At 42.6% G+C, this 144,179-nt stretch overlaps 2 protein-coding genes and 1 long non-coding RNA gene across 5 annotated transcripts; 2 read left to right on the top strand and 1 right to left on the bottom strand.

Annotated features, from left to right (window-relative positions):
• The first annotated feature begins 70,085 nt into the window (after positions 1-70,085).
• smndc1 (survival motor neuron domain containing 1) lies at positions 70,086-84,979 on the top strand. The gene is made up of 6 exons (XM_068002109.1): positions 70,086-70,219; positions 72,474-72,593; positions 81,204-81,346; positions 82,403-82,564; positions 82,697-82,850; positions 84,524-84,979. Exons 2-6 carry the CDS (start codon positions 72,474-72,476, stop codon positions 84,659-84,661), a joined length of 717 nt encoding a protein of 238 aa, XP_067858210.1. The 5' UTR covers positions 70,086-70,219; the 3' UTR covers positions 84,662-84,979.
• Positions 84,980-87,725: 2,746 nt separating this feature from the next.
• On the bottom strand, positions 87,726-132,450 carry mxi1 (max interactor 1, dimerization protein). The gene is made up of 6 exons (XM_068002107.1): positions 132,174-132,450; positions 131,849-131,936; positions 124,996-125,025; positions 97,576-97,690; positions 96,042-96,213; positions 87,726-95,289 (listed from the first exon to the last, which is right to left on the bottom strand). The coding sequence occupies exons 1-6, from the start codon at positions 132,244-132,246 to the stop codon at positions 95,126-95,128; spliced, it is 642 nt and encodes a 213-aa protein (XP_067858208.1). The 5' UTR covers positions 132,247-132,450; the 3' UTR covers positions 87,726-95,125.
• Positions 132,451-138,766: 6,316 nt separating this feature from the next.
• LOC137339983 (uncharacterized) lies at positions 138,767-141,686 on the top strand. 3 transcript variants are annotated; one of them, XR_010966673.1, is made up of 3 exons: positions 138,767-138,995; positions 140,660-140,794; positions 141,196-141,686. It is a non-coding gene; the product is annotated as an uncharacterized lncRNA (long non-coding RNA). The 3 variants fall into 3 exon arrangements; XR_010966672.1 differs by lacking the exon at positions 138,767-138,995 and adding an exon at positions 139,002-139,313; XR_010966671.1 differs by lacking the exon at positions 138,767-138,995 and adding an exon at positions 139,723-140,001.
• Positions 141,687-144,179: the final 2,493 nt, after the last annotated feature.

Below are 144,179 nucleotides of genomic sequence, written 5' to 3'. Positions count from 1 at the left end.
AAAAAAATGGAGAGAAATTTGGGCTTGAAGAAAGATGACAGGGAGGGGGACCTCTAGTAGGTATATAAAATAGTAAGTGGCATGAAAAAGGTAAACCTGAAATTCTACTTCAAATTAAACCACAACACTAGGATGAGGGACACACAGGTTCATGGTTGAGTGGAGCAACATAAACAATTAAGCCTTAATTTTGCAATGCCTAAACAATTGGGGGGAGGCAGGGGGGTGTGGATGCCTGTAGTGCGGGACTGGGCTTTGTCAATTTTGGGATATAAGGCCAGCCCCTCAATTGCCTGGGCTCCCTGTGCATGGAAAATGTGAGCAGAGAACCAAGCCTACAAGTTGACTGGCTGGCAATGGCAAGATTAGGCAAGCCAACTAGGATCATGAGGATGCTCACTCTTAAAGGGGAATCACTTTTTAGGTGTGTCAAAGCTACATCTCAGCTTCAGAATTATGGCTGGAAGGAGCATCATCGACAAAATTGTCCCTTTTGGTGGTGAAGCCTTGCAAGCCCTGCTGCAGGAGGTGTGGCGAAGGAGGGGTGGCATTTTATGGAGCAAAGGGTCTTCCTCTAACAAAGCTGCATTGAAGGAAGTGGCGCAGCATGTTAATGCCACCTGGGAGAAAATACTCAAGTAGTTTTCAGGCATTGGAGAAGTGCCAAGATAAGTGAACATGCATTTTGCACACTTGCTGCCTCTTTCTCCATGTAAGGTGTGCCATATGGATTTTGGATGCCCCTTCACACTCAGGGATACAGGGTGAGGAGAAAGAAGCCTTGGAGAGGGCACAGAAGAGTTTTACTAGAATGGTACCCGGAATGAGGGACTTCAGTCATGTGGCAAAACTAGAGAAGCTGGGATTATTCTCCTTGGAGCAGTGAAGGTTAAGTGGAGATTTAATAGGGGCATTCAAAATTATGAAGGGTTTTGATAGAGTAGACAGGAAGAAACTGTTTCCAATGGCAGGTGGGTCAATAGCCACAGGACACAGATTTAAGATAATTGGCAAAAGAACCAGGGGGGAGATGAGTAGAAATGTTTTTACGCAGCGAGTTGTTATGATCTGGAACGCACTGCCTGAAAGGGTGCTGGAGGCAGATTCAATAGTAACTTTCAAAAGGGAATTGGATATATACTTGAAGGAGAGAAAAATGCAGGGGTAGGGGGATGGGATTAATTGGACAGCTCTTTCAAAGAGCCAGCACAGGCATGATGGGCTAAATGGCCTCCTTCTGTGCTGTAAGATTCCATGATTCTATAATGTTATCTTCTTTCAACTGGGAAAGTAATGAAGTTGTTTCCCCTAGCAAACATGGCATCAGGGACTTGCTTGATGTAGGAATGAATTACAGACTGGCTGATCTGGCAGACCTGGCTCCCTGCAATGACCTGGAAGGTTCCGGCGGCATAGAAGCCTAATGCAGTTTGACCTTCATAACAACAGGAGCAGTTGTCTTAGTCCTTGATGTGGTATACAAGTCAGCCTGTGGCAGATGGCACAACTCTGTCACTGCTTCTACAGTGAAGTGGAGACACCAGAGATAGATCTCATCTGACATGTCCAGTTAGGAGTGATGTGGTCTGTAAACCCTGGTCCTTGGGTAATGAAGGTTCATGTATAATGTCTTTGTACCCACAAGCGTTGCCCCATCATGAAATAGTCCCCTTCATCTTGACCATGCAGGAAAACAGCAGTTGAGAAAACCAGGCCCATCCTTTCAACCTACCCAGATGGCATAGCAGCAGGAATTTGTAGAAATGCTGTGCAACCAAAATTAGGATAGAGCAAGAGGTCAGTACTGTACTATGAAGCTAAAAATAATGTATGTATGCAGCCAAAATGACAACATAGCAGCTTTAAGAAAGTGTACTAAACAGGCCTCACCAGTTGCACCCCCCAATGCATGCAATTTTAATGGGCATGGCTATTGTTGTGAAGAAGGCTATCGTTGCAAAATTCAGCATGGGATCAGAAATGCTGAATTTAAGTATTTAAAGAAGGCCCAAGTATGGCTTGCCTGAACTGCCCCGAGTTGCACCTCACAAAATCGGACGTGCAATGAACTGGGCACACAATCTCGTGCAGTTGAATTGATGACCTTCACCGCAGAATGCAAGGCCCCATCAGTGTTCCAGGGCCCACAGAATTTACCCTACGAGTGCATAATTTAAGATTGGGGAAGAAAATGAGGAAATCGCAAACTGAAGAGAGTGAAGTTCTCTTCAAAGCCAGTTTGAGCTGTACATAAGATTTTTAAAACGTAGTTGTTTCTATAGTACAGAATTTTTGTTAGTTGACTTATCCTTAGCTAGTTTGCACTCTGTTGGTTTGTTGGGTGATTTAATCATTGAGCTGGCTTGCATCAGTACATTGTTCTCCTCTTTAAAACACGGAGCATGAGTGTGTGAGCATGTCTCAATGCGCCAAGGGGAAGGAGGAAATGTTACTTAATAGAAGCATATGCTAGGATATGGTGTAACAAACTGGTATCTCACTGCTTCAACAACATTCTTAGCATTTTCCCCAATAAATAATCTAATGGTTAGCGGTCCAAGATCGTCGCTTTGATTTCCAGTGGTGGTGGGTAGCTGAGGGGCTATTTGTCTTCTTGGTGTTTATTGCACTACAATTCTTCGGCATGCTTTAAGAATAACGCCAGAAAAATGTACATCTTTATCCAACCACAGAATGCCAATGTGCCATGCCACTGTCTTATGAGAACTCCTCTGGTACCTGGGCCCAAATCCAGCCGAGGGATGAAAGTCTTCTCCACCTGCTGGCTGTGGGTGTTCTACCTGGAATGAATTTGGGCAGAAACATCTCAACCTCTGGTGGGAACGTGTCCATAGCTTAAACCTTCCCATTATTTGCACGGAATTGGTAATCTTACTTTGTGAAGTCAAAAGAATGGCTGATGAGACCAGTGGATATATTCAAAATGATGTCGGGCCATTTTGTAGTGGGTGGCATTCTTCTAGGACTATAGTTGAAACGCAGTGTGGAAGCAGACCTTACCTGAGACCACCTGATGCTGACAGAGGGTGACAAATGTCAAGGAAGTGAGTGTTCCATTTAATCCTCCTGAATTGTTGTCCTTTAGTGTGAGAAGCGCAAAATTCACCAAGGGGAAAAAAAAGGGAAGACAAAAGCTCAGGAAATGAATGTAATTGTTATTGCTGATCAGCTACTTCTTCTTCTCAACAATTTTTTTTCAACCTAGTCACTACATACTTAGATAGCTTAGTGCCACTTAGCCGATGTTTTAGCCTGTGTATTTAGAGAGCCGTGGAGGGGACGGTAATTGTAAAGTGTTTCGAATCTTTTTTTGAACAAATGTTCCCAGTCAGAGGCATTATTCTTCAAAATTAAAAATTTCTGCTTTCTATAGTCGCCACATCACGGTAATACGTGGCCTGAAAGGAATCCAGAGCCAGAGGCTGATGCGGCCTCTGACACAAGTCTTCCTGTAAACTAAAAAGGGTTATGACTGTATGACATACAAAGGTAGAAACAGGAAATACCTGTGTTTACATTTATAGTAATACCTTATCACAACATACCATCTCAAAGTGTTTCACATGATTCATTATTTTTGGAGTGCAACTAAATATAGCAGACCTTTTGCACCAGCAACATCCAATAAACAGCAATCAGATGAACAACTGGTTAATCTGGTTTTTTTTGGTGGGGGGGACATTGGTTATGCGGGTATTATTTCCAAATACTTTCCTACATCGCACACATTTTAGCACTAGAAGTGCATGCGTGTGCATGGCAGGTGAGGATTGGGTCAGGCTAGGCGTTATGCTCCCCATGGTTCAAAAGCCTGTTGACACTGACTCAGAAGGCACTGGCTCCTTGCTGGGGCATGGTTCCACAAGCTCCAGTCGCGTTCTAATATCTTCCCAATGGCAACTCTTCATGTGTGAGCCTAAACTGTGAGTGTTGGTAGGGTATTTAACAATGATGGGCATTATAGCTGAGCCCAATCCTATACTTACCTGACCTACACACACACTATCACACATGCACACACTATCACACACACACTATCAACACACACATACACAAACACACACACACAGTCTCTCTCACCCTCTCTCTCTCACACACAAACTCTCTCTCTCTCTCTCTCTCTATCATACACACACCACTATGGGTTACTAGTTAGCAATCAAGATCAGGAACACGTGGCTGATTTCTTCTCTCCCTAAACCAGAGGCATTGAGCCCTTTGTAGCACCCCTACACAACCCCTACAGAGATCATGATGTGGAGATGCCGGTGATTGACTGGGGTTGACAAATGTAAACAATCTTACAACACCAGGTTATAGTCCAACAATTTTATTTCCTTTCCACTGAAAGCTTGTGATTTTCAAATAAAATTGTTGGACTATAACCTGGTGTTGTAAGATTGTTTACATTTGCCTACAGAGATCAGCTAACTCTGCACAGGCCTAAGAATCAAACCTGGGATCGTGCTGGTCTGTATTAGGTAGTAAAACAAAAACAACTACAGCAACGATACGTATCTCACAAATTTAAGCCAAGCGATTTCCGGGAGCACACTAGTGCCCCAGTGGCCAAGTCACAGATTGCCTATAATCTGATGGATGTTCCTGGAACCCTGGTTGATCAAGTGATGGTTAATTCTTCATTCGAACTTCTGTACACAAGGAACAGTCGCACCAGACCAACTCTCTCCCCAGTGTGAATTCCATTGACGGTGCAACACTTAGTTCAGCAATACATCGGGTGGAGTGAAGAAAATTAAGTGTAAGTTCAAGTTCTAGTCCTTCCTGTACCAATTCTTGGACATGGCACCCAAATAGTTAGCTTAAAAAAAAGGACTGATGAACTTAATTCCAGATTTGGTTTGTGGATTTAGGTGAGGACGACCGCAGTGGCTGGTAGCTGTGAATTCAGTAGCGTGCACTGACAACCTAAGCAAACTGCACAAGCTGAAATGTTTCCAGCCACAAACACCACCAAACATCCCACCCAGTGAGGACGTGGGCTGTAGTGTGAAGGAGGCAATGGCACCATGAGCAGGGGTGGCATGGGAGTTGCTTACTACAAAATCTACCCTCATTCTTATTTTAGCTTTGCTCTAGAAACAGGAAAGATGTTTTTGCCACACATAAGGCTGTTTTTCCACACAAGTACTCATCGGTTTTACACATCCATACTGTGTGTACACATACAGCTGTGTGGGAGGCTGAAAGGCAAATCCATTCATTTGGAACTAAAGCCAACACAAGCTGACTGCAGCGCTACTTAACATTTTGAAAGCCCTTGTGTTAAATGTAGATTAATCCCTTTTAAAAAGAAGTAGATCTGAAACTACCAATGATCCAGATGTCTGCATACCCTTGGTTGGTTGCACATTTGGAAAGCTAACATCAACAGCCTAAGTCATACTGAATTTTCACAGAAGGGAACAGCTTGATAACTGTGCATTTTTATATGCTTCAGAAATATATTACTTGTACCCTGGATGGCTAAATAGTCAATCAGCCTATGTCTTTAGCAAGTTATTTTACCACGCAAAAGGCCAATAAAAGGATCAGCAATTTTCCCATTGCTCTACAGTAGCTTATTAGTTAATGTTGTATTCCTACACTACATACAAAGACAAATTCAAAGATTTTTATATAATATTCTCTAATGTCGCCTTGTTGTCTGATAGGCAATCCACCTCTCACTTCTAACCTCCAACCTCTCTTTCTCTATCATTCAATTGCGCCTTTTCAGATCATTCTACTCAAGTTTGATGGGCCGAATGGTCTCCTTTGCTGTAACCATTCTACGATACTCCCACAATGCTGTTAGGTAGGGAGTTCCAGGGACGGTGAAGGAATGGTGATATAAGTCCAAGTCGGGGTGGTGTGCGACTTGGAGCGCACCTTGGAGACGATGGTTTGCCTATGCACCTGCTGCCCTTGTCCTTCTAGGTGGTGGAGGTCGCAGGTTTGGTAGTTGCTGCTGAAGAAGATGAGGTGACTTGCTGCAGTGCATCCTGTATATAGTATACACTGAAGCCACGGTGGAGAGAGTGGATGTTTAAGCTGGTGCATAGGCTGCTGATCAAGCAGGCTGCTTTGTCCTGGATGGTGTTGACCTTTTTGAGTGTTGTTGCTGCTGCACCCATCCAGGCAAGTGGAGAGTATTCCATCACACTCTTGATGTGCCTTGTAGGAGGTGGAGAGACTTTGGGGAATCAGGGGGTGAGCTACTCGCTGCAAACTACCCAGCCTCTGACCTGCTCTAGTGGCCATGGCCTTTATGTGGCTGGTCCGGTTGAGTTTCTGCTCAATGGTGACCCCCTGGATGTTGATGGTGGGAGATTCGGCGATAGTAATGCCATTGAATGTCAAGGGGCGGTGGTTAGGCTCTTTCTTGTTGGAGATGGTCATTGCCTGGCACTTGAGTGGCGCAAATGTTACTTGCCACTTATCAGCTCAAGTCTGGATGTTGTCCAGGTCTTGCTGCGTGTGGGCACGGACTGCTTCATTATCTGAGGAGTTGCGAATGGAGCTGAACACTATGCAAGCATTAGTGAACAGCTCCACTTCTGACCTTATGATGGAAGGAAGGTGAAGCAGATAAAGATAGTTGGGCCGAGGACACTGTCCTGAGGAATTTCTGCAGCGATGTCCTGGATGATTGGGGCTGAGGTGATTGGCCTCCAACAACCACAGTCATCTTCCTTTGGTGTGTTTGGTTCAGCCTAAGACAGCAACCAGGGAGGGGGATGGAATTGATGGCTAGGGAACGGAGTTTTGGCGGGGACCAAAGACAATGCCGCGTGTTACTCTATCCACTAGAAAGTTTGCCTCCTGATCCCCATTACTTCAATTTTACAAAAGCTCCTTGGTGAGGCCACTAATGGTGAGGCGAAGGAAGTCGGGGATGCGCAGGAGGTCAGAATTGGAGGAACGCAAAGTTCTTGGAGGATTGTAGAGCTGGAGGAAGTTACAGAGATAGGGAGGGGGCGAGGACATGGAGGGATTTGATCACAAGAACTATCATTTTAAATTCGAGGTGTTCGGGGACCGGGAAATAAAGGTCAGCAAGCACAGGGATGATGGGTGAATGGGACTTGGTGTGAGTTAGGATACGGGCAGCAGAGTTTTGGATGAGCTCAAGTTTATGGAGGGTGGAAGATGGGAGGCCAGTCAGTCAAGTCTGGAGGTAACAAAAGCATAGATGAGGGTTACAGTAGCAGATGGACTGAGGCAGAGGTGTAGACAGGCGATGTTATGGAGGTGGAAGTAGGCTGTCTTGGTGATGGACAGAATATGGGGTCAGAAGCTCAGCTCAGGGTCAAATAGGACGCCAAGGTCGTAAACAGTTTGGTTCAGCCTAAGACAGCAACCAGGGAGGGGGATGGAATTGATGGCTAGGGAATGGAGTTTTGGCTGGGGCCAAAGACAATGCCTTCGGTCTTCTCAATATTTAATTGTAGGAACTTTCTGCTCATGCAGGACTAGTTTTCAGACAAACAGCCTGACAACACTGAGGCAGTGGAGGGGTTGAAGCAAGGTGGTGTTGAGGTAGAGCGGAGTGTCGTCAGCGTACATGTGGAACCTGACGTTATGTTTTGGGACGATGTCAATGAGGGGCAGCATGTAGATGAGAAATAGGAGGGGACCAAGAATAGATCCTTGAAGGACTCTAGAGGTAACAGTGCAGAGGAGGAAGAGAAGCCATTGCAGAAGATTCCCTGGCTATGACTGGATGAATAAGAATGGAACCAGGTGAGGGCAGTCCCATTCAGCTGGACAATGGGGGAGAGGTGTTGGAGAAGGATGGTGTGGTGAACCATGTCAAAGGATGCAGATAGATCGAGAAGGATGAGGAGGGTTGGTGCACAATGCTCCCAGTCACATAGGGTGTCATTTGTGACTTTGATTAGGGCCATTTCAGTGCTGTGGCAAGGGAGGAAACCAGATTGGAGAGGTTCAAACATGGAATTGCGGGAAACATGGACACAGATTTGGGAGGTGACATCACGTTCAAGGACTTTGGAGAGGAAAGGAAGGTTGGAGATGGGGCGCTCGTTTGCAAAGACAGAGGGGTCAAGGGTGGGTTTTTTGAGGAGGCGGACAAAGAAGTCCATGAACATCTCACACTTGTTGTTAGAGGTGAGGGTGAAAGGGGCAGAGGAGAAAGTTCTTTTTTCATATCCCGTCTTAGGCTTGCTAACCTTTTTAGCATCATCTCTAGATTTTCTAAACTCCACTTGACCATCTTCTTGTGTTATTAGCCCTATGTTTGTCATAGGCCTTCCTTTCATATCTCATTTTAGTTTTAATTTCCCTATTTACCAGGGAAGTTCACATTTCCCAGCACCACCCGTACTTCTGCAGGACTATGTCTAGTTTGTACTCTAATCATCTTCTGTTCGAAAGTTTCCAATTGTTTGTCCATTGTTCTATGTGCCAGTTTTCCTTCCCTATTTATCTGGGCTTGTTTCCTTTTCATCTCATTGAAATTTTCTCTTTTCCAGTCAAGTACCATAATACTTGATTGTTCCCTCTCCTTTTCAATTTTTATATTGAACTTATTTATGTTATGATTGCTATTTCCTAGATGTCCCTTTGCCCATACATTACCTACATGCCTTATTTAATTATCCAGAACTAGATCCAGCACTGCCTCCTTCCTTATTGGACTAAAAACATACTGAAACAGAAAACAGTACTGAACATAGTGTACCCACATTTGGTTTTACTCCAATCTATCCCAGGGTAGCCAGCGCATCTCCTACAATGGCTTCTCCTCCCTCCCCTGGATGGTCACCTTGGGAGTGCCTCAAGGTTCCATCCTTGGCCTCCTATTCTTCGCCTAAATGCATCCCCTCAGCAACATTATCCATAGGCATGAAATCAGCTTCCATATGTATGATGACTATATCCAGCTCTATGTCTTAACCACCCTCAACTGCATAACCACTAATGAGCTGTCTGACTGCTTGTCCGACATCAAATTGTGCATGAGTCAGAACTTTCTCAAGCCTAAGATCGCCTTGACAGAAGGAAGCCAGGGTTGGAAGTGCTGAGGGTGTTTGTTGGGACATAGATACTGAAGGAGGTTTCAGGGGTGAGAAGGAGCAAGGCATGGAGGAAATTATAGATGAGGATGGGAGTTTTAAATTCATTGTATTGTGGAACAAGGAGCCAATGGAGGTTGGTGAGGATAGGGAGCACAGGGAAGAAGAAATTAGTCTGAGACAGGATTCGGGACAGGATGAGCAACAGAGTTTTGGGGAATTTGGATATTACGGTGGGTGGAGATTGGGAGATTGGCAGGGAGAATATTAGGAGACTGGCAATGATGAGCCTAGAGGTGACAAAGGTTTGGGTGAGGATTTCAGCAGCGATAGGTGGGGCATTGATGGTAATGTGGCAGAAGTGGAAATAAGCGGTGCTTCTGGTGTATAGGGTATGGTTTGAAATTCAACTCAGAGTCGACACCAGATACAGCCTGAGGGAGCTGCAGGGAAGGGGATGGATTTGAATGGTCCAGAGTGCAAAATCTTTGATGGGTGCTGAGCATGCTGCCTTCTGTCTTGCAAAATGTGTCCCCCTGGAAAAAAAAAACACAGGTGCCCCTCGGCCCACTTTATACAGGGGCCAAAAATGTACCAGCAAATTTTTTTTAACCCAGGTCACCACCTAAGCCTGTACCCCAAGGTGGGTACCACTTCTGCCATTCAGTGCCTGTTCATCTGCTTTCACTTGGCATACTGGCCTGCTTTTGCTCCGCCAGCCCAGGATGAGGGAACTTTTGGAATGGAAGTCCCCAACCCCAGCCATGCACCCTGCTCTGCCACTGGCCCTGTTTGAGGTGAGCAGAGGCTCCACCCATTACAAGGGCCCCACACAAACCAGAGTCATGGCAGGAATGCACCGGAAAAGCCCTGGCCTTTTGGCTCTCTTATCTTTACAACATTCCCATTCTCCTAATCTCCTGGCTGCACGGTTCCTGAAGATAACAAAACAGAGTCAGTTTATTTCATGCAGAAACTAAAGAGAAGGATTGTGGGTTGGTGATACCCAGATAAGGAAGCATTAGCTGATAAGATATTTATAATACGTTTCTGGTAAATATTCACAGAGAAACCGAAGTGCAGGAGGAAGGGCTGTAACGTCAGGATTGTTGGACAAAGCCTTTGCTTTTATCAATTGTTATAAACTTCTCCTCGATTTGCTTCACTTTCCCAAGGAGTTCTTCTATCCTGGAAAGGATTGTGTGTATATCCTCAGAACCATCTGGATAAATGATGTTCTCTGAACCTGAATCTGAGTAATTAGTACACAGGCCGCCCTGTTGAAATAGATACAAAATGTATTTAATTTATGGCGTGGTGGGACTTACAGCAAACAGAGTCTATTTACTCAGCAAACAGCAAACAGAGTCTATTTAAACAGAGTCTCTACGCACTACAGCAAACAGAGTCTATTTAAACAGAGTCTCGACACACTACAGCAAACAGAGTCTATTTAAACAGAGTCTCTACGCACTACAGCAAACAGAGTTTATTTAAACAGAGTCTCTACGCACGACAGCAAACAGAGTCTATTTAAACAGAGGCTCTATGCACTACAGCAGAGTTTATTTAAACAGGGTCTCTACTCGCTACAGCAAACAAAGTCTATTTACTCAGCAGAGTCTATTTAAACAGAGTCTCCCAATAAAAGTAGGATTATTTCTCTAGCACAATGCAGTGAGTGGAGGATAGTTACATATTACAAATTATGTGCGAAAAATCAATCCCAGTTACTTACAGCAGTGATTGACGGGAGAGTTCCGGCCAGAACTTGTGATGCCAGCCTTTAATTTATTTACTTTTGATTAGGAAATGATTAGAAGTGGATAGACAATGCCATTTGTTTATCTTTTATCTCCCCCATATTGTGAAAGTTATTTTTCGTATCTGGCTTTGTTCTCCCCCTTCTCCTATGACACATACCGTTCACCCCACTGCAATCTAGCAGACATTGCCCAAGAGATCTGTTCCCACATCTCCCACAATGCTGCTCTTGAATTGCTCGTCCACTATGCAGATTGCCATGATGTTAGCCATGGCTATGTGGTAGCACTCTCACCTCTGAGTAAGAAGATCGTGGGTTCATAGTCCCACTCCAGGGTCCATAGTCCCACTCCAGGGTCTTGAGCACATAATCCAGACTGATAATTCAGTGCAGTACTGAGGGAGAGCTGCACTGTCGGAAGTGCCGTCTGCCCTCTCAGGTAGACATCAAAGATCCTGTGGCACTATTTCAAAGAAGAGCAGGGAAGTTCTACCCAGTGTCCTGGCCAATATTTATCCCTCAACCAACATCACTTAATAAAAATAAATTATCTGGGTCATTATCTCATTGCTGTTTGTGGGACCTTGCTGTGTGTAAATTGGCTACCATGTTTGCTACATTATAAGAGTGACTACACTTCAAAAATACTTAATTGTCTGTAAAGCGCTTTGGGACGTGCTGAGGTCATGAAAGGCGCTATATAAATGCAAGTCTTTCTTTCTTTCCTGCTCTGATTTTCCATTGCTTGCTCAGCTCTCATTCAATGACTCCATTCAGCACTACCTCTTTGGTGGTGTGATTCATATTAAAAACTCATTTAGGAAAATTGCAAGTGTTAACCTGTGTCCTTGAGCACAGGGCAGTGTTATATGAATGTGCTGTGCCACCAGGTAATCCTAACCTTCAAATTGGAATAGCAAACTCTCCGGATGACTAAGTGGATAAATGGACTGAATGACGTGTTGCTGAGTCATACATACCAGAAGGTATCAGGCTCAGTCCCTGTTCTGTGTTGAATTACTTGGTTTCAGTTGAGGAGCCAACTCCCAGAGGATAGCCAGTGCCCCTTGAACTGAACCCCAGCATGAACTAAAATATCCAGGGAAAAGTGGGGATAATGGTTATAAAAAGATCAGGATTCACTATTGTGGCAGTGACACATTTCATTACATGGAGTATTGTGAGCAGAAATATTAAAAGTTGGCACAACTGTTTCCAGGCACTAGGGAGTAGAAATTGGATGTAAAGCAAGCCCAATGAGACCCAATTTCAGGGACCAGCATCCTGCGCTCCAAGGGCGTCTGATAAACATCGGACCCAAAATTCGGTCGGCCATTGTTCAGGCTTCCCTGGCGGCTGCCTAAAACAGGCCTAAACCTGTCCTTAAGCTCCTTACATAGTTAAATGAGGGGCCTAGTGCCTATTTTAGCCGAAAGCGGGCCCAGACAAATTTTTACATGTTGCTCTCAACTGAAGATTAGTCACAAGAACATCGCTTACCGTCCGTTGGTGGGAATTCCACCTTCTCTTGAGAAATATTAAACATAGGACCAGTAACACAAACCTTAAGATTCTGAAAAGAAAGTTTTGACTTGTGACCCATTCTTGGATCTGTGTCCTATCAATGACCCCAGAGCACACTGTTCTGAGGGGCTACAGCAAACACCACTAACAAGCGGAAGGAAGTTTCAACTCAACTAGATCCTCTTGAAGTATTTCCATCCCAACTCTGGCCCACGCGGGCCATGAAGGGCACTCCGAGTTGGCACAGTGTTCAGTGGAAAGAACAAACTGAGTATCATTTGAAACTGCATTTTCCAGCCAGCGAGAAAAACTGATTCATCAAATCGTTGCCAACAATCTCTGAACATGTAAAGATTTCATTGTTAGGCAGCAAACAAATCACATGACACCATAATTGAGAACTATTTTGTCAATCTCGCTCTGCTACTTATGATGTCACAGACAGGCCGAGAGTCAGTGACATCAGACTCCTTTCTTGATATAATGACTAGGTGCTGAGTGTTCGGCATCAACCAATTCTGTTGACCACTCCTTTGTCAGGGTTAATCTAGTTTTTTTACCAAATAGAATTAAAAGATACTTACAAAGGGGTTAATCCAGTCAAGGGGTACAAGTGGCATCCTAAACCCCAAGAGAGAAGCCCAGGTATCCGATTGTCAGCTGAACCCTGAGATTGCATTATTGCAATGATATCCCACCAGCCATCTGTTTTCCAATTTCCTCTCCCACTATCTACCCTCCTTTTCCTGAAGGCAATGACTGTTTGCTGGGATACAGCTCTACAGGCACTGTCAGTCCTCCACTATTTCACCCAAGTGGCAATTCTTGATGTGTGAGCCCGGACAGCAATTGGCAGTGGGATATATTTCACTGTTGGGGGGGAAAGGGGGACAGATGATATGCTCATCCAAAATGCGCACAAACATTTTCCACAGGAATCATAAGGGCAAAAGGCTAAAAAAGGAAATTGGGGTTCTGCATTTTATAGATTGGACCATTGAATACAAAAGCAAGGAAGTGACGTTGAATTTGTGCACGGTGTTGGTTTGGCCACAGTTGGTGTATGGCATACATTTATAGACAGGAAATTAGAAATGGAAAGGGTATAGCAAAGATTTCACTGGAAATATACCAAAAATTATGTTATAGCTATGAAGACAGGCTCAAAATTTTCGTTTTTTTTTCACTGGAACAGACAGTTAAGGGGGATCTAACAGAAGTTTTCAAATTTAGGAATGGTTCTTGAGAGTGAAAATAGTAAAAGACTGTTCCATTGGTTGACAAATTGGTAACAAGGGGAGTAAGCTCACACAGAGAGCTATTAGAAGATCCACTCTGTTAAGAATCCTATCATTTAGGGCATCCTTATTTTAATTTTTCTTTTTCCCAAAATGTATGACAGTATTTTTAGCTATTGAACTGCATCTGCCACCTATCTGCCCACCTATCTCCTTCTGTATTCCTCCTTACATTTGCCAGGCCTCTAATTTGGTATCATCAGCAAACTTCAATATCATTCTCTTAAGCCTATTCCCTTGCCACCTCTCAATCCAAGTGGCTACATTCCCTTTAATAATATGCGCCTTCATTTTTGCAACAAGTTTCTCTTGTCAAATCTCTTCCGAATAGCCATATATACGAAATACACTGCATTCCCTTTATACATTCTGTGATTACCTCGAAAATTCAAGTAAATGAGTCCAGCATGGTCTGCCTTTTGCCAACCCATGCAGAGTGTCCCTGATTAGACCATGCCTGAATGTTCACTAATTACATTCCATATAATGGATTCCATAAACCTGCTTTCACTTATGTAGCCATCTTCAGTACTTTGAAAGGGCATATATATCCTTGATGAAAAAGCACTGGGCAATCTGTTTTTATTATGATGTCACACACACGTGCATTTCAATTTGGTTTCCATCATCGTGGGTGTTTGAAGAGAGATCCGTTTTACTACCTTTAGTCACTTTGATTTTTTAAATCCTGGATCCTGATGCTCATGGTAACAAGGCAAAGACCAATAGGCTTTGGAAGGAATCTAAAGTTACACATCTGAAGTTCTGACATGGTTTGAAGCTGGTGTTGCTTTTGTACCTTTCAATCTGTTACAGATAGGTCAAGTAGAGTTATTTATAGCCCTCATATGGGGAAATACCAGAGGAAATAAATATTATATTTCCACTGACATCAAAATTACATCAGAAAGCAGCACCAACCAATGTTTTAAGATTCCAATATCTGTACTCTGCTCAGTCTTTCAACTGAAAAGTATTATTATATACATAAAAAATATCATGCCATTTGTAACATAAGTCTAGAAGTTATTGCTGGCAATATTAGCGGCAAATGGTTAATGTGTTTGTGTAACATTCCTCTTTTAATACAGAGTTGATGCCTCCATTAAAATAACCGACAAAGGAATGTCAGTCGAAGATGTTAACAGCAATTTCCAAGCTACAATGGATATATAAGCCTCGGGATATGCCTGTGGTGAGTCTTTGTCATTTTAGCAAGGTTCTCTGTACATGAGAAACAGGCACAGGGAAACTGGCTAGCAGCATGATTGGCTGGAAGATGGGAAATCGGTGAGGCAGAAGCTCTTCAAGGGCTGCTGCTCGCCATTAAGGGGGAAGGGACTTTTTGCTGTGGCTAAAGTTCTGCATCCAGGAGAACAGTGACCAGCTGCAGAAAAAGCTGCCAGAGCTGCCTGCCTCAAAAAAATGCCTGGAAGCAGGAACGTGGGAAAAATGTGAGATCCCGCTACAGCAGGTGCACTTAGGGAGGGTTGCCCTCCTTGGAGTAGAAGGCCACCCTCCTGTCCAAGCTGGAGTTAAAGCTGTTTGGGTGGAGGTAGCAGAGAGAGTGAATTAAATCTCCTATGTGCACAGGACCTTTGAACAAACAAAGAAGTTTAGTGGTATCAGGAGCAGTGCCAAAATAAATTTACCCACCTTTACACACATTATTTTACTATTGGGCCACAGTTTGCAAGATGTGCTGTGAGACACAACTGCAATGTGATATGCAAGCTGCATTGAAATGCACTCAACTGAGGAGGGGTGTGGACTGGCTGTGCACTGTGACATTTTCTAATATCTGTATCTTGCATGTGCACACAGGAGAAGGCTGCTCACAGCTGCCAAGTGCAGACTTGCACAGGTGAGGAGCGTTCCAATATGAGACAGCTGTCCACATATGAGTAGTGTTGAGTTGGGTAGGGAGAGTTTGGAGGTGTGCTGCCCAGCAAGTATCCTCCTATTTTGTTCTCATTGCTACCCTTACTCACACTCTCCCTCCCACAATAACACAAAGGCACACAGCACACAACGGTAACATGGCACACACCATATTGGCATGTTGCTTCTCTTAGAAGGCATTCCAGCCTAGAACCATTCTAACACATCTTCATTTCCTCTTTGTATAGGGTCTTCCTGCGATGAGGCGGCAGCAGCTGCTGTTGGCGACCAGGACCAGAGCACTTCACATCTGGTCAAATCACATACTTTATGTGGGGCATATGCCATTGTAAGATGGTAATGATAGACTACGGCTGCAGTCCTTGTCCATGTACTAGAAATGAGGGTTCTAGATATGGAGTCAAACATGAACAAGTTTATTAAGAGTTGCTTGAACATACATAACACAGACAACAGCCCGGAACACCAAGTGATGCTTTGCTGTAGAAGATACCATGTTACATTCGTTGACCTCAACTTTCTACATCTCTTCCTTCTGTTTCAACCTCTTCTAACCTTACATTACAATTTTGCCGTTTTAAAAACTTTCTAACTACATTACTTCACATGATCTTGATGCACTTTACACTAGCCCTCACCAATCTTTAGCAAGAAGTTCCAGGCTCTCTAAACATCGATCATGGTCCCAAGGCTAGCAGGTTGGTGTTTAGGTTAACAAAGCATGGGGTGTGTCCATTGTGGCTGCACTATAGACAAGTGTAAATATTGTGTAATCAATTTTGAGCTCTTTATTTTGCCTTTGAGTGGATGGTCTTTGTTGGCAAGGGCCATATTAGTATACCAACTAATGTTAGGATGGTGTAAAATGGCAGTTAAGGTATGGTGGGTGGAAATCTACAGCACATTGTTTCTGGAAACACTGGGGTGAATTTTCATCTTTATTGCCTGGGCAGCAATCAGGTGGAGGGGATTACCCACCCATTGTGGAACCGACCCAATTTTCCTCCATTGAAATCAATGGAATGAAGATTGGGTGGGTTCTACACGGGGTGGGGGGGGGGGGGCAATCCACTCCATCAGATTACCACCCATGCAGTGAAGATGAAAATTTACCCCAGTTTCTGGTGAGTCATTTGTCTGCAGTACTTGTGCAGGGACCGGATCTGAGAAGTACTGGAAGCAGAGTTCCTGCTGCAAAAATCTTCTTAGCTGTACATCTGCTTCCTCTTCCTCTTCCATTTCCTCTTGTCACACCATGGGCCTCTTACTTGTCCTGCTGCATACTTACTTCTCTTTGTATTGAGAAGTTATACAGAATACAGTAGACTGTGATTATTTTGAACACCTTTACTGGGGCTATTGAGGAGCACAACCCCTGAGTGGTCTAAATAGTAAAATCTTTGCCTTGTGATGTGCTCCACAGTAATTCTGGTTGAGGTATGAGCCTCACTGAATTTATATTCCACTACTATTCTGGGGTTTCTCAGTGAAGTCTTCAGTGTTGGCTGCAGAAGATAACTCTGGTCTCCCAGCAGTTGTCTGTTCAGTCCACCTGAGCTTTCAAATAATATGGGCCACAATATAATGAAGAGGGATAAGACTAATGACCAGTTAATCTCTTTTTATGGTTATTGGTTGAGGGCTGAGATCTGAACACCTACCCTTCTTCCAACAACATCCACCAAAACCACTAGAATAGTAGGATATGTGCTTTGTTTTAAAGTCTCACCTGAAGGACACCTCCAACAATACAGCACTCCCTGGGGGTCATTTTCACCTTCACTGCTTGGGCATTAAACTGTCGGAGTGGATCATCCGCCCGTCATAGAACCCACCGATTTTCATTTCTATTGATTTCTATAATGGGTGGGTGATCTGCTCTGACAGTTTACCAACCAAGTGGTGAAGGTGAAAATTACCCCCCTTCAGTAGTGCATTGGAATGTCAGTCTATATTTATCAACTCAAACCCTGGTATAGAATACAGAACATATAATCTTCTGACCCAGAGGCAAAAGTACTACCACAGATGCAAGCGAACGGACAAATGGTTCAGTACCATACTGGGTGGTGCACTTACCTCTATATCTTTGGGAAAACATCCCAAGTTGCTTCACAGAGGGAAATCCGCAATCACAGGGTCAGAGGATACCATATTATTTTGTTAGGCAAGGGTATTAAGGGTTATGGAACCAAGGCATTTAGATGGAGTTAAGATACAGATTAGCAATTATCTAATTGAATGGCGGAACAGGCTCGTGGGGCTGAATGGCCTACTCCTGTTCCTATGTTCCTATATTAGATACCACCAAAATCCATAGAATTACACAGGGCTCGATTTTCCCGGGAAATTGCGGGTGCGTTGGGGGCGGGGAGGCTCCGAAAATCGGGGAAATCCCATTCAGGTTCGGAGCCCGGATCCAACCCACAGACTTCCGGGTTCCCCATTGATGCTTCTGGGTGCGTATGCGCCTCCCGAATGCGGAAGTCCCCTCGGCAATTAAAGTCGGCGGGATGATAATTTACACAGTTGTTGAGATAGTTTAAGTCGTTGAACTACTTAATTTTCTCCACATTTTGGCAGGGGTGCGATTTTGAAGCATCCTCAGCGTGTTTTCCGTGCAGTGGGAAATACTTTATGTTGCAACAGACGTGTTTCAGCCAGCAGCCTGTGGGACATTCAAATGTTTATTTGACAGATGGGGAGAAAAGGTCACTTATTGCAGCAGGGCACTCTGTTCTTTCAGACAAAGTTTTGGCTGCAAGGTCTTTGTGTTTTCACTGAAAATTCTTACTTTCCACTCAAAATTCTGCTGTTCAAACATATTTAACTACTTTGCGGACCTCCTCAAACGCACACCGTCAGGATGGGGGGGCCATGGCTGCATTCACCACTACATCCGAGGGCGAGCAACATCACCAGCCTCACCCTCTAGCATCCAGCTCACCAGGCACGGCGTCCACCTCCGCCACGTGGAGCTCCATAACACAGTTCTGCGCCACGGGCACCTGCACAAGAGCACAGAGGGCAACAGAGAGAGCGACGTTGCAGGAGGCACTACCCTCGCCACAGGGTCTACAGACTCAGCTTCCTGGACCTCTCCGAGGACCAGTGCATACGGAGGCTCAGAGTGTGTCGCCAGGAAGTCGCAGACATCTGCAGCATCTGGGCCGAGCAGCATCTCCTTACCTGTCGCTGTCAAAGTCACCACTGCCCTCAACTTCTTCGCCTCCGGATTATTCCAGGATGCTACTGGGGACATCACCGGGGTCTCTCAGTCGTCTGCACACAAGTGCATAAAGCAGGTCACCAACAGCTTGGTTCACAGGGGCTCGCAGTATGTCAACATCCCCATGGATGACCTCAGCCACATGGAGAGGGCAGTGGGATTCCACTCCGTGGCTGGCTTCCCATGGGTGCAGGGTGAAATTGATTGCACCCATATAGCAACACGAGCACCTCCAGCTGACAGCCTGTGATGCGGGTGCGCAGTCCACCCGCCGCGCAGCTTTCGGACGGCAAACCCGGAAGCCACGTTAAGTGGCTCCAATTGACTAGCGATCACGTGTGAAACTGACATTTTTTATTGGGTGGGTTACCCATGCGGGCCATTCAGCCAAACTGGTCCATGCCGGTGTTTATGCTCCACATGAGCCTCCTCTCACCCTTCATCTAACCCCATCAACATATCCTTCTATTCCTTCTCCCTCATGTGTTTATCTAGCTTCCCCTTAAATGCATCTATGCTAGTTGCCTCAACTACACCTTGTGGTTCTACATTCTAACCACTTTCTGGGTAAAAAAGTTTCTCCTGAATTCCCAATTGGATTTATTAGTGACTATCTTATATTTATGACCTCTAGTTCTGGTCTCCCCCCCAAGTGGAAACATCTTCTCTACGTCGACCCTATCAAACCCTTTCATAATCTTAAAGACCTCCATCAGGTCACCCCTCAGTCTTCTCTATTCTAGAGAAACGAGCCCCAGCCAGTTCAATCTTTCCTGATAGGTATAACCTCTCAGTTCTGGTATCATCCTAGTAAATCTTTTTTGCACCTTCTCCAGTGCCTCTACATCCTTTTTATAATATGAAGATCAGAACTGTGCACAGTACTCCAAGTGTGGTCTAACCAAGCTTCTATACAAGTTTAACATAACTTCCCTGCTTTTCAATTCTATCCCTCTAGAAATGAACCCCAGTGCCTGGTTTGCTTTATTTATGGCCTTATTAACCTGTGTTGCTTCTTTTAGTGATTTGTGTGTCTGTACCCCCAGATCCCTCTGCTCCTCCACCCCAGTTCGACTCTTATTTTCCAAGCAGTATGTGGCTTCCTTATTCTTCCTACCAAAATGTACCACCTCACACTTAGGTATATTGAAATTCATTTCCCAATTACACACCCATTCTGCAACTTTATTAATGTCTTCCTGTATTTTGTCACAGTCCTCCTCAGTATTAACTATAGCCCCCAATTTGGTGTCTTCTGCAAATTTTGAAATTGTACTTCCAATTCCCGAGTCCAAATCGTTTATGTAAATGGTGAACACCAGTGGGCCCAGCACCGATCTTTGTGGAACACCATTTCCCACCTTTTGCCAGTCTGATTAGTTACCTTTAACCCCTACTTTTTGTTTTCTGTTTTGTAGCCAGCTTACTATCCATTCTACTACTTGTCCTCTGACTCCACATGCGCTGACTTTAGTCATGAGGCTACTGTAAGGTACCTCATCGAAGACCTTGTGAAATCCAAAAATCTACATTACCCATATCTACACTTTCTGTTACTTCTTCAAATAATTCAATAAGATTGCTCAAGCATGACCTTCCCTTTTGAAATCTGTGCTGACTATTCTTTATCATATTTCTGGTTTCTAGATGTTTTTCTATGACATCTTTCCCTGGCAGGAATCTCACACCATATATGGGCCAATATTCATAAGACCCTTATAGATTAAGACCCAAAGTTGCTTTTCAAAGAATTCAAGATGGTCAGCTTGTTTTAACATTACTTATCTAATCACAAGAACCTTTGCAAGGTTGTTTTTCAAGATGGCCAGTTTGTTTGACCACACTCATCTAGCTATCTCGTCATTGTCCTGGTCTTATTGCTATCTTTGGATTATTGTTCTGCTTTTTGGGTCATTGTTCCCCCTTTACCACATAGCTGCCTTGTCTCACAATGAAGGTAACAAGGTTCAGTCACTAGTCAAAGGTTAGCAGTTTACAATTCAGCAAAACACACCGCACAGCCTGCAGAGCATGATGGTTAGTAGCATTAAGAAAAAGATGTCAATTTTTCCCGATTTCCAATATTCTTACATCAGCTTGGCAATGGAAGATCTCACATTTAGATTCAAAATATCCAGACAACTATATTTAAGGATGTAAAAATATTACAGATTTACATGATACAAACAGCAGATCAGATTTTCACATTTCCCCTCAGGCTAAGGGCAAAGCTAATTACTATTGTTCATAACTGATTCACGCCAGGGGCATTTTGCAAGTACAGTTTCCATCTTTTACTGTAGCAGGCTAGGAACGACACATTGAGCCGGGCTCATGGCTTAAGTTCTGAGATTTGTTACACAGACAATGAAAATTAATTGGACACCATAATAATCAATGCTTCCACATCATGATAATAAACTGGGCTAATGGAAGGTTAGCCTTCATCTCAAGGGGGCTGGAATACAAAGGGGTGGAACTTGTGCTCCGGTTATATGTAGCTCTCATTAGACTGCATCTGGAGTACTACATTCAGTTCTGGGCATAGCACCTGAGGAAGGATATATTGGCCTGGGAGGGGGTGCAGCGCAGATAGACCAGAATGATACTGAGGCTAAAAGACTTAAATTACGAGGATTATGAGTTGCATAAGCTTGTATTCCCTTGAGTATAGAAGATGAAAGGCGATATAAAAGATGATTAACGGAGTTGATAAGGTGATAGAGATAAATTATTTCCTCTAGTTGGGGAAGTCCAAAACAAGGACACATAGCCTTAAAATTAGAGCTAGGCTGTTCAGGGGTGATGTCAGGAAGCATTTCTTCACACAAAGGGTAGTGGAAATCTGGAACTCAGCCCCACGAAACTATTGAGGCTAGGTCAATTGAAAATTTCACAAACTGAGATCGATTGAATTTTGTTAGGTAAGGGTATTAAGGGATATGGAAACAAGGCAGGTAAATGAAGTTGAGGTACAAATCAGCCATGATGTAATTAAATGGCGGAACAGGCTTAAGGGGCTGAATGGCCTACTCTTGTTCCTAAGTTCCTAACTAGAGATGGGCAATAAATGCTGGCCTTGTTAGTGACGCCCTTATCCCGAGAATGAATTTTTAAAAAACTTTCTGGAGAGGAGGGGATTAAAAAGAAGAAAACTGGAAACTGGAAAAATATAGAACTCACCAAATCGGTTTATCAATCTGACTTATCTGTGTTCCACTTCATGTGCCTAAGCGAATGCTTTATGTGTAGGAGGAAATAAATTTGCTTAAGTTAGATCCATTTGAATTGAACCTTAAATCATTTTCTGTCAGAAAGGGTCTGTTGTCTTATTTCAAATGTACATATAGCTTGTATCTCTTCCTATGAGTCAGCCCATAAATAAGTTGTAAATTTTGTTTCTATGCAATCATCTCAAGCTGAGAAGCTCTCTAGAATAAAGTAAATTATACAACTGCAATTTCAAAAGAGGACATGATAACATGCAAATCTTGTCAACTGGGATCATAAGTATATTTAAAGACACATTGTTTGATTTTTGCAATACTACATTTATATGAGAGGAAGTTTGACTTAATTTAAAAACAAAGTTGCTTTTTCTAATCAGGCAAGACTGTGTAGAACAGCGTGACTTGTCCATGATATCATTTCCTGATGGTAGATTTTTATCATTGGGTCAGATGCCTCTTTAACCTTTAGCAAAGAGGACCACTAAAACCACAAATTGGCAGCAGTCTTCAAACTGTTAGGTTATTTTTAAAATCAGACAGCTTAACTTTGACGTATAAAGCTGCAGTTATACCTCAGCTACCGGTCTCAGACCAGCATCTGTAAAGTGTAATATACAACTGGCAGAACACAGTTATATTGCTGACTGCAACTCGCATGGAGCTTAGTGACGAAGAAACTCGACCCATGCACACATGCATTCACGCACAGAATGCGGTTCCCCGGGCAGGTCATTTTTAATGTTAGGAGAGCACGAACAGGAGCATCTGCTTTCTCCAAACATTAAAAACTTTGAAAATTAAGTTTGTTGAGTTATCTGGACACTTTTAAAAATGCAGCTTTGCACCAGGCTGGAATTATACTACACCCGGTGCGGAGCTCAAGGGATGTGAGATTGCCTACTCAAGTTGGTCTCACATCTCCCGCTTTAGCATGCTTGGGAGTCAGATCCTGAGTTATATTGCCTCTTTCACATCAATGAGTACCCATAGTTCAAAGTCGGTAGTGCAACTGCAGCCTGAGGTAACCATGAAAGCCTCTTTCATTGTTTTGCCTATTTCTTTGATTGTAAAACAACTAATTGTAAATACATTGTTGAGGCAGCGTAAAAAGAACTTTACTCTGTATCTAACTATACTATCCTAGCTCTGGGGATGCTTAAAGCTGTCAGCAGGTGCCCAAAATGGGAAGCCATTCCATTCCTCAGCATTAACACCATTCACCTCAAGTAGAAAATTCACCAAAAAAAACCCCAATAAATTATATGCAGAAAATGTTGTAAAGAACTGTGCCACGGAATAGTAGAATGTGATTTTGGGCCATGAATTCCTCGGCACGCTAAGTCCTCAATCTCAGCTATGCTGCATTGGAGAGGCATCATGTAAGAGTCTATAGATGTTTCTTCAGGTTTGTAAGGAAAATCAGGAGAGTTACCCCTGGGATTGCATGCGTGTTGTTCTTTGTGGTCATTCTCAGAGCAGCAAAAACAGAAGTTTGGAAGCACTCTTCCTCTCCCCCTCCCTGGCTCTCTTGGCCATCAATGTTGCAGGAGGCTGAAAAAAGGCTTAAGGACAGTAAAAAATTATTCTTTTTTAAAAGGGAAACAGATAACTGCTGTATTATTACTTCCATCACCAAATTTCAAAATGCAGCCCTTCTCTGCAATGCACACCAGTGGCATTAATTCATTCTATTCAAGTATAAAGTTGATACAGCTAGGAAATACAAATTCAAATAAGGCTGTTCTATTCTTTCAAATTCAAGCAACTTGACCAGAGTTATAAAACACACATATACATTGCGTAGAAGTTCTTATTTAGGTCTTATCCATTTAGTTCTTATCCATGATTAAGGTGTACCATTAAGATGATATTGTAGGTCTCTATGAATGAGCTTGAATATATGTAAAATTTAACAGTTGAGAAACAATTATGCTTCAACTTAAACTGACCTCCTCCTCCCTACAAAAACAACAGTACTGGCCGCCATGGATTAGTCAATTAGGCATACTGGAAATGCACCACCCGAAGTAATAATATATCATCCCAGGAGAAAAAAGAGGAATACAGAGGAAGCAGAAGCAATAACAGGGATGAACCAAGTCACATTCATTGCCGACATGCTCCAGGTCCCTTCTGAAGTTGCACTGGAGCAGTATAGCCAGCACCTAAACTGTGCCTCTTCTATCGTCAGATTGTGTATTGCATCCCTAGTAGTGGGAAAGGAGGGAATAAAAAGCAAATGTGAGGGGAAATGTCAAGCAATTATTTATAACTACTTCTACACAACTCATAAGTATTCTCAAAAGCTTATACAGAGGAAAGAGTCTTCAGATAGGTTGAATTCAATGCAGCAAATATGATGCCCGCTGGTGTATATGAAGACATAGACACGCATTAAAGTACACATATTGTCCTTTTAAACCTCAGATAGCTCAAGGAATCGCTGGGTAGGATGAACAAACCTTTGACGCAATAATTCGTAAAAGCGTTTGTAATAAATGGGGAAATGAGTAATGATTTTGCCTCAAGCATGTATAGATATTATTCAGGAAGAGGTAGAAATTGGGTGTCGTTGCGCTCCTTTGATGGCCGTAAAACAGGCAGAAGAAGGCCCAGTTTTGGGGACCAATGTCCTGTGTCCCAAGGACCTTTGACAATGCAGCACTCCCTCAGTACTGCACTGGAGTGTCAGCCTAGATTTTGTGCTCAAGTCCCTGAAGTGGGACTTGAACCTACAACCTTCTGACTCAGAGTGCTACTCACTGAGCTACATCTGACAACATGTAGGCCATTGTAGGGACTTCTGGTTAATTCCCTAATGGAGTTCTTTTTTTCCAGATCATAAGGAGGATAAAAATTCCAATTTTAAACATTTCTGACTATTCAAGTCTCCACTTTCTAATTAGTCTATGCAGCAAAATCCATTTGTTTTTCAGGCTAGACTGAGATGACCTACCTATTAAGCATTTCAACTAATATCTCCTATACCCAGTCATAAAATTCAGAACACATATAAGGAATAATTCCAAAAATCGTGAGATGCTCCTAAGGTTCCATTCATTCCAGGTGCTGGTGTCCCCAGAAGTTATCTCAGAATCTTAAAAAAAAAATTTCCATACTCATTTAGATTTACCCCGCGGCACATTTATCTCTTTATCCTATGACCAAGAGAACGGGTAGTTGACCTGCTCCCAGGTGTCTGCCAAGGCTACTATTCATTCAGCTGATAGCAGGTGCACCACAATGGTCTGAAATGACTGACCAACCAATATTTCCATCTCCCTTGAGGTGATGTGACAGGCCTTCAATGTTCTTATCATTACATGTCCAAGAACAGGAATCTATAATGTAAACAATCTAGTGCCAGAACTCATTTTTGATTCAATTTAAAAAGTGATTTTCTTTCATTTTCCTTTTCATTTTCTCCCAACAAAATGTAGCATTTTCCAACTGAGTGTGCAACCAAGTGACATGTCTCCTGTGTGTCTATATGGGCCATTCTATAACCAGCTACTGGGAGGTTAGCAAAATCATCTTGGTTTCCTTGGCCTATGAAGCTGCCATTCTCTTGTGACAAACCAACTAGTCTCAGACCCTCCACTAACATAGAACTCACGGTTTGGGAAATCAAGGCCATGAATCTGCATCCTGTTGCCTCATGGTACATTATCAACCATTCCTTTGTCATCTCAACTATTCCAATGCTCTCCTAGCTAGCAACCCCTCATCATTGGTGAATGTGCCTTCAGCTGTCTAGGCTCAACACTTTCCACCTCTCCACCTGCCTCTCCTCCTTCAGCACCCTCTTTAAAACCCATTTCTTTGACCAAGCTTTTGGTCATCCTTCCTAATATATTCTTCTTTGCCTCAGCGTCCATTATTCCTTGTGTCTTGGGATGTTTTTTCTACGTTAAAAGCGCTATATAAATGTTGTTACTGTTTAAGAATTGAAAACAGTATTTCAGCACTCAAGCAGTTAATTGGTGCAGATTTATTTTTGACTTACTTTTTGCATAATTTACCAAATTGTGCACCGATCTTTCAAAACAAGAGTGACATTAGTTTTAAAGCATTGCAGGTTTTCCTCCACATCTCCACACTGCATTATTTCCTCCCTCCCTCCTCCGTGACAAAGCTATCATGGGACTCGGTGAAGTGGTAACTAATTAACAATGCTACCCAAATTCAAAAATTTCTTCAGAAACAAGTTTCAAAAAAGAAGCTTGATGACTTATTCATGTTAGAACTTGCTTCATGATGCTGTAGTTGTGGATTACTGTCCAGGTTGTGGCTAACATTCCATCCATAGTATGCAAGATGAGTTTCAGCAGTTCATAGGCAAAGCAACCGATGGGTGTGTCATGAATAAGCTGACTGGGGTGATTCACTGCCCTAGTCTTCTGCCTGTCTGATTTGTGTGAGAAGTCACTGGTAAAAAAAAATAATAAATAAGACCTACCTTTGCAAGAAAAAAAGGTGTACAAAATGCAGACAGTCGCAGCTACAATCAAGTACTGGGATAACAATGGAAAACGACGAACCAGTTTTAAAATTCATGAATAATCTCTTCAGGAATATGGGAGATGTGAATCTCCATCTGTTGATGGAGACAAAAGGTAAGTTCCTTAGTGTCTACTGATGAGGATCCAAGCAGGGTGACTATGGACGAAACATAAGCTTGCTGCATAACTCATAGTGAGAAGACAACCTGACTGTTATTAGTGTAACTTTTCAGTCTTACAAGTAAACTCTCATCCTTTGGTACTTTTTCAATTCATCATGAACCAGCCAATAACATTCAGTATCGAATCACTCTTTCCTTTGCTACTCTGAGAAATAATACAATCTGACAATTTAGCTTTCTGATCCATTAACTGTTCATTATGGAAATACATTGCTACTCACAGGAATCGTTAATATTGCCTGTTTTGCTTTCATGAGATAACAAAAATGAATTTTCAGATCATTTGCATTAAGCAACGCTGAATTAAGAGAAGTCAGTAATCTGTAATCTCCCACCTTGCACCCTCCGTAAATTTGAACTCATCCAAAACTCTGCTGTCTGTATCCTAACTCGCACCAAGTCCCATTCATCCATTACCCCTGTGTTCACTGGCCTACATTGGCTCCCAGTCCAGCAGCGCCTCGATTTTAAAATTCTCATCCTTGTTTTCAAATCCCTCCAAGGTCTCGCCCCTCCCTATCTCTGTAACCTCCTCCAGCCCTACAACCCCACCAAGATCTCTGCGCTCTTCCAATTCTGGCCTCTTTGCATCCCCGATTTTCATTGCTCCACCACTGGCAGCCATGCCTTCAGCTGCCTAGGCCCTAAGCTCTGGAATTCCCTCCTTGAACCTCTCTGCCACTTTACCGCTCTTTCCTCCTTTAAGACACTCCCTAAAACCTACCTCTTTGACCAAGTTTTAGGTCACCAGTCCTAATATCTCTTTATGTAGTTCGGTGTCAAATTTTGTTTGATAACACTCCTGTGAAGTGCCATGGGGCGTTTTACTATGTTAAAGGTGCTATATAAATGCAAATTGTTGTTGTCGTTGTAAGCTGACCCTACTGCCCAAGCATCTTTCACAAAGCCACAAATGTTCCTGTACCTTAGACTCCTGGATCTCTGATGCCAGCTCACTTTTACTGACAAAAACCTTTCTCTTTACAAGTCCTTTGCATGTACCATTCCATCTAACAGAGCCAACTTTGCACATTTACACATGTGCATTGGAAACAGTGGCCCTGTGTCATTAACACATGCACTCTCTCCTTCTTTGGTTCTGATTTGCTGTTGTTTTACCTTGAGCCAATTAGCAAAGCGATGGCAAAAGTTTGCCATTACAGAATGCGATTGCAACTTACAGGAAGAGTGCACACTTGCAAGACTTTAAATATATTACTAGTGGATCTCCTGCAGTGAATCGGCAGGTTCATTATTTTATAACAGTAGAGGTGTTATCAACATAGTGCGATGGGGAAAGTGTTGCAAGAATTAAGTGTGACACTTATAAGAAGTATGTGCTTAACGGGAGATGAGGAGAGAGATATATACAAAAACACATACACATAGGCTGGTAAGAGTGGCTTCATACTAGTTTCTTACCATCGGGGTACAGTAGTTGATGAACAAGCAACTCCTATCTGTAGCTAGAGCCATAGCAATGAAAAGATGCTGGTGTTTTCTTTTAATTTTTCAATGCTTGGTGGTCTGGGGCGTGAAGATCATCTGACTGTTAACATTCGGTTGGTTGGGATGTGTGTACATTGGGTCAAGATGGTGCAATACTTTTCCCATCACATTATGTTGATAACACCCCAACTGCTATAAAACAATAAACTGAAGGAGATCGACTAATAATATGTTAAATGTTTTTTGTTATTGATTCATTGCTGGGGTATAAGTCCACTGGTGTCAGGTGCCTTCCAGTACCTCGCCAAAAAAGTAGCCATTTTTTCATGTGAGCCGAGACATGCTATTCAACTGCAAGAGACATCATAGCCAAAATCAATCCTCTCCTCATCCAATGACCATAATTTGATTCACTGTTCAATTTGCTGTTTCCTTCTATTTTTATGTGTCCTCTTTTAATTGTGGACCTTTGACCTTTGAGCATTGGATGGATACAGAATCAGGCTGCATTGCTCAAGCAGGCAAGCAGTGTTCATTTATTGAAAGCTAGCATTCTGTATGTAATTGGAAATAAAAAAATATTTTTTTTGTTATTAAAAAGCCAAATAAATAATTGAATTAAATAAAAGAGACAGAAGGAAAAAGTAAATAAAAAGTTTTTAATTTTTTTAATTTAATAAAAAATGTTAGTGACCAATTTTTAATATGAGACTCTGGATTTTTAAAAGTTAATTTTTAGTTGTTTGGCAGTCATTAAGGCTTACAGCGCTGTTAAAACTTAATTTAGACCTGTATTTTTAAGTGTACCTGTTTGGTGGCGATATTAGTTACTTTCCAGTTGGCAGATAAGCAAATTGGCGCTTTTTCAATGATTTCTCTGATTGCAGCGTGCGATGTCCCTTTAATTCGAAGCTGTCATATCGCCGTCGAACAACTAGGAGCGAGTTCTGGATTTCCGCGTTTCACTGCGCATGTGCATTTACTCCTTCAATTCGCCACTAACAACGGAGAGCGCTGTTGAGCTCCTCCATTATTTCGGGAGCAATATGTGCCCCATTATGTAAAGGAGAAAAAACATAAATCATTAAAGATCCCGTGGCATTATTCAAAGAAGAATGGGGAGTTCTTCCAGTCCTAGTCAACATTCCTCCCAACCTCCCAAGCAGATTAATTGAGCATTCATCCCACTGCTGTTTGTGGAATCTTGCTGGATTTTGTGTGCTATGTATAGCAAAATGGTAAACCTGTTATAAAGAACGAGGTTATGGTTTTGCTGGTGTCGTATTTCGGATTTTCGTTGATTTTACTAAAAATGAATTTGGATATGATTTATGTTAAAGTGTTGCTTTTAAATTAAAGTGAGTTCACAAAAGTTGAAGACCCACCTCACAGCCATATGCTGGAGTGCTGGAACAAAGAAAAAATTGGTATATTGATGAGTAGCCATTGAAACTGTTACACATAATCATCAGGGACAATGGGGAAGTTATTGGGCAGAATTTTAACTTTGAAAAAATGTGTGGGTTGGGGGTGAGGGGGCCTTAAAAATCGCATCAATTTCAGACCCGCCTCCAGCCCGCCCATTTCCGGTTTTCACTGGAGCGGGACAAGGGGCAGGGAACCAACCTGCTCCCAGGAGGTGGGTTGGTCACTAAAACCTTTCAAGGAGACTGTGGGTCTCCATTTTCAAAGGTTTTTCGATTTCAACCCCTGGGGGCCAGGATTCCCGGGCCTTCTCCTTCATGCCATGCGAAAGGAGGCGAGAAGGCCCAAAACTGCAGGTAAGTGCCTTTCTGGCACTGCTTGTGGGCCCAGAGGAGCAGGAGTGCTTCCCCCAGGCCCAACAAGCCTACCTGCAGCAACCCTCCACCGAACGCGGACAACCCCCGACTTCCGATCCCCCCCCAACAATCACGGACTCCCACGATGACCCCCGTCTGCTCCCAATAATCACGGACCACCACAATGACCCCCGATCTACGCCCCCCCCCGCCCCGGTGACTGACCCCCGATCCCTCCCCCCACAACTGATTCCTCCGATGACTGACTCCCATGCTGGTCGGTGCCCCCATGCTCACCCATGCCGACTGGTGCCCCCATGCCCATTGGTGCTCCCATGCCCAAACATGACCACCATGTCCATCGGTGCCGCATGCTCAACCATGCCTCCCATGCCCAACTATGCCCCCCAGGCCCACCCATGGCCTCCAGGCTACCCCACATCCATACAATGAAAGACTTACCTGAAGACTTACCTTTTCACATCCTCTTCCTCGCTCTGCTCCTGAACAACTGTGGCCAGCCTGTCAATCAGGCCAGCCAAACAAAAAAAAGATGTCCTTACGTACTTCTGGATTTCCCATCCGCGATTCAATCGCCCCGCCTCCTTCCCGGCTGCGGGCTAAAATTACCCCCATTATCTCATCTCAGAAGCTCCCAGCAAAAATTTACACCTTCAAAGGCAAAATACCACAGATGCTGGAAATCTGAAATAAAAACAGAAAATGCTGGAAATACTCAGCAAATCAGGCAGCATCTGTGGAGAAAGAAACAGAGTTAACGTTTCAGGTCGAAGACCCTTTGCCAGAACTCACACCTTAGTGGTTGGAATGTCCCCTCCTATCAAGCTTTGCTTGAAGCTTGTTTCAATATGGGGAGTAGCATGGTAGCAGGCTTGATTGGTGGCTTTTCTGGTCAATCCTTGGACAGGAAACAAGAGTACAAAAACATGTTGGAAGTCAGTTGGTGAGATCGGCTGAGAAAGAAGCAAGTGAGGCCCGGACAGGTTCAACGTAAGAATATAGCCGAGCAGGCTCAGCAGATGCCTGGAGCTGATTTAACACTGAGACTAACTAAAAACAAGTATATTAAGCCTGCTAACCAGGATAGGATGGTGTGGTTTATTATTTTTCTTGTATACAACACCTCGATTTTAGAATTCTCAACTTGTTTTCAAATCCTTCCATGGCCTCGCCCCTCCCTTTCTCTGTAACCTCCTCCAGCCCACAGCTCTCTGAGATCTCTGGGCTCCTCCAATTCTGGCCTCTTGCGCATCCCCGATTTTCAGCACCCCATCATTGGCCGTGTCTTCAGCTGCCTAGGCCCTAAGCTCTGGAATTCCCTCCCTAAACCTCTCCGCCTCTCTACCTCTCTCTCCTCCTTTAAGACGCTCCTTAAAACCTACCTCTTTGACCAAGCTTTTGGTCACCTGTCCTAATATCTCCTTATGTGACTCGGTGTCAAATTTTGTTTGATAATTGCTCCTGTGAAGCGCCTTGGGTCGTTTTACTACGTTAAAGGCGCTATATAAATGCAAGTTGTTGTTGTCACGTGGGGACTGAAGTTAAGTGAGATTTGTTGCAACGGTTACTCTATACATTCACTTGATGCCTGAAAAATAAAGCATTTTAATATTTTGCATCAACTGACTAAAGTGTTAATCAGTTCACTTAACAAAAGATTGGAGAAGCTCATGCAAGGACATGTGTGAAGGGCATGAGATCCAGTTCGGATCACAAGACGGTCCTATTGTTACACATCCGGGTTACGTTCTTGTGTAATTAGATAATAGGCAGTACAGGCAAACTCCTGAATGTAAGAGACATGGGGTGCACCCATAGGAGTGACCAGTGCTGCTGAACCTCGAAGAATATCTCAGGCTGACGCATTGTGGAAAGCACCAAAAAGCCCAGGCACTGAAAGAAATTTTTTAAATGAATCGACATGCGCTTCACTTACTTGTTTCCAGGTAGCCAGTTGCATGGTGGCAAAAGCCTAGGACCAATATCGTTAAGTAACCCTTCAGCCATGCAAGCCACAAAGAAACCTAGAAGGGGAGAAAAAATATCAATGGGTAGAAGGTAGGAAAGTATGTTCAAATCCAATCAATTTTAAATGAACAACTCAGTAGGTTTATGACCCCAGTTTGACAAACTGAATTGGGATGAATACCATGGAATAGTGAGAGTTTCCTGGGCCTACATCAAGAATAATCCATCCTTTAATGTCAATCACAGTAACATTTGGTTTTATCCACTGTCATATGCAAGATAATGGCCCCAATTTCAACTCAGGGTGGGTTTTGGGCGAGTGAGTGGTGAGGTGAGTTAAAAACTCACCTGCTGCTCCAGAAATGAGACCCGGGCTATTTTAACTCCTGGGCCTCATTTACATCCCATTGGCTGACTTCCCGCATATCCCTGGTGGGAAGCGGCCGAAAATCGCATGGACTGGAGGCTACACAAAGTAGGTGGCGGGATTGGGTTCCGAGGGGTTTCGCGTTCGGGAAGAGAGTGAATCCAGGGCAGGGGAATGCCTAACCTTTCCTTTCAGGGCTTGGAGGAACACTCCTGCTCCTCCTGGCCCCACAAGAGGAAAGAAAATATCTTACCTTTCTCGGCCTCTTCTGGGACGTGATCATCTTCCAATCTGGTTCAGCCTGGCAAGAAAACCGCAGCACTTCCCCTCTCAGGCCAGAGTTAAAATTGCAGTCAGGTCCCGATGATATCATTGGGACCTACATACATATGTAAAGAAAGACCCTGCAGGCTTTGGGTGGGTCTCCTTGCTGCCTGCTCAAGAGAGCAGGATAAAATCCCGAACGGTGGGATCCTGGCAGCTTTCCGGTGGTGAGTAGCCAGCGCGATTTTAACTGCCCACTCGCCCAGTTTCTGCCGAATAGGCAGGGTTAAAATTACCCTGAACAAATGACCTGCTTCTGCATGGATAACCTTACCAATTATCTATGAAAATTCAACATGTGACTAGTTTACCAATGGTTTCATGATGCAAATATTGTACGCAGTTTGTAGGAAGATCAATCAATAGATCAACCATCCCATAAATTTCTTAACAATGAGCCACTTTGAAATTATTTGTAAGCTAGTTACAAACTGAAACAAAACTATTCAACATTTTTTCCATGGTATGCACCAGTTTCATGCCCCGAGGGAGCAGCCCAGGATCGTAAGAGTGCTGGCATGAGTTAATCAGGCAGACAGACGAAAGCGACGTAAAGAAACAGGATAAAACTCAAACAGTTTATGAATTACATAGTATTTACAGCACTGAAACAGGCCATTCGGCACATCTGGTCTATACCGATGTTTATGCTCCACACGAGCCTCCTCCCACCCTACTTTATCTAACCCTATCAGCATAACCTTCTATTCCTTTCTCCCTCATGTGTTTATCTAGCTTTCCCTTAAATGCATCTATGCTATTCGCCTCAAATACTCCATGTGGTAACATGTTCCACATTCTAACCACTCTCTGAGTAAAGAAGTTGCTCCTGAATTCCTTACTGCGTTTATTAGTGACTACCTCATATTTATGACCTCTAGCTTTAGACTCTTTAGAATTTAGACATTTTCGAATGTCGACAGGTATTAATAGTATTAATAAAGAGAGATACAACTCTAATGCTGAGTTCCATCACTCACGCAGTTGCTCTGTTTTGTTCCAATGTCATTATTTAAATCACATTCATTTACAGGTCCTTCATGGTGCTGTGTAAACCTCAACTCCCATCAGTGGTTTGCAGAGGACAGATTGGGAGATCTTGGTTTACCAGAATGACCAGGGCCAATTTTTGTATTTTTCTTTTTGCAATGCCAAAGACTAGCTAAAAAGAAGGGTGTTGAAATTCAAAATCTGAAGATATTAAAAATATTGATTTTTTTATCAACGGCTGAATAATAGTGTTACAAAATGGGATATTTTATTATTGTTGGTTTTATACTGTGGATAAATGGGGGGCACATTCATTCTGTGGATCAGAAGAGTGAACTTCGCTAACCTGAGGCAATAAGGAGAAATCTAAATGGAGATAAAGCAGGGTAACTCATTATTCCAGCTAAAGTCACCATTAAACAATTGGATGCTGCCACTGAAGTATTTAGAAACTGCTATGTGTTGAAGAGTTAAAAAAGTAGAATATTCATGACATAACATTTTCAAAATTTCTGTATATGTTTTGTTTCGCTCCTATTCTTTATTATTTCATGACAATCATACAGGAAATTGAATTCGATAACCATTAAACAGCAGCCTTACTCTCTGGAAAAATTCCACCCACTGAAGATGGTAACAAAAGATTCCAGTTCAGTCAGAGAACTGTCAGACAAGAACTGAGTAAAAAGGATTGCTCACTGGGGACATGATGGGCTGAGAGCTTTGTTAGTCTTTCTACCTGCATTATTGACCATTCTCCCAGTCCTTGAAGATTCTGGCATCAACAGAAGGAAATCCAGGAGATTAAAGTACGTGCATAAGTGCAATCAAACATATTAAAACTGGCGTAATTGATGCTGAAATGGGGGATGAACTATATTACAAAGCATCCTCGGAACACGTGAAATACAATCCTGTTGCCCATATGAATCGGATGTTACACTTGAAGCAGTATCTTGGTTGTGGTGACTGACCAGGAAATTGCTGCTTTTAAAAGTTTAAAGATGGGCAACATAATGGGAACTGAATCCAGTGCTTCCCAAGCACTCAACGTAGCTAAGGTGAGAAAGCAGGGGGGCCATAAAGCCGCGATTCCACACTGTCGCCGTTATTATGGTGGGGTGGGACTTCTGACCCGCCCATTACCCAAGAGCCTGATTCCATCAGATTTCTCACCATCAGAAGACTTGCATGTTGCTTGTCCGACACCCAGTCCTGGCTGAGCCGCAATTCTTCCAGTTAAACAATGGGAAGACCAAATCCATCGTCTTTGCTCCCCACCCCCAGCCACCCCACAAACTCCGTAGACTTGCCACCATTTCCATCCCCCTCTTCAGCCACTGTCTCAGGTTGAATGAGACTGTTTGCAACCTCAGTGTCCCTTTTGACCCCGGGCAGACCTTCCAACTCCCTATCCTCTCCAATACCAAGACCATCCACTTCAACCTCCGTAATATCGCCTGTCCCCGCCCCTGCCTCAGCCTTTTTGCTGCTGAAACCCTCATCCATGCCATTGTCATCTCCTGACTCAACTATTCCAATGCTCTCCTGGATGGCCTCCCATCCTCCATAAACTTCAGCACATCCAAAACTCTGTTGTCTGTATGCTAACCCTACCAAGTCCCACTCATCCATCACCCCAGCGCTCATTACCTGCCGGTCCCACAGTGCCTCAAATTTAAAATTCTCATTCTCGTGTTTAAACCCATTAACGGCCTCACCCCTCCCTATCTCTGTAACCACCTCCAGCCCTACACCCCTCCCTATCTCTGTAACCTTCACCAGCCCTGCACCCCTCCCTATCTCTGTAACCTTCACCAGACCTACACCCCTCCCTATCTCTGTAACCACCTCCAGCCCTACACCCCTCCCTATCTCTGTAACCTTCACCAGCCCTGCAGACCTCCCTATCTCTGCAACCTTCACCAGCCCTGTACCCCTCCCTATCTCTGTAACCTTCACCAGCCCTGCAGACCTCCCTATCTCTGTAACCTTCACCAGCCCTGCACCCCTCCCTATCTCTGTAACCTTCACCAGCCCTGCACCCCTCCCTATCTCTGTAACCACCTCCAGCCCTACACCCCTCCCTATCTCTGTAACCTTCACCAGCCCTGCAGACCTCCCTATCTCTGTAACCTTCACCAGCCCTGCACCCCTCCCTATCTCTGTAACCTTCACCAGCCCTGTACCCCTCCCTATCTCTGTAACCTTCACCAGCCCTGCAGACCTCCCTATCTCTGTAACCTTCACCAGCCCTGCACCCCTCCCTATCTCTGTAACCTTCACCAGCCCTGCACCCCTCCCTATCTCTGTAACCTTCACCAGCCCTGCACCCCTCCCTATCTCTGTAACCTTCACCAGCCCTGCAGACCTCCCTATCTCTGTAACCTTCACCAGCCCTGCACCCCTCCCTATCTCTGTAACCACCTCCAGCCCTACACCCCTCCCTATCTCTGTAACCACCTCCAGCCCTACACCCCTCCCTATCTCTGTAACCTTCACCAGCCCTGCACCCCTCCCTATCTCTGTAACCTTCACCAGCTCTGCACCCCTCCCTATCTCTGTAACCTCCACCAGCCCTGCACCCCTCCCTATCTCTGTAACCTTCACCAGCCCTACACCCCTCCCTATCTCTGTAACCACCTCCAGCCCTACACCCCTCCCTATCTCTGTAACCACCTCCAGCCCTACACCCCTCCCTATCTCTGTAACCTTCACCAGCCCTGCAGACCTCCCTATCTCTGCAACCTTCACCAGCCCTGTACCCCTCCCTATCTCTGTAACCTTCACCAGCCCTGCAGACCTCCCTATCTCTGTAACCTTCACCAGCCCTGCACCCCTCCCTATCTCTGTAACCTTCACCAGCCCTGCACCCCTCCCTATCTCTGTAACCACCTCCAGCCCTACACCCCTCCCTATCTCTGTAACCTTCACCAGCCCTGCAGACCTCCCTATCTCTGTAACCTTCACCAGCCCTGCAGACCTCCCTATCTCTGTAACCTTCACCAGCCCTGCACCCCTCCCTATCTCTGTAACCTTCACCAGCCCTGTACCCCTCCCTATCTCTGTAACCTTCACCAGCCCTGCAGACCTCCCTATCTCTGTAACCTTCACCAGCCCTGCACCCCTCCCTATCTCTGTAACCTTCACCAGCCCTGCACCCCTCCCTATCTCTGTAACCTTCACCAGCCCTGCACCCCTCCCTATCTCTGTAACCTTCACCAGCCCTGCAGACCTCCCTATCTCTGTAACCTTCACCAGCCCTGCACCCCTCCCTATCTCTGTAACCACCTCCAGCCCTACACCCCTCCCTATCTCTGTAACCACCTCCAGCCCTACACCCCTCCCTATCTCTGTAACCACCTCCAGCCCTACACCCCTCCCTATCTCTGTAACCTTCACCAGCCCTGCACCCCTCCCTATCTCTGTAACCTTCACCAGCTCTGCACCCCTCCCTATCTCTGTAACCTCCACCAGCCCTGCACCCCTCCCTATCTCTGTAACCTTCACCAGCCCTACACCCCTCCCTATCTCTGTAACCACCTCCAGCCCTACACCCCTCCCTATCTCTGTAACCACCTCCAGCCCTACACCCCTCCCTATCTCTGTAACCACCTCCAGCCCTACACCCCTCCCTATCTCTGTAACCTTCACCAGCCCTACACCCCTCCCTATCTCTGTAACCTTCACCAGCCCTGCAGACCTCCGATAACTTTTTGTTACTCCAACTCTGACCTCTTTAATGGAACCTTGTCCCCATAGGAAATCCCAGAGCAATTCCATTGGGCAGAGACCCAGGGTAACTGGGTCTCCCTCTAATACCCACCTCCAAAATTCTCCACCCATTCTGGACATGCCCCTAACCCTCTGGTAAGTCCACGGACTTTCAGGACCTTACTGTCCAAACCCGACACTCATCGGGTGCCTGCATCAGGCACTCATATAAGTATATTTGCAGGCACAGCTACCTAGGTTTGTCTGAAGAGCTGTGCTTTAAGAAGCTAAGATTTAATAAGGAGGCTGTGCCATTTCCTACAGGAAGACCTCCAGACAGCATCTACAATCTGGATGGCACTGCCTTTGCCATCAAGGGTCACTACAGGCGCCAGTTTTTATTTCCGACTCCTTCTAGGCTGGCACTGGGGAAATTTTCAGTGTCAATCAGTTCACTTCCCACAGATGCATCAAGGAGATGACTGAAGCTTTATTCAGGAGGGCCAACATCTTCATAACATATGCCACTAAGCAGCAGCACCAGCAGCAGCAATGACAATGCTGCACAATTCCATTGGAATGCTGGCTTTCCTTGAGTGAAAGGGAATGATTGATCTAACCCATGTGGTCATTCATATCTCTGTCCACAGTGGCCTACATGAACAGAAAGGGGTTGTACTTTCTCAATTTCTATGACCAACAATGCTAAATCACACAAGCCAATGCCCAGTTCCCTGGAAGCTCCCACAGTGCATTTATTTGTACCAATCATCTGTGCCAGGCTTTTTTGAAGGGAAAGTACAATAGACGGATGGCCTCTGAGAGACCGAGGCTACCCTGTTCAGCCCTGACTAATGACAGTATTGTATCCGCCACGGACAGAACCTGAGCACTGATACAATGAGGCCCATGTAATCGCCACGGTCATTATTGAGTATGCCATTGGCATCTTGAAGCAGTGGATCGGGTGTATGGACCATTCGGAAGATCCGTCACAGTGATGACCCCTCCAGGATCACGGTTGCGTGCTGCATGTTCCACAACTTTGTTCTACAAAGAGATTTAACCCTGGAAGAGCAGAATCTAAAAGGCATGCTAATGCAGGAAGGGAGCAGTGAACATGAGGAAGTAGCAGCGGAAGACTGGCACATCAGGCATTCATGTAAATACATTTGCAGGTGCATGAACTGCCCTTGAAGTAACCTTCCTGTCCACACCAAATACACCGGCCACAACCACCTTCAGCAACACTTGTCTTCAGCATTTTCTCTGCTATCATCAATGAACATCTTTTGCTGTGGTGACGTATTATTCTGCACAATCGCAAAAAACATTCTCAGCACAATGTACAAATCAAGTGCATAAAATTTGCTGAATACATTGTTTCCTTTGTGCTTTATCATGATGCTTCCTCTTTGTGCTGGTGAATTGCAATAACATTGAGGGGGTTTATGTTAACCGGGGTTTTCCCATTCACACCACCATAGCTTCAGTGGAAGAGCCACTGAAACCTTGGTAAAATGGTAAAAATGGGAATGAATATACACCTTCTTTTAATCCCTAGTCTATTACTTATGCAAGGTGATTCTCCAGTAGAAACAATAAGTGCGCTGGCTCACTGCAGGGTTTCACTAACAGCCCCGCTGGGATTCTGGTAAATTCGACCTCCTCGGGCTATACCCGGTACCAGATACGGCTTTGCATGTCATGCAGCCATATCTGGTACTGGGGTATCTGACAGCTTCTCCCATGCCTGCTGCACCAGGTGCTCCTGGAAGAAGTCATCATCAGTTCAGTAAAGTATGTGACTCCTCTCTCTCTCTCTGGCTCCTTGCAGTAGGGTTTCCACTGCATGGCCAGTAATCCCATTTTCAATCACTTTGCAATGCTCAATTGCGTACCAGTAAGCATCTGTTTTTGCCTTTTCATCACTAGTTCAGCTGTTTTGATGCCTCCTAATTGCATTTTACAGCTAATTGAAAATTAATGCCTTCTCATTTGCTGGTCTGTTCTGTGGGAGATGCCACTTTGTAGCCCACAGACTGAAAACAGCAAAATCACATGTAAACCAACAACTTTTATTGATGACTCACAGTCGAGCCCTGAAAAGTGCGCCAACAGCAATTTCTAGGTTAATGTGGGAATTCCTGCCCCCATTAGGAGTCCTGACTAGGATTAGTACCATTTTCAATCATATTTTGTAGTGTTTCATTTCTTATACACTATGGGCACGATTTTAATAAGGCGGCGGGGGGGGGGGGGTCAATGGGTGCGCAGCGAACGCGGATAATAAAAACTTACCGGTCCCCATGCGATCGCGACTTAATTGGTGCCCGTTAACGTTGTTTCCGGGTTTGCCGTCCAAAAGCTGCGCAGCGGACGGACTGAGCACCCGCATGACAGGCTGTCAGCTGGAGCATCTGGATTTAAAGGGCCATTGCTCCAATGGATTTTGCTGGATCAAGGAGCAAGAAGACACAATGGAGCAGCACAGGGGCAAGGCTGCTCCAAGATTCAGCGATGCTTCACTTGAGGTGATGAGGAGGAGGGAACTATTTTACCAGGCCGACAGGAGGAAGCACGCTGCCTCTGCCACCAAGATGGCCTGGCTTGAGGTCGCAGAGGAGGTCACGAGCAACAGCAACATATCCTGCACTTGGAAGTAGAGGAAGCGTTTCAATGACCTAACTAGGTCAGCAAAAGTGAATAAACTTACTGATTCTCCTGCATTCCATGTTGCACATCACCCACCCCCCACCTCACATCATTCTGCACTGCCAAGACTACTCCATCACATCACTCCTCACACCCACTTAAGGCTTATCTTCAAGTTACCTACCCTGACAATGGCCGTTCAGACTCACGGTGAACAACATTCTGCCGCCTCAAACAGGCAGACAGAAACTTTACAGCTGGGCTTCCAAGGCATCATACATGTCCTTCAAACTGTTCTCCAGCAGGGTAGTGATGTTGGCCTGGTCCAAGAGAGTGATGATGGCGAAAGGGGACATGGAGGTGGGGACGCCACTCAAAGTGCTCCCACGTCTCACCCGTTGCCCCCCTCTCAACCATTACCCGCAATGCTGCCTCCTCTCCAAGCCGAGTCTGCCCCTGCACAGGTACAGATGGAGCAGTCTTTGACAGGGCCCTCACGGGCTCCAAAACCCAGAGGGCGTAGGCCGACAGCGACTAAGCAGTCCGGCCATGGACATGAGCAACCTGCCACTACCTCTGCTGCAGCCACAGGGGATGCACCACGTAGAAGTAATAGGAAAAGACAGGCTAAGGTTTTGTGATCACGAAGGGAATGCACACAGGTGTCTGACAGACTGTCATGTTTTTCATTTATATTTGTTTTTTGTTAAAGTCACATTAAATGTTATCATTTTCACCACTACTACCACATCTTGCCCATTCTTGACTACCTTTTGCGCCCTTTCATGTGCTTCATCATGAAAGGCGACACTTGATGCCACCCAGTGGGTGTCTTTACAGTGGGTGTTAGTGCAGTTTTAGGACTGTTTTATGTGGGGACGGGGGGGGGGGTTGTTTGCTGGTGTTGGCGCTGTTCTTTCCAGTCTGAGGTCTGGACTCTTCTCACTTTGTGATCTTATGAGAAACGTTCACTGGCTTCCCGAGCAGCCAGGTGAGCCGCTGCTCTGCCCACGGGTTCATCTTCCTCCTCCTCCTCCTCCTGCTGCTGCTGCTCCTGCTCAATGTTCATTGCAGATGAGGATGCTGGATGAGGGTATGGGGCCTCATCAACCGGTGCCCCTCTCTGTTGTGCCATGTTGTGCAGGACACAACACACTACTATAATGCAACCCACTCTCGCTGGTACGTATGGAAGAGCTTCCCCTGAACGATCGAGGCACCGAAATCGCATCTTCAGCAGCCCTATCGCATGTCCAATTACAAACCTGGTGGCGATGTGTCTGTCAATGTATCGACGCTGTTGCTCGCTGATAGGGTTGCTCAGAGATGTCATTGGCCACGTGTGCAGAGGGTATCCCTTGTACCCGAGGAGTCAGCCCTTAAGGCTGTTTGGTGCGTGGACGAGGTCCAGGATGTTGGATTGCCTCAGAATGAACGAATCGTGGCAGCTGCCTGGGAATCTGGCCACAAACAAGCTGAGCGTTGATGGAGTGATACCCTTTCTGTTGATGAACAGCCCTGGCTCGTGTGAAGGTGCTCAGATTGCTATATGCATGCAATCGATTGCACCCTGTACATGTGGGAAGCCAGCCACAGTGTGGAATCCCACTGCCCTCTCCGTCTGGTTGAGGTCGTCCATGGGGAAGTTGACATATTGCAAGGCCCTGCGAAACAAACCGTCGGTGACCTGCCTTATGCACTTTTGAGCAGACGACTGAGAGACCTTGACAATGTCACCGGTGGCACCCTGGAATGATCTGAAGGCAAAGAAGTTGAGGGCAGTGGTCACTTTAACAGCGACTGGTAATGAGATGCCGCCAGGCCCAGCCAGGAGCAGCTTGGCATGAAGGAGGCTGCAGATATCTGCGACCACCTGGTGACTCACTCTCAGCCTCTGCATGCACTGCTCCTCAGAGAGGTCCAGGAAGCTCAGTCTCGGTCTGTAGACCTTCTGATGAGGGTAGTGCCTCCTGCAACGTCAGTCCCTCTGTTGTTCCCCTCTCTGCTCCTGTGGCACAGCGCTGTGTTGTGGAGCTACAAGTGGTGGAAGTGCACGCCGTGCCTGGCGAGGATGGTGATGTTCCTCCTCCTCGATATACTGGCGAATGCAGCCAACGTGCCCCCCATCCTGATGGTGTCAGTTTGAGGGGGTCCGAAAAGTTGGTAAATATGTGTAAACAGAACAATTCTGAGTGGAAACCAAGAATTTTCAGTCTAAGCACAAAGATCTCCCAACCAAAAGTTTGTCTGAGAGAACGGAGTGCCCTGCTGCAATAACTCACCTTTTATCCCCATCTGTCAAACAGGCATTTAAATGGTCAAATGGCTGCCGGCTGCAACCCACCGACTTTCCCAAGGCGTGTTTCACACAGCACGGGAAACACGTTGAGGCAGCGTTGAAATTGCTTGCCAGCATAATTAATTGCATTTATGGCTTTTTTAACCACTTTAAATAGCTGAATTGCTACTTTAAATATCGTCCCACAGGCGGGGCTTCCAGGTTCGGGAACGGCGTGCCCACCCAGATGGCTCTGGGCCGTGCACGTTCTTCGGCGTGATGGAGCCGGGATTTCTGCCTGCTCCTCGAAAATATGATTTTAATTCCCCCTCCCCGTCCCCAACGGACCCGCAGTTTTCGTTTAAAGTGGTGCCCCACGTATTTGTTACAGTATTTCTCTTACTGGGCTTTTATTTTGAAGGGAGGATCTGGTCCTTTTAATCAGCTGCAGTCCCTTCCTACAGCCGTGGTACTTTTCTGGACATGTCAGAGTCCAGAAATGGAATGATTCTGTTGAGCAAGTCAGAAGACTTTCACTCCCCACCGCCCCTCAGCCCCCACCTTCCCTCTGATTGTACAGTTGGTAGGGGCAATGAGGTAACTCAATCATACACCAGAGTGAGAACAGGGTTGGGCTCAGCTGCGATCTGTCCAACGTTCAAAGATCTAACTGCTGCTCAGCTCGGCTCACACATGACGAATGGCCACGTGGTCAAGGTACCAAAGGTTGGGCAGCTCCTGCAACGGCACCTAACCGCAACACAAGCTAATGCTCTTAAGACAGGAAGAGAAGTGGTAGGGGTGAGAAAGAACATCTGGCCTTCAGCATTTAGGGTGTTGCATTCTATGCTTATTGTGGGCTGCATTCTTGTGGTGTGTCTAATGAGCTATTGAGTTGGATATGTGACTTTTCCAGAGGGCAAATTGCTGGGTCATGATAAATCACTCTCCACTCTTATTTGTCATCATCAATGATCTAGTGGAAGAAATAAAAATTATCTTCTAGATTTGACGGAAAGCTTAGATGATTAAGGCAGTAGCTAGGTAATGTCCCAGACACAAACCCTATGCTTCTGATAACCATTCACTAACCAGTTTGTGCATGTGAATGTTGAAAGAGGACAGGTTTGGTCTGGAAATTTCTGCTTCCATCTGCTTGACTTATGCCAGTTAAATCTAGGCCCCTGCAGCTCCCACGGGAATACCAATCTCTGTTCAGTACAAAGAAAACAGCTTGGTCAGCACATCTGAGTTATGCTATAAAAAATACATGGTAAAGATGTTTTGCCAATTTTAAGATACTAGGCAAAAGAGCCGGGGGGGAGATGAGAAGAATTTTTTTTTATGCAGTGATTTGTTGTGATCTGGAATGCACTGCCTGAAAGGGTGGTGGAAGCAGGTTCAACAGTAACTTTCAGAATAGAATTGGATAAATACTTGAAAAGGAAGAATTTGCAGGGCGAGAGGAAAAGAGCTGGGGAGTGGGACTAATTGGATAACTCAAAGAGCTGGCACAGGCACGATGGACCAAATGGCCTCCTTCTGTCGGGTGTGATTCTATGATTCCATGATTCTATGAAAGGTGGTTGGAAAATCTTGTGGAAAAGAATTCTCAAAAAAGAAATGGTTGGGTCTATTTGTTGCAGCTGACAGCATCAAGACTCTACAAAGTTTATAGCTGCCAGGTGGTGGGATTTTGTAGGTCTGTTTTGCAAACCTCAAAGAAAACAAATTTCTTGCTTCTGGATTTAGCACACTCCAAAGTTGTTAAAGCCCATGTTTTGGATGAAGTTGATTTTCCCACACCAGAATGCCTCCTCTACAACACTACACAAGATCCTGACAAGGGCAGCGCCAAAAGAGATGCTGGTATTAAGGTGGACATCTTATGGAATGAAATCGCTTTGTACAATATTAGCCTACAAAAGCTTAACTGGGTTAACACCTTCTTTATAAATAGCAAACAAGAGAATTTCAAATGAATGCAAAGCATTTGTACATTAATCCAGCACAGCAAGGTTTCACCCGGTTGATGTATGTCCGGAACTCTAGAGCTAATTTAGCTGCAACTCGATATTCATATGCAATAACAGCAGTAAAGCTTTTCCCATCACTGAAACCCTAACCAAGAAGTGGTGTCATGTCCTGGAACTTTGCCCTTTTTATACCAGATGCCATCACCAGAAACCTTGCCCACTGTCTACATTTGGAATTAACCATCATCACCTTATTAATAAGAGTTAAAGAAAGAAAGACTTGCAGTTATATAGCGCCTTTCACAACCTCAAGATGTCCCAAAGCCCTTTCCAGCCATGGCAGCCAACTTGTGCACAGCAAGGCCCCACAAACAGCAATGTGACAATGACCAGATAATCTCTTTTAATTATGTTGGTTGAGAGATAAATGTTGGCCAGGACACAGTTGGTGTGGTATGTATTACAACATGAGGAAGCTACTCATCCCAAGATAAAATCTCTTGGATTTTTTATGTTCTCAACAGGGTCACTTTTGGGAGACATTTGTCCTTATAAAAGGAAATGGCCGGGAAATTCCTCGGAGTTTCTCCCGCTCCATCGGCGTTACTTCGCCGGAAGCCCCGTTTACCTGCACAGTAACGCCAGCGGAGCGGGAGCAGCTCCAAGGAATTTTCCAGCCACAAAATCTCCATTATCAATGGCACCAGCACAGGCCTTCCTAAGATTGTATTTGTCATCTCGTCCTTTCATAATATGGAATCCAGGTGGCACAGGAGAGGAATAGAAATTGTCTTGGCAGTAACACAAAACCGGTGATAGAAAATCAATTGACTTCAATGGAAAGGAAAATCATGAAGAGTGCAAAGCTGCTGATTTGCTATCGCCCATTTTGCACTTTCGGCCAAGACACATTTATACCCCACGATCTTGCAAGACAAATATTTTTTTAAACTTAAAATGGCAGCGAAAGAAGAAATGATTGTTTTATTATTATATTGCTAACCTCAAAGGTAATAATCTCCAGATTACTACCTGAGCCACGAGCAAATTAGCAGAGGGACAAACAGATTAGATGGTTAAATGTGTGACTGAAAGAGTGGTGTGGGAAGCAGGACTTTCAATTCATGGGGCACTGGCACCAGTACTGGGGAAGGAGGGAGCTGTTCCGTTGTGGGGGGCTCCACTTACACCGGGCTGGGTCCAGTGTCCTGGTGAATCGAATAACTAGGACGGAAGGTAGGGCTTTAAACTAACAAGAGAGCTGAGAGGGTTCAGGTAATGGTAAATTTATAAGTCTAAAGAGAAAAGTCAAGGCTGTAGAGCGGAGTAGTGATTTGAGTGTGTCAGGAAGGGACAAAGAGTTTAACAAAGGTAATAGGGCATTAGTGACTAAGGTCACATCAGGGAAAAATAGTAAAAAGTTACATACGAACATGCGGATAAAGATAGGGAGTAGGCCATTCGCCCCTCGAGCTTGCTATGCCATTTGATAAGATCATGGTTGATCTGATTGTGACCTCAACCCTACTATAAGCTTTGACTCCCTTGTTAATCAGGAATCTATCTAACTCAGCCTTCAAAATATTCAATGACCCTGCCTCCACTGCTCTCTGGGGAGGGGAGTTCCACAGACTCACGACCGTCTGAGAGAAAAAATTTCTCTTCATCTCCGTCTTAAATGGGAGACCCCTTATTTTTAAACTGTAGCCCCTAGTTCTAGTCTCTCCCACAAGGGGAAACATCCTCTCAGCATTTACCCCTTCTAGTCCCCTCAGGATCTTATATGTTTCAATAAAATCACCTCTCATTCTTCTATTTAGTAAAAATTAAAGGCGCTATATCTGAATGCATGAAGCTTTTGTAACATGATAGATGAATTAATGGTACAAATAAAGATAAATGGGTTTGATCTAATTGCAATTAATGAGATATGGTTGCAGGGTGACCAAGGTTGGGAGTTAAATATTCCAGGGTACTTGACTTTTAGAAACTATCAGCAAAAAGCAAAATGATAATAAAGGAGGAGATAAAGACAGTAGTGAGAAAGGATCTTAGCTCAGAAAATCAGGAAGTAGAATCAGTCTGGGAGGAGCTAAGAAAGAACAATGGGCAGAAAACACCAGTGGGAGTAGTTTATAGGCCTCCTAACAGTATTTATAGCGTTGGACAGAATATAAATCTGAAAATTAGAGGAGCATGTAACAAGGGTGATGCAATAATCGTGTGGGACTTAAATCTTCATATAGACTGGACAAATCAAATTGGCAAAAGTAGTTTGAGATGAGTTCGTGGAATGTATTCGAGACAGTTTTCTAGAACTTACAATGTTGTCAAAAAGAGTAGTAAGCCTGAGGATTGGGAGAGTTTTAGAAATCAGTAAAGGATGACCAAGAAATTGATAAAGAGGGAGAAAATTGAATATGAGAGTAAATTAGCAAAAAATATAAAAACAGATTGTGAGAGCTTCTACAAGTAAGTAAAAAGAAAGAGATTAATGAAAGTAAATGTGGGTCCTTTAGAGGCAGAGACCGGAGAAATTATAATGGGAAATAAGGAAATGATACAGACGTTAAACAAATATTTTGTATCTGTCTTCACAGTAGAAGACACAAAAAACATACTGGAAATAGTGGGGAAGCAAGGGTCTAATGAGAGTGAGGAACTTAAAGTAATTAAGATTAGAAAGAAAAAGTACTGGAGAAATTAATGGGACTAAAAGCCGACAAATCCCCTGGGCCCGATGACCTACATCCTAGGGTTTAATAGAGATGGTTACAGAGATAGTGGATGCATTGGTTTTGATCTTCCAGAATTCCCTAGATTCTAGAATGGTCCCCGTGGATTGGAAGGTAGCAAATATAACCCCACTATTCAAGAAAGTAGGGAGAGAGAAAACAGGGAACTATAGGCCAGTTAGCCTGACATCAGTAGTAGGGAAAATGCTAGAATCTATTATTAAAGACGTAGTAACAGGGCACTTAGAAAATCATGATATTATTAGGCAGAGTCAACACGGTTTTATGAAAGGGAAATCATGTTTGACAAATCTATTAGAGTTTTTTGAGGATGTAACTAGCAGGGTAGATAAGGGGGAACCAGTGGATGTAATAAATTTGGATTTTCAAAAGGCATTCGATAAGGTCCCACACAAGAGGTTGTTACACAAGATTAGGGCTCATGGGATTGGGGGCAATATATTAGCATGGATCGGTGATTGGTTAACGGACAGAAAACAGAGGGGTAAATTTTAACCCCCAGGAATGGGTGGGTTGGGGGCGGTTGGGGAGTAAAATACTCTGTATTCAGAGCGGGACGGTATCCCGGCTCTGACACGCCTACTTCTGGGTTTAACCCAGGCAGATTTATCTACGTGAGGAAAGCAGACACAGGAAGTCCCGCCCCCACTTAAATCCGGCGGGCCGATACTCAAAAGGGCAATGTACCTCATTGAGATGCTTGAGGTATATAATATTTTGTGCATTGGAATAATAAAATGAATACCTTGCCTGTTTGTGTTTCCCGTCACTTCCTATTCACGTCAGGTGAAGGCAGGCGGGAAGGGCTAGATCCATGAGGTGAGTGCCTTTATTGTACTGCTTGTGGGCCCGGAGGAGCATGAGTGCTTTATCCAGGCCCAACAAGCTCACCTGACCGAAAGAACCCCCGCGATCGGCCGACTCCCCCCCAACCTCGATGATGCCCCCAACCAATGGTCGATCCCCCCCCCCCCCAAATGGTGGACCCCACCTACCTCGGACTCTTCACCCGACCTCCAGCAGCCTCCGATCTTCTTTTCAGCCTCCCTGACCTCTTCCTCCCCCCCGATCTTGTTCAGCCCCCCCGATCTCCTCCTCAGCCCCATCCCACCCCAAGCTTCTCCTCGGCGGCCCCCACCCCCGGATCTTCTCCCTGGTCCATGATCCCTCCCTCCCTTTGATTCCCGGCAGCAGCCTTCCTGGTCGACAGCATGCCAGCTAGCCTGTCAATCAGGCTGGCTGCCGGGCGTGAAACCCGGAAGTGCCATTGATGGGCCTCATTAAGGTCGTGATCAGATCGCGACCCGCCCACTTACCTTCCGGGTTTCGCACCTGGAAAGCATCACCTCTGCTCCCTTCCCGGTTCTCAGTTAAAATTTACCCCCAGAAAGTAGGAATAAACGAGTCATTTTCAGGTTGTCAGGTTATAACTAGTGGGGCGCCGCAAGGATCAATGGTTGGGCCTCAGCTGTTTACAATATATATCAATGACTTAGATGAGGGGACTGATTGTAATGTATCTAAATTTGCTGACAATGCAAAGCTAGGCGGGAAAGTAAACTGCAAGGAGGACGTGAAGAGTCTGAAAAGCGATATAGACAGGTTAAGTGATTGGGCAAGAAGGTGGCAGATGGAGTATAATGTGGGGAAATGTGAAATTATCCAATTGGTAGGAAGAATAGAAAAGCAGAATATTTTTTAAAAGGTGAGAGACTAAGAAATGTTGATAGTCAGAGGCATTTGGGTGTCCTTGTACACGAATCACAGAAAGTTAATATGCAGGTACAGCAAGCAATTAGGAAGGCAAATGGTATGTTAGCCTTTATTGCAAGGTGGTTGAAGTACAAGAGTAAGGAGGTCTTGCTGCAATTATATAGGGTCCTGGTGAGACCACACCTGGAGTACTGTGTACAGTTTTGGTCTCCTTACCTAAGGAAGGATATACTTGCCTTTGAGAGGGTGCAACGAAGGTTCATTAGATTTATTCCTGGGATGAAAGGGTTGTCATATGAGGAGAGATTGAGTAGAATGGGTCTATATTCTCTGGAGTTTAGAAGAATGAGAAGTGATCTCATTGAAACGTATAAAATTCTTAGGGGGCTTGACAAGGTAGATGATGAGAGGCTGTTTCCTCTGGCTGGAGAGCCTAGAACTAGGGGTCATAGTTTCAAGATAAGGGGTTGGCCATTTAGGACTGAGTGGAGCCTAAATTTGTTGGTAGCACTCTTCGTTCTGATGATTCTTGATTCTGGTGGCAAGCAGCGATGGTGAGTCAGGATGGACTGCCCCACGACCGGACTAAATTTGTCCTCGGGCCTCCATCACAATTCAGGCAAGCTGCGAGCACCAATCAGGCTTGATGGGACCTAATCAGCCGGCACCGAGGCCCATAAGTAAGTCCAGGAGGGGGAGGAAGGTTATTGGGCGGGGGGCAAGGCCCAGTGCGGCAATGCCGGTGCGGAAGATTTTGGTGTGAAAATTCATTCTTTTTAAAAAAGCAGCACTCACCTTTCGCCTTTGTTTTCTTCACAGATCCCACCTGAAGAATTTCTAATAGGAGAAACATCATTTGTCTCCTCCTGCATGTTCTGTCGCCCCTGTTCCCTGTAGCATCTGTATATTCAGCATAATAGCTTCGCAAAAGTGACAAGTTATCAAGTGGTGAAAAGTGGGAAGAAAAAAGAAAAGCAGAAAGCTTTATCACATTAAATATGGCAGCCAGCTTGCACATCTCATCACACAAAAGCAATGTGATACAACAACAACAACAACTACTACTACTGCTACTACTACTACTATTTGCATTTATACAGCGCCTTTAACGTAGTGAAATGCCCCAAGGCGCTTCACAGAAGCGTTATCAAACAAAATTTGACACTGAGCCACACAAGGAGAAATGAGGACAGGTGACCAAAAGCTTGGTCAAAGAGGTAGTTTTTAAGGAGCGTCTTAAAGGAGGAGAGAGAGGTAGAGAGGCAGAGAGATTTAGGGAGGGAATATATGATCAGTTAGTCTGCTTTTGTGGTGTTGGTTGAGGAGGAATGCTGACCAGGGTATCAAGAGAATTCTTTGCTCTTCTTCAATGGAGTGGAGGTATGGATCAGCCATGATGCAATTGAATGTAGGAGCAGGCTCGAGGGACTGAATGGCCCACTCCTGTTCTTATGTTCCTAATCAGTGCCATGGGACCCTTAACATCCATCTAAACAGGCAGATGGGGCCTTCGTTTGTCTCATCCAAAAGACAAGCACCTCTGACAAAGCAGCACACCCTCGATACTGCATTGAAGCATCAGCCTGGATTGTGTGCTCAGATCCTGAGTGGGTCTTCAACCCACAAACTTCTGACTCAGAGGCAAGAGTTCAACCAACTAAGCTAAGCTGACACCAACAAGAATGAATATATAATACCTAAATAATCTTCCTTCATTTACTAGTACCTTGTAATTTGACTGAACACCATTAAATTCCACTTTTTTTTTGTAAATTAGGTCATGAAGGCTCTTTCAAGTATTGAAAATTGCTTTTATGTTTCAGCTGCAAAGATTTTTTTTTACATTTATTGACTTCTATTAATATTAGTTAGATGAGTCATATTCCCATAAGATTCCTACCCTACTGGGTCTCAGATGGAATCAGAGGTTAAGGTAAACTCAAGAAATTTTAATTGGTTTCTTTCTGAGAGGATAACAGGTGGGGGAGGGGGTGGCAATTACAGCTGGGACTTCCCTGACACAGCTTAATGGGATGAGTCAGAGAAAAATGGATTAGTAAGTCCCAGAAATCATGGATTGAGAGGGAGGGGGAAGGGAGAAGATCTGTATTATGTATCAGAAAAACATTTACTCAATTTCAGTTTTCCAAAAATAGAACTTGCTGATCTTCAAACACCTTACCATCAAAAGGGGAATACGGACATACTTCTTGTTTACACTGCGGTTTTTAAAAACACTGCAATCAGCTCCACATGGATTCAAAACTGATAATATTGTAGAATAAATTATGTTATCTATCATGTAACATTAGGATTGACTCCCCCCCATCCTTCCACCACCTCCCCCACCCGCCCCCTCCCCCAACCCCCCCCCCCCTATAACGCTCTCCTGAAGACACTGACTTGTGCTGGGTGCAGTTCTACTGGGACTAACAGCCCTCAGGATTTAAGTGTATACTAAACTGAGACTCCAGTGCAATACTGCAGTGAGAAAATAGGACTATAGGAACAGGAGTAGGCCTTTTAGTGCCTCGAGCCTGTTCCACCATTCAATGGGGATCATGGCTGATCTGTGATCTAACTCCTTAGTTAGGTCAAGGCTCCTCACGTCAGCTGTACCGCACAGCGAAAAGTAGTTCCTAAAGGGCTACAAAGTCTTTTGGAAAGTGAAAAGCAAACTTTTTTCCAATAAATTTGTGGTGGACACTTGGGGCTCGATTTTAGGGTCGGGTTTCCGGCGGGTTTCCAGCGGGGGGGCCCCGAAAATCCCGATCTCCGATCACGTGACCGGATTCGGACGAAATCCCGGCCACTTCCGGGTACCGCGCTGACGTGCGGGGCTGCGCGCGCAAGCCCCGCTGGTGGGAATCCCGCAGGCAATTAAAGCCAGCGGGGTTCCACTTGAGAGCACTTAACTTGCTCGTTGTGGTCAGTTAATGAGCTGAAGCAGCTGTCAAAAGAGGAAGTGTGGGATTTTACGGTCAAAGCAGTCAGTTTCCCACACTGGGGGAAACAGGACCCTTCAAACCAGGCGTGTTGCAGCCAGCAGCCTGTGCCAGGTGCCAAGGTGCGCTCCACGGGGGAGCGCCCTCACCCACGCAGGAGGCCACCGCGTCACATAGGGCAACCCCTGCCCTCCACCAACCCCCGCCAAGCCAGAGGACAGACCGACACGAAACCGCAGCCCCAGTCCGAGGACCCACCCACCTACCCTGCACAACCCCTCACACCAACACCTGCCAGATGGGTGGTGCGTTGACATCGTCGGAGGACGAACAGGATGACCAGCCCCAGCAGCCTCACAGTCCACGCCGTCCGCCTCGGAGAGGTGGGGCCCCCCAACACGGTGCTGCGGCACACCCACCTGCACAGCAGGAGGGAGGGCAACCGCAGAGAGAGATGCGTCGCAGGAGGCACTACCCTCCGCACAGGGTGTACAGAGCGAGGCTCAGCTTCATGGACCTCTCCGAGGAGCAGTGCATACGGAGGCTCAGAGTCAATCGCCAGGTAGTCGCCGACATCTGCAGCCTCCTTAACGACGAGCTGCTCCCTGATGGACCAAGCAGCATCTTCTTACCTGTCGCCGTCAAAGTCACCACTGCCCTCAACTTCTTCGCATCTGGTTCCTTCCAGGGTGCCACCGGGGACATCACCGGGGTCTGTCAGTCCTCTGCACACAAGTGCATAAGGCAGGTCACCGATGGGTTGTTCCGCAGGGCCTCCCACTACATCAACTTCGCCATGGACGAGCGCAGCCAGATGGAGAGGGCGGTTGGATTCCATGCCATGGCCGGCTTCCCACGGGTGCAGGGTGTAATCGACTGCACCCACATCGCAATACGGGCACCTCCGCATGAGCCAGGGCTGTTCATCAACAGGAAGGGGTATCACTCCATGAACGCCCAGCTCATCTGTGACCACCGCCAGAGATTCCTACACGTGTGCGCCAGATACCCCGGCAGCTGCCACGATGCCTTCGTCCTCAGGGAGTCCGCCGTCCCGCCCATCCTGCAGGCACCCAACGCCGGCAACGGCTGGCTCCTCGGCGACAAGGGGTATCCCCTCCACACGTGGCTCATGACACCTCTGAGGAACCCCATCACCGAGCCGGAGCGTCGGTACAATGACAGCCACACTGCTACCAGGTCTACAATTGAGCAGACCATAGGGCTTCTCAAGATGCGCTTCAGGTGCCTTGATCGTTCTGGGGGAGCGCTCCAATACACACCATTCAGAGTGGGACGAATCATAGTTGTCTGCTGTGCCCTGCACAACATGGCCCAACAGAGAGGGGTGCCGCTGGAGGAGGCCCCATCCACACCCGCCACCCACATTGAGGAAGGCGAGGGCGAGGAGGAGGAGGAGGAGGAGGAGGAGGAGGAGGAGGCGGAGGAGGAGGAGGAGGACGCGCCCGAGGATGTTGGACGACCCATGCGCCGAGCCGCGACTCACCGGGATGGTCGCCGGGCCAGGGACGCACTCATACGTCAACGGTTCTCCTAGAGTCAGACACTGCGAGGCGCTCGCATCTCCTCACCTGCACATGCGAGCGGCCATACCAGCCCCCTCCACTGAAGAGTGCTGCCAGTAATCCTGCACCCACAGCAGTGTGCCCAATGGGTGGCAGCAGGTGTTCGCCGTCATGATGGCCTCCACGGAACGCAACTACTGCACAAGCCGCGGAAGAATGGACGAGAGGTGGCAGGAGTGGTGAGAATAGACTATTTAATATGTGGAATGTGACATCATTTAAGAAACAAAGTACAAAATAATAAACACCCTGGTGTATTCCCTTTGTGATTATAAGGCCTTTGGAATTCTTCTCCGGGAACCCCTACGTGGTGCTACCCCTGTGGCTCCAGCAGAGGTAGTGGCAGGTTGCTCGTCTTCTTGCCTTGACCGGGTAGATGCTTTTGGCGGACGGCCCCTGGGTTTCGGTGCCCGTGAGGGCACCTCCACAGACTGCTCCTCCTGCACCGGGGCAGGGGCAGACTCGGCCACCTGGAGAGGAGGCACCATTGCGGGTGCTGGTTGAGAGGTGGGCGACGGGTGGGACGTGGGGACGCCTTGAGAGGCGTCCCCGCTTCCATGTCCCCGGTCACCATCATCCCTCTCTTGGCCTCGGCCCACATCACCCCTTCCACCCTGCTGGACGGCAGTTTGGATGGCATGTGTGAGGCCTTGCAAGGCCACCCCTAGTGTATCCCTCAGCCTGTTGGTGGCGTCGGAATGTTGCTCACCCTGAATCCGTACAGACGTTGTGAGGGCCTGCAAGGACTCGAAGTGGAGCTGTGCGTGACGCTCGAGGGAGGCCAGCCTGTCCTCCACCGCAGACAGTCCCGCACCTACCCGCGACACTGTGTCGCCGGTACCCTCCTGTGCCTGCGCCACCAATGCCCACATGCAGGAGGTGGACTCCTCCATCGCCTGCGCTATTGTGGACAATGCGCGCGGCACCTCTGCCAGCACCTCAGCAATTAGCTGGTGGCCCTCGACGACTCTCCTTTTCTCTGGTGGCCCCCTGGGTTCAGCATCTGGGTCCGGCTGAGCAGAGCCTGGAGATGAGTGCTCCCTCCGTCGCGGACCCTCCGCGGCTGCCCCTGCCACCAGGGTCTGCTCATGCTCACTCGTGCGCAGTGACTCACCAAGTGCTACCCCAACTAGTTGGCGAGGGGGACCCACCGAGGTGCGTGTCTCTGCGCTGGTGGATGGTTGGCTCTGATGTGACGATGCACCCTCAGAGACCGCCATGTCCTCTGAGGAATCGCCCTCCATGCTCGCTTGATCCAAAGACGCACCTGCAAGAGAACAGAGGGCACTTTGAGGCATGTGGACCAACTTGACAGTGCGCCTGATGGCAGGTGATGATACGGTCACTCGCGATCATGGGTGTTGAGTGTCAGCTTTCCCTTACCGCCCATTTCGGCAGCGACACACTCGCCATCGGCCACCGACAGGCAATGTCGCGTGCGGGCGAGGTCGAGCGCCTCCACCTCTGCGTCGGTGAGCTCCACCACTTGCGGCGGCCCACCTCCGGTGCGTGCCCTTTCGCGGTTGTTCTTGCTCCTCTTCTCCTGTGAAGGCAAAACACAGATGTGTGAGTGGGTGCGTCTTGCATCGTGAGACGCATCGAGCATCGGTGTGGTTGGGTTGAGCGTGGCGCGGAACGGATGGGAGGAAGTGTGGGCCACGTGCCCATCCCATTGCATGGGGATTGGGGTGTGTGGTAGTGTTCGGGTGGGGTCAGGGACGGTGGGTACTTGCGTGCACGGCGAGGATGGTGAATGAGTGGCTGTGAGGATTGCTGATGGAGCGCAGTGGTGGCTGTGCAGGAGGGGGTTGTGATCTGCTTGGCGTGATGGTGGGGACGGGATGTGGGAGGGTGCGTTGGTGTACTCACCTTGCCAGACCTAGTCAGGTCATTGAAGCGCTTGCGGCACTGCTCCCAAGTCCTTGGGGTGTTGCCCCTGCTGCTCACCTCCGCCGCCACCTCTGCCCATGCCTTCCTGGTTGCGGCGGCAGGGAACTTGCGCCCATCCTCAGGGAAGAGTGTTTCCCTCCTCCTCCTCACGCCCTCCAGCATCAGCTGCAGTGCCAGATCTGAAAAACGGGGCGCAGCCTTTCCCCTTGGTTGAGCCATTCTCCCAGACCTCTTGCTTGCAGCAGGAGGGGCTTTGGGAGACTGCCCCTTTAACTGGAGCTCCTACATCGCGTCGACGGTACTGCGCATGCGCAGCCGGCCGGCACGCAGCTGGGGAGCGCAGAACCCGGAAGCAGGCCTTAATGGGTCCAATTATCCCGCGATCGCGTGGGGGACGCGAACAATTACCCGTCCGCGTTTTCGACGCTCCCGGAGGACCACCCGCTGGGAACCCGCAGGCCTGCTAAATTCGAGCCCTTGACATCTCCTTTCATCAAACCACTATTAAATTTGCACTTTTTGTTTATTAAAAAAAAATTATCAATAGATTAAGTTAAGAGCCTTAGCCCCGTGTCCCTTAATACCTTTGGTTAACAAAAATCTATCAATCTCAGATTTAAAATTTAAAATTGAGCTAGCATCAACTGCCATTTGCAGAAGAGAGTTCCAAACTTCTACCACCCTTTGCGTGTAGAAATGTTTCCAAACTTCATTCCTGAAAGTCCTGGCTCTAATTTTTAGGTTATGTCCCCAAGTCCTAGACTCCCCAACCAGTGGAAATAGTTTCTCTCTATCTACCCGACCAGTTCCCCTTAATATTTTGAAAACTTAGATCAAAATACCCCTTAATCGTCTAAATTCCAGGGGATACAACCCTAGTTTGTGTAATCTCCACTCGTAATTTAACCCTTGGAGTCCAGGTATCATTCTAGTAAATCTACGCTGCACTCCCTCCAAGGCCAATATATCCTTCCTAAGATGTGGTACCCAGAACTGAACACAGTACCCCAGGTGTGGTCTAACGAGGGCTTTGTGTAGCTGTAGTATAACTTCTAGTCCTCTACATATTCTATTAGCCTTTTTGATTATTTTCTGTACCTGTCCATGACATTTTAATGATCTTTGTACATGGATCCCTAAGTCCCTTTGGACTGCCACTGTTTTGAGCTTTTCACCATTTAGAAAGCAGTCAGAGCTGCATTGTGAAAGCTGTCGCATTTCAGGTTAGATATTGAACCAAGGCCCCGTCTGCCAGTTCTGGTGGATCATGCGGATGTTAAAGATCCCATGGCACTATTCAAAGAACAGCAGGGAGTTCTCCTGATGTCCGGGGCCAATATTCTTCTCTCAACCAAACGCACAAAAAAAAATAGATGAACTGGTTATTAATCTCACTGCTGTTTGTGGGACCTTCCTGTGTGCAAAAATGGCCGCCACATTCTCTGATGTAAAAACAGTGACTTGATCTGAAGATAATTAATTTTAGGCGACGTGCTTTGGAATGTTTCTGAGAGACATGATAAAGCACTGTATAAATTGAAGTGGTTTCTTTTTCTCCAAATGGCCATTCTGTAAGGGTGAAGCTAAGCAACAACAACTTGCATTTATATAGCGCCTTTTACATAGTACAACGTTCCAAGGTGCTTCACAGAAGCATAATCAGACAAAAATTGGCACAGAGCCAAAGAGAGAGAGATTAGGACAGTGCCTTTGGATGTGGGATAGATCATACAAAGAGCCCAATGCACTTGGTCCCTTAAAACTGCCCAACAAAATAACCTATTATTATTGTGTGGTGTTGTACAAAAATAAGGCCTGACGAAGGAGAAAGCCTCCGAAAGCTTGTGATTTTCAAATAAAACTGTTGGACTATAACCTGGTGTTGTAAGATTCCTTACATTTGTCCACCCCAGTCCATCACCGGCATCTCCACATCATTGTACAAAAATGGCATTGATACCTTCTCAAACACTCTTTAGAAATGTTAATTTAACAACGGGTTTGACCATCTTTCACGTGATATTAGGATTGTCACTGCACAAAGCAGAACCAGTGCTGAGTTTGTAACTGAAGAATAACAACCTCCCTGATGCCCCATTGAAACAGGAGTTTATCATTTTTAAAGAAATTCCTTTCCCTTTTCACCTACCCTGAGCCCACATCATTTTAGTGTTGTCTTTAAAGGGACATTATCATTAGGACAGTTCACTTACATTCAAAAACGTATTCCTCAATGTTAAACTGCCCAGCCCATAATATCCAACATGTCAGCAGGCAGCTATTCCACCAGGACCTTCTCAGCTGAGATTTTTTTTAAAAGCTTAAAACATGCAGTCTTCAACCCAAAGCTACTGACAATCTTACTTCAGACTTGACGATAGCTATGACCTATTATTACATTGGTCACTTCCCCGGCAGGTTAGTAATGCCCATTTAACCCAAACACACAGTAACTAACAGTACAAGTAATATGGGAAGATTCATGTGTATGAGTACATGTTGCAGAGGCAGGAGAAAGCACAGCAGGAAGCTTCTATTGAAATACATGATTGTGATTATAATTGGCTGGCTACATTGATGCACGACAGACTCACTGACCCTAGCATGAACCAGAAGGGAGGATAATTGTCAGTTCACTGCAACAAGTGAAGCTGTGAAAATGACTGGCTCCATTTTCATATCCTCCTGCAACTTATGGGGAGTTTGTTGTGATCCTGGTTCTGTAGCATGCTGGGTCTGCCAGTCGCTGTGGAATACCTCTGCCTTTACATTGTAGATTGCTTTCCAAGCCTTTTTGGCAACCAGAGCAACTGTAAATCCATGCTTCATTTCTGATTGTGCACTTTCCCCCAGTCGCTACTCCTCTGTACAGGCCAGCAATGCAAAGGCTGCGGTATTGGCTTGTAGGAGCAGGCTCAGCACTCAGGCCACAAACAGTCAGAAATAAAAATATGACATAGTTTCCACTTTCCACTGGTGGCTTTGCCGTCTCCAGAACCACGGTAAAAAAAAACACCTCTTCAGGTGATTCTGCACCTCTTCAGCAAAGGGTTACCAACACTGGTTGGACATAATCCTGGAGGTTTGATCACATGACCTCCCACCTCCTATTGCCCTGCCCAGTAAAACAGTATTTTTTTCCAACTCCAATATTTTTATCGCTAATAAATGAAAGTGTTCAAAGAAATTGAAAAAAAAACATAATTTTTTTTCTGCCCCTATGAATTTTCTCCTGGGTTGCTCGCAGCAGAGTCCAAGAGATTAATTTTCAATTTCTGGAAACTCCAGGGCAATCCTGGAGGGTTAGCAACCTTACTGGGGCAGTGGTAGCTCCATCTTTCACATTACAGAACTGTCATCTCCAGCAGCACTGATGTCAGCCTTAGCTCAGTGGGTAGCACACTCACCTCTGAGTCAGGCAGTTGTCAGTTTAAGCCCCACTCCAGAAACTTGTGCACAAAATCTAGGCTGACACTTCAGTCCTGTAGGGAGAGAGCGCTGTGCTGTTGGTGATGCCATCTTTTGGATGTGATTTTAAATCGGGACCCTGTCTGCCCTCTCAGGTGGACGTAAAAGATCCCATGGCACTATTCTCCCCGGTGTCCTGGCCAACATGTATCCCTCAACCAACATCACTAAAACAGATTATCTGTCCATTTAACTCATTGTTGTTTGTGGGACCTTGCTGTGTGTAAATTGTCTGCTCCATTTGCCTATTTTACAACAGTGACTACATTTTGTAATTACTTAATTGCCTGTGAAGCATTTTGTGGCATGAAAGGTACTATATGTATGCAAGGCTCCTTCTTTCACTGTATTGTAAAGGAAAAGACAGGTAATTACAGTGGAGATGGGATAGGGACCTGCCCCATCTCTCAGTCAGTTGTGACATAATGTGATTTCACTAAAAAAATTAGACAGAGATGCAGAATGTGGCCGCCAAAACATCAGTAAAAAATCCCAGAAAATCCTGTAATGCTATGTAACAAAACCGGAATTTTAATTACCCAGTCACATAAACCAATAATCCTAATTATAAATAGGTAGAATTGCAAAAAGCAATCGGCAACACATCGCTAGAAGTCCTGGAATCCCATCCAATAAAAATGGAATTTGACTTATTCAGTCACAGTAAACCATAAACTGAATATAAGCCATAATTACATCTGTCTCTGGCATTTCTACAGGGTGCGTGAGCCTCATTCCTTCTGTTTTTATCAAGCTTGTTCCTGATTAGCAGCAGGTGCAGGCAGATATAATGCTATTCAGTACTTCTCCATATTCAAAAGGAAAATTCTTCATGTAGCCTTGTTAAAAAGAGGAACATATCTACTTATATCAGCAGTGGACTGGCATTCTATCTGACAGATTACTAATAGGGAAAATATCAAATAGTTGAATATTTGATTGCACATTTGTTCTGAACAGTAACTGTTCCTGTCTGAAAAATGTTTGGTAAATTCAATATACTATGCAGATGGCATTGTGTGCAGCCTTGGATAAAGTCAACTCCAGACTTTTCTTAATTATTCATTTTCACACAAAGGGTTATCTGCATATTGCCAGTTTTTTAAATTTCTAACAAGTTAATGAATGAAGTTGCAGATGCCAGTAAAGGACCGAGTATACAATTGAGCCAGGCTCCTGACTGCCTTACATTACATACATTGGGATTGCACTTTTTGTCTTAAAAAGCCAATTATAGTGAGGCCGAATGGGGTCGATTTCAACCCCAGGCAGACATAGCAACATAGAACATCGGAACAGGAGTAGGCCATTTAGCCCCTGGAGCATGTTCCGCCATTCAATGAGACCATGGCTGATCTGTGACCTAACTCATTATACCCGTGTTATCCCCATATCCCTTACTACCTTTGGTTAGCAAAAATCTATCAATTTCAGATTTAAAATTAACAATTGAGCTAGCATCAACTGCCGTTTGCGGAAGAGAGTTCCAAAATTCTACCACCCTTTGTGTGTAGAAGTGTTTCCTAACTTCACTCCTGAAAGTCCTGGCTCTAATTTTAGGTTATATCCCCTATTCCTAGACTCCCCAACCAGCGGAAATAGTTTTTCTCAATCTACCCTATCAGTTACCCTTAATATTTTGAAAACTTAGATCAAATCAGCCCTTAATCTTATAAATTCCAGGGAATACAACCCTAGTTAGTGTATTCTTTCCTTGTAATTTAACCCTTGGAGTCCAGGTAAGATTCTAGTAAATCTACACTGCACTCCCTCCAAGGCCAATATATCCTTCCTAAGGTACGGTGCCCAGAACTGAATACAGTACTCGAGGTGTGGTCTAACCAGGGCTTTGTAGAGCTGTAGCATAACTTCTGCCCCCTTGTATTCTAGTCCTCTGGATATAAAGGCCAGCATTCCATTTTTTGTACCTGTCCATGACATTTTAATAATCTATGTACATGGACCCCCAAGTCTCTTTGGACCTCCACTGTTTCAACATTTTCACCATTTAGAAAGTACTCTGATCTATCCTTTTTAGGTCCAAAGTGGATGACCTCACAATTGCCTACATTGAAGTCCATTTGCCACAGTTTTGCCCATTCACTTAACCTATTAATATATCTCTCTGTAATGTTATGCTTCCATCTACACTGCTTATAATGCTGCCTATCTTTGTGTCATCGGCAAACTTGGATATGTGGCTCTCTATCCTATCATCTAAGTCATTAATAAGTACAGTGAATAGTTGAGGCCCCAATACAGATCCCTGTGGGACACCACTAGTCACAATCCTGCCAATTTGAGTATCTGTCCATTGTTCCAACTGTCTGTCCCCTGCCGCTCAGCCAATTTCCTAACCAGGTCAATAATTTGCCCTCAATTCCATGAGCTTCAACTTTAGCTAAAAGTCTCTTATGAGGGATTTTGTCGAATGCCTTGTGGAAGTCCATATAAATAACATCCATGTACATTCCCCTATCCACTACTTTAGTCCAGTAATTCAGAGGCCTGGACTAATAATCCAGAGTCATGAGTTCAAATCCTGCCATGGTAGCTGGGGAATTTAAATTCAATTAATTAAATAAAATCTGGAATAAAAAGCTAGTATCAGTAATGGTGGCCATGAAACTACCGGATTGTTGTAAAAATCCATCTGGTTCATTAATGTCCTTTAGGGAAGGAAACCTGCCATCCTTTTATAGTCTGGCCTATATGTGACTCCAGGCCCACAGCAATGTGGTTGATTCTTAACTGCCCCCTGAAATGGCCTAGCAAGCCACTCAGTTGTACAATCACGCTAAAAAAGTCATAATAAGAATAAAACCAGACGGACCACCCGGTATCGGACCACTAGGTACCAGACACGACAAAGGCAAACCAAGCCCAGTCGACCCTGCAAAGTCCTCCTTACTAACATCTGGGGACTTGTGCCAAAATTGGGAGAGCTGTCCCACAGATTAATCAAGCAACAGCCTGACATAGCCGTACTCACAGAATCATATCTGGATTACTAGTCCAGTAACATAACCACTATGCTACCGGAAGCGAATAGAGGTGAGGTGAGAGTGACTGCCCTTGACATCAAGGCAGCATTTGACCGAGTGTGGCATCAAGGAGCCCTAGTAAAATTGAAGTCAATGGGAATCAGGGGGAAAACTGTCTAGTGGTTGGAGTCATGCCTAGCACAAAGGAAGAAGGTAGTTGTTGTTGGAGGCCAATCATCTCAGCCTCAGGACATCGCTGCAGGAGTTCCTCAGGGCAATGTTCTAGGCTCAACCATCTTCAGTTGCTTCATCAATGACCTTCCCTCCATCATAAGGTCAGAAGTGGGGATGTTCGCTGATGATTGCACAGTGTTCAGTTCCATTCGCAACCCCTCAGGTAATGAAGCAGTCCGAGCCCGTCTGCAGTAACACCTGGACAACATCCAGGCTTGGGCTGATAAGTGGCAAGTAACATTCATGCCAGACAAGTGCCAGGCAATGACCATCTCCAACAAGAAAGAGTCTAACCACCACCCGCACCCCCCCTTGACATTCAATGGCATTACCATCGCCGAATCCCCCACTATCAACATCCTGCGGGTCACCATTGACCAGAAACTTAACTGGACCAGCCACATAAATACTGTGGCTACAAGAGCAGGTCTGAGGCTGGGTATTCTGTGGCGAGTGACTCACCTCCTGACTCCCCAAAGCCTTTCCACCATCTACAAGGCACAGTCAGGAGTTTGATGGAATACTTTCCACTTGCCTGGATGAGTGCAGCTCCAACATCATCCAAGAAGTTTGACACCATCCAGGACAAAGCAGTCCGCTTGATTGGTGCCCCATCCACCACCTTAAACATTCACTCCCTCCACCACTGGTGCATCATGGCTGCAGTGTGTACCATCTACAAGATGCACTGCAGCAACTCGCCAAGACTTCTTCGACAGCACCTCCCAAACCCGCGACCTCTACCGCCTAGAAGGACAAGGGCAGCAGATACATGAGAACACGTTCCCCTCCAAGTCACATTCCCCTCCAAGTCACACACCATCTTAACTTGGGAATATATCGTCGTTCCTTCATCGTTGCTGGGTCAAAATCCTGGAACTCCCTACCTAATAGCACTGTGGGAGAACGTTCACCACACATACTCCAGCGGTTCAAGAAGGCGGCTCACCACCACCTTCTCAAGGGCAATTAGGCAGTTGCCAGTGACGCCCACATCCCATGAATGAATTTTAAAAAGTCACCTCTTCAAAAAATTCAATCAGGTTTGTCAGGCATGACCTACCCTTTACAAATCCATGCTGGGTCTCTATGATTAGCTGAAAATTTCAAGTTGTTCAGTCACTCTATCCTTAATTATAGACTCTAGTAATTTCCCAACAACAAATGTTAGGCTAACTGGTCTATAATCCCATGGTTTCCCTCTCTCACCTTTCTTAAATAGCGAAGTGACATGTGCAATTTTCCAATCTAAAGGAACGGTTCCTGAATTGAGAGAACTTAGGAAGATTATAGCTAGAGCTTCTGCAATGTTCTCACCTACTTCCTTTAAAACCCTGGGATGGAAACCATCTGGTCCTGGGGATTTGTCACTCTTTAGTTCCATTTTGTTTTCTTCATTACTGTTAATTTGCTTACGTTCATTATGGTGAGTCGCCGTCCCTGATTCAAAATTAGTTTCATTGGGGTGTCCAGCATGCTATCCTCTTCCTCTATGTAAATACTAACGCAAAGTAATTATTTAACATGTCTACCATTTCCTTATTTTCATTTACAATATCACCATTATCAGCTTTTAAGGGACACACGCTGCTCTTGACCACCCTCTCTTCCGAATATAATTGTAAAACATAAGTCGTGCAGTGTGTGACTGTGCTGCCCGCCAATGTCCTCAGTGTGAGGCACGAGTCATTTTTAGGGCCGGGCCTCATTAACATTTGATTGTCAAGTTGCAAGCACTGAACCAGCGGGCATAGGCAGCTCACCGATTGGGGAGGGGAAGGAATTGTGGGGAGGGCCGCAAGCCAATCAGCAGTAGGCCGGACAATTCACACTCCTCGTGGCCCCACAAAGATCTTAAAAAAAAACTTGTGCCTACCTTTTTCTGAGCAGCCTGCTGTGGTCCCCTTACAGACCGTTGATTAGGCTGCTCCATGCCTGGTACCAATTGGCAGAGCACACACGGCGCACGCTCCAAGCATTGGTACCTCAAAATTGTTTTGGTATCCTATGTGCGTTGTATTGAAAGTAGGCTTCCTCCTGATTTGACACTAGATTAAGTAGGTAGTGTTTAGCATTGTTGTCTAGTAAAATGTAGGGGCCCCAAACAGAAGCTTTGCATGGGACCCCCCCCACCGAAAGGCAAATGCCACCCCTGGTCATGGAATCCACCTGTGGTGCTTCTCCCCTTGTTACTATGGGCTGGCTTCTCCTTGAAAAAGAATTTTTAAAAGGTTACCTTTGGGTACCATGAGGTTCTGCAGAATTGAGGTGCAGCAAGCAGCCCATAACGGGCGGCATGCACCATGTAGTTAGACTCCATATGAATGTTTAGTGTGGCCACTGCATGGGAGGCTGTGAGGGAAGGAACAGTTTCAGGTGAAGGATGGGTGTGTAAAGGGCACGGTGCTGCTTCATGGACAACGATGGTAAGCACTTTAACACAGTGAGGGGAGGTCACTGATAATGGCTGACATGTTTTGTACAGTGCATTATCTGTCTGTGCTTGTAAGATCATTAAACGTTTGGGGCACTGTGCTGCTGTGCATGGTGTGGAACTCGCTGCCCTGGTCAGCCCCTGCTACTGCTGTTCTGCTGTTCTCCTTCAAGGCCTGTGTCTCTCTGACCCAAACAGTGGAAGCAGATTCAATAATAACTTTCAAAAGGGAATTGGGTATTTACTTGAAAAGGAGAAATTTGCAGGCTACGGGGGAAAGAGCGGGGGAGTGGGAGTAATCGGATAGCTCTTTCAAAGAGCTGGCACAGGCATGACGGGCCAAATGGCCTCCTTCTGTGCTGTAAGGTTCTATTCTATAACAGTTGAGCCCTCCTTGGCCATATTTTGAGGAGAAGCATGTGTACTGGTTCCTCGGAGCCGGGGAGCTCTCAGCCCTCCTCCGCACATTCCTGAGGTAAGTAACTGGAAGCAGTGCCGCCAAAGCAATTTGTAATGGCATGGCCCCTTTAAGCTGTTGCGGGCCTTTAAATTCTACAGCAGCATACAATTTACCCTGCCCTCTCTTCCCCCACAACTGACTGCCACTGAGAGCTCACCTGAAATATTAAAATTAGACTGACCCCAGAAATGATTCAGGGTCAGCCAATTTCTTAGTTGGTGGGCGGGAATCGTGCTGTGAGATTTTACCACTTGAGTTTTCACCTGAATTGGAAACCCAGTCAAGCGTGTGCTTAATTCGCAGGTTACTCATTTATTTTAGGAATCATATCCCCCTCTGCTGGTGCATCAAAAAATTGTAAACCTGGTATGAATTTCTGTTATACAGTTAATAGATTCATTTGTGATCAGGGTACAAATTTATTAATTATATATATTTAATACAAATTGACATTTTAACTCAATAGATTTGACGACAGTTTATAACTAGATCAATTTTAGCCGTATTATTATTCTCTAAAAAAGACTTTCTTGAAAAGGTGGTTACTGAATTAGTATTTTCTTTTTATGACTCTTTTCTAAGCCCCTTTAAGTTTCCCATGCTATATACAATTCCCCATCGAGTACGAGGTCAGTGACCTCGCCCCAGGCTTACGCACGTTCTAAAAGCCTCACATGGACTTCAATTTGGATCATGCATCACGTGTATCATGGGCTGCTGTCTGCATTTTACAGAATCTCATGGCAGCCAAAGGTAATTATAATATTTTTCCATTCCTTTTTAAGAAGACAGGCCATAATAATAGGATAAGAAATACCGCAAGTGCACTTCCCCAACCTCTGCCCTCTCATCCACAACGAGAAGGAAGCCCCTGCCGTTCTGGGAAGGGAGAGCATAAAGTTGGAGATGGTGAAGTAGGAAGGACAACTACCGAGAAAGCGAGCGTTCGCACGCATGATGCTAGTGCTGCTGCTCCCAGGCCCTTACCAATGCTAAGAGGGACATGGGTTGAATCCCTCTCCAACTTCCTCTCTTTCTGTGGTGACATTCCGCACAGTACTCTGTCAGCACGATCGACATCGGAAAGTCATCGTACTGGGAAACGTGGGGGCACAGCACAGTTGTACCGCTGCATATCATTCTAGGTTGAGTCACTGTCCTTCAAAGAGTTCGTGTCTGGCTACCACAGAGGAAGTGAAAATGTAAAAACCACAATAACGGGCCTTTGTTCTCACATGCATTCAGAAATCACAATCTATTATGGTTATGGTTATCCCCAGAAAAAAAGGAAATGTGAAGGAGATGAAGATAAGTATGAACAATAATCTTACTAGGTGGGCTATGGAAATTACAGCATTCCATTCTAAATACTTGATGTCTTTTGTGAGAGGCACTTCAAAACTACTATACTATAAAAGAAAACCACACTTTGCAGGAGGGATTTGTCATTTTGACAGATCTTTAATGCTATGAATCATTTTTAATAATGCTTAATGTTTTTACCCTTTTCCAAAGAATTCCCAGGTAAAATGTGGACATGTTTCTTACCTCTAATGCTAACCCATCCCTGATGCATGGGTGCAAGTAAATAGTTAAGTACAAAGCTCAGTTGCCCTGTAGATACACTTCAAGGTCAGGATTTCTGCCCGTTAATCCAGTGCTGGCCCTACTGCGAATCGCAAGGTCAGCTGATTTAAATATCCAGTGGCATTGGTTGAGCGCAACTCCAGTGCGACACAGGAGTACTACGTTGGGTGGGATGGAAAGTTAAGGTGCAGCCTTGAAAAAGCAGGAATGACTTGAACATTCCAGCAGCGGCCTGGTAAGTAGTGAACCTTATGCAAGAGTGAATGTAATGTAAGTTAATGGTAATAAATGGGTTAACTGCGATTTCTCAGCACTTTTAAAGAATATCTTCAATTGGAGGAGCAGACAGCAGGACCCAAAGGAGACATACAATTCGAAGGAGACAGAAAAGGACAACACAAGACTTAGACCTTCAGACACTCCTGGATGAAATGCAGCAACCGACGGAAAGACCAAAGGTAACATCTCTCTCACCCCAGAACTGCAGACCAGTGCTGGAGAAAGTTCAATGACCTGATGAGGGCAGGCAAGGTAATGGACTGGCAACTGTTCCTTCTCATTCTTGGGAACCATGATTACCAAAACACTGTTAAACCTCTAATATGGCGTCCTGCAGAAGCCTCTTTCACACTGCATTGTGGTTCAATGGTTCACTATCGCTGCATCTTGCATAACGTATTGGCAACTCCCCTTACAAGAATTTCTTGCATGCTTAAAGAAGAAACTTACCCACAAGGCCCGTGAAAGGCAAGGGGCATTTGCAACATTAGAGAATTGACTTCCTATGAGGAACAGGTGATAGAGATATTGAAGATTCACTCCCCTCTAACTGTTGGAGATGGCAAGATCGGTGGGGCAGCGCAGGCTGTGGCTTAGTAGGTGCAAACCTAGACAATCGCCATGGCATCCCTGTGAAGCAGTAGAGAGCCAGAAGCATCCTCACCTTTCAATGTCAAGTAATCTCTAGGGGTTATGATCACTTATTCTTAGGTTGTGCCGTCCCTGCCAGCAAACCCATCGCAGCAATATGGTGGGGGGGCGGGCAGGGGGTGCAGGTGGTAAGTGATGATGAAGATGAAGAAGATGTTGAGGAGGAGCAAGAAGAGGGAAGATGTTTCTTCCTTTTAGACTACGAGGACGATGATAACGAGGTTGATTGAGAAACAGACCACAGAGGAGTCCTCAATTCAACACCAAGCCTCCTAGTCCTCTGTCCCAACCTCCTTGATATCCCCCAAGCGTCAGATCTCTCCTCACTTCTATGCACCAACTTTGATACTGGGTGATCTACATAAAATGAGGGAACTGGAGGAGTGAGGAGCAGGTGAGGACATGCCAGTTCTGCATTGAGAGCCTTTGGAGATTATGTGCTGCGGTAGGGCCTGAACCCGCAACCTGCTGACCCAGAGGCGACAGTGTTACCACCTGAGCCAGGCAATGAACTTGCATGTATTTAGCAGGCCTTTCCAGTGTTGCTTATTTGTCCCTCCTGTAAAATGTTTTTTTGGGGTGCCACTGATATTTGCAGGACATCCACCTGAGCAACGAGAGGAGTCCATTTCTGTGGCTATATTTTCATTACATTTGTAAAATTTTTCACAAGGTTGCCAAAATTTAATAAATATTAGAACATAAGAACATAAGAAATAAGAGCAGGAGTAGGCCATGCGGCCCCTCGAGCCTGCTCCACCATTCAATCAGATCATGGCTGATCTTCAACCTCAACTCCACTTTCCTGTGCGATCCCATATCCCTTGATTCCCCTAGAGTCCAAAAATTTATCTATTTCAGCCTCGAATATAATCAATGACTCAGCATTCAGAGTCCTCTGGGTTAGAGGATTCCAAAGATTCCCAACCCTCTGAGTGAAGAAATTCCTCCTCATCTCACTCTTAAATGGCCAGCCCTTTATCCTGAGACTATGCCCTCTAGTTCTAGACTTTCCAGCCAGGGGAAATAATCTCTCAGCCTCCACCCTGTCAAGCCCCCTCAGAATCTTATATGTTTCAATGAGATCACCTCTCATTCTTCTAACTTAGAGAGTATAGGACCATTGTACTCAACCTCTCCTCATAGGATAACCCTCTCATCCCAGGAATTAATCTAGTGAACCTTCGTTGCACCGCCTCTAAGGCAAGTATATCCTTCCTTAGATAAGGAGACCAAAACTGTACGCAGTACTCCAGGTGAGGTCTCACCAAAGCCCTGTACAATTGTAGAAAGACTTCCTTACTCTTGTACTCCGACTCACTTGCAATAAAGGCCAACATGTCATTTGCCTTCCTAATTGCATGCTAACTTTTTGTGTTTCTTGTACCAAGACACCCAAGTCTCTCTGGACAACAACATTTAATAGTTTCTCACCATTTAAGAAATATTCTGTTTTTCTATTCTTCCTACCAAAGTGAATAACCTCACATTTCCCCACATTATACTCCATCTGCCACCTTCTTGCCCACTCACTTAACCTGTCTATATCCCTATGCAGACTCTTTAGGGGTGAGAATGAGTGAGTTAGGGGCAGATGGGAGTTGAAAATAGTTGTTTTTTTGGGTTGTGACTGCAACCTGGCTTTATCTCCTGGTTTAACGTCGGAGCGTAAAATTACAGGCTTCCCACTGGGAATGCAAAGTCCGAAAATTTTGCAGTTGCGACCCAAAAAAACAACTATTTTCAACTCCCACCCGCCCCCAACCCACCCGTTCTTGGGGTTTAAAATCACCCCCTTTGTGTCACCCTCACAGCTTACTTTCCCACCTAGCTTTGTATCATCAGCAAAATTGGATACACTATACTAGGTCCCTTCATCTAAGTCATTAATATAGATTGTAAATAGCTGAGGTCCAAGCACCGATCCTTGTGGTACCCCACTAGTTACAGCCTGCCAACCTGAAAATGACCCATTTATCCCTATCCTCTGTGTTCTGTCCATTAACCAATCCTCTATCCATGCTAATATGTTACCCCCAACCCCATGAGCCCTCATCTTGCGTAACAACCTTTTATGTGGCACCTTATCGAATGCCTTTTGAAAATCCAAATATATTACAACCACTGGTTCCCCTTTATCTACCCTGCTAGTTACATCCTCAAAAAACTCTAATAAATTTATCAAACACGATTTCCCTTTCATAAAACCATGTTGAATCTGCCTAATCATATTATAATGTTCTAAGTGCCCTGTTACCACTTCCTCAATAATGGATTCCAGCATTTTCCTGACGACGGATGTCAGGCTAACTGGCCTGTAGTTCCCTGTTTTCTCTCTCCCTCCCTTCTTGAATAGCGGGGTTACATTTGCTACCTTCCAATCCACTGGGACCGTTCTAGAATCTAGAGAATTTTGGAAGATCATAACCAATGCATCCACTATCTCTGCAGCCAACTCTTTTAGAACTCTCTTTGGTATTAGGAGCCCATACATTGCAAGGCAGTTTAAGCACTTGTTTACTTTTAAAGGTAAGACACATAAAAACGGATTATGTTCTTAAGCTCAAAAAAGGCAAACTTGTCAACTCGGGAGTTTGAGTCAATCATTTCGGATTGTAAAGTAATTTTGGTGCGGTAAATACTGGAACTTGGGAAAATCGCCCCCCGCCCGCCGTGTGTTTAAATGCATGTCAATCCGTGTAGCTCCTTCTGGTATTAAATGGCACTTGCCCTGCAACTGGCAGCTCCGGTTAGAATGAGGAGCTGTCACTCGGAATGATTGACAGGTCTGGGCATCGCGGGCAGAGCTCTGGGTTGTATGACGTCAAGGCGGTAACCCCCCCCCCACCCCCGACTTCTCGCGGGAGGTGGTGTCCGAGATTTGGAGCGGCGGCGGTGGCGGTGGCGCGGGGGGCTGTGGAGAAGCGGAAACAGGAGCGAGGGCGATTTAATCGTTGTCTGCTTCAGATCTTTTTTTAAAAAATAAAAGCCCGGGATTTTGAGTCGGTTTTAAATGTGAGTAAAAAAAAAAAAAATCCAAACGGGAGCCGAGCGACCGGCCGCAGCAGCCGGGGATCGGCCCACAAGCTAATGCTTTTAGTGCGTAACTAGGCCCGAGGCCTGGCGCCTGGGAGTCCGGGCTGTGCCCGTGGAGAGCAGTGAGGATTGGCAGTTTAGAGCTGAAATCTGCCCGCTGAGCTACTGAAAGGGAAACTAATCCTTTCCGAAAGTAATCTAGTTTATTGGGTGTGGCGATTACAGTTAACACAAGGGTTTTGGGACCCCCGCAGTTTAATGTGCGGGCACCAGTTGGGGCCTATGCTTGTGATGTGTGGGGTAGATTTACTCCGGACGCTTTGAAAGGAGGTCCGTTTAAATCTGAATCTTTGCAGCTTTACTCTGAACATCTGAAGGAAAAAAAAAACCCCGAAATAAATAAAAACAGAAAATGCTGGAAATACTCAGCAAGTCAGGCAGCATCTGTGGAGAAAGAAGCAGCTTTAACGTTTCAGGTCGCTGGCCTTTCGTGAACTGGAAGAAGTGAAAGATTTAACAGTTTTTAAGCAAGTACAGAGCCAGATAGGGTGGAGGGCAGACATGATTAAATGATTGTAAACAATTTTACAACACCAAGTTATAGTCCAGCAATTTTATTTTAACTTCACAAGCTTTCGGAGGCTTCCTCCTTCCTCAGGTAAATGTTCCAACACTGTTCCAATGAAGCTCAACGGAAGCTCGAGGAACAGCACCTCATCTTTCCATTAGGCACTTTACAACCTTCTGGACTCAACATTGATTTCAATAACTTCAGATCATAATCACTGTTCACATTTTTACGGACAGAGGAAGGAGGAAGCCTCCGAAAGCTTGTGAAGTTAAAATAAAATTGCTGGACTATAACTTGGTGTTGTAAAATTGTTTACAATTGTCAACCCCAGTCCATCACCGGCATCTCCACATCATGATTAAGAGACAAAAGGGATGATGTTCCAAGGCAAGGAGGGTGGTAATAGGACAAGTAAAGAAACAAAAGATGGGTCTAGTGGAGCTGTAAATGGCAACAGCAAATCCATTACGAGCACCTGCTGTCCGTAAAAATGTGAACAGTGATTATGATCTGAAGTTATTGAAATCAATGTTGAGTCCAGAAGGTTGTAAAGTGCCTAATGGAAAGATGAGGTGCTGTTCCTCGAGCTTCCGTTGAGCTTCATTGGAACAGTGTTGGAGGCCGAGGTCAGAGTGGGAGTGGGATGGAGAATTAAAATGGCACGGTCAGGGTCGCACTTGCAGACTGAGCGGAGGTGTTCATCAAAGCGATCACCCAATCTATAGTAAATAAATAAAATTTACAGATATAGGAACCTATGATGTGCTCTCACCAGTTAGTGTAAATATTACTTTGATGTTTTGCCTACGTAAGTCACTGCAGTTCAAAATGTAATTTGCGTAAAGTGATTTAACTATTTCTTGAGATGTGCAAAGGTTCTGTATAAATGCACCCGTTTCATGGATGGGGAGGAGGGAAAGAATTTCAACTGCCCATGGGTTCTTGATACATTGTATCAGTATAATATCCAGGAGGCATGTTTTTAAATTTTGACCATAACTGTGTCTTTTATAAAAAGAATCTTCAAATTTTCCTGTTTGTTCGACTTTTTATTTTTGAGTTGGGAGTCGGAATTGAATATCAGAATACCGGTGAGAATGTGGAACTCGCTACCACGTAGAGTGGTTGAGGTGAATAGCATAGATGTATTTAAGGGGAAGCTACATCAGGGAGAAAAGAATAGAAGGATATGTTGATAGAGTGAGATGAAATAAGAAGTGAGGAGGCTCGTATGGAGCATAAACACTGGCATAGACCAGTTGGGCCGAATGGCCTGTTTCTGTGCTGTAGTCTCGATGTAACACTTTCTAATGAATCCATTTACTGGTACATGTAACAGGTACTCAAAACTTTTATTACTAAATGTAATGATTCTATGGGGCCACCTGTCCACTGCCAAAATTGATAATGCACTTCTGAAATCACTCAAACTAGGTACAGAATGAAAAACAAACCTGTTGGAAGATGCTGTCGACTTGATATCATTTCCTAAGCAAATAAACAATGGTGGGTGGCATTTACAAATAATGCACATTCCTGTTGAGGAATTTAGGAGTGGTGTGTATATATACATAAAAAATGGAATTTTAAAAATTAGTGAGTATTGCTCTTCCTGCTTGGTAGGTTGGTATTTCTGCCTAACTGAATTGTTGTTTCCGGTAGATGTCAGATGAGCTGGCGAAGCAGCTGGCCAGTTATAAGGCACAACTTCAACAAGTAGAAGCTGCATTGTCTACTGATGCTGACAATGAAGATCTCCTTAAATTACAAAAGGATTTGCAGGTTGGTGTTCTATTTTTTTAATACATTTTCAAGTCAAAGATAAGGTTCCCCAACCCTCGCTTCCCCCCCCGCCCCCCCCAATTTCTTATTGAACAAATTTTATTTTTAATGAAGCAGTGGGATGTATCAATAAGGTGCTTAAAGTACAGCTATTTTTATCAATGAAAGCAAACTGCTGAATAATATCGATTGACCAGGATGATAGTGTGGGTCTAGGAACAATGTGTTTCCAATGTATCCAACAGAGAAAAATATATCAAATCACTTAATACCGGAAATATTCTGATTTTGCAACAACTTCATGCCACAAGTGGATGATTTTGCCTGTGGAAAATATAGTGATTTGTTGTCTTGCTCTTCCAATGTTGAACATAATATACACTGTGGGTAGCTGTTACTGACATTGTCTTAACTCAGTGTTTCACTGTCTTTTTACAACTAAAATATAAAAATTGTAAACTGCCTGCCCAAATTTCCTAATTGGAAGCACAGTTAATGTAGATCATTTGAGATTTAGAAGAATAATACATTTGACACATGATTCTATTGAGAAACAGTTGGAACTTGCAAAATAAAACTCATTATATCAAAGAGGATCACTTTCCCAAAGGCATTCACACACTGAGCAACATTCTTCTGCTGAAAGCAGTGATGGCCTCTACAATGGAAAAATGAAAATGAACAAAACTCTTAATTCACGAAGTGTCCAACATGATGTGATTTTTTTTTAACAAAAAAGTTTAATCAAATAGTGTTAGCACTTTGGTTGGAGTAAACAACATCAGGTCCTCATGTTTATGATCTTGATTTATGATGCCTTGATTCGAATACTGCATATTACTAAATTCAAAGTAAATAGTAGTTTAGATTGTATATAACTTGGAAATGTATGATGTGTGTGAATTCATCCATAAGTCTTGCTTCAAATTGTCTTAATGCAGAGCAGTATATATATATATATATCCATCTAATCAGACTTTTGGACAATTTAAAACCACTTTTTATACTGGTTCTGTGTTAGTTTGGATTCCAGGAGACTGACTACATTATTAAATCCAGTTCCCATATCAGAATAGCAGACTCATGACCAATTGAAAAACTGTGTTTACAAGCCTGCCTTGGGATCAGGGAAACAGATTTAGTGTAAACACTAGGAGCCAACTCATGGACACCAGCGTCCCACAATTTGAACTGAAATAGTCCGAGTATAGAAGCAGCTCAAGTCCACAAGGATTCTTCACTTAGCTCTAAGTGCAAACAGTGCACCATACTGTTCTGCAAATACATCAAGCAAGTCAGAGACTGGATTTGATGACTATTAGCAGAAATAAACTATTAAAGATAAAGTGTGGCAGGTGTTTTGAAACCTGAGGTACCAGAAAAGTAGTTTGGAGTCTGCATGACTTCCTTTCTCTGCTCGTGTTTTGGTATTGTCACCTTATACACTTTATGCACAAAATCCACTCAAGTTTTTAAGGATCATTATCATATTTTTAGGTTTGACTGTGTGCAACTGCCTGAAACTTATTAGCGTCTTCCCCTGCCTTCTGCCCTGTCAACTGTCAGATATTATATATTGTAATTGGCCCCCTTTTTAAAAGAAAACTTTTCCATACATGCAATGCTTTAATCTGGCTGTAAAAAGTAGAACTCAGCATTTCATTGTTGAGAAATTTGCACAACATGAACATGAAGTCTGTAGAAATTCCTTTTATATTTTTACACTTGTGTGACCATATTACTATGTTATTGAAATGGTAACTCCATTATTTCAATTTTAAACGTAACTTGTAGAGTCCTGTACCAATCTCCATGTTTAAAATTCATCTCGGGATGTGGGTGCCACTGGTATTTATTGCCCATCCCTAGTTTCCTTGAGAAGGTTGTGGTGGGCCGCCTTAATGAACTGTGGTTAGATTCAAATTCACTTGAGAGGGCAGTTAAGAGTCAACCACGCTGGTGTGGGACTGGGAGCCACATATAGACCAGACCAGGTAAGGACAGCAAGTTTCCTTCCCTAAAGGACATTTGTGAACCAGTTGGGTTTTTAACAACAATCTGGCAGCTTCATGCTTCACTTTTCTGATACCATATTTTTATTTCCAGATTTTCTTTTAACTGCATTCAAATTCTCAAACTGCCATGGTGGGATTAGAACTCGTGTCATCTGGTTTATTATTCCAGGCCTCTGGATTGCTAGTCCAGTAACACAACCGCTACACTATTGTACCCTATATTGCAGGAAGTAGATGAAATTTGAAATTCTCAGCAGAGATTGAAGGGTGGGGTGGTGGGGGAGAGAACAGATGGCATATCATCAATCTCAGGCACTAATTTGCAGTCAGTGTGCTGAAAGTGAATCAACTTGTTCTGAGTCACCCCATCTTTCCTATTGTGTTTGCAGCAAATGGATACAAGACTCCACAAAGTGGCACCTTAAGAGGAATTTAAAAAAAAAGTCATTCCTGTATTAAAAGGAGCAATTCATATATCAGTTCCCTAGGTTGCCTCATCTTAGGCACCTTACCATTCGGCTGTTTATGTGCATAATGAGACATGCAGATGTAATCTACAGTGACGATCTTGCCTTTTTTCTTACCCTGTGAGGATTAGGAATTTTCTTTCTGGGAAACCCCAAATGCGGACCCACATCCTACATTTCTGAGGCTCAGTAAATTAGATCATCAGTGTGCTCTGTCTCCCATTAGTTGGATAAACTCTTAAGTTTTGTTTATATTTGCTGCTGGAGTCATTGTGTCCCAAATTTCTGCAAGGATGTGCCAATTCCTCTCCCTCTCTTACCATCCATCCCCCTTTATTTTTTTTTAAAGTAGCATACTCTAGATATTACTGTATAATCGATCTATGATTCTATGAAACATCAGGCCTGTTGCAATCAGTCATAACCCAAGCTACCATGATATCACATTCAGGGGAAATCAGACTGTAGTACTTCTATATTTTACATCTTTTTTTCACAGTTGATACACGCCATGTTTGATTTCAGGTGGAAATGGACACTGCATCTTGTTCTGAGTAAGTATTAATCCTTGTCACCAGTTGCACATGGATTTAAATACATATAATTGGCTAAAATAGTTAACAGGATTTTATTTCCCACTAAAACATTGGTTACACTCTTGATTTCTAGTCTACTTTCAAACTCCAATTAATTAAGATTCATTTCTTAGGCATACCACAGAAAATTTAAGTCTGCATGTAGTTGGAGATATCTATTAATTACAAATGTACCTGTATCTTATTAGCACCTGTTCCCAGTAGCACATGGTTTCATTTTCCCTGGGTATTTTGTTTCCGAGTTATAGGAACAGGTGGCCATTACAATGTCAGAGTGACAGTGCTTTGAAAATAGAAATATTCACATACAGTGATACATTGGGTAGAAGCCAGCAAAACTTAGTTTACATTGAGCTGAGTGAGGAATCCTTACCAGACTTCAATTGATTTGGATCCATTTTCCAACCCTATATTTTTAAGCAAGGCACTTTCTAAATGGTGCTAATGTAGACTAGTCCCATACTAGCTGCTGAAGGTGCAGCTTCTGTTACAAAGTGTTGTACTTCATTGTCACCTTTTATTTGTTACAATTCTTAGTATCAAAAGATTTGTGAAGCTACAAATGAAAACAACATTCTGATTTGTCATGTACTGTGGGTATCTAATGTAAGAAAATATAGTCGTCATGTTATGGTAAGTAACTAGTGTCGTATCCAAATTTAGAAGCATCTGTGGAGAGAACAGACAAGTTAACATTTTGTGTGAAGGTCTGCATGTTAACTTGTCTGTTCTCCCCACCGATGCTGCCTGTTGATTTGTTTCCAGCATTTTCTATTTTTGTTTGATTTCCAGCATCTGCAGTTTTTTGCTCTTTGTCCAACTTCAGAAGCCCCAATTTCATGTCATGCTTTAATGTAGTCTCTTTCCTACCACAAGATGGTGCTCTGCAAAAATCAAGAAATGCAGCCCTTCCTGAAGCTAGTGTAGTAATTAGGAAATCCTTCATAGGTACAGCATGGTAGAGGCATGGAATGGGACAGCTTTTGTGCTAAATATAGATCCCAGTTTAGCTGTACTGGTAAACCAGGACCTATATTTAGTACAGGCCTTTGAGGGAAGTGCCCAACAAGATTTACATAGCTATATATTGACTATATTATTGTTAATTAAAACTCGGTGTCTAAAATCATCCTTCCATTTATGATCATCTTGGTACTGCCACATATATACACAGATACACTAGGAATAAAGATCCATCTTTTAACCCTTGGATTTACTATTAATCAGACAAACTAAAGAAAGAAAAAGAAAGGCTTGCATTTATATAGCGTCTTTCATGACCTCACGATGTCCCAAGGCACTTTACAGCCCAATGAAGTACTTTTGAAGTGTAGTCACTGTTGTAATGTAGGAAACTAATAGAGACAATTGACTTGCTTTACCTTCCTGCTTATCCGGTGCCTCTGATTTCTCTTTCCCAGCCTCTGGTTTTCATTTATGCTATGCTGCTATTGTGTTTGCCCCATTTCAGAGCATAGGGCAGGTTGGGGTAGCTCTGTCTCCCTGTAGAAAATATTTCTTGATGTGGTTCTGTTTTATAGAGGACAGTGGGGGGTTTCATGGGTGATTTGGGGAGGGGGTGAAGTGGCTTGTTGGACAGTTGTCTCTAGCATTCCCATGTCTGTTAATATGTTATTAATGTTCACACCGTGTAGACACTTACTGTCAAGCCCTGTTGATGTCCTGATCTTAAAGGAGAAAATGAATACAAGAACAAATATTTCTGCACTTCCCCACCCCATTTGGAGATTATTTTTAAGTGTCCTGTTTTCCTCCACAACTCCGCCTCCATTTCCCTTTGGAAACTTGCCATTCCAGGTCTTCAACTCACCGGGGAGCTAATATCGGCCATGACATTAGCCAACAAGTGACTCCAGCAGTTCCCTGGTAAGCTTGAACACTGAAATGGCTGGCTGTTAGGAGCTTGCAGAAGAGGAGCAAAATTTCTCTTTTTTTAAAACAAAAAAATTCGTCTTTTTTTAAAGTATAGTTGGGATATGTGCATTCTTTTTGTCCTCTCTAAGGTGACACTTCCTTTAAATTGTTTTCTCCCTTTAACCAACCTGGATCACATTTAGCCTTTCAATGTCACTTTGAAAATTGCTGCTAACAAGGGTGAGGGTCAAATAAATCTATTTTTCCTTTACTCTCCAATCCCTTGGGCAAAGTAGGACCAGGAGCTTCCCCACAACATCAACATAAACCACAATCCACCTCCGCTTGTCATGTTCTTTAGTTTCTCAAAAAAAAATACACTGGTTCTTATCACTTTAAAAATCTAAAGTTATACTCAAATCCTTTAAATAAAAATGTAAAACACAGGTAGAGTGTCTTAGAACTTACAATGAGCATTTACAACATAGGTAGATAATATAGGTAACGATACATTTTCAAGCGTAGCTACACATGCAGTACCTCTTGGAGAGAATAACATATTCAGGCGTTAAAACAGAAGTGAGAGAGAAAACATAATAAGCTTAAAGTGTTCAAGAGTATAGCAGCGGGGACCCTCCCCCAAATGGCAGCAGATCACTTGGCTGTGGATTCCTATTGAGCATATGTTGGGGAGGGGGCATAGAAACTTAACAAACAGCAAATGCATGGGGAAGGGCAGTTAATGGATGAGTGGTTTGAGAGATTGTTGACTATATAACCGGATAGATGAAGGTATATGTACTTTTGAGGTCATATTTCTCCCAGCTTATTTTTCAAGTGAACTTCCTAATTCTGTATGTTTGAAATTGACTGATTTAAGTTTTCTGCCCCCCCCCCCAATATAGAATGTTACTTATTTAGGCGTCACTTTCAAAGTCCCTCCACGGCCTTGCCACTCCCAACCTCTACCACATCCTTCTGTTCTGTGTTGCAGTGGTCCAGTGTTCCTATCCTGGCCTTTCTTCCATCTGCGATCCCTCTGCTTCAACTTCAGCCGTAAAACCTTCAGTCTTTTCAGCTCCCACATTGGAACATTCTCCCCAAACCCTTCTACCTTGCTACCTCTCTGCTCTTTCAAAAGTCTCCTTAAAACTCACCTCTTTGATCTCGCTTATTGGTCACTAACCCTAACCATGCTCCCAACGCCAGTTGGTCTCTGGCTATTTTTTAAACCTCTGTCAAGTGATTTGTGACTGTTTATTATAACAGTGCAAATTATTGATTGTGAAGGAGTTCATCTTCCCAGATCTGTGACTCGGCCCTCAAATATTTACACCATTAATGAGATTAAAGATTGTAATCTTAACAGTAATAATTTCTGTTTTATGTCTGTTTTAGAAATATAGCATTGTTGTGGCTTTTTGTAAGCTCACCATCAGCTGGCATTCCCTCTCTCCCCTTTCTCCAAGCACTGTCTCTTTAGCTTGATGATGTATTGGATATTGGTGCAAATGAGGCATAATGGCTATATTTACCTTTGGAAGTGTACCTGTACCTGTGCTTGTGGTACAATGTTCCTCTAATGTACCTGCTTGTTATGAATTGCAGTATATTGTACTAGCTGCAAATCTTTGCTTAGAGGGGGCATGAGTAACAGCTAGAAATTAAAAGCATCTCTCATTAAATCGGTCTAAATCTTGTCTTCGCTTAACATCAATAAATAGATTTTCAAAATGCCTGGTCCTTTCTAAGTAAAGATGAAGGCCATCTTGTGTGATGTAATAGCGAGTACTGTGGTCCATCAACATTACATATTGCTTCATACTGGTATTCAGTTGTGGTATAAATCCAGAGTTGGGCCACTGATTTTCTCCTCCAGGCAGTCTCATCTGGCTTTGCTCCATTGCCAGGTCAACCCCAGACTCTGGAGTTGGACTACAGCTTTAGCATCTGTGCAAAGCAAAACAGCTTTGCCGCACTGGTAGTTATAGTGTAAATGCAGCCTAGAAGAACCCTGAGTACATTAGTTACTGATTGTAGTCTGGTGAATGTAGACTGTGTAAAATTTTATCCAAAATGTTGGCAGCAGGCTGGAGAAGGCTATATCTTGTGTTGTCTATCATCTTTACTACAACAACTCGCATTTATAATAGCATCTTTAACGTAGTAAAACATCCCAAGGCGCTTCACAGGAGTATCATCAGACATAATTTGACACCGAGCCACAGAGAGATATTAGGACAGGTCACCAAAACATTGGTCAAAGAGGTAAGTTTTAAGGAGCGACTTAAAGGAGGATAGAGGCGGGTAGGTTTAGGAAGGGAATTCCAGAGCGTAGGACCTAGGCAGCTAAAGGCACGGCCACCGATGGTAGAGTGATGGAAATCAGGGATGTGCAAGAGGCCAAAATTGAAGGTGCGTTGTAAGGCTGGAGGAGGTCACAGAGATAGTGAGGGGCAAAGCCATGGAGGGATTTGAACACAAGGATGAGAACTTTAAAATCAAGATGTTACTGGCCCGGGAGCCGTTGTAGGTCAGCGAGCACGGTGGTGATGAGACTTGGTGCAACTTAGGATACAGGAATGAGAGTTTTGAATGAACTCAAGATAACGGAGGGTGGAAAGTGGGAGGCCGGCCAGGAGAGCATTGAAATAGTCGAGTCTGGAGGTAACAAAGGCATAGGTAGGGACATGATAAAGTGAAACATCAGCAGAACTAGTCTGAGGAGAGAAATATCCAGTTTTGTGTCTTCTGTTCGTGGGTTGAACTGGCCAAAACTTGTAAAGTAACTGGTGCTGAATGGTTTCCAGTAGGATAGCATTCCACCTGGTTCTAGGCAGAGATGGAGAGTGCTGAGAAGGACTTTTGATTGGATTGGGAGTGTCCATTTATATATTGTGAATCATAACAGTCTGAGACAAGAACAGCAATCCTGGATGTAATTTGTTATCTAAATGTATTGTGGGGGGAAAAAAGTCCCAGACAAGGCAATCTGAGGCTAAATTATTGCATTTTCTGAGGTACATATCACACCTGCTTAACATGAAAAGCAATTTTGAGATCTGGGTAAACCAATCATCAATTTTAAATGCCTAAACAGGTCCCATACCAATACCATTCGCATTTATTGTAAAATACAATGGGATTTAGAGTCTTTAGAACAGGACTTCAGTATTTTGGTCTCCATGGTCTAATTGCAGCAATGGTGTCAGTTGAATTCTTTCTTTGGTAAAAGTCCTAAATAAGAAATCCTATTTTCTGAGAAAGTTCTATTAGAATATTTTTTTAAATTGTCCGTGGTGTGGTGATTTGGAAACTGAATTTTATGCTCAAACACTGTTGACCGTTGCTCGTTAACCCTTTAATTTGCACTGTCGCCAATGGCAGAGAGACATAGGTCAGTGTTGTTGGCATACAAGTCAAAGTTTCTGGTTTTAATCTTTGTATCAAGTTGAATATTGAGGGAGAGATAAGGTTTCGTTAGTTTGGGGGCGGTGAAAATAGTTTGCAGCTTAACTGCATCTTTACCTTTCCTAATTTGAATGAAATGTTGACTAAAATAGCTTGGTGCTAAAACTAGATCCAATCATGTAAGATACGATTTAATACTTTCAAAAAGGCAGTACTAAGTCCTATATTTACTTGCATGTCTTACAGGAAGTTATAGAGCTGACCAAGGACCTGCTATCAAATCAGCCTTCTGTTGCTGCAGCCAATGCTGACAGCTCAGCAAATTCTGTGCTCAGTCACACATGGAAGACTGGTGACAAGTGTATGGCCACTTGGAATGAGGATGGACAGTAAGTGTAGAACTCTCTAACAATACATCAATAGAACAGTAGAAAATGGTAAGAGATTCTTCAAGATTTATTCTGGAATTTGTCACTTGGCTCAATCACATTTAACCTGTAATAATAGTTAAGATAGAGGAATTTTTTTTATCCTGAAGGTAATTGTACCACAAGCTTGCTACAGGTGCTTATCAATCAAACCTGTTATTTACACGTCGTGACCTTAATGCTAGTTTCTTTGGTTTGAGAGAACCCAAGACCAGTAAATTTAGCAGCATTGGTAGTCATGTGTCATGTCTGATGACTGATAGGTAGGTGATTTTACTGATTGTGCCCACGGAAGTCAGAAATAATGATGACTTAAAAAGGCCAATGCAAGTTTGACATCTCCTCCCAAAGATTTTACTATCAAAAGCAGCCACCAAGTCATTGCTTGCTCTTACAGCTGCTTTTTGTTGATCCATGAAACATTGTGGTCCTTGGAGATATCTGATAGCCTATGTATACCTGAAAAAGGAGCTGCTTGTGCAGACTTTTCAAGATGCCTTTGGTGGAAACTTACAAGAAAGAGTTTCATGTATGGATCACTGGACATCTATATATTCTCATTCCAGCCTGTTCTGTCAGATAAGCAACATTAGCACTTCACCTGCTACAAGCTATCTGGTGCCCTATATATGCTAATCTCAAACTCCATCACTGTGGCTTTATTGTTTTATTTGTCCTGATAATAAAAATCCTGTAGCAGCAAAATTATATTGATAAACATTAATTATATTAATGTTTAATAAATGGATGGAGCCAAACATATTTTGCATAAAATAGATTTTGCTAAACTGGCAGAAATATTATCAAAATCTAAAATGGATCAGTGTTCACAAACATCTGTTAACCAAAACTGCAAGACTTTCAATTTATCAATAAATTATTACATCTGATTTGTGAAACATAATTTGTAACAAATTAGTTTGATTTTTTTTTAATGTTGTAGAAGTTGATTAGATGCTTGTAGGGCCTGATTGTCAAACCTCTACTCACCTGCTTACAGCCCTAACTTCCTTGCAGATTGTATGAAGCGGAGATTGAAGAGATTGACCAGGAGAATGGTACGGCTGCCATCACCTTTGCTGGATACGGTAATGCTGATGTGCTTCCCTTGGCCAACCTGAAACCTGTTGAAGAAGGAAATGAGTCGGAAGAACTGGGTGGCGACAAACCCAAATCAAAGTGAGTGCGGTCAGCTAATATATTTACGCATTTTTTTAAAAGCTGAAACCCAAATCTTATTTCTAATGTGTGAGAAACAAAATGTTGTTATACCATTTAGTGATTTTTTTTTTGTGTGTGGGTTGTTTACAGGAAAGAAATGGTCGCCCAACAGAGGGAGTACAAGAAGAAGAAAGCATTGAAAAAGGCCCAGAGAATGAAGGAGCTTGAACAGGAGCGAGAGGAACAAAAAGTAAAATGGCAGCAGTTTAACAACAGAGCCTATTCCAAGAACAAAAAAGGACAGGTGTGTATTATGTAGTTAAACAGCTTTCAGTTATGGTTCTGAATGTCCTATCTTTTCGTGCCAATATTCCTTGCAGCAGGGGCCATTGGATAGCAGTTGGGTGCAGGAACCTTAGATTTTATTTTTCCGTAGCCCAATAACACTGGGCCCAACTGTTACATCTCACCTGTTGCCTGGCTTTAGATCAGCTAAGACCATGGATTGAACCCGGGATCTGTATGCCCTGGTACTAAGCCACATGGTGCATTTACCTATTATGCCATTTTTGGTGACTTCCCTTTAAAATAAACACTCCGAATACGAGTTTTTTATTTATATGCTTCCTTTGGTTTTCTGGCCTGCTCTGATCTGCAATTTCCCATTTTTGTTTGTTTCTAATTTGATATCCTATAATGTTTCCCATTGGCTGCTGTTGTCTGATGTAGCAAATTATTTGTGCTTTACCATGTCCATGTGAACTTTAAAAAGACTGGCAGTGAAATAAAGTAACTTGTCACAATTATGCGACCTCTTCACCCCATGGAATATATTTTTAGAAGTTCTTGAGTTACCTGTAGTGAAACATTGGGACTGAATCTACTTGTAGCTGTCGCTATCCTCGGCAATATTTCAACTGCCGTTTAGATAAAAGGAAGTTCATATTGGGAGGAGGTGGTACGAGAAAGTAGTCTCAGTGCTGAGAACGTTTTGAATTTTGTTCATTTCTCTTCCTCACTAGCTTCTCTAAAACTTGCGATTTTGAGTTGTAGACTCACTGAGCACGTAGCGAATGTCATCTCCTTTCACTGTGTGACACTCCACCTTTTTTGTTCTACCTGCTTATCAGGATTTGGACCTGGCCAGAATTCATACTTAAATTTCCCAGTTAACCACAGCAGTAAGCACTATCTCTGTCAAGTGCTGAAAGGGAATCTGCACCTGAATTCCCCAAATATTGTTGTGTTTAGCTGCAAGGCTGATGTTGCAAATGCCAGCACTGAAGTATTGGTAATTACAGTGTCCGTTTTGTACTCTGAAATGCAGATTTGACTTAAATTTTTATCCCATTCTTACCTGTGAAGGAGCATTTTACCACTAAATGGTGGGTTTTCATGACATATTCACCATAAGCAAAATTGTGCACAGGACATCTCACCACTTCGTGATGCAATAAGTTGCTGCTCAGTCATGCAGCATTACCATGGCCAAAAACCACAAGTAAAAATTTCAAGTTGTCACATCTTTGTTTTTGATTTCGAACACCACTTATTCTTTCAGCTGAGTCAATAGTTAAGTGTCTGTCTTGTTCTCTTGAATGCCCACACACGGGGACTGCAATGAGTTTCAAGACAGGTTTATTCTGTTTTTGGATACTTTTATTTTGCCAGGCTTTTATGATCAAACCCTGTGATTTAAAAGGCTGTAACATTTGGTCTTATTTCACCACTTGTTAAGAGTGAGAACATAACTGCGCATGTTTGTAACGTACATGCTACGTGCTATTTAGTCTGCTATTATATGCTGTTGTTTTGGAGATGAGAATTGTGTTAACAGGATTAAATAGTCAAATAGAAATGGTCAAAAGATGTGTTTCTGGTGGATGATAAATCTGTCATTTTAATTGCCAATATAATGTGCCTTTTTAAGCCGTTTGGAGCCACTATGTATTGATTCATCTTTTTTTTTTAAAAAAGGTAAAGAAAAGCATTTTTGCTTCACCAGAGAGTGTGACTGGAAAAGTTGGAGTTGGCACATGTGGAATAGCAGACAGACCGATGACTCAGTACCAAGACACATCCAAATACAATGTGCGGCACCTTATGCCACAGTAACTAGCACCTGTATAAAGTATTTCCAAGATAACGTATTTCTTCCAATTTTCTTTTGTCATATTACATTAGTGCACTTTTAATAGTTTTTTTGGCAAGTTCATTTGGTGTATCAGCACAAAGTTGTAGCTGTGTGATACCAGGTATATGTGAGAGTTGATTAATGTGTATAGTTACCATCCATTATTGAGGAAGGTGGAGGATTTGATAAATCGATCTTCCTATTTGAGGAAGAGTGTAATTTTTACAAATTGAACAGTGTTTTTTTGTTTTGTATGTATAATTGGGCAATTTTAACAAATAAAAAAAAATGTAAAATCACTGATGTGGCATTTTTGATTTTAAAATAAATTTTGAAAGAATGAGTGGGATGAGATGTTAACCAATATCATACTGTGCTGTGAAAGGTTAGTTTGTGTTTGCAGTGTCTCATGCCAAGTTTTCACTCTAAGCTGAACAGTGGCTTTGGGAAAAGAACAATTGGAGGGAGAGTCATGCCATCCTGCAGTACTCCTAAGGGGATGATATGAGAGGGCTGGATGAAATTGTCTGCCACTTGGATGGTTGTGGACACTAGAGGGGAAGGCTCCCACCCTAAAGAACAACTATAACTAATGCAACATTCTGTATTTTCTGAAGTATTTTATTCAGAGAAACTTGGGTGAAGGGTCTAGACCCATAATTCAAGAAAATAGTAGGGAAAAAAATAAATCAATAGTTTGATGATGCCAACCTTGATGCTTAAAAGCCTGAAGATTATAGAAGGGAGAAGACTTAAAGGGAGGTAGAATTTTAGTTTTAGGATTATGTGGCTGTTGATTTTAAATTTCCCCCATTACTACTGAGAGCAGGACACTCCAAATTTGCCAATTCTAATGTGAACATTTTCACTTCAGAAAATCTGCATTATTTTATGTCCAGGGAAAGAATTTGATCTTCAAACTTTATTTGGACTTAAGGAGGATTGAGAGAAGAGAGCAGAAAACCTGCTTTCTGTATATAATAAAGAATAGTCAACATAGATTTCAGAAGGGAAAGTCACACTTGATCAACCTTATTAAATTTTTTGACGAAGTAACAGAAGACATGGATAATGTAGATGATGTAATATATTTGGATTTTCAAAAGGCCTTCGATAAGGTACCGCATTGTAGATTTGTGACTAAGAGCACGTGGAGTTGGGACAGGTAGCAGAATGGATAGCAAGTTGGCTACAACAGAAAAGAGAGCTACTCAGACTGGGAAATGGTGTTCCACAGGGATCGGTGCTGGGACTGCTGTTCACAATTTACATTAACAATTTGGATTCGGGAATCAGAAGTACAATTTCAAATTTTGTGGATGACAACAAATTGGGGGGTGTAGTTAATACAAAGGAAGAATGCCTCAAAATGCAAGAGGATATTAATAAACTTGCAGAATGGGTGTGTAATTGGCAAATTAATTTCAATATAGATAAGTGTGAGGTGGTGCATTTTGGTAGGAAGAATAAGCAGGCCACAGACTGGGTAATAGTCTAAATGGGATAGAGGAGCAAAGGGATCTAGGGGTTCGGATATACATCACTAAAAGTAGCGATGCAGGTTAATGGGACCATTTTTTTTAAAAGGCAAATCACGCACTAGGGTTCATTTCTAGAGAATTGAAAAGCAGAGAAGTTGTATAGAACCTTGGTTAGACCACACTTGGAGTTAAATGCACAGTTCTGGTCTCCATATTATAGAAAGGATATAGAGGCATTGGAGAGAATGCAAAAAAGATTTACAAGGATGATATCGGAACTGTGAGAGGGTATACTTATTAGGAAAGGCTGAACATGCTGGAGCTCTTTGCTCTAGAAAAGAGAAGGCTGAAGGGTGACCTGATTGATAGAGGTCTTTAAAATGATAATAGGGTTTGATAGGGTAGATGTGGAGAAAATATTTCCACGAGGGAGGGGGAGGGGAGAGTCCAAGACTAGAGGTCATAAATATAAAACAGTTGCTAATAAACCCAATAGGGAATTCAGGAGTGGTAAGAATGTGGAACACACTACCACAAGTAGTTGAGGCAAATAGCATAGATCCATTTAAGGGGAAGGAATAGAGGGTTATGCTGATAGGGTTTGATGAAGGAGGGAGGAGGCTCATGTGGAGCATAAACACTGGCATAGACCAGTTGGGCCGAATGGCCTGTTTCTGTGCTGTAGTTTCGATGTAACTCAATGTAACACTTTCTAATGAACCCATTTACTGGTACGTGTAACAGGTACTCAAAACTTTTATTACTAAATCTAATGATTCTTATGGGCCACTTTTCCACTGCCACAATTGAAATCATTTAAACTAAGTACAGAATGAGAACCAAACCTGTCGGAAGATGCTGTTAGCTTGATTTCATTTGCTAAGCAATTCAACAATGGCAGCATTTACAAATAATACAAATTTCTGAAGTGAAAACATCTGTCTTATTAAAATTGAGTTGGAGTGTCTTGAAACTCATTCTGTTTAGCGTAATACTTTTAGAATTAATGGGAGATGTTTACAATTAATTGCCACACAGATGTAAATGTAACATTTAGGATTGCCAATTTATTTAATTAGCATATGTCAATTGCTTCTGCTACTGCAGGGATGGTGGCTTATGGTCAGCACTCGTGTTGCTGACTAACTTTTGTGATGTTGCAACACTCAGTTCTACACAAAACCAGTTTCCACAAAACCCAACTTCTAAATCAGTAAATTGGGAGAAATGATTGGGCAGGAACTCCATGTTGAAAATTTGCACTAGTGAGATAATCTGTCATGCTATTAGTTCAAAAACTGGCATCCTATCAATGATTGGAGAATGTTAGAGATTGGAACGTGAGTAGTGTGAAATGGAATCTGGAGAAGAAATGCAGCGAAGGTGTGTGTCTGAAATGCAAAAACAACTTGTTTGTGACTCTTTTCCTTTTCAGTATTTTTCTGGTTCTTAAATAGTAAAGTGCATACATTTCCTTCCAGATTAACTTGCATGTTGTCACTCTTCTTCCACTGTTAACAGATAGATCTTAGCAATGTAGATGGCACAACTAATGAATCCAGTATTTCACAAAATGAAGTTTTATTTTATGCTTTATACAAGAGGTAAATAATAGAGGTTTATCTACAAACACAAAGATAAAGCAACTTTTAAACTCAGAGTAGCTTAGGGAACAAGTGTGCTATATGTTTGAACCAGCATGAACTCAGTCTTTACACACAAACATGTTGGATATTCACACTGTGAATGGACAGTCCACCTCCTTAAAACAATTTCTCCTGTTTTCCATCGCACTGTATTCTACTTAAGACTTGCTACAAGCCTCAATTTGTACACTTTGCAGCATATGATTTAGGCTATAAATGGTTATCAATAATTAACTTAAACCAATATATATTGAAATTATGAATAGCACCTACACTATGACAACAGTGCCATTTTGATTTCTATCATCACAATGAATATTGTAATTATGCCACTGCTCATTTCAAGTGATTTTTAAAAAAAAGATTCTGTAGATAGCCATGAATAGAGCTGCTCAAAGATGTTAAAATCTAGATTCAAGCACTACTTCCAACATTCTACAACACACTTGGGAGGGACTTAATCAGTACTGATATTTTTAATTTATGGCCAAATAATGCTGGCTTTTGGAATCAAATATGCCCAGTTGCTAACGGTGGTGGGGGGAGAGGGGGAAGAGGAGAACAGTGAAGGTGTATCCACATGCTTTAAGTGGATTTGAATGCAGTGTAAGCACTGCTGTTTTCAGCTACGGTATATTTAAACTATAGTATTTGCCTCGTAATTGCCTACTGCTGAGATAAAAGCCGTAAGTATATTGTGTTAGCCCAATATAATTTGATGAAAAAGATAAAAGTGAGAATTGGTAAGTGAAATAGGTTTAATAGTAAGTTGGCAGGTTAGTGTGTATAGGCACAATAATGTCACTAGGGTTGGGTAAAGACCATTGACCTGAGGTACATATAGTTTGATGAGGATTTAATTTTTTAAAACTACATTTTGTTTTCATTCTGACTTGTTTACTAGAAAACTCATTTATACTCTTCAAAGTGAATTCACAAACAGTCTTACAATTGCTTTATATGCATAGATGTATGTTTAAGCCACTTTAGTAAGATGAACAAGTCTCACTTTCTAGAATGTGGAAGCCACGAAGCCTATAGTTTAAATGAATGACAACTGTGCACGCTCCTACAAGCCAAGGGATAGAGGGCTGGCAGTGCTACCAAATTGTTTTGAATCCATAGTTATAACTGTTATAGTAAGTTTGAGACAAATTCTGACGATGCTACAGGCAATGACATTCCTTGATTGGGGGGGGGGGGGCAGGGAGAGGGAGGAAAGAGTTTTGAAAATCATCGCTACATTAACTTAACCAAGATTGTTAACGTAATAGAAACTCTGGGTGACAGCACCAGCTCATGAAGGTCGCAAATGCAGTTTATGTGCATCCAGGAATATTAGATATAAATAATGAATGGCAGGAAACTAAACCGGGGGAGATGTAGCCTACAGTGGTATACTGCATCAAAATTTTACAGTATCAATATTATTCAGTATTTGATACAGCCAATTTCAGAGTACTTGTGAAGGAATTACAAATGGGGAAACATAGGTACAATATAGATTCTGTCACAATACATTTTCAATGATCTGCATAGGGAAACTAATGGAAATCCTAAAGGGCTAAAAGAAAAGAATTTACCTTTATGTCATTGTTCCTCAAATTAAAGTATATTCCAAACATTGTGGGTAGGTTATCTATCCAGAGAGGAAGGAGCAGAATCACATGGGCACCTTTGAGATAATTTAGGATAGCACCATGCAATCGTGTCCTTCCTACACCATACGATGCATATGCCTAAGTAGCTGCCGCCAATTTTTTTTGATCACTAGACATAATAGTGATCTGCGAGAAACCTCAATTTAATACTATTTTGGGTGGGGAAGAACTTGTCAAAAGTAATTTGGCTTGTAGTGCGGATAATACTTAACTAAAGACCCTAAAATTCTGTGGCCTCAAGACAAATTTCCATGGCAAGTCCAACCAAATTCTGTGGCAAGAAATATAGATTCTGCAGTGAGTTTGTCCAGAGTTTGGGGGGCATCTCACTCAATGTGCATTTTAATCTGTTTAAAATAATTTCCTGTGCTTGGTATTTGAATCCCCATGTGTCGCCCAGCTTCCACTTAACACTTAGCTGCCTTACCTGACTTCAATTAGCTAGGTGTTTCGTAGCACTAACCTGGTGTTGTCTAAATGGCATCAGTTGGCAGCAATTTTCTACTCTCTTGATTTGCATTTCACGTATTGAAAATTTTAGCTGCTAAAATTGATTCTAGTTTCTGCAAAGCCAGTTTTAAGGAGCTGAGATTGATGGGGTTAAATAATTGTCATGTATTTCATAAGTGGGCCTGGTGTAAAATATATGAGCATTAAACTGCTTTGTTCAGGTTGGATTCTGGAAACCCACTGATAGAATGTAAAACAGGACTGATCCTCAAGCCTAAGAATTCTCGCATGTTTTTATAGGAATTTGTACCTATGTCAATATTGTATCAATTTTGAAATGGCTTCTGTGATGGCATTTTGAGTGAGATTTTCTGTTTTTGTTTCTCTGTATTGAGGGGCGAAGAATACACAACTCTGTTTATATTGACTGAATAACAGGAAGAACCTGCATTTATATAATGCCTTTCGCGACCTCAGAACATTCCAAAGGCTTTACAGCCAATGAAGCACGTACGTGTTAGAAACAAACCAGTCAGACGATTGTGGGCTATCAAGTGCCTATACTTACAATCTACTGAATTTGTAAGAGTGGAAGGGACAGTTAATGAAATTGCAGGGAATCATTGAGCACTAGTGACCATGTGTATAACATTATTAGATGACTAAATGTAGCCACATCCTGGCAGGGTGTGAAACCTAATGTAAAGGTCTGTGTCTCACTGTGGACTTGCGCTAAAAGGGAGAATCCATTGCTTTGGTCAAGATGAAGCATAGGTGTCTGCCACTGGGTAACAGCACGTGATCCTGCCCCGCATCCTGGATAGGACTGGTACAGTTCTCGGGTCTTCTGTCAGTTTGGTTTACTTTCCCAAGTTTAATTTCAGAGCAATCCTCATATAGGCTTCTTTCTGCTTATTTCCAGAAGTGCAGGAAGAGGGAGAATCTATTTACTAAAATGTTTGAATCTTTTTGTTTCAACCCTTCTCTGCAAAAATGAAAAATGACAGCTTACAGTTTTTTTTCACATTCTTAAAACTGGAAGATATTTTGCAGGAGGCAAAGTTACTGTCAAGGAAATTGCACCTGAAGCATCATCCGTGAACTCTAAATAATGGATCGGGACTTTCTACAGTCAATATGTAAGTTGACAGCTGGCATAAATTTACAAAAGTTTACAGATGCAATGTGTAACAATAAGGGAGGAGGAGAAATGTTGTCTACTATGGGATGACTTTACATGGCACAGGAATGGGAAGATCGTGTACTTACTGCCCTAAAAGTACACTGTACATGTAATTTTGCCTGGCTGAACACTTAACTTACCTGTGGCATGAAGAGCATAACAAATGAAAAATACTCAATACTGTACTCACACTTGGGGAAAGACTAGACTATTCTCAACAAGTAGGAATGCATATGTTGTTGTATGAATGTAACCAGATATAGTAATCAATTCAGTGCATAATTGCACAGGCCTAGAACAGGCCAACAGTTGCAAAGGGCTGCTGTAAAACCAGCAGCACAGTTTTTTATTTTAAAATATAGATACTATGCAGCGACATTTGTTAAGACAGGGAGCAAAAAGACATTCTTTCCAAAATAACCATCTGAAGTAAAAGTGACACAAATAATTATTGGTAATAAGTATGAAGATTGTGCAATCAATAGCAGTACAAAACTCTGCTCACTGCTTATTTTGTGATCATTAAACTCTGGTTAGTACCATTAATCAATTAGCAGTTTCTCTTTCACCTTAGTTTCCTCAATAAGCCAATCAATTTAATCCATCATGCAAGTAATCTTAACTGAAATCACAAAGAACCACTTGGAAATATTAATAATCATTATCTGTTGCCAAGTAATTATTGCTGGCTGTTACTGCTGAAAGTAAGGGGAAAGACATCACATGTTCCTGCACATTATATCAAACTTTAACAGCATCAACATAAAGTACTGCACTGAAATAGTTTTGCGTATTTCTTTTTTGCAATATCACAGTGATGTTGCAATGTAAGGCTTTTTTTGGTACTATTGTGCCTTTCATTGGATGTCATAGTCTCACCTTTAACTATGATAGTTAATTTTTTGACCCATTCCATTAATTTCTGACTGAATCCCAAACTGCCTCTATTCCTGTCAATCTTCTGTATAATTACATAAAATTCCTGTTACCCATGATTTTTTTGCAACAGTTGTTTATGAATGCACGCAGTACCTGGATCTGGTAAGTGGTCTGTTGAGAGACTTGAATATGCATCTTGTTAAAATATGTAACTGCTGCACTGAAAGTGGCTTTTGACAAAATACAAAGATCTGCTCAAGCATTACTGAATGCTCAACATTCAAAGTTGTTAAGTCATATTACTAAAGTCAAACCTCATCAACAAGAACTCTAGTAATATGAACTGAATCTGCCAGTCCTGGCTAATTTACTTTACCCTTTAAGAAGATTATGATACTATACAACTTCAATTGCAAGGAGCTTGGATGATAACCAGCGAGTTCCAGGTTTACCTCTAAATGACCTTGACAAGTGAAAGTAAGAAGCATACAACTTACAGGATTTTGGTAATCAATGTAATCAGATTCAGGCAATATCTATAGGATATGTCTCATGGTAAAGACCTGTGGAAGTTGCTGGTGAACATTATTAAGTGTAACCCTAGAAATTCACAAGGAATCTCTTGGTCTATCAGCACATTCACATCAGTCAGTCACAGGATTCTGTAGCTGAGTGTTCTGGTAAAAAGCTGCCTTTTGTTTTACATTCAGGTTCTGCTCACTTCTCAGAAAAGTGGCAAAGAAGGAAACAAAAAAATGTGTGAGCATGCTATAAAATATATTGCAAAGCTGCCAGAGGTGCATATTGGCCATATGAGCTCGGTAACTAACTAACTAAACCAAATAGGGCTGATAAGAATAGTAAATATACACTACCAAGTAGCAATTTCAAATTTTGCAACTATAGTGTCCCAATTAATTGTCATTGAGTTGCACGAGAATTAAATTCGTGCCCGTTTTAAAATGTTTTTAGTTATGTGAAAACAGATCGTAAAATTTTTAGTTTCCTCAAATGTGAAATCATTTTTGGCTTCTTTTCATGGCTTTAGTTTAGAACTCTATGGAAAACACATGCAGTAGGTAACATGCCTTGCCTTTAGTGCAATTTGATGTATTTCGGCAACATTGCTTTTGTACATATTCATACAAGCCCAGTTAAAACTGTAACTTGTAACAATTTCTCCCTTCAAAGAGGCAAACAAATATACTAAGGGTGACCATTCAGATTTACTTAAAGTTCAGATCTACTTCAGATACTCCAAATCCAAACTTCAAAACTCTAAAATTCATGTGAAGTAGGCAAAGCAGGAAAAAATGTAATAGCTTCAAGTTACTTAAATTTGGATTTGGAAATCATGTTGGAGCTCATCTCAAATGTTCGAAAGGTGCACTTCCAATTATCTAAGCTACATCCAACACTATGACCTACACAAGGTTCATGACCTGAAAAACTTTTTCTGTAATTATAGCATAAAATTGAAGGGCTGCTTTGATTGTATGGAAGTGCTTTTTTGTTCAACTGAAATACAAAGCGTATTTATTTTGAGAAATGATTATCATTTCCCAAAACGTTTACTGGTTGATTTTACAAACGCACGCTTCCAGCACAGAACCCTCACCTGTCAGGAGCGTATACTGGCAAATCACGGGCATACTCCCCACGATTTTTGGTCAAATTATTTTAATGGATGAAACATTGTGCAATGTGACTGCAATTTCCTGATATGCACTTCAGCCAGGAGGCTATAGAGTAGTGATGGACTTCCAGGGGAAGGGCAGCTCAAAAAGATGAAGTCACAACTTGTAGAAAATGTAACAGCTAGGATATTTTAAATTAAAAAGTGACCTAACAATGTTTTCTTTTTAACAAAAATTGGAATATTTGAGTTAAAATGATTAATACTAGAGCTCAGCTACAGACAAAGGTCAAGTTCAAACACAGACAGACCTCTGCCTAATAGTCCCTAGGGTTTTTAAGTTTCAGTTTAACAAGATGCACCTCTATATATGCAGGCAGTAGACCTGAATCTACTGCTAATGCTTCTATAGTTAACACCAAAATTGGATTTGATCATAGCTACAATAGATCCTTTCACCGCTCTATAAAAATGCCATTAACAGTGTGCTGCAATGTGCACATATGCCAACAGCTAAAACAGATACAAAGCTTATAGGTTTCTATTCCTGCAAAGCTAATTTAATAACTTTATTGGTTTGAGGGCTTCAAGTTGCTGCTTCTGAAGGGTGGGGGTGGGGGGTGGGGGGAGGTCACGTTATCCTTACAGTAATCAGGCCATTCTATTATGGAACCCTGGTTGGAGGGAAGCGAAGAAAAAAAGATTAAGATTGAACTATTGTTAAGCCGCTCTGAATACATGCAGGGACAAATAGCTAACAGAGACACTAACTTCATGACAACACAATGCACAACTTAGAAGGCACAACATTAGCACAAACAAAAATAAAAACAAAAGGAGGAAACAGTCCCTGAGATTTAACTTCATAAAACGTGGAGAATCAAAGGGACTGAGATACACTTTTCGTTTCTTTTATACCAAATAAAATCAGCCATAAATTACCAATTTGGTAAAGTGTTCTTCAATCTCTATTTGGGGTAGTTAAATTTTTTTTACAGTAAACAGACTTTTAAACAATCTGATTGGTGAGGTCTCCACGAAGAGAAAATCTCTGTGGGTTTTATAAAGGAAATGAAGACCTCCAAGTGCAGGTTAGAAACAATCTGTCAGGAAATCACAAACTTTCTGACATTGTTCAAATCACATCAGATCTCTGGGCTACACAACAAGATGCGATCTGCTCTTCAGCTTAAAAGTGCATTTTTTTTTTAAAAAGGCTTGTATTTTCCAACTGAATTGACACTAATGGATTATCTGCGAATACACAAAGAAACCATCTGAACAGTGATCACGCTTTGTACCCACAATGCTATGCACTATGTGCTATTTTTTTCCTCAAAACAATGCAATTTATCTCAGTACTGGGTGAGTGCCTTGTGCATAAGTATTGTAGTACAAGCGCATGTTCTTAACCTATTTTTTTCTACAAAAGTCCAAAGCTGAAGTAGCTTGTCATATTGTGATCCCTCAGACATATCTTATCTGCAGGTAGCCTCAGGGTCTTCCTGTCTATATTGATGCGGACAGCTTTATGCTGGAGCTGGAGTAACCTTCATCACTACCAACACTTTGGAGGCTGCTGTGGTCGTCAAGGTCGCTGATGCTGGAAGTGCTAATATTGTCCATGTCTCCATGGGAGAATTCTGTGCTCTCAACATCCACCTCAATCTCTTCTGGAAACAAGCAAAAGCAAGGTCATTAGCACTGTAAAGGTAATATTTCCAGATATATCTTGATTGTATTTACGAGATTTAAGTTAACTAGCAAAATCATTTTATAGCTTTTTTGTTTACAGGCCTATACCGTTGCATTATAAAGTAATTTGAGAGGCTCTGCTCATGGCGTGGAGCGTGGCTAGGCAGAAACATGCCAGTGGTAAGGCTATAACACTGTAGTGCCAATTCTGTGGCCTCATACTCCCATCTAGTGATGCTCAATAGTGCAGCTTTGCAAAATTACCCCTTATAAGTGGCGCCTGCATCAACCAACTGCTGCACTGCTATATATATATATATGCACTAAAGGGAGAAACAAGTTTCTTGAGGGCAGTATGCTTCCTAACACTTTATATTGCAGGTGCCATAATCAAATTACATGAAAAACTTACGTGCCTTCTTAAAAGTTATCATTTCATCCACAAGAGAGGCAATAGGCATAATAATGCAAATGCATGGCAGAAAGTACAACATACAAACAAGCTTGTTATTGTTACTGGAAATATATCCTTCTTAGTCCTTCTAAAAAGCCTCATTATGAGCTTCAGCTCCTTCATGTTGATCTTGTCACGCAATGGATTATGATTGTCATGAGCAGACAAGATTATTGTGGGTTTAAGATGTGATGAAATTTATCAGTGTATAACATTACTCTGATCACTATTCAATAGAAAGTGATTGTGGGCAATGGAAACTTTGTGAAACACTACCTCGTTCCGAATCTGAACGATCAGAGAAGACAGTAGACCCTATGCTGTCCATTCGTATTCGTTCATTCTCTGGCAGACCCTGTAGCTGCTCCAGTCTCCTCTTTAAAAAGCGATGTTCCCTTTCCAGATGCTCAACCTGGTACATTGACTTCCTATCCAGCTCTTCAAGTTTCTGCAATGGAGTAAAACACGACTTGATGAATTAGCTTCTATAGAGCAAGCTAATCAAAAGGAGTGAATTGCCACGCTAAACAACACCAGAGGAATTCACAGCATTGACTTTAGGCAGGTCATGAACGTAGCATCTTGTACATGTGTATGTGGACATCAAGTATAGTGGAATCCTATTACCATGATTAGGGGACAGCTGTTTGCAAACAGCTTGCATAAACAGTACTTCTTTAATCAAATGTGTTAGAAATTGGGACCTGGTAATAGTTAATAATTTTCTCATGAATTTGTCAAGAATCTGCTCATTAGATTTGCATATTTAGATTGAACCGCACAAATGTTGCATCATAATATTACTGGAGGAATCTTCTGTAACAATACCAACGATTGTGTTTCTATTAAACTTCAATTCCTACTCCTACTAAGCAATTAGACCAACATCAGTGCACACAGAATAATCGGAGAGCTCCGTCTCCCAACTGTATTCCCTGACTCTCTATATGACAGCATAAGATATAGCTGAGTTGAACATGAATAGGATACACATGGAGGGGGCAGACACCTCAAAATCAGAAATGCAGCTAGCTTTATTATCTGTCCAATTGGGAAAGTACTTCTAGTACAAGCCTGAAAAAGATATCGGAATACCCAAGGCAAATGACCACCTGCTAATGTCAAACTGTGTTATAACTAAATAAAACCTACACTGCCCTTTTTCTTTGTTATTTTCATGTCCCTTTTCACTCCCTCTATTCCATCACTGATGGTATGACACGTGACCTGTACCCAGGCCTCTTCCAGAGCTGCTCAGAGATATATGATCATAGCCATGTCAATTCGTCCTCCAATTTCCTTACCTTCTTGTGGGAAGCACCTAGGTATAGTTTAGTGCCTCCCACTGATGCCCTAGCCAAGATCAAGAATTTGGTAAGTAGAGAATTACAGGCATTCTACCACTCCATGATACAAAACATGAATGTTATTGGAACACCCAACATCTAAGTCTTACTAATAATTTTACAATTTCTTCATTTTATATACGGTGAAGCACATCAAGTATACAATGTACAAGGATAGTTCATTGGTAGTTTAACTTCTTTAATGTGTAACTAATGATTATTGAGAAAATTGATGTCATTAAAAGCAACATCCACTGGAATAACTTTCCATAATAATATCATTTAATTGATTTGTAGCATGATTTAAAATGACTAATTTAATTATAAAAATGTTTTAAAAAAAACTTTTGTCAAGTTAAAATTGTGATTACAGATGAAATGACATATTGCAACGGAGACTGAAAGATGTCAAGAATTTACCAGCATCTGACGTAGAAAAATGCAGCTGTAGTGTTTTGTTTTACCTTAATATGTGCTTTGGCTTTGTTGAGTAAACCAAGTGTAGTGTGCCTGGTACACTCTGGTCCCAGTGGTATAAGTTCCTTCAATCGCTCCAAGCAGAGACGAAGGTGTGCTCGCCTGTAATCAAAAAACACAATATGTAATCTTGCTTCATACTCAATCCAACATTAAGCCAATAAAAATATATACAGTAACTAGGGGCTAATTTTGACAATTGAACATTCAGTCAATAACTTAAACAATTCATGGAATATTCATTGGCATAAAATGCATAACAACTTAGTTAAACTATTAATATTTTATTTCAGACAATACCTAATGTCAATTGTTCACCTAATAAAGATCAGGACAAAAAATAAATGTCAGCTTTTGTTTTGTTGCCATGTCATTAGCTTTGATTTTCTGCAGAACTTCAATGGTTGTACAAAGTATGAAGTACACCACTTGATCAAGTCCACATTAGATATCCTGTTTATGACTTAGTTATTCAATGACAAATGAATTAAGGATTAATTTCTGTTATACATATCAAATATAGAAATTCCTGAAATCAACTGCAGATTATTTCTTGATAAACCTGCAAATTATTAATTGGTTGTGGGAACATCATTACACATCAAGGAAATGTTATGTGCATAACGGCAGTCACTGCAATCACAAAATCTGACTAAACACTAAACAAAGCCACACTCCACATAAAATTACTGTTAGCAATGAGTGGCTTCAAGACTGAAATATAATCTCAGGATTCAGATTACAGTTAGGGTTTAGAACATTAGATTACAGATTTGTAATCACTCCCAGTATAACTTGCAGTTATATAGTGCCTTTAATGTAGAAAAGCATCCCATGGCACTTTAAAGAGAGGAAAAAATAAAAATGAATGGATGTAATCCATTACTCTATAGTTTTGGAATTGCTGGATAGTCTAGTATCGAAACATAATATTAAAACTGCCCTCCCAGATAGAGGCCAGTATAATATGGTATTGGTTTTGGGACTGATTCAACGAATCAGTTACAGTTTTTTGCAGAAGGATGTTGTAATGCATAATGAAGGATATACTGCATTCCACCCACTGATACTTTAAAAAAAATTCTGCCAATTTTCTTCCCTCTTCTTAGCTCTTCTGAAGCTGTTGACCGGTTGCTGAGGTACACTTCCAAGGGTGCCAGGTGCCCTCTGCTATCTCACCCTCGAGGCCATTACCATTTATGAGCCTTGACATTGAGTGTTGGCAAGCTCTTTAGTCATAAGGGGCATCACAGAGGAATGTGATCTTGTGCTCGCTCAATGTCCACATAGGAACATTTGCACCAGGGGTTGCTGGATAGCAAGCCTGGCCAATTCTTCCCCCACCACCCCCCCGATAACCCAGGAGAGCTCCTTCCACACTAAGATCAACTAATTCAACACAGTATGGGGAGCGAAGTTTGAACTTCCTAGTCTGTACTCAGCTAGTCACTGGATAAACTCTGAGCCCTTCATGCAGGCTTTTTAATCAATGGTTTCTAACAGACAAACGTTTATAAAAGGCAAGAAAATTTGTGCTTTTGGGAAATTTGCCAAGGATGTGTTTTTCCACTGTGAACCAGTGACCTCTGATAGCTACTAGTCGAGTGATGGCACTGCAGCTTTCACTTCAAACCCTGCTACATATATCATCATTGTTGGCTGACAGAATATTGGACAAGATCAAAATCCTTTGCTGTAATGTCATCAATGAAATTTAACTACCATTTACCAGAACTTCCACTAACCTAAGAATAGCAAGTATTACAGCAATATCAATTAAAAGCTTATATCCTAAAAAAATCAATTGAAAGTGTAGGGGAAATCAACAAATTGAGCCCCCTGTCATCTATTCATTTTTTTCTACGTAACTATTTTAATGATTTTGCAAAGACTGTTCAGAACTTGATTGAATGTTTAACCTCCAGAAACTACCAGAAGTTCTAACACACACGGACATTTTTCCCCTATGGGATTCTACATGCTGTTATATTTTGTCCATATGTATAAAGTTACATAGAGTCTAATGTGGAATTGTGTACTAAGTGAACCATCTCTATGTCTTTAGTCAGAGGAACTAAAATACTGTAGGAATTTCAGAGTGGGTTGACAGAAGTCCACATTTAATAAGACCTCATAATACAAAACTTTGCAAACAAGTTATTTCAGTTTTAAAAAATGCCATTTATTGTTTTGACCAAATCTGCTTTCATTCTGCCAAAACACGGTATGCAAATTGCTATTCCCACCATTTTGCTGTAGTACTACCTAAAGATTTTTGAAGGTTAATTTCAAATAAATAAATGTGGGTTTTTAAATATAAAACACTTTTGCTTAACTTTGTCTACTCCTTTACTTGGATTTTTCAGTTGTTAGAACACAAATCCTAATAATCAAACTTGTTCACAATGATTGTTCAGATTTGTCTTTTAGGCTAGTAGAAGCCATTCAAATGGATCCACATCACCTGTAACATCAGTAGTATATATGAGCGCTTTTATGACCACTCTGATGGATCAGTGGGTAAATACAACTTGTGGTATGGTATTGGTAGGAAGATCCCAGATTTGAGCCTTATGGGGGAATTTTAACCCCACAGGACGGGTGGGAGAGGGTGTTAAATTCTGAAAAATCTGAAACCCGATCCCAACCCACCACGAATGTGCCTACTTCCCATTTAACCAGGGCAGGCAAGTAACCTGTTCTCGAGAGCTGGGTCAGTAATTTAAATATGTTAATGAGGCTGCACTGGTCAGATTTTAGCAGACTTATATTTAACGGCTGCGGGCCGGGTTTCCCAGGGTTCGGGAAACCCGGCAGCTGAAGGGAGACGAGAATGGCCGGATCCAGCAGGCAAGTGCTTTTTATTGCACTACTTGTGGCCCAGGAGGAGCAGGTCCTCCAAGCAAATCTGCCGTGATCGGCCTCCCTTCCTGCAATCGCAACACCCCCCCCCGGCCAGTGATCTCTCCCCCGTCCCCCGCAATCTCTCCCTCCCGCCTCTCCGTTCCCCAGCCTTGAATCTGGCCAGCTGCCGGCCGGGAAACGGCAGGACCTCCGCGTTCCCACATTTCCGGGTTTCCTGGCCCCCTCCGCCTCCCCGTAAATATCAGGGCCTTAATCTCTGCTGAGTTAGCTGATTCTCAGCTGGATGGCAGTAGGGGGTACTATATTTGATCTTTGAGTCATTGCAATAGAAGGGGCAAAAATAACTTTGGTTCTTGATTATGATCGCTATCCAGCAACCCCTAAAGAAAAGCATCTAAATGCAGACTTTGAGGGAAGTACAAGTCTGGCTTCATTATGCCATTCCCACAGTATAAATAACCTGCCAATGCTTCCTAAAAGTGTGATATAATTATAGAAGTGAGTATACTGTACCTTTTATGGGGTATTAAACAATTTATTTTAAACAGGTTAACACCTTAATTAAAATAGCGATCAAAGGAATATCACAAGTATATTAAGTATCCGTTAATCATTCATCGGTAATCTTTAGGCTTTGGTCTCAAAATTAATCAATGATGATAAATTGTACAAAAATAGCTCTTCATTACATCGACTACCTTGGAGCCGTACAATCTTCACCAGATGATTACCCATGTTGCCTTGATTTTGTGTCATTTGCTGTCTTGCGCTTTTGAAACCAGAGCTGATGTATTTCTTTGAATATGCATATGCATACATAGTGCATATACTATTGGGAATCAGAAGTATTAATGAGCATTAAATATAGGATCTGAGATTTTCTACTTGCTCTTAATCGAGGTGCATCTCCAGCAGGACGGGACTTCTGCCTGCTACAGAGATGTACCCTTGACCCCAGCTACACTTCTGGTCCTATGGTTACTTACATACTGAAGGTGGGCTCCCCGTCCTCCGCCAGAGGGTCTCATCAAAATCAGGGTGATAAAATTGTAGCAGAAGACCTTGTAGGCCTGTTGCAACATGGAAATGTCAGAAGTTTCCAAGCTGCCGGTAAAATGGTAATTGATTTCTTGAGCACTTGCACAGGCCCTGGCTGCCGGATCTTTTTTGCCTGCCACTGCTGACCTCTAAACAGCGAACACCTGAGCCTAACAGGTGGTTCTTGTATCTGGTGTTTTAATGACACCAATGCCAGGAAATATATCTGAGACCTCAGGGGTGGGAGGGAGGGAGATTGAAGGCCAGGGCCTGGATGTCAGGGATCTCAGGACCAGAAAGCGGCAGCAATCGGGATGGTGCTCTTCAGGTAAGTAACTTACCTTTTTTCCCCCAGGAGATCTTTAGCACTGGCTGCCTCAGGGCAAACCAGTGGTTCAGTGGGGACCTGAAGCAGGAATCAGGCCCTTTATTTGCATATGTAAATGGCCTAATGCCTGCTTCAGGCATTGAGTAAAGGACGCCTGTTGATTGTCCTTACCCAAATGCCGGGTAGTGCACTTCCGGTCGGAAGTGTGCGTGCGCTTCCTGCTCGCCATTTTGGGGTCTTAGGAGGCCACGTAGCGCTTGAAAAACAATCGCTGGATGACCCAATTTCTAGGCCGGTATATCCTCGATTACATGCTGCCAAAAGGTGGGCATACACTGGCCTCCAAAAATAAAAAATGGATACATTAAGTATATTCTAGTACATCCTGCACTACATTCCTGCTGTCTGGGGTGACTTGTGAAGAATGGCAACTCGAGTGAGGTAGCAGACCAGAGAGTCAGCTGTGCCTGAGCTATACCCTCTGCATGTAGCACTGTTTGAAGAAGAGGAGGGAGAAAATGGGGTAAATTTTTTACTTTTTTATTTAAGATGTGTATGGAACCATGAGCAACCACATTATAAAAATAGAGCATTGAGCAATAATGAAAGTAGACAAAATATAAATGTTGAAGATTGCTGTAACATTTGCAGTTTATTAGGTCAGATTAGAAAAGAACCTACTAAAGAAGCAGATGCCTACTTGCTTGCCCTATGTTGTTGCATCTACAATTCTTACATCATTACATATCATCAGCTGAAGCTATAGATTAGGACTTGAGTTAAAGGTCACCCAGGTCATAAACTTAATTAATGAAGTGTTTGTATTGATTTATTGATGCAGCCAGGCTTTCTGCGAACAACAATCCTCCAATCAGTTCATACAATCAAGTCTACTTAAAATAAATATTAACCTTTCTAGAAGGGAAGTCAGCTCTGTATAAGGCCTAAATAAACAAAAGTTCATGACTTTTGTCACTGGTCATAGCCTGACATTAGAGATCTATCAATGTGGAAATTGCATTGTTGGCTTGTATGGGCATGCTGATAACACAACAACAACTATTTGCATTTATATAGCAGCGTTATCAAACAAAATTTGACACAGAGTCACATAAGGAGATATTAGGACAGATGACCAAAAGCTTGGTCAAAGAGATAGGTTTCAAGCAGCATCTTCAAGGAGGAGAGAGTAGTAGAGGTGGAGAGGTATAGGGAGGGAATTCCAGAGCTTAGGGCCTAGGCAGCTGAAGGCACGGCCACCAATGATGGAACGATGAAAATCGGGGAGGCGCAGGAGGCCAGAATTGGAGGAGCGCAGAGATCTCGAAGGGTTGTAGGGCTGGAGGAGGTTACAGAGATAGGGAGGGGCGAGGCCATGGAAGGATTTGAAAACAAGGATGAGAATTTTAAAATCGAGGCACTGCCGGACTGGGAGTGAATGTAGGTCAGCGATCACAGGGGTGGGTGAACGGGATTTGGTGCGAGTTATGATACGGGCAGCAGAGTTTTGGATGAGGTCAAGTTTACGGAGGGTGGCGGCCAGGAGGGCATTGGAATAGTCGAGTCTAGGAGGTAACAAAGGCATGGTTGAGGGTTTCAGCAGCAGATGAGCTGAGGCTGGGGCAGAGACGGGTGATGTTACAGAGGTGGAAGTAGGCGGCCTTGGTGATGGAGAGGATATAGGGCGGGAAGCTCAGTTCAGGGTCAAACAGGACGCCACGGTTGCAAAACCAAACTCACCCTACCTTTGGTTAGAATCGAACTGGCAACTCATGGAAGTGGCCGTGGCGATAGCTGTTTACTTTTGCTACTGAAAGCACTTTTCTTTTAGAGATCAGCTGAACAGCAGTTATTTCTCTTTAGCTGTGGTTATTTAGGGTAGGAATGAAGTCTGAAATGGGATCCCTGTTCTTAGTCATTTCTCTGCTGGAAACAATTGTGCAAGTTACCAGAATGGTTAACATGCATTCTACTCTGCCTCAACAGTGCACCTAAACTGCAATTAAATGTTTGCTTGGATGACGCAAACAATTTTCGGAAAGTGGTTGCGATCTTTCAACGCCAGGATGAGAAAGTGGCGAAAGAAGGTGGTGCTTTTGATAGATAATGCCACTTGCCACGATGTGGCTCTTAATCTTTCACACGTCAGGGTTCAGTTTTTACCATCCAACACCACTTCCATCATCCAGTTAAGATGTTATACTGTATTCACTGTTGTAAGATATTGTAGTAATCCTTCACAGCATAAAAAAACTCATGAGACATGAGCATTTTTCTTTAATGTTTATGATGTTATACTGTATTCACCCTTGTTGTAAGATGTTGTCATAAATTTAGGTAAATAAAGGTTGCTGTGCACCAGAGCAGCCTTGAGTGTTCTTGCTTCGCTTTAAGGAAATTCCTGTTCTATCGCAATCTGCGAGGTAGTCCTGAGAAGTTACCATTAAGCGGGTTCGTCTGTATTTACAACCCCTTCCCAATAAAGCTTTATACTTGAAAGAACACATGGCCATGTTATTATGATTCAGTGATTTTAATGAAACGTGATTGCTTGCTTCATGTGATCAGTATTGGATACTATAAAAACTCCAACATCAGTAATGCACTCTAGATTTTGGACACTGTGCTTCCACTGGACCTGATTATAGGTAGGAAAACAGTGGGAATTTATTTTTTGGAAATTCAGGAGGAAAATCATTTTTTTACCAATCCGGCACCCAAAAATATGGTATTTATGGTGAAAATTGATTTTAGTGAACCATAAGCATTAATAAAATGCAATTAAATTTCTGCGCAAAGTAATGTACCTATATTGACCATACTTACCATCTTAAACTGATGCAAAAGGCCTAAGCTGTTCAACCATGCTGGAGTGTGCATGAACAATCAACCGTTTTACAACATGATCCTGAAAATAAACTGACTTAATTGTCCCAAGAACCTTAAAAAGTAGTATAGTTCAGCTTCTCTAACTTAATCCTCACAATTGTTTATGTCATCTGAATCTCTTGATTATTTTTCTGTGATTACTCCTATCCATATGCTATTATCCACATATATATTCTATTATATTTAATTATTTTCCTGGGGCTCAATCATAAAACACTGCATAACTTAATATGATAGTTGATCTGTCCAAATAATTGTCTGAAAAATATAGCCTAAGAGGGGAAAGCATAAAGAACACTAACCATGACTGAAAACTGAAAGTAACTGTGAAGACTCACTTTAGAGCATAAACTTGAAAATAATCTATCAAAATAAAAACTTAAAGGAGAAGAAATTTATTTGAAGTAGTCCCTCATTTCATTAAATGATTCTCTTTAAAAATAAAAGACATATTTCTTACTCCTAGTGACTTATGATGTTGGGTATTTTCTCATTGTATATTCAAAAAACACAGGCATAAAAATATTGATTTGATGTTAAAAGCATCACATTTTTGACTCCCATACAGACATGCCACATCAGATCTCCTTGCTTCCAGGCCCCTGCGGTGACATTACTGACAGAGAAGAGTCCCACTGTACCTGGAGTGGCTGCAGTAATTGCAGTCGGGTCATGACTTTAGCCTGTCCTGGTAGCCATCCAGAACCACCTGGCCCTAGCAAAACACTCTGCTGGCTCAGTTTGCTTATAATGTCAAATCACTATTTTTATACTTGCATACATTGAGGCAGTACTTCGAACCCTAGATTTTCCTTTTTCTTTAAATTGACTGATAAATTTACAATTATAATCTCTAATATATACCATGCAGTCAGTGATAATTCCCCGCCAGGAAAAAAAAATCATATTACTACAGTACCTGTCACATGAAGCCATATACCTTCAGTTCTTACAACACTATCAGTTATTACACTTTCACCTACATTACGTTGCATCTACCACACAACTGTGCTCAGCATTCCGGTGGCATAACAGTAAAAAAAATTAGAAAATAATGTTTTACTTTTAACAAGCTACTCAGTATATGCATGTGGTATACACAATGAAGGCAGTAAGTTGAAGAAAATTGATTAAAAGTATGGTTCTGATCATAAAAGGCTTGTCTCTCACAATTTACAATACCATCACAACTTGCCAATTGAACCACAACCTTGTGATATATTCCCAGCCACCTATTACCCTATTATTTAAAATCTTGTTCTAAGATGGGGTCTGACCAAGACTCTGTACAATTGAAGTATCACTTCATCACTTTCGAATTCCAACCCCCTTGAGATAAAGACCAACATTCCATTAGCCTTTTGATCACTTTTTGTATCCATGCACTAGTTTTTAGTGATTCATGTACATGGACACCTAAATCCCCTTGCTCCACCACATCTCTTGGGGGTAGAAATCTGTCTGGGGAGGTAGTGATAAACAGGCAGTAACACATCGGCCACCTGTTACATGCCCACCTGATCTTCAGTTCTATTGAAATCGATGGGACTGAATAACAGGTGGGGAGTGTAACGGGCAGCAGAAACAATAATGCCCGCTTTGCACTACTGCCCCTGACAAACGTCTACCCCCCCCAAGTCTCTCACCATTAAGAAAATATTCTGATTTGTCTCTCTCAGATCCAAAGTGCATGACCTCATACTTCCCCACTTTGAACTCCATCTGCCATAGTTTTGCCCTCACTTTCAGTCTATCTATATCCCTTTGTAACATCCCTTTGTTAATGAGGTTACATAGGCAGTTTCCATTATAAATGTGGACATTGGAATTTATAATGGGAAAAGTTGACAAAGTGTGACAAAAACATGCAACAGGGAGTAAGGTTTTGTAGATAGGAAGTGCATGCAGTTGTCATTGGATGACATTACTGATTTCGACAATGTAACAGAGCTGAATCAGCATCAGATGACAATGATCAAGGATATCTATATGAATTGAGTTCCCTCATACAACTCATAAGCTCAGAAACTAGTCTAAGCTGTTCTCCTATTGATATTCATACATTTATAGTTTCAAAAAAATAGAACAGAAAAAACATTGAAATGTCAAAGTTGATCTCCAATTGTTTTTGCATGTATTCGTAGTTCATTATTTATCTACGTCCACAATTATCCACAATTTCCAGTCTTCCTGGACCATGCATAATACTAGACAAGAGGGCAGGCAACTTACTACCAGTCCTGCATTGCTCTTGAGCCAGTTACTTGGGAATGCACTAGAACAGCCCAGCAACAATTCCCCCTCAGCTCTTCCCCTCCATGGGGGAAGTGCCTGATCCCCACCGTGATCAAGCCAGGTGTGTGGGGACTATGCATTGGAACTGCAACACGCTATGCCACAGTATCAACTGAATTGGTCAATTTTTTTAAAAAGGGTTTCACATAATAAACTTTATTTTTTAATTGTTAATGAGTTGAATAAATTTTAAATTGTTGGCAATGGTGCTTTATTCCATCAAGGCTGGAGTCTGCTGTTCAAACAGTAGGTTTTATGTGAATTACAACAACTGTTCGAACAACCATATGTCACCGGGAGACAAGGGAATAAAATCAATACAATTTTGCAGCCTGATATAGGTACAGTAAGACAAACATTTGTACAGCACAAATGTAAACTTTTACAACACAGCTGATAACACTAGCTGGATTGCACCAAGAAAAAGTCAGTTTCAACAGAAATTAGCAACATTTTATTTTCATATAAATTTTTTCTTTACTGATTTACCCTTATATAACAAATTTCAAATCTAAACATAGCAAATAAAACACAACAGAACTCATGTGCTATGGAGTGGTGAGACTTTGTTTACATCCATTACCCTCCAATGAGGTGCTTTGTGGGTCTAGTTGCTTCCCCACAGGTAGGCAGGGAAAACTGGAGGAAGTCCCTCAAAGTTATTCCTCAAAACCACCCAGCAGCTGATTTTAAAACACCACTGGTTGAGGCCAGGGAGCATGACACTTTCCTGTCCTCTTGGCCTGGGATGGGTCATTGTGCAGGGAGACCCCAAAAACAAGGGGAGAAGCCAAAGTAAAACGGCATGAAAATACTACTAATCAATCTCCTGTGGCGTTGTGCACAGGGAAGGTATGGAGTAAAAAAAAGGGTAGGAGCAAGAAGAGAGAAACTCATTTGACCCAATTCAGTAATGTTGACATTACAAAATCAAACAACAACAACAACAACTTGTATTTATAGTACCTTTAATGTAGAAAAACATCCCAAAAAGCCAAAGGAGATAGCAGCAGCGATGACCAAAAGCTTGGTCAAAAAGTGGATTTTAAGAAGGGTCTTAAAGGAGAGGAAAGTGGAGAGGTGGAGAGTTTTACAAAGGGACTTCCAGAGTATGGGGCCGAGGCAGCTGAAGGCACAGCCGCCAATGGTGGGACGTAGCACTAGAGCAGTTTATGGAGATAGGGAGCAGTGAGACCATGGAGGGATTTAAACACCATGAAGAAAATTATTAATGTGAGGTGGTGTGGGACCAGGGACCAATGTAGGTCATCGAGGACAGGGGTGATGGGCATGTGGGACATGGTGCGCGGTAAGATAACAGCCAGCAGAGTTTTGGGTGAGTTGAAGTTTTTGGAGAGTGGAGGATGAGGCGTCAGCCAGGAGCGCAGTGGATTCAAGTTCGGGGATGACAAAGGCACAAATGAGAGTTTCAGCAGCAGTTATGCTGAAGTCGGGGCAGAAGCGGGTGATGTTATGGAACTAAACGCAAGCAGTCTTTATGAGGGAGAGGACATGGATTCGGAAAGAAAGAGCTTGCATTTATATAGCACCTTTCACGACCTCAGGACGTGCCAAAGCACTTTACAGCCAACTAAATACATTTGAAGTGTAGCTACTGTGTAATGTGGGGAAACACGGCAGCCAATTTGTGATCAGCAATGTCCCACGATCAACAATGAGATAATGACCAGATAATTTGTTTAAGTGATGTTTTAGCGCTAAATATTGGCCAGCACACCGGAGAGATTCTTCTGCTCTTCTTTGAATGGTACCGTGGGATCTTTTACGTCCATGTCAGACGATAAACAGGATCTCGGTTTAACAACACATCCGAAAGACGGCATCTCCAACTCAGTACTGCTTTGAAGTGTCAGCCTGGATTATGTGCTCAAGTCTAGAGTGGGGTTTGAGCCTTCTGACCCAGAGGCGAGAGAACTAACCACTGAACCAAGGCTAACACCGAAGTTCAGCTCGCAGCTGAATAGGATAGCGAGATTGCAACGGTGTGATACAGCCTGAGAGTGTGGCCAGGGGTGTAATGGATTTAGTGGCAAGAATACGGTGTTTGTGGTTGGGACCAAAGACGATGGCTTCAATCTTTGTTTAGCTGGAGGAATTGTGGCACGTCCAAGACTGGATGCTGGACAAGCAATCTGACAGCACAGAGGCAGTGGATGAGTTGAGAGAGGTGGTGAAGAGGTAGAACTGGGTGTCACCAGCAAATATGTGGAAGTTGACCACATGCCCTGCAGATGATGTCATCGAGGGGCAGCATGTAGATGAGACAGAGGACCTGGAACAGTCCCATGATGATTGTGCAGGGGTGAGAAGATAAGCCATTGTTAGAGATGTCCTGGCTACACTCAGATATGTAGCACAAGATTGTTACATGCAAAACCTGCACGGATTCTGTACTGAACACACAGTGATGGAATTGTAGGTTATATTTTGACTGGGAGAAGACTTTGGGTGAGTTTCAACATTATGCTTTTCTGAGTTGTTTTGTGCAGTGTCCCTTTAAAGATGTAGAATATCTACACAAAAGCTTTCGCTCAGTTTATACTTTGTTATAAAAGCCAAATTCAAACAATACCATACAGTGTAGTATAAATTACAATGAACTAAAGATATTGGTGTGAAATTTTACTTGCTCAGAGCCACGTTTCATATGGTAACTATTTAGCATGAAACTCTTAAGGCAACTTGCTTCTACATGAAGGGAACAGTAGCGTTGTGGTTATGTTACCGAACTAGCAATCCAGCGGTCTGAAATAATAATCTAGAGAACATGAGTTCAAATTCCACCATGGCAGTTTGAGAATTTGAATTCAGTTTTTAAAAAAAAAATCTAGAAATCAAAATCAGTAAAAGTGACCATGAAGCCGTTGGATTGCTGTAAAAGCCTTTAGGAAGGAAACCTGCCGACCTTGCCTGACCTATATGTGACTCCAGTCCCAAAGCAATGTGGTTGACTCTGAAGTGGCCTAGCAAGCCACTCAGTTGAAAGATGGATAATAAATGCCGGCGATGGCCACATCCCAAGAATAATTTTTTTTAATTGGCTATTTTTGTGATGAAGATGCCACAATGATACAAGCTATATCATTTTGCTGCATACAAAGTTGCAAGCAATTTGCAGTTAGCCACATCCCTGTAAATGTATAAAAAGTAGCTCTACATTATGTTCAACACTGAACCTGAACTCTACAAACCTAGGTTTTAGGTCCCTAATGCAATAAGCATTACAGATCTGTTTTAAAAATGTATAGCTACAGTGTTATAACTAGCAGTGCATCCAGCTCTGATATATGAAATAGTTGTCTGCTTGTAGGAAAATTTTAGGCTAATAAAAACTACGCTGTAAGGTAACACAGTGATTAAAGTGTTTAGAGTAGAACTAAATTAGGGAGTCAAATTGATTTTGTCAAAGTATTAAATACTACCACCTGCATTTCTTAGAAACCCACTGCGTTGGAATTTCTGATTAAAGCTGTAATGAAGTCTCTAAGCCTTAAGACTCCATTTGTTCCGCTGGAGTTTGAAGCAAAATATTGGCCTTTGAAACGCCTGTTCCGGCACATATCCGCCTCCACCAACAGTCACTTCAGCTTTGTTGTTCCAAGCAGGTGAAACTTCAAGCTAAATATCCCAGTTCAGTTCTATCATGGGCTAGGATTATGCTGCAGTTTCACAATTACAGTCTTCAGTATGATCATAAGAAGGTAGGAACAAGAAAATACTACAAGGCTCAAACAGCCCATCCCATTATTTAGATCTACCACAGATTATTTTAGCTCCTTCTTTGCTCAGTCAAACCTATATCCTTTCCTTTCTGGATTTTGGTACTTACTGTTTAATGTACTCTATACAGAATAGAAGAGCTGGATTCTAGCTTACAAAATAGGCCTTGCCACTACTCCTTTCCGAGCATCCCATCACTCCACTAATACACAATGTGGGGCGGGGTGGGAGAAACTAGATTCAGAAAGGTGTACTCAAATATGCTTCAGCTGGCAAAGATCAGACTCTGCTCATAAAGCTAAGCCCATAAAAGCTTAGCAGCATGCAGTCGCATTACACAAGCTACCCCTTCTCTAACAAGTGACACACTGTGGTTAACCCTTCAATTACAGTCACTTTTGAAATACAGATAGCTTTTAATGAAATGTAGAATATTGCAAAACTGGCTTTATGGAAACAAAAAGAACTGAGCATTTTTACAGTATTTTCTAAATAAAATTAAAAGCTGTTTATATTTCTTGTATCCAAGTCATTGCCATAATCTTCAAGTATTATTAGAATACAGAAATAAACAGCTACCATTTGAAACCCAATTTTTCTTCGGTTCAGTGGAGGTTGTAATTATTTCAACTACGGTACAGTAATTCCTGAACAATTGGTCTCAGACCACAATGACATTTGACCTAGAAAACTTGGTTCATTTATATGCCCCAGAAGAAGTGATACAGCATCATGCCTTATTTACACTGCAGGGATGAGCAGCAGCACTGAACTGAGCATGCATATGACCTGTACATTTGTGATTTTACCATTCTAGCAATGCATTTGCTAGAAGGTAATATCCTGGAAGAAGGTAGTACAAACCAGTAATAATAAAATCACACTGCTGACCTCTATAGGCAGGCTGAGAGCTCAGTCCCCAGGCAGTCAGAAACAAATGTCTGCTCCATCAGCAAGCACCACCAACAGCTGTCATTTACATTAACTGCCAACAGCAGCTAATCCTCCACATGTCCAACTCCATGACACTGTTCTCTCATGGTTCTACTCCTACTTGTTGCATTAAGGACACTACATTGCCTCCAATGTCTTCTCCTCCCATGCCTGCAGTCAGCTTTGGTGTACTCCTCCTCTTTGTCTTTTACGTGCTACCCCTTGGCAACATCATCCACAAGCATGGGGTCAGCTTTCATATGTACACTGACAGCATTCAGTTCCACTTTTCCCCCTCATCCAACAAACCTAGTGCTTGTCACTCTCTCCAACATCCATCCAACACTAAGACCAGGATAAGCCAAAATCTCCTCCAGCTAAACCTCAGCAGAACTGAAGTCATTCTCTGTGGCTCCTGCAGTTCCAGCCTCTACTCTATCAGCCTTCCTAGATGCCATCTCAGGTCAACCCCAGGGGTTTGGAACATTGACATCTTGCTTGACTTGACCTCAGCTTCCTCCCTCAAATTCGATCAGTCACCCAGACCACATTCTTTCACCTCTGTCAGCTTCTGCCCCATCTCCTTGCCCTCTGCCAGCAAAAGCCTAATCCATACCTTTATTCCCTTGATGCTGGACTTCTCCAGTGCTTTCCTTGCTGGCCTCCCCACTACTGCCCTCCATAAACTACAAATGATCCAAAACTCTAGCCTGTATTCACCACATCCCTATCACACTCTTTACCTGCCAAGCTTAAATGGTTCCCTGTGCCTCAGAGAATTAACTTTTAGAGATTCTTATCCTCAAATCCACATATAGCTTCATCTCTCCCTACTATCGTGATCTCCTCCAACCATGTTATGCATGTTCCCTTTGCTCCTCTGACACCGGCCTAATTCTTGTTCCTCACTCCCTCAGCAACATCATTAGCCCACTTTTAACCAATAAGCCCGACTCTCTGGACCTCCTATCAGCACCTCTGCCTTGTTACCTGCCTCCCTGTTTCAAAAGCCTCATCTATAACCATGCTCTTGGCCCATTCCAACCCCACCCCTCAATTTCTCCCACCTAATCAGCGTCCACTCATTGTCCTCCACCCTGTAAAGCTCTAAGACATCTCTTTATGCATAAGAAATGCTTTAGAAACATAAGTTGTTGTTGTCCTGAAATTAGCCACTGTGCTGTGTGCGAAAGTAGCTAGCAGCGACCCTCTTTCTCACCTGCTTTCATTCCCTTTGTGGAACAATCTGACTTCTACTCAGTATTTCCTCAACTCAGTACAGCTGAGACTGGTATACTATCACCCACAGTAGTCCTTTCAAAACCTATGGTTAATCACAACTGTTAAATATTTGCCAGACCTTCAAATGTGCCTCAAAACATTATGAGCATGCTATTTTCAACATATTTCAATAGTTTCTAAATTTGCATATTTAACTCAAATGCAAATCAAATTTCATGAATGCTATTTGAGGACAGGAGATGGAAACTATACAAGGTCAGCAGGAACTAAAAAAAACTTTTTAAAGGGGCACTGTTGTCATCAATTTCTATCTTGGAGGCAATATCTGGCCAATTGAGGAATATCCAGCATCACCATACAACTGTGACCTTTTCCAGCAACAAATAATCTTCTTGAAGTTTCTAAGCTGTGATTTAGATTATAATTTTCAAATTATTCACAAAGATTTGGTATGCATGGGCACGCTGCTATTTGGTTTCCAATGTGTAACTGCACAATCGCAATGATCTGAAATAATTTTATTTTGTACCAAAGGAGACAAATTGTTTTTACTCTACCATTCATCCAGGTATTAATTGTGCATACTAAGTTCTGAATGTCAGAGGATTTTCAAAATCCACCTCAGGAATCCTGTAAGAAAAGAGGAGTCCAGCAAAGGAATAAGGTGCAGAACTTCTCACATACACTTTTTGAACAGCATACAAACCCAGATTCGTCCCCAGTTTATTTCCTTCCCTTTTGGTTTCTCCAGGCTCCACGCCAACTTACAGCCAAAAGGAAAGGTGGCATATGATCCCAAGCCTCTGCTAATGGCACTTAGAATGTCCAATGATTGTGCAGTAATAATAATTGTTGGTTTATAGATCTGGTTCCATCAGGAAAAACATTATCAAGCCAGAGTCATGGCTATCATTTTTATTAACAAAGCCAGGAAATGGAATTGCAGAATATCTTTTCTCCCCCCCAACAACGAACATGTTGCTACAATTTCTTAGCTAAAATGATTTAAAACAGCTCAAAATAACATTTTTGATGAATGATGCATTTAAGAACTAAACTAGAAGTATGGTACATTTAATGCTAAACTAAAATATATAAATTATATATATCGCACTGGCTCGGCAGCTAAGAGGCAAGTGTGCGGATTCAAGGCCTCTAGAGGACAGCAATCCAACCTGCCAACTATGCACGAAATTGATGGATTATTCAAGTTGTGTTGTTCTGGTGTACCAAAATACCCACTTTAAGATTTATAAGAGGAAGTGATATGGGCTAAGTTGCTTGTTATGTTTGTACCACAATGACCACATCCTGGAAATAACTATACACATTGAGAGCTGCTTAGTTATTTCTTCTCTATGCCTCACCTAGACTTGCAAAATTAGAATGAAGACTTTAAGACAGCTCTTTGAAAAACAAATGTAAAACACTTGCACAATCATACTTAAGGCCAAATAATGTTACTCCAATGTCCTACTCATACCTCCTTATCCTGAGGTAATGACTCATGCTGAGGTATAAATTGCCAGGTATGAGCACTGGCAATCCTCTAGTACCTTGCCCATTTGGCCATTCTTCAAGTGCGAGCTTGGACTACAAGTATTGATGTTCTATTAGACTATGGGAACACCACAGCTGAGCCAACTGCTCTCCTGGTTTTCATATAAGCACACTTCCAGCAGGGGTCAGTGGGTAACGATCAGGAGCGGAACCCTAGCCAACTTGACAGTTCTTCTCAATATGTACCTCTGAAGTTGGTTTCTGACAAATTATGAAAATTTGTTGCAGTCTCACTTCTATTTCCCTTGGTCTAAATCTGCATCTTCCAATTCCACCCCCTCCCCACCGCCCCCCCCCAAGCTGGAAACTCATATACCCCCGTGGTCTTCCCACAATCCTGACCATCCCCGTCAACTCCAGTCTCTATTATAATTTACTATGACAGCATCATGGTATCAGTGTGGCAACAAGAGTTTCAACTCACAGCAACAAGCTCTCCTCAAAAGCTAACAGACTTTACTTTGTTACACACAAAGATAATTTTAAAAAAGGTAGCATTTTTTATTAACACAAAGACAGTCTCATATACAGAAACTAACTTTCAACTACGCTCGCACCCCAATGGAAGTTGTTGAGCATTCAATTCCCAAGCTGAAAAGTATACGTTCAAGTTCCAATGCTATCCATCACTTAATGTAGCTGCCTTAGTTGCACAAGTTAATGTCAAATTATGAGCCAGGCTGCTTAATCATGTGTTGTGTAGCAGTCTGACCTTTTTTCATTTCAGGGTAGGAAAAACAGACATCGATGTGCTCACTTGTTCAAGTCACAGTGTTTACTAAACCAGTCATAAAGCAGCACCAACAGGATTTATTGAGGAAATCAAATCTCAAGCTGTCCTACCCTCTCAGCTGAAAAATATTTGGTGGTGAGTATTGTAGAAAAGGGGTCCCTTTCAAAATAACTCAGTAAATCCTGATGAGAAGCTCAAGGAGTAGCTCCAAAGCTTTCTGTGGAGTTCATTTTTTAAACTGAGAAACCAAGGAAAAGGGCAAGGCTTGTAGGCTAGAACACTACCAAGGTTGAAAAAAGCAAAGAGAAGAAAGCTATGGTAAATCAGGAAATAATGACTAAGTGACGCCAAGCTTAGGTTTTAAAAACCTTGAGATTGTAAAAGGAAGGTCAGCCTGAGGGACGTATGAAGTTCCAGAGTTTTGAGATCCTGGAAAAAATGTTAGTTTTTGTCATATGTTTATACACTGAATTTTCTTTTCTTGTGCTGGACCAACCTGCCCTCCTGACCAAAGTAGGGTAAATATTGAAGGAGAAAATATTTTATTTATCAATTCAAATACAATGCTAACCGTAATCAATTAGTATTAGCTGCTAAATCTACAGGAAATGTTGTTTTTCAGGGATAGGTCCCATTCTACCCCCCACTACCCCACCTTTTATCCCAGCAATGGACAGGGGCAGAGCACCAGAAGTGCGCTGCTCCTGTTCAGGCCCAGGGGCACCAGGATTTCCTGTCATGAACCATTAACATGGCCTGAGAGCACTCCTGATGTTGGCTCGCCTCCTGACAGGGCCTAGTGCTGACAGAAGGTGTAGGAAATTAAAGCACAGCTGCAGGCCTCTCAGGCAGATTTTAGACAGATTCAAATGGGAGTGCACCCAATTTTCCCAGATCAGCTCATAAGCATATCTTCAGATGCGGATTCAGGCAGGTTTAGTAATAGGAAAGGAAAATTACATGTAAATCGAATTTAATAGGATGGGGATAATTCAAGAGGAGTCTCACAATAGGGAGGCAAAAATTCTGAAAGACTTTGGAAGGGCCTTAAATGGCACCTCAATCCATTAGCAGTCTTTGCCAAGACTGATAGGGCAGGAGATTGAGACAGATAAAAAGGAAGGAAAAGGAAACCTAAGGTGCAGCCATGAGCTTGCAGCCCAGCACCCAAACCTGTTTATGGCTGAAGTCCAGGTGGTGCTGCATAATAACCACGGGAAAGTGAAGCCACAGCTGACCGTTACTGTCAATGCAAACCACCGCATCTACCTCACTGATGACTCCACAGTCATTGCCAACAACAGCTTACATTTATCTTGTGTCTTCAACACAGCAATCATCCTACGACATTTCACAGTTCAATGTCTTACCCAAGCAGAAGGGAAAATTAGGGAAGATGGCTGAAGGCGTGGTCAAAAAAGCAAGTATAAGGAGGCTTTTTAAGTTGGGAACTCAATTAAAAACAAATGGATTGGTGATAAATTAGTTTTATCCAACATACCAGGAAGCAATACCCAGTCTACTCACTCACCTGGAGTTAAATAATAACAATAAGGAGCAATGCCACCCCAGTCTTTTTAACAAACAAACTGACAATAAAACTTGCCAAAAAACTGAAATATAGTTTTTTTAATTGATCCCCAAAGAATGCACTGCATAATTAAATTATGAGCAATTTTGTATTGCATTAATGGATTCGGTCAAAGGAAACATCATAATGGACCAGCAAAAATAGCTGTCACAAAACAAATTAGCAGCTTGCAAAACTAAAGCAGTCTCTCCCACCTCTTTTAAAATGTTATTAAGTCTCCTTTTAGTATTCCCTTTATTACTCATCAGTAAACATTCAAGGGGCTGTATATGCAAATAATTTCCAACCTTCTGCCACAACGCTCTACAACAAACCATTGGTAGATACACAAGGGCACTGTTGAAACAATTCCCCCTTAGTGTTCCGCTATAACTTCTAGACCAGCTCAAGTTGGAAACTTGATGTGCCAGTTGTGATGTATTATACACTGTAGAAGTCTCCTCACCAGTCTCGCTGCCAGTTCATATACCATGAGAGCCCAGAGAGCTGAGAACATACAGGCAGTGAGGTATTGTGTACGATGTTTGCTTGTTGCAGCCCATCAGGTCCTTACAAAGGCTGGAGTTTCCCATTGTGCACTTGGCAGACCATGATTTTCCTGTTCATTAAAATGAATGGAAGCAAAATCTTCTGATATTCTGAGTATGCCTCAGTATTTGCAAACATTTTTTCCAAAGATTACCATGATGCTTGGTTATTTATACATAGCCTTCATCAAAGCATAACAACTATAATTAAACACACAAAAGGTGTTAGAAATAGCTCTTCCAAAGGTCCAGTGACTAAAGGGACCAACAGGTATAATACAATTCCATACAGATAAGAAGATCCCAAGTTTGATTCCCAGTCTGTGCCTAGTTAGCCAATTTCAGGCATGTAGTAGTTGGGGTGCTACAATTGATCGAAATTTTCCTTGGCTATGGTACTCCTCTGTATCACTATCCAAATATACCTGCTGGGAAGTATGTATGTGGACATTGGGGGAAAGTTGACTGTGTATTTCCTCCACTGTCAAACAGTGGCCTGCCAACAGTCACTATCTAGGCTCAAGAATGGTTGCACTTATAAAGTACCAGAGGGCTGCCAATGCCTTTGAATCAAATCTAACAAGAGTCAGCTTCAGGAGAGAAAGGTATGAGAAACATATCCATCTGTTAGGCTCTATCTTCCGCTCAATAAGGAATGTATCTTGGAATCACTATTCATACAGCAGAAAACTCAAAAAAAATTGGCAGATAAAAATGGAATTAAATTCATTTTTTTGCCAACTCATTTTAGTAATAACTTCCTGTGCCTAAAGACGTTTACCTATGCAAGGAAAATGGTTCAAGCCCCATTCCCGGACCTAAGCACATAATCTAAGCTGACACTTCAGTGCAGTACTGAGAGAGTGCTGCACAATCAGAGCTGCTCTCTTTCAGATGAGAGGGTAAACCAAGGCTCCAATCTGTCTGCTAAGGTGAACATAAAAAATCCCATGGCACTATTCAAAAAAGAGCTGTTCTAGTGTCCTAGCCAACATTTATTCCTCAATAAACACCACCAAAACAGATGAACTGATCAATTACCTCAGTGTTGTTTGTAAGACCTTGCTATGCACAAAGTGGCTGCCATGTTTGCCTACATAATAGCAGTGATAAAAAGACAGTAATTCATCGGCTGTGAAGGGGTATCCTGAGGCTGCGAAAGGTGCTATATAAATGTAAGTTCTTTTTATCCCATCTGTGAGCCAATGAAGTTTCAGCCCAATTCTGTATTTTTTTTTTACAATGCCTTTTCAGCTCAGATCACTTGTATTAAAGTTATCTGTTCATGATCATCAAGGTAAGAGGTGTCCCTGCATTTTCAACTGTGCATACCCAGTGTTAGAGTTAAGCCCAACATGGCAAGATGCAGGATGACCTTTCCACCACTCTGCCCTAACAATGTGTTTTAACTCCAACCTGAGAAAAGCACCCACTTCTGCACCTGTTAGTTAGAATGTTCCCTTTCTCCTACAATAGACATTTTTGGAACGTAATTGCCAATCTAATGCTAATTTGTGTTGTATTATGAGTAAATTTGTGCCAACGTCACCTATTCCCTTCCTCATTTAATCTCCTAACAGAAAATGCTACACACACACTCCTGATTACCAGTTAAATCAAGGAAAACTCTAGAACACTTATTACCAGTTAAATCAATGAAAACTCTAGAATACTAATCCATTTCCATCTCCACTAGTCAACCTTGGCTTGCTGCCCTCCACAACAGTGCTGATTTTCACCTACAGATCTAAATCAGTTCTAAATCAGTTAGAACTGTTGATAATCCCACCTGAATGGTCAAGTGCAAAAAACACTCAATTCTCTGGTCTAAGCTAATTTGTAAGGAATCTTACAACACCAGGTTATAGTCCAACAGTTTTATTTGAAAATCACAAGCTTTCGGAGGCTTTCTCCTTCGTCAGGTGAAATGTGGATTGTCCCACACAGTGAATTTTCCAGAATTTTTGTCCCTCCCATTGTTACACTCTTTAATTATTCGTTTTTCCCCTTTAGATTTAACTCAAATGCAATTTTCCTTTCCCACCGCCAGTCCATCACCGGCATCTCCACATCATAAGCTAATTTGAATATTCACAACTGTAGGTGCAGACTAGGTCCAGGAAAGACATTAGTGGTGGGAGAGGAAAATTGCATTTGAGTTAAATCTAAAGGGGAAAAACGAATAATTAAACAGTGTAACAATGGGAGGGACAAAAATTCTGGAAAATTCACTGTGTGGGATAATCCACATAGATCAGCATTGCAGCATGCCTGCAAGGAGATGCAGCCAAGCTTCAGGCCAAAGCTGACTTTTACTGTCCCTGCATGTGCCAGCCCTATGTTGCAAGGTTGCCAAGGGAATCCTTGCAGCAGATAGAACAGCTCTGCATCTGCCTTTCTGATGACACTGAGAAAACAACGCCCCACATTATGAAAGCTTAAGTGATGGCAGTAAAAGAAAGCAAAAGAAATTGCCAAGGGCTCAGAAAAGGGCTAAAAACACAACTATCCTTGGGCCTTTTAAAGGTCTGTCCCAACCATCCTCCAGTTTTCCTTGGCATGCCAGGGACTTGGCATCCAGCACACCTGCCAGTCAAAAAATGGATTGCCCATTTCCCATCCTTTTGCATATGCTAATAAAGCTGTCATCTGCCTCAAACAGGAGCTTCCAACGCCTCTTCAGACCAGACTGGAAAATAGAGTGGGGCTGTTTTTTTTCAGCAGGACTGCTTGTTATCTCATTTTATGGTCTAATTCTCCCCATTTGCACCCAACATTAAAGTTGATCCCAACAATTTCTCATTTTCTCCCCAAGCAACACACAATCCATTGTATCCCTTGGAGTACTTCATCATCTCAATCTATACCTATCCCTTTAAACTCCAATCTGATTGCCAAACAGATATAAAAAGGGCTTTTTGAAGGAATTAACCACGATTGTGTTATCTCTATTTCTCCAATCTCTAAGTCTCAGATAAATTTTACCAATATTGTGCCCACAATTGGTTCAATGTATTTTTGCTCAAATTTAGTAGAGCTGATTTTAACTTCCAGTGGGGATGGATGGCATTTCCGTCCAGGAGTGTGAATCGGAGGCCCAACAGAATTGTTTGAATCCCGTTAGTCGGCCGATTAGCCGTTTCCGTGGGAAAGCAGCAGCTAGCCGGCAGGGAAGGAGGAAAATCAGGTGACCCAGAGGCCATCTGCCGACATCAGAAGGCGGCCCCTGGCAATAAGGCAAGTCCAGGAAGTGGGATGTTTGAAGGGTCTCGCAGCTGATGTCGGAGTGGGTGGGGAAAGGTGTCTGGGACAGCAGTGGCCTGGAGTTACCTTGTGGGGTCCAGAAGAACACTCCTGTTCATCCAGACCCCACTAAGAAGCTTTTTTTAAAAAAGAGCACATGGAATTGGAGTCAACCTATTGATTTGGATAGGGAACTGGTTAGGAGGTAGGAGACAGAGAGTAGGGATAATGGATATGTACTCAAATTGGCAGAATGTGACTAGTGATGTCCCCCAGGCATCTCTACTGGGGCCACAGCTTTTCATTATATTTATAAACGGAACAGAGAGCTGTATATCTAAGTTTGCTGACGACACTAAGTTAGGTGGCATAGTAAATAGTGTAGATGGGAGCAGAAAGTTGCAAAGGGACTGACAGGCTAAGTGAGTGGCAAAACTGTGTCAGATTTCAATGTGGGAAAGTGTGAGGTCATCCACTTTGGACCCAAGAAAGATAATCAGAGTATTTTCTAAAAGGCAAGAATCTAGGAACTGTGAATGAGCAGAGAGATTTAGGGGTCCAAATACAGGAATCACTAAAAGCTAGTGGGCAAGCACAAAAAATAATAAAAAAGGTTAATGGAATGTTGGCCTTTATCTCCAGAGGGCCGGAATACAAAGGGGTAAAGGGGTGGAAGTTATGTTACAGCTGTACAGAGCTCTGGTTAGACCCCATCTGGAGTACTGCATTCAGTTCTGGGCATCACACCTCAGGAAGAATACATTGGCCTTGGAGATGGTGGACCGCAGATTGACCATAATGATACCGGGGCTAAAAGGGCTAAATTATGAGGCCAGGTTGCATAGATTAGGGTTGTATTCCCTTGAATATAGAAGAATAAGGGGTGATCTAATAGAAGTGTTTAAGGTTATTAAAGGATTTGATAGAGTAGATAGAGAGAAACTATTTCCTTTGGGAGAGTCCAGAACAAGGAGGCATAACCTTAAAATTAGAGCTTGGCCTTTCAGGGGTGATGTTAGAAAGCACTTCTTCACACAAAGGGTAGTGGAAAATCATAGAATAGAATTATAGAATGGTTACAGCACGGAAGGAGGCCATTCGGCCCATCGAGTCCATGCCGGCTCTCTGCAAGAGCAATCCAGCTAGTCCCACTCCCCCGTCCTTTTCCCACAGCCCTGTAAATCTTTTCTCTTCAAGTTCTTATCCAATTCCCTTTTGAAGGCCATGATTGAATCTGCCTGAATCAATCTGGAACTCTCTCCCTAAAAAGCTCCTGAGGCTAAGACAATTGAAAATGTCAAAACTGAGATTGATAGATTTTTGTTAGGCAAGGGTATTAAGGGTTACAGAACCAAGGCGGGTAGATGGAGCTAAGATACAGATCAGCCATGATCTAACTGAATGACGGAACAGGCTCAAGGGGCAGAATGGCCTATTCCTGTTCCTATGTTCCTTAATGGACCTCGCTGGCTTCCCAACAGGTTTACCTGACAGGGCAGCTGCCCTGCTCAGGAGCCAGTTGAAATTCCATCAGGGTTCCATGTGCGTCATGGAACCCCAATATGCATTTATTAATGAGACGCCCATAGGAGTATGATGGGAGCCGCAATGACTGCCAAAACCAGGAGTATTAAAATTGCAGATCGGCGGGAACGGAGCGGGAAATGGAGCCAATTGGGGAGAGTTAAAATCATCCCTACTGTGTTATACAATGATAGCGCATATGTTCACACTCAGGATAGCCCACATGGCGGGTTCCTGGTCTTGACCAGATTGTGAGACGGGAGCACCAAGCAGAGTTAAGCTACTTCCCCAAGCACAGTGATAAAATGGAGAGCAAGTAATCCTCCACGTTATTAATGCACAGGGCTACTTTCTTGCAACCTGCTTGAGTGTGACTAAGGCACTCTACAACAAGGTTGCCTGCCCATGTTCTCAATATTCTTGTAATTATAATAATCTAATGATGACATTTTTAATTTACTGAAGTCACACACCCCTGTTTACAGCTATCTGTACTTTTTCATGGACACAGAGAGGAAACAGAGGTAAACTACTTAAAACAAAGGTAGGTAACTATAACCTTTCCGAAACTTGATTACTGCAATACTCCCTGTTATGTATTCTCTACCTGGTTTCAGTGGTTAAAAAAATACCCAGGCTAACTGACAATAGGCAGTTACCAATATGCTGAGAGAAGGTCATCATTCTTTGTAACCCATCATCCTTTTATTTGGTTGAGTACTGATTGCAGTTACAAACTGCTCTTTTCTTTGTTTCAATTGCCAGATCAAATAGCATAGACTTCTCTACTTAGAAATGACAATGAAGCTCTGTACTGGAGCTACAAATTGGACTAATTGCATCTCAGACAGCTAGACCATCACTTTACAGCAGTCCTGAAAATGACTTATCCAAGGTGTAAAGTCATTAACATATATATGTAAATAAATTTTGCACCGACTCAAGTGGATCATTTGGGAGTGTGGTGGTTAGGGATTTTGCACCTGTAATGGTGAACTGACCCTAAGTGGTAAGGAGAATAATCATACCCAGTGTATATGAGCCAGGCTTAGGACTTAAACGAGATGAAATATAGCACTGGAAAAAGACATGCAGCCTCAACCCAGACACACATCAGAACACAGTACCAATCATGTCAAACCATTAACCATTCCATCCTCTGCACAACGTAGGACAACATAAAATAACTATCAATTTTAGTGACACAATAGGGCTGATTTTAACTTTGGGCGGTGGCTGAAAACGGGCACTAGTAGATCGGCTGCCCGTTATACACCCCACTCATTTTTCCTTTCCATTGAAGTCAGGCAGAGTGTATAATAGGTGACTGATCCACTACACCCATTTTCCGCCACTGCAGAAAGTTAAAATCAGCCCTATTGTATTTTAGCTGCGAATTACAGAAAATAAATCACTCATCAGGAGTTATGTGACATATGTAACTCAATGTTTTATTCCAGGATGTATGCTGCAATTTATCTATCAATTTTTCTCCCTCCCCTCGTATCTGTCTTTATTGTAATGTGAAACTGGTTATTTTCTACATAAAAATATTTTCATTTTTATAAAAACAACTGGCCCATGAAAATATAATTATAGTGAAAATACCCAACTACAAAGTGTATTCTGGGATGTGGAGGTTGATCCATGATTTTAAATTTAGAGTGCAAATAAGGAACCCCTCCCCAAATGTTTATTGTATGCAATTAAGCAGTTCTACAACATCTTCACTGCAACAAAATATTTAAACATTGGATAATCTTAAAGAATATAAATAAATGTCATCGCAAGGGAGTGAGTGATGCAATCACTATTAGAAGATAATTCACACAGCAGGTGATTTTTCACTAAATTAGAAAAGCCAAGCAGACCGGGTGGCAGTCGTTTAGTACATTGCCTTTTCACTTCCAGGACACAGTTCAAATCCCATGCTGACTAACTGGATGAAAGTCTCCTCCTTCTGTGGTTGTATTGGTACTAACTGAAATGCAATTGGACAGCCTCAAACCAGTACTGAACAGGCATGAGTCCTCAACACAAAAGTGCCAATAGTGAGCAATAATTGAAAATCACACTCAGAGGCCAGAAGATGGCTGCTATGAGCAATGGAAAAATCCTATAGTATGTCATAGGGAATGCTTTTCTACAATATGGGTTACGGCACACAGTTGCAGCAGAATAAAGAGAGTTTTACTCTGCTACTTAGGAGCGCTTGGTGCTAATGCTAAACTATCTTCAGCGTAAAAACCTTCACCTTGAGCACAAAAATTTGGAATAAAAAGTTAATTTGTTCAAATCAGCACAACGTAAATTAACAATGAAAAAAAATGCTGAAAAAATGTGAATTTTCTCTGGGGACAGTGAAGCCTCCAGAACACTGCAATGTTCTGTACCATTCTACTTATACCAATTCAGTGAAAAGTTAGAGCACTGTGCATGATGGATTGTTTCTGTAGAGTAAATAACAGTTCTGCTTCTGGAATGATGTGACCATTCAGTTTTTTTTCCACTTCATAAGAGCTCACTAACAGTGCCTCGGTAACCTGACACCTTAGCAACAATACCATCATGTGACCCAATCAGAGTTCAGTATGTCAGTAAAAAAAAGGCAACCAGTATTCTGCATACAGATTATCTGGTTAAAGTAGGTCAGACATCTACTTTCATTTTGCAAACGCATTGCTTCTTCTGTTAGGGAAGTTAAAAGCTTTTCTCAAAGTTAAAGCCTTATCAAAATCAGTAACTGCCTTCCTTATTTAATTGTAGGAGTCAGGCCTTATGACTCAAGTTTTATAATTAAAAAATTGCATACAATTTAATATATATTTGAAAATAAAATCTTCATGCCCATTATCAGTTTACATAAGTGAGTGGCAGTTCTTGTTGTAAGTGACTTACCGGTTCTTTTCTAATTCATTGTGTGTAGATCTGTAAGACAGAATTTTAGCAGTTATTTTCAAATGTTTTTAAAACATCTCCATCAGAACCAGTGAACTTGTCACATTTAAACTTAATTAACCTGTGTTTTGTTCCCCAATATTCTCCCCTCCTCTCCTGAAGGTGCTGACTCGAGCGTGCCACTTGCCTCTTGGTATCTTATCCAAGTGGCCATTCTTATACCCAGAGAGTGAGTGTCAGTAGGATATTGGATCATGGGAGGCATCACTTCTGAGTCTGATCCCGTTTTCGCCTAACATCTACACTTTCCAGCAGGAACCACTGGACAGCAATCACCGACAGGAATTCTGACTGATTTTTGTTCCGTCCCTCAACCAGGGAAGTTGAGGCCAAATGGAATGCCACAACTGGAATCAGCTTACTCAGCACAGGCCAAAGATTGAATCTGGGACCTTCCTGTTCTGAAGTTGGAGTTGATTTCCATATATTCATCTATGCAAAGGGCACATTTCGCTATGGTTAGAATCTAATGTTATTCCTTTTTATAAAAACACAAAATATTCAGAGAAACAAAATGCCCCCAAAAAATCTGTGAATTCCAAGTCCTGCTGTGAATCAAAGGAAAAAGACACCACCCCCATTCTAGAGAGAATGGCCAATAAAAGGTCAACAGTAGATTAAAAACATTCTTCCATTTGAATGTGCATGGTAACATCATCAAGAAAGACTTCCAAAACAAAAAAAAAGGCATGGAGACTTCTAGCTACATAGCACATCACTTAATTAGACCAACAATAGCATGATCTGCAGCAAAAGTGTAGGAGTTATACACAAAGCAATGTATAGATTTCTTCACATTATTTAAACAACTTAAATGAAACATTCACTTACAAGGATGAATTCATGAACGTATCATTTCAGTAAATTTTTAACTGGCTAATATTTGAGGGATGACAAGTTGAATTACAAAAATAAATTCAACTTATCACTAATCAAAAAGATTACATCAGAGTAGAACTTTAAGAATTTATTTCAATATAAAGCAATATGTATTCATTTTTTTCAACAATTTCTCACTCCAAAAAGGTCATCGCCCCATGCTGGGGTACAATTTCAAGGGTACCAGTAGCTCTCTGGTAACTAGCCCGTGACCATGCTTCATGTGTGAAACTTGACAGTGAGTACCAGGTATTCAAGGATGAGGGCTTTACAGCTGAGCCCAATCATGCAGTCACCTAATGCCTGCAAAGATTATTTGTTTGTGGGAGTCATCATCTCAGCCCTATCCTGCTGTCACTTGACATCTAACACACAAGCTCTTTATGGCACTGGTTAATGGACAGTGTTCAGAAGCGGGTACCTTGGATGATTTCTCAAGCATTCTAGCCTGGAGTGCTGAATCAACTGTAGCAATCCCAATACCACGTTAACTGAGATCACGGACTTGGGATGGAATGTGGAATCTTCCTGGTCTGGACAGCTCAGTACCACACTAAACATCCACACTAAGGACAGGCGGGGATTAAAATTTCAAAAATCAGAAACTCGACCCCAACCCGCCTAGTTCCAGTTTTAACGGAGGCGTGCTGGGAAGTGGGCGACTAAGCTGCTCTCAAGTGGCAGGTCAGTTATTTAAATATGTTAATGAGGCTAATTACCTCAAATTTTACCCGAGCTTTACTTTTAATGGCTGTGAGCCGGGTTTCTCAGGACTTGGAAACCCGGCAGCTGGAGGGAAGCGATAACGGCCTAATCCAGCAGGCAAATGCCTTTCCAGCAGTGCTTGTGGGCTAGAATGTGTTGGAGTGCTTCTCCTCAGCCCCTCAAGCAAACCTGCTTCCCTCCCTGCAATCCGCTGACCCCCCCCAACCTCTCCCTCCCTCCACGATCTCCCCCTACCACTCCCGAGCCACAATCTCACCCTCCCTCCTCTCCTCAGCTGCGGCCTACCAGCGCAGGCCTTCCTGCCCGTTAAATTTGGCAGGATCTCTGTGTTACCCACATTTCCCGGCCGCTATGACCCCACCACTCCCAAATATTGCAGCCAATAGGTCTAAATTTGTTAGCGCCCAAAACCAGGTGCGATTCTGGCAGCGTGCAGCAACAGTGCGCCAGAACAGAGAGGACCATCCTAAATTCATCCTCGGGCCTCATCTTCATAATTCAGGCAAGTTATGAGCGTCAATCAGGCACCCCGATGCAGGTCGCCTGTCGGGACCTAACCAATTTTGGCCAGCGCTGAGGCCCACAGGTAAGTCCAGAGCGGGGAGGCACTCGATCAGCAGTGGCCCAAAGTTGTATGTAGAGCCAGGAGAAGCACTCCAGCTCCTTCCAACCCCACAAAAAAAACATTTCTGAAAGATTTGGAGCCTTTTTTCGAGCGGCCTCCAGTGGTTCTTTTAAGTACCTCTGGTTAGGTTACTTAAGACCCAGAAATACTAGTCGGAGCTTCGACTAGTGCAAACCAAATCACAAATCCAGATCAGAAATGAGTGCAAGAGCCTTAAAATTGAGCCAGACTACCCAAAAAACGCCCGAAGATTTTAGCAGTGGCCCGAACATGCAGAACGGGCGCAGGCTTCTGGCCTGCTAAATTGGTTTACGGGCGTAAAACGGGTGCAATGATGTTGAATTTATGCCCCACTGTTTTCTTGTTGATAACAGACATAATATGGAACAGTCAGTTAGCCAATCCACACCTGCTCTACAGAAGATTTACGTACAGTAAATTAGCCGACGAATCTTATTTTTATTCTTTAGTTTATTAGTTTAGAAACCTAGCACCTGCATTTCACTTTAAAATGTACCGCCACTTGTTAACAACAAGAAAAACAACTTGCATTTATACGACACCTTTAATACAGAAAGATGTCCCAAGGCACTTCACAGAAGCATAATCAGACAAAATGAATTGACACGACTCAAAGGAGAGATTAGAAGGGGTGACTAAAAGCCTGGTCAAAGAGGTATGTTTTAAGAAAGTATTAAAGGAGAAGAGAGAGGTGGAGAGGCAAAGAGATTTAGAGAGGGAATTCCAGACCTTAGGGCCTAGACATCAAAAGTACAACAGCAAACGTTTTGAAGAGGGTGGCATTGCACAAAAGGTCAGAGTTGAAGGAAGATGCTGAGTAGAAAGGGGTGAGGCCATGAAGGGATTTGAACATGAGGATGAGAATTTTAAATTGGAAGCGTTTGGGGACCAGTAGCCAATGTAGGTCAGCGAGCACAGGGGTGATGGGCGAGTGGGACTTGGTGCAGGATAGGAATGGACAGCAGAGTTTTCGATGAGTTGGCATTTATGGAGGGTGGAGGATGGGAGGCCAGCCAGGAGAGCTTTGGAACAGTCGAGTCTGATGGTGACAAAGGTATGGATGACGGCTTCGACAGTAGATGGGATGAGGCAGTGGCAGAGACGGGCGATGTTATGAAAGTGAAAGTAGGCAGTCTTAGTGATGGAGAGGATATGGAGTTGGAAGCTCAGCTCAGGGTTAGATTGGATGATGAGGTTGTAAACAGTCGGCTTCAAACTGAGACAGTGGCCGGAAAAGGGGTTGGAATTGGTGGCAAGGGTACACAGTTTGTGGCGGGAGCCAAAGATGATGGCTTCAGTCTTCCCAATGTTTAACTGGAGGAAAATGCAGCTCATTATGGCTGGATGTTGGACACACAGTCTGATTGGGTGGTGGAATGTGCTGCCTGAAAGGGCGGTGGAATGCATTGCCTGAAAGGGCAGTGGAAGCAGATTCAGTCATGGCTTTCAAAAAGGAATTGGATAAATACTTGAAGGGAAAAAATTTGCAGGGCTATGGGGAAAGAGCGGGGGAATGGGACTAACTGGATTGCTCTTACAAAGAGCCGGCATGGGCTTGATGGGCTGAATGGCCTCCTTCTGTATTGTAACCATTCTATGATTCTACACAGGCTGACAACACAGAGGAAGTAGAGGGGTCAAGAGACCTGGTGGAGAGAGAGCTGGGCATCGTCAGCGTACATGTGGAACCTGCCACCATATTTGGATGATGTAGCCGAGGGGTAGCATATAGATGAGGAATAGAAGGAGGCCAAGAATAGATCCTTGGGGGATTCTACATGGTGCGAAGATAAGAAATGAGGCATTTGCTGGAGAAGCTCTGGCTACGATTGGATAGGTAAGAGGTGGAACCAAGGGTAGTCCCTCTCAACTGAATAATGGAATAGAGGCATTGTAGGAGGATAGGGCGGTCGACCTCATCACAGGCTGCAGAGAGGCTTAGCAAGAAGAGGAGGGATAGTACACCATGGTCACAGTCACAGAGGATCTCATTTGTGACTGATTAGGGCCACTTCAGTGTTACGACAGGGGCGGAAACCCAATTGGAAAGATTCAAACATGGAGTTGTAGGAAAGATGGGCACAGATTTGGGAGTTGGCAACACGTTCCAGGACTTGAGAGGTTGGAGATGGGGCAATAGTTTTCAAAGATAAAGGGGTTGAGGAGGCGTTTTTTGAGGAGGGGTTGATGACAACGGTTTTGAAAGGGAGGGGGACAGTACCTGAAAAGATGGAACCATTTACAATGTCAGCTTGCATGGGAGCCAGGAAAGGAAGCTGGGTGGTCAGCAGCTTAGTGGGAATTAGGTCGAGAGCAGCAGGTGGGTTTCATATACAAGATGAGCTCGGAGCGGGCATGAGGGGAGATAGGCGAGAGCTAGAAAAAGATGCAGATTCAGGACTAGGACTGGGGAAAGTTTGGAGGAAGTTTAGCCTGGTGGGGATGTGGCAGAGGCAGCTGAACGGATGGTCTCAATCTTAGTGACAAAGAAGCCCATGAACTCCGTGCATTTGTTGTTGGAGGTGAGGGCATAGGGGGCAGGGAAGAAGAGTTTAAGGAGACAGTTGGTATTGGAGAAATGAAGCCGAGGGGTTTTCTTTGCATTCCAAGGTGATCCTGGAATAATGAGTGGTTTTTATTAGTGATGCTTCCTCATTAATTGCAAATTTAGAGAGTCTTAAAAGGACATGTCATAGAGCATGGTACATATGCCCATCTTAAAGCTTCCAAGTATTCAGTGGAATAACTAATATATCACAAAACAACCGAACTCCTAGCCTTTGATAATCAGGCATTGGTTTTGGCATCTTATTGCTTAGCAATGAACTCAAACTTTACTAGTCGGCACCTAAAAATAATCATCTGGAGCTTCACCAATGACTTTGTGATTAAATGCACTGCATGGCATACTACAGATAAGAAGATCCCAGGTCCAGTTTCTGTTCTGTGCTGAGTTAGCAGATTTTAGCTTTGGTGCTGATAGAGGTGTGCTACACTTGGACTGGATTAGGGAAGGGAATAAAATCAGCCAAGGTTCCTGCTTTTGACTACTCTCCAGTTTTTCGATGAAAAGTGTGGGCTTGAATGTCTGGTGAGGGCAGGATTGATCTCAACTCTGATACCTCCACAGCTGCCAGCCCCCATTGGACTGTACCTTGGCAGAAGTTAGTGCCTTCCCCAAGAGATGGGGCAAAATTAGAGGCAAAAAAATCAAATGCACTTGTGGATGCAACTTGACTAGTAAGACTCTTTCTGTAGTAGATTTATTTTGGCTTCAGCAAGTTTTCATATCATTTATCCCAAGCAAAACTAGCTCCCCCCCACCCTCACTCCCGTTATGCTGGAAGTGGGGGAAGGGGGTTGAACACACCACAACCTGTTTTAGCCATACATGTCTTGACATGCACTATAAAGCACTGAGTTTGCAATGTACTGCAATTTGAAAACTAAAACCTCTAATTAAAAAACCCAGATTATTTTTAGTTGCAATATTGCCTTTCATCCTGAGCATGTAGTCAAAACATTTCCATAATCTACATACCACACAGTAATGATTATCTAGTCATAAACTCTCCTTCATGTTTTTACGTTACACCATCAAGAAACATCTGATTCCAAAGAAAATTAAACAAATATAAATCGAACACATGAGCAGTTTCAAGCCACTCTTTGAATTGTGTTTATTTAAATGAAACCAAAATTATTATTTCGGGGGAGCAAAACAATTTTGTATATCATGATGAAGGTTCATTAAATTTCTCACAAATTTCCATTACCTCAACCATAAAATGCTTATTTTGCTCATCGAGACCACACAACTAGTTAAATAAAACAGATAAAGAATTGAAAGAAATGGCCCTGCTCCTGCAAGAACAATATTGTACGATGTTCCTAACAATCATAGCAGACGCTGAGTCTCTGATGCGTAAGAAAATACAACTGAAATAATTAGGTCTCTTCGTATTTTTAATCGGTTATGTACATTGGATTTTCATTTTTTGACTGTAAAATGATTTTACTGTAAATTACAGGTTCATAGGGGGAATTGATGAACTATCCCTACATGTAAAATGACAGCGGATAAAATTCAGATGAGCGCCGTGTGATCCCTGTGAACTATATCGCTATTTCCGTGCCCCCCTTTTAATTTCACATCACTGTGTGTTTTTAAAACTGTAAATCTGACAATCAGCTGATTACAGATGGCGCTCGAAACCCTATTTTTCCCCATAAAAAATAATTAAGCGTTGCATTTTCTTTTCCCTCCCAACACTTTGCACTATTCACCACACACACACACACACACCAAAAAAAATAATAAAATATACCTTACGTTTATTTTAAAAGTTGATGTACTTTACAGTCACAGGTTCAGTTGCAGTCGGTTTTTAAAAAATTAAAAATATATAAAATGGCGGGTACATTCAGTGGCAACCACATAAACACCGCTCATTAACTGTTTCAGTTTAATTTACCCCGACTTTAGTCCACTTTTTAAAAAATATATTTATGAATAATAGATTTATATATACACATTTTTACCTATTGCTCGAATTCTTTTTGGTTTTCATTTTCTTCCTCGTCGCCTCGACATTGCAGGGTAACGTCGATGCATATCCGTGCTCAGCTTCTGCAAGGAAAACAAAAACACAAGTTCACGTTCGTATTTTGTTTAAAATGTATTACTGTTGACGATCACAGTTTATTTTAAATATTATATTTGCAAGCGTCCGAACGGCTGTTGGCTGCTTCTTCGACTGCGGTTAATGACAGTTAGAACGCTTGGCGATTTGAATTTTTATAAATAAATAATAATTTATCGGATTTGTTTATTTGCAGCCCGAATGCCCCCTTTCCTTCTTTTTACCTCGTTCTCTCCTCTCTAAATATTCGGCTGCTTCTATCAGTCTCTGGATGTTGATTAATTGTACTGCGTTCATTATTTTTGTTGTATTTATATTTGGTCGTGTATATAATTGTTATATAATATACATGTAAGATATAAAAATAATAAAAAGTAAAGGGAGGGGGGGAATTTTTTTTTAAAAAAAAGAAAATTCTTAAAATAAAAATGAAAGATAAAAAAGGGGGAAAAAGCGAGCGATGTGCAAGCAGCCGACCCCGCTCCCTCCTCTCTCACTCTCTCAGTCCAAGTTTGTTTACCTCAGGATATATCGAGGCGGACGGCTCCGAAAGAGCTGCTCCACTGCGCCTGCGTCCACTTCGGTCGCTCTCTCACTCCCCCCTCCCCACACACACACACAAAAAAACCGCACAAAGCACGACGGGAAATGTAGTTCTTCCCTTCCCGTCCGCTTTCAACGCTGAGTCAACGGACCGCAATTCCCACAATTCCGCCCATCGCCTCGGCGATCATTTTCGCCCCACGTCGGCGAGCGCGGCCAGCAACCCGGCAACACGTGACGTCACCGAAACAGCATTCGCTTCTCGTTGGTGGAGCTCGGCGAGGGGCGGGAGCGTCAGCGGGTCGAGCCTCCACCAATGGGTGGCTCAGCTTTTTGATGTACTGCGTTTCATGTGAAAAGCACATGTGGGGGAGGCGCATCCGGGTGTGACAGGGGGACGCTCGCGTGCCGTGCACGTCCCCGCGTGCGTGTAGCGGGAAATGTAACATTTGCAAAAAAAAAATACACAAAGGGAGCACGGTCCTGCACGGGAAAACAGGTGGATTCCATTCACTCATATACAATACAATTTATTACTGAAAACAAATGCACGAATATTGACACTTTGTTGCAATAAGTTGGATAGCTCAATTCTTAGATCTGACAAACGAGCATCATTAGGTCAAATTATTGATTTTATGTTCATGCCTGTCACTCTTAAAAAGATACACAGGCTCGTTTAAATGCGGTTCACTCGACCTATGTGATCACAAATCTCACTCCTAATATTTGGCAGCTCTGAAAGGTGTTAACAAGCTTTTACTTCTGCTTCATCCAATGGAAAGTGTAAATATAATTTCTGATTACTTGCTCTGAGTTAGCTTTCAAGCAAAATAAGTTACTTACCCATCAGTTCACCTATGTTTATGTAAAACAAAAATTGAAAATGCTGGGAATACCAGTTCATATATTAGATACCGATGCTGACGCACATTTGGCAGTTTGGCTCAATTGGCAGCATTCATACCTCTTAGAAGGTTTGCACTTTTCTTCAGATGAGATATTAAACTGAACCCCTTATGCCTGTTCCAACGATTCAGGTAGCTGTTAAAGATCCTGTGGCATTTTCTGGATGCTGGCCAACATTCCAGCTTTAACTAATAGCAGAAAAACAGATTAACTGGTCATGCACCTCAATGCTATGTTATGATGTGTTTGCATACATTATATGCAATGTATGAAAGATGTGATATATATCTGCACAAGTCTTCAGACAGTGATCTAACAACATATTTGTATTCCATTGTTGGTGGTGGTTTTTGGAATCCTGTCTACAATAGTTAAGAGAGAACCTAATCAACAAAGAGGTTGTGAATATTTCAGAAGCAGAGACATTACTTCTTAAAAACAATATTCAAATGAAGATCCTATTTTTGCAAGTGTCTTTGATATCAGCAGGCTGGTTCTGAGCAGCAACTTCTCAAAGGCATTATTATTATTTCACATAAAAACTAAATCATCAACAATGATCCATGGCTACCCACATCCCAAGAAAAACCAACAGAACTAATTGTGTGTGTGCATGGAGAGAAAGTGAGAGATGTTTTCAGCTCTTCCAGACTATTGCTCCAAATGTTTGTATCTGTAAATGTAATATATATATATGTATGTACTTTCAATAAGAAATTGCAACTTTTCACCATATCTCCCCTAATTGGACCTGCTATGGCATGGGAAGTTTTGCTAACTGGAGTTGGAAGTGATTTTTAGATCCCCTTTGGAGCACAATGGGTAATTGTGTTCTTCAGCCCTCTTGTTGTATGTATTTCATCTGCCTCCTTCCAGGAAGTTAATTAACAAAATGCATGTACATTTGGATTGCTACTTCATTTTGTTGCAATTCCATCTTCATGTTATTATCACAGTGCATATAGATTATCACAATTATGTATAAATCAACATCAGTGGATATAACAATGTATAAGTCAGATGTCACTCTTCTAAGTGTCATATTTTGTTGCAGCTCCAAAACAATGTTAAGAAATAAAGTATTAAAAATGAGAAAGAAAGCCAAACATGTCCTACTTATTTTTCTGACCTTAATAACATGGCCTTAGCCCAGGGCCAGGAGCTGAGGGTTTATAAGCAGCTGTCAATGTAGAGCTTTACCTCTGTAATTAGTCTCTAATTGACCTCATGATGTGTCTATTTAGGCCATTTCTATGCAGAACTAGACCAAATTTAAGAACACTTGCAAATCCCCTACAGCTGCTTTAGAAGCAGCAATGCTAGAGGCTTGAAAGTAGGACACTAGTCTGGCCTTTTGGAGGTTGAAAAAATGTTTAAAAATGGGAATGAAGATCCAATTTCTTAATTTTTTTTAACATGCTAATAGGCAGTTACATTTTCACGTAATTATAATATGATGGGCTGTCGAAGTGCTACAATTGGCCTCACTGTCTGTATGCAGGGGAGGAAAAAAAAGTGACTTCTGCTAGGAATTGTGCACGTGTGTGAATATCAGGTGAGAATAGAATCAGGCTTGGTTGTAATACCTCCCCCAGTTAAATAGCCTGCCAACATTCACTTTTCAGGCTCACACATGAAGAATGGCCACTTGGATGAAGTGATGAATGACTACCAGCACCTGTGGGACTGTGCCCTAGGGCAGTGATGTCCAATAGAAATTGCTGTCTAGCCACAGGTATGGCTATGACAACACCATTTTAGCCACCTGCACTAATTTTAGTAGAAAACGCCTTACACAAACTCTCACAATACAGGTAAACATACTTCACATGGGTATATTTACTTAACAAACATCCACCACCATTCAGTAATCAAAGAAGTAACGCACTCACAATGATCAAAAAACACTCGCCCACTCTGCTTTCCATCTTACTATTTTACCAACAACCGCACAAAAAGGTTAAAGTACACATGCATACACCGTGCGAATATGAGCATTGGGATCACATGCCCAAAGACAGTGTCTATTACTCATCTTTTATTTACTAATCAGAAATGCAATTAGCCTCATCTAAATTCCCAATTGGCCACGTAGCTTTGGCTGACATATTGAACGACACTGTCCTAGAAGGGGTCAGAATTTTCAAGAGGGGAGGGTTAATAAGGGGGGGGGAGGGTTAATAAGGGGGGGGGAGGGTTAATAAAGGGGGGTGGAGAATTAAGGAAGAAAGAAAATTCAGGCATTCATTAATATCAGTTCAACCTGTGGCTCAACCAATTACATTATTTCTCCCATTTAAAATACATTTTTGTTGCCTATTCAGGATATGCAGACAGTGGGCAGCTGATACAGGCCTCAGCCTGTGGCTTTCATGAGCAATCACTAGCAGGTGTTTTAAGCATAGCCTGGAATGATTTGCTCCTTTTTTTCCTTCATCCCTGTGAGCAAACACATGGGTGTAATTTTGACTTTGGGCAATAGTGTAAAGTGGGCGATATCGAATCAGCCACCCGTTATAGATCTCTCTCAATTTTCATTTCCGTTGAATTCAATGGAAATGAAAATCAGGAGAGATGTATAACGGGCGACTGATTCGATATTGCCCGCTTTAGACTATTGCCCAAAGTCAAAATTACCCCCTTGGTCTCTGTCTTTGCTCTCTCTCCCCCAGTGGCTAGATCAGGGTTAGAAACACCTAAAGAATGCAGGCATGAACTCAAGTGTTACTACAGTGGCACCGATGTACATTTTTTTTATAATTGAGAAACCTAAGGTGTATTTACATTACATGTGCAAAGTAGTTTTGCTTCACTAACATTACAGATATAAATAAATGCCACATAAGACCTGGAGCAGGGGATTCCCTTGGCGTCCTATGCTTCCCTCTGGTGTCAGGCCTAGTCTTAATTCTGGATTTACACTACGCAGGTTTGGTGTAACTAAAAAAAACTGCTTCACACCAAGTAGTGTAAATGCACCCCTAACTAAGAGCTAAGGCCCACAGTGTGGGACACCACCAAGGCTGAAGAGAGTAGGAAAGGAGAGGTAGATCAAGACATTGTAAAGAATAAATAAAAGATGAAGAATAAGCAATGCCTTACTTGAGTTGCATATCTTTGATATTCAAGGCCAGGTTGCTACAGATCCTGGATTTATAACTCCATAAAGTTAGAGTGAAGTTCTGATGGTGACCAACAGTCCAGCTTGAACGCTGAGTTTGCTCAACTTTCATCCAAGCTGCTAAGTAGCAAAAATCAGCATGAAAACCATTTCACTCTAGCCTGTCTGCTAATCTACAGAATATCAGAAGGCCGTGCAGCTTCATAAGTAAGCAAACTACCAGGTACTTAAACATTGGCCTAGTGAGATGACTGTACAGTACTTGGCGTGCATGGAGAGGGGAAGCAACATGTACAAGAAGAACAAATTCAGACTTCACAAGTACTTATATGTTGTTTCCCTCAATTGAATTCTAGCAAAATCAATAGTGATGGCCTAATTACCGTGATACATTTAATAAATTAGGATAATTGTAACAATTAATACAATGTAAGGAAGCAACCTTCTCAGAGATGCAAACAATTATCATTTTAACTGGCCAAGAATTGAACAGTTGATAAATCATGCAGATTATGTTTTAGTCATTTTGAAACAGCTAAAGCAAAAAAAAACTCTTTAGTAGGGTGGAGTCGAATTATACGTATACTTGATTCAAGTATAACTCTAAACTGGACTAAATAAGTACCAATGCACTGTCTGCATTTCCCCATACTACATACAGCAACCTTTGCATTAGTAAATTGTGTATTTTGTAAATTGTGCATTCTATCAGGAGTCGACTGCATTGAAAGAAACCGAAAGCTGTGGTTCTGTGTGTTAATAACAGGCCCGAGTCTGTTTAGTTAATCTTGTGTTCATCGGTAACCAGGGGCAGGAAGCACTCTTGTACAAAGACGTCCCCCATGCATCATCTTTAAGCGGTGCTAAATGCACAAAAGCGTTATTGTTTGTTTTCGCTTGTTGTCATTGTCATCGTGACATTTTACTAAAGCGTAACGTCCTACTGAGAAAAAACAAAAATCTAATTAATTTGTTTTTTTAAAAATAAAAATCAAATGTGCAGAATGCAGATAAATATGATTGTTTACGGGTTGGCACTGTTACCAGGGGAGAGAGACCCAGACATCTGGAGCATATTACAACACACCACATGCCTGATTGGGCATGTATCACTTGCCCGTGGTTTTCAAAGCACGTGGCGAAGAAGTATTTTATGGACTGTTGCACTGAAAAATTACCTGTCATCACATACTCAAAACGACGACTGGAGTCGCCAGCCAGTGATACCGAACATTTTTTTTTAGAAAACTAGTATCAATGGGATCCTGATAATTCGAAGGAAAAGTACCTAATGTTTCACTTTGTTCGTGCCTGTCTGCGTTGTGTAATTATACACGGAATTGTCTGGGGGAAGATAGGGCAGGGAGTTTAACAGCAGAGAATGTTTGTCCCATCGCCTTCAAACACGTTTCAGAGATTAAAGAGCGCGGGACATTAACACGACACTAATTTTGTGATTTTCAGTCACAAAAGCAAAGGAGCTTTTACTCCGCCTTATTTTATTCGCTGGTTTTAAACGGATCTAGATGTTCAAACCGGTTTTTGAAAAAAAATCTTTACTGTGAATATTATCAATACACTGATCGAGAACAGTAAGGCTAAGATAAGAATCACTAATTGTTCACATTTTATCTATTCAAAGGCTAAAAGCAGCGACCAGATTTTAATTATACAGGATACATAATGCCTGAACTGTGTCTTTCTTTGTACAACAGCTTTCCTTGATTTTATTTTCTACCTTCCATTATTATGCATTTTAAATACTCAAAACTTTCTAACAGTGCAAAATTATATAGAATATCTATATTCATATAATATAATCATCTGTACTTCTCACCTCCAATTAAAATTAAGCTTTTTTTTCAAAAAATATTTACATCCGAAAACACAAAGTGCAAAACAATATTCTCCTAACGTACCGAGCTCTTTTTAAAATATATATTTGATCTATATTTTTGGTTGCTTTGTGGGATACACACCTGTGCTATGGAGGGAGGTTTAAAAAAAGCCAGACACGTTAATCCCACAGAAACTTTACGGTTTCAGTCGATGACTGAATAGTTAACTTCAATGTCTCCTGTGTTCTGCAGTCCAGTCACATTTAAAAGCACAGGGTCGGTAGAAAATTTGGTGTGTGTTTTTTTTTAAAAGAACTAACGCGTGTATATTTCCATGTAAATTTCAGACGGTCAGGGATGCCCCGCACTTACTCTCGTTTTCTTTCTCGGTCCTTTCTATGTGACTGGCCGCTTCCAGGAGGATTTGAACATTTTGCAGAAAAGTGTTGATCTGATGCACAGACTCTTCTTTGTTCAGGATGTCATTGAGAGGGAACCGCGACATTGCTACAAGATCCAGCGGTGTTCCAGAGGCGACCTGCTGCTGATCAGAGGGCTGGAGATAAATGACAGGCAACTGGACGTCATTCCTGGGCCTTCCGCGTTTTCCCATTCTCTCTCTCACCCACACACATGTGAGACTCAGCCTGTCTGTGTCTGGTGCCGGGGATGAATAGGGTTATTGAGCGATTCCCGCGGCTCTCAGCGCCTGATCCAAGCCAGCAGAAAATGCTCCCAGGACGCGGTTCCGCCTTTTTTTTTTGGTAGACCCCAACGCGCCACTCTGTGTCATTTAAGCGCCCATGTCTCAACTCAGCCAGACTGAGCATTTAATCGAATCCCACTCACTGGCACAGTTTGGGAACGAATCGGAGATCATTTCGGTTCTTTCTCAAACTCCAGCTTGTTTATCCACCTCCCCCACAAAAATATCAAGCTTTATGTTTCATAAGGTAAAGATATATAATGTATTTTTGACTAAAGTGAAGCAATGATTATGTAATTTAAAAAAAATCTTTTCCCAATGCACCTGTTTAATTAAAAATACTCTTTATTTCAACGAGTTTGCAAGCTGACTCATTCCTCTAATCTCACCTCAGCAACTTGTAACGATATGGTAGATTCGAATTCTCACTTGTGTGGACTATTGATTGTCAATATATACACATTTGTTGCATATTGTAGCATTCTCGAGTCTACTGATTGTTCTTTTGTAACATTTGGGGAAATAAAAACTTTATATATTATAAAGTAGAATTAGAGAAGTGGGTGTTTTTAATAAGAGTTTCTCCCCCCTAAACCCTCCATTTAAAAAAAGTTACTTTCTCCGCTTTTAGGTCTCGCTGCATCATTCGTCATTTACAACCAGGGGAGGCTGGAGTGGAGAACGGAAGCAGCATGTTCCCAATCCTCTGTTGAATATATTATTCCACCAGATGGGAGGAGTAGAGAAGAGCACCAGAGAATCATCCAGTGATTTCCCCTCCCTTTGGGGAAGTGCCTCCTTTAATAAGTCCAGTAGTGAATTGTGGGAATGAATAGATTTAATAGAGGTGTTCAAAATTATAACAGGTTTTGATAGGATAAATAGGGACAAACTGTTTCCACTGGCAGGAGGTAACCAGAGGACACAGATTCACGGTAATTGGCAAAAGAACCAGAGGGGAGATGAGGAGAATTTTTTTTGGGCAGCGAGTTGTTATGATCTGGAATGCACTGCCTGAAAGGGTGGTGGAAGCAGATTCAATAGTAACTTTCAAAAGGGAATTGGATATATATTTGAGGGGAAAAATTGTAGGGCAATGGGGAAAGAGCAGGGCAGTGGGACTAATTGGATAGCTCTTTCAAAGAGCCGGCAGAGGCACGATGGGCCGAATGGCCTCCTGTTCTGTATGAATTTATGATTCTATGAATACACACCCCACTGTACTAACATAAATAATGACATTTTTATTCTCTCCCCCCCCCCCCCCTTGTCCTTCTTCAGACAGTGGTGATTTATGCTGGGATACCTGGGCAGCAGCAGGCCTTCGCCTGCCTCACCTAATCGGTCATGTTTCAATTGCAAGTCTAGGCACTGAGCTCGAAATTCGTTTTTGATCAAAAATTTAGGTCAATGCCAATTTTTCTTAACGATTAACAACCCGCAAACAAAATCGCAGGAACGTGCAGGCTATGGTTTTGAAACAGGCAATCTCCAAGGCACCAATTTTGTTAGTGTCACTAATTATTGAGAAAACTGGCATTCTCCCATTTTTTTCATTAAAAGAGGAATTTAATCCTGACTGTCTGTCTACAGGCTATTTGGCGATGGGGGCATGCGCATCGAAGTCAAACCAATGCTGTTCTCAGCCAAAGTCCAGACATCCGCAGTTTCCAGCAACACTCGTACAGTGTGTCATCCCACAGATCATGGCTGGCTCTTGGAGGATTGGTGAGTTGGAATCAAACCCATATCACCCTGTTACTGTCACTGAAGATTTTTTTAATTAACATCATTATGGCAATTATTTATTAAAAACTTGTTGACTTAAAAAAGCAGCCATTTTAGGAAGTTCAAATAACATTTCAAAAATGAAAACTAATGCTTCAAAGGACTGTTAAAAAAGCAGAGTTAACTTACCATAAGAGCATATTTTAAAACCTAGCTGTTTTTTAAAATCACATAACAGCATGTACAATACTCAAGTGGAAATGATAGATGATGTTATGGAAATAGCTGTAGTACACTTGCTGACTGTGTCCCAGATTAATAATAGTTATATTGCTGCAAGCCATGAAAATAGTTTTTGTCCATTTTTCGCTAACTTTCTTCCATTCTTTGCTCTTCTGAAGGATCTGGGGGACAGTTCTACAGATGTCGGCAGCCCTTGTCCAAGTGGGCCATTCTTCATGTGCGAGTTTAGACAGTGGCTATCTAGATTGGTCACGGTGTCCATAGGCTGGAAGGAGGAAAAGTAAACTGGGGTTCCTGCCCTTGTCATTATCCAGTCATTCTTGCTGGAAACTGTGTATATCCGGGCATTGGGTCGAATTGGGCTCAGCTGAAAAGCACCTACTCACTGGGCTTACACGTGCGAAATGGCCACTTGGATGAAGTTCTTGGGGTGTGGTGCAGCCAGAAACTATAAAACCATCACCAGCTTGTGAAGGAGAGGAGGGGGAGAAATAGAGAACATTTTTAAAAACCTGTTAAAAGCTTTTGTGCTTAATGATCTGGGGATCATAAAGATGGTAAAGTTCTCGCAGTCAGTGCTTTGATATGTGGTCAATCCAAATATGCCATGCTCATATAATCATCAGTTTCCATTGATTATTAAACAGTTACAAGTCATAGCAACATGCATTTATATATAATCTATATAAGAAGCTTCTGCATATTTTTCACCTGAAGTGACTGCATCCATTTTGTTGGCTGCACACTAAAGCTGCATATTGCAATTAGCACAGTTCACACTTACATGCAGTGTTGTGCAGAAGGATAGGGCATGACGTCCTCTTGCTGATCCTGGGTATTTCAGAATATCAATTCAAAATTTACCACAACACATACTTTGCTACCTACGTTCTTGTTCATGAGGAAAGGCAAAAAAAGCCACCCACCCTTCCTCTTCGTCACTGTTACATTTAGCAATTGAGTGCATTTTACTAAATTTGATAAACTTGAGTAGTTTTGCAACAACTTGTTCTTTATTAGCTAAACTTACATATCACCCCTCCCATTAGTCGAGTGGCCCAGGTGTCCCCATCTCTGATTTTTCTCTCCCAGCCGGTGGGCAAGTACCTGGCCTCTCTGTGCGGGCTCTCTCCTGATGGCATAAGTAGGATCAAGAATTGGCTGTGGAGAATCATGGCTCTGTGACATAATGGAGGTAGTTTTCACAGTATGCACCAGCAGGCGAGACTCCCCGGCAACCAATCTGTACTCAGAAAACTACCTCTAACCCGTGCTGACCACTGTCGTAAAATTCACTCAACTCGGAATTTTAAGAAAAGTGTGAGGTTCAGTTGGTTTCTGAGCCTACAGGCCAGGACGGCTCCTAGTTTAATCACTGGTCTCTGTAGTTAATCTCAGTTGGGGCACTAATGGGGGCATTTCAGTTGGTCTCATCATTCCTGGGCTAGGGGGAGGAAACCAGTGACCCCTGCTGGAAAGTGGCCGTGTGTGGTTGTCCAGTGAGAACAGCATCAGGCGACACTTCCCCCTGTTTGAATTGTCTGCTGACACAGTCTCATCCCATGAGTGAAGAATGGCCACTTTAGGTGACGTACTGGAGGACTACCTGTCACACCCCACCACCGTAAGGGGAGAAAATGGGAGGGAAAGCCAAGAACATTACATCCTCCCATTGTGAAAGGAGCTCCTACAACTTCAAAAGGATTTCAGATCAGTCTGTTTTGAAAGCCAGCTTGATAGATGGAAGAAAAAATAAGCGAAGATTGCTGTACAATTGTTCCCAGAATTGTTTCTGAGCGCTGTGTTTTCATGCATTCTCGTTATCGGGATTGATTTAATTGTTATAAAGGCCTCCACTTTTCATTGATCTCCTGCTCAGAATTCAGATTTATTGGAATCACTGCATTTGTTCCAATAGTAAATGGAAACAACATATACTCTCTGACCTGTGATAGTCTGGAACCTAACTATAAAAGCCACATCGGTGCTAGAAAAGGTTTCTAGCAGTCATTCCCAAATTGAAAATGACATTATTTTTAAATGTTATTTTTATGGGGAAAAACAGTCGCCAGAATGCTGTGAAAGCTGGAACTGGAACTGGATAGTACATATTGGTGAGGTCCGTTGGCATCTGTGGTCTCCTCATCCTACTATGAAGCACCTTGACACGTTGCAGGGGCTATATAAATGCAAGTTGTTGTCGTAGCCTAGTGATGACAATTGACTGGTTAGTTTCACTTATCTAAACTTTCCAGTTAGCAGAAACTGGAACTAGAATCCTAAAGAGACAAAGCACTAGGCCTTTATCATCAATGGGGAGTTAAGAATGTTTGTAAATGGCGCAGCCTTCTCTTCATTCTCTGCAATGTACAGCCTTTTAAAGCCTGCATTATTTAAACCCTCCATCTTGATTTACCTCCTGTTCCCAATTCTTTTCTTCTTTGATGGTGTCCTTGTATTATGAGCCTGGACATTTCATCTATGTGTTTACATTTTAAAAAAATGGTTGATAGGAAAAAATAGTTGGAACGAGAGGCAGCCTGATTGCAAAGTGAGTTGTTTTGCTAAGACATTGTACCTGCTTTATATTCGCACTGCCTTTTTCAATAACATAAAGAAATGGAGCAAAATATACCCCATATAGGGTGATCTCTCATGCCATTACACACAGGTAGACTGGGGTCTGGTGCATGGTTCTAACATTTAGCTACTAACCTAGACTATCATTTTAAGGTCACCGATCAGATATTCCCTGCAGTTAAGTGGTCTATCTAAGATCAATTGTTATTATTATTGGAAGTTTCTCTAGATTGGTAGCTTCTTGGCTCCTCTCCTTATTATCTCAACAATCTCCCAGGTTATCTCAAGGTCAAACAAAGCAGCAAGAAATAAATTAGTTTCTTTCTTTTTTTACATTTTTGTCAAATGTTGTCTGATAACGCTACGGACTACGGACCAAATGCTTGAATATGGGATTAGAGTAGACAGGGCTGATGGCCGGCGCGGACACGATGGGCCGAAGGGCCTCTATCCGTGCTGTATAACTCTATGACTCTATAACTCTATGACTCTATAACGCTCCTGTGAAGTGCCTCGGGATGTTTTACTACGTTAAAGGTGCCATATAAAGGTGCTTTTCTTT

The sequence above is a fragment of the Heptranchias perlo genome, chromosome 21, assembly GCF_035084215.1.
Source record: "Heptranchias perlo isolate sHepPer1 chromosome 21, sHepPer1.hap1, whole genome shotgun sequence".
In the NCBI taxonomy this organism is placed as follows: domain Eukaryota; kingdom Metazoa; phylum Chordata; class Chondrichthyes; order Hexanchiformes; family Hexanchidae; genus Heptranchias; species Heptranchias perlo.
The sequence above is the reverse complement of the archived record's forward strand: the minus strand, read 5'-3'. Positions and strand labels throughout refer to the sequence as shown.

Bases quoted from the DNA above. Each gene is read 5' to 3' on its own strand.
- smndc1 (XM_068002109.1), top strand. From the start codon at position 72,474: ATGTCAGATGAGCTGGCGAAGCAGCTGGCCAGTTATAAGGCACAACTT. The intron at 72,594-81,203 runs GTTGGTGTTCTA...CATGTCTTACAG, and splicing joins AATTACAAAAGGATTTGCAG to GAAGTTATAGAGCTGACCAA. The intron at 82,565-82,696 runs GTGAGTGCGGTC...GGTTGTTTACAG, and splicing joins GGCGACAAACCCAAATCAAA to GAAAGAAATGGTCGCCCAAC.
- mxi1 (XM_068002107.1), bottom strand. From the start codon at position 132,246: ATGAACGCAGTACAATTAATCAACATCCAGAGACTGATAGAAGCAGCC. The intron at 131,937-132,173 runs GTAAAAAGAAGG...TTTTCCTTGCAG, and splicing joins TTTAGAGAGGAGAGAACGAG to AAGCTGAGCACGGATATGCA. The intron at 96,214-97,575 runs GTAAAACAAAAC...ACTCCATTGCAG, and splicing joins AAGCCAAAGCACATATTAAG to AAACTTGAAGAGCTGGATAG.